Raw genomic sequence first — 144,179 nt, 5'->3', positions numbered from 1 at the left:
GGAACATGATACTTATTATTACTGAAGTGTATGGATGTATTATTGCAAGGGTCTAGAAGAACACTTAAGAAAGAAATGTCCAAAAAGGAGTTAAAGTCAAATAGAAAGCAAAATGCTGCTCTATCTAGGTGCTCCAACTTCTCTGAAACAGTGTGAAGATCCAGAAGACACCGGCAAGTCATTGCTGATTAAAGAGAACAAGTCAGGTTGTTCAGGTTCCAGCTGATGACTTTTCTTATGTGAGAGTTTACAAATTCCATTACACTCGTGTTAACTTCAGAATTGTTCTTGCTGACTTTCTCCATTGAAGTGCATTGCTTGAAACTTGATAGAATAGAAAAAGTAATTATAAATTTGGCTCAGAGACAGACAGGAGCTATGTCTGGTTGGATCTGTGGCTGTTCAATATTCATTTTTCTTCTTCCTTTTGCACAGTGAAAAGACACAATTTATTTTTACAATTGTATTGAGATATTTTGTGGATGTTATCAGATGAGCAATTTAGCTGAAATCTTCTCACTATACTAAGAAGCTGTTCTTGGTCAGTCCTTTTATTCATACACCACAGAATTCAGATCTCAAGGAAAAAGGAGGGAAAAGAGCAAACTTCATGTGGTCATGTTGCTTAGCATACAGCTGGATGACTGTCAGATACAGTGAGGAAAGCAGTATAGGAATCTATATAACCCACCTATGCACTGCACTAAGGAACACTACAGTGCAGTTCAGGATACAGTTTCTTGAGAATCAGAGGCTCCGTTGGGAACGTGTAGCCTAACTGATATACCATAAGCTGTAGAATTTAACCCAGTACTTCTTACTGCAGCCTGTAGATGAACTAGAGCATTTCTCTCAAAAACAGTGATTCAATCTTGTTTTAAAGCCATTAAATGATGCTGTACCCTTTCAATTTAATCAACTCAATTAGGAAGAGAGATCTTTTCAAAAAAATCATCTTATAAAAACAGCAGTACCTCTTCCTATTCACCACTCTGCGAGGAGTAGGCCAGGCATAAGCTGGTGATTATAACACTTTGTATACAAACTCTTGAAGCATACAGCAGAAAGAGGGTGGTCCTGAGTGGGCCTGTTACTGTCACTGGCTGTTCACCTTCTGTTAAGTCACACATTTCCTGCTGTTGCTGTCAGCACTGCTCGGTGCCGTCAGTAGGTGGTATTAGCACTGTGACTGATTTTCCAGATACAAGTTAAAAAGTATCTTATTGTTAATACTCAGGCAATGGCATGCACCTCCTTTGATATTGCACCCCATATTTCCTTCTTTGGGCTTAATATTCTCAGACTTATCCCAGCAGTTAGAGTTGTTTCATTCCTTATCAGAAGTTGAAAGTGGAAGCATTTGAAGATGATGTTGGAGTTCTTGAATTTATTCTTGAATAAATTCAAATGTGCTTCTCACTGTCAGTCTGGGGAAGTCCTGGCTTATGACATACAGAGTAGGATAGATGGAGGAGTTTCCCTGTGGCCAGTGAAAAATATTCCTGCTGGGTTTCATGCATGTGGCAGGTGCTGGGGTTAAAAAAGGAAGACACGAGTCTAACAGGAAATTCAAGCAAGAAACTGCAGTGTCTCAAAGTCCCTTTGAATTAGGTTTGGGTAGGAATGATTCTTCCTGCTGGGTGATGGAGAAAGGTGGTGGAATCTCTCTCCATGTTGTGAAGGGTGTTCAGGTGCGTGTATGTATATGATGACAGACATTGCTATTGCCTAACCAAGTCCACGCTTACCTACCACACTTTAAAAGAAACCCAGATGGTAGAGAACATAACAGGCCTAACAGCAGAGTGAACTGATGGGCCCTGTTTAGCCTGTAGAGCAGGTACGGGTCAAGCTATAGCAACATATACCTCTCTCAACTACGCATATGCTCAACCCAACTCTGGAGGAGAAAGCAAGGGAGAAGGAATTCCTACACTGGCATGAACAGAAGACTAGTTGTCTGGGACTGTAGTCTGGTTCTGAATTCGCCTCTCTGTTTAGTCTGGCAGCCATGGACTCCATTAGAAAGAAGTATCTGCAGAAGGGCAGGCGGGAGGGGAAGATGTCCGTTCCTGCACGAGGCCTTGGCATGTGATTCCACGGGAGCACAGCCGCTGTGCGCTCATTCCAACACAGAAGCCTGCCACCAGGGCCGTGTCCTGACTGACCTGAAATTGTGACTAGGGGGTAAGGGGTGTCTTAAAGAGTTGCCAGCTACACTCCTCTGGATTCCTGCATTCTCTCTAGTAACCTGTTTGCTTTTCTGCCTATGGCCTATAGACAGTTGTGGGCATACAGCACTGAAGCTTCAGTGCTTGCTCACAGCCAATCACCTAAAATGCAGTTAGGTACTTGCTTAGCCCTCCTCTGGTCTAAGACCAGCGTTGACTCCTGCCATAATTTAATGGGATATTTTTACTCTAAAAGCACGGTCTGAAAAGGCTAACTTGTTCTACCATGTATGGCAAATAGATCCGTCTGCTAAGCCACCTGGAAGGCCTCTATTTTTAGGCTCTTTCCTTGGAGAAGTTGTAATTTGAATTGACATATTGTTAGCTAAATGCATGGCACGCTGGGCTGTAATATGTCTGGAGCTGTGCAAGTCGTTGATTGTTAACAGCACTAGAAACAGGGGCCCTAGTGAGAGCCAGTTTGCTTTTTCCAAGCAGGAAAACAAGCACAGAAGTTTAGCTACTAAAGGACTTGCTTTCAACAGCCAGAGCTGAGCAGTCTTAACAAGTCAGTTATTCAAAGTAAAAGGATGAAGGGCACATATTTTATCTGTCTGGGAAGAGTTCAGACTGTCAGTTACGAGTTGATACATGAGGCAGACACAGGTGACCAAAGTACACTGTTTAAGTTAGGTACCTAAAAGCCTAATCTGTACACAACAGGTATGCAGTTTTGGCTAACATTGTTACATTATTATTTTTTCAAGAATTTAACAGAAGTAGTACTAAGAGCCTTTATGAATGTGTTTAATTAGGAAATTATTTCTTCAGCATGTTCACACAGTTTACGTGAACTTGATTAATGTATCTTAAACTGCACAACATTTTGTACATGCGTCTGCTATCTGCACATCCTTGACTGATCAGGTCGTATGGATGACTTCTTGCTTTGGCAGTTGCTATTTTATACATAGTGATAGGCTTCTGTCTGTGTGTACATGTGTTAGTTCAGAAAAGAGTGGGTGTTGGCCTATAGCATTTCTCCCATAAAGATAATATGCATCCTACAACTGTCCTAGATTCACCGAAGGGAAAAGCAGAGGGACCATTTCATCCTTCTGTTCCTCACTGAAGGTAAGAAGTCATATCTGGCTAAGGCAAACCTTCCAGGAGAGCATCCAGTCCTCATACAAAGTTATTAAATGACTGAAAATTTACCATCTCCTTTGGAAATTTCTTCTGTTAGTTAGTCAGCTTGTTTTTAAAAAGTATTTTCTATTTATCTCCCACTTACTTTGAGATATTTGTTATCTTTATGTCTTTCTGTGCTCACTTACAAAATTCTTCCTTTAGTTGTTAGTGTAATGCCTTTTTATAAATAAGCATATTGCCTCTTGATCCCCTTTTATGATAGATTAAACATATTGAACTCTTCTCTTACTTTAAGGGGCTTTTTTCCCAGATCTTCCCACTTCCTCCTCACTACCCAGCTGCTTATAGTTGATGGTCACAAAAGTCCTGAGAGCTCGTGCGGGCAGTCCTTTTCAGGGCCACTGCTTTGTCAGGGTACAATCCCCTAATCTGCAGATATTTCCACATTTTGTTTTTACATGTATGACCTTGCATATTGCTGTATTAAATCACATTTTGGGAAATAATTTACCTAAGTGCTCTCTGTATTGTGGTGACAGATAAATTGTTATTTATCACTTTGCCAATCACAGAAGGAAACAGCAAAGACTGCATGTATGTGGATCCTCAGGAAGTTAGTTTGAATGTCCTTCTGTGGGTTATCACCGTTAAGTGTTGGATCCAGAGCTATTATTTATGGTCCCTTTTTCACGGATCAACTTTGACAACAGGTCTACCCAGACAGATTTGCTTGGAAACCTGATCTCTTGTTTGTTCTTCTTCTGTTTTAAGAATAGAGAAGTCTAATTTCTGCCCCAAATTCTAGCTCTGCAAGAATCTACATGCTGAAGCTTTGCCAAATGGAAAAACCCGTGCATTCCCAGGAAAGCAGTAACGCCTACATTTGTTGGGTTTGTGCATCACTTGTACAAATAGATGCAGTTTAGGTGCTGTTTTTTGTTAAATTATAAACAAGGGAGTACTTTGATTCCTCCCAGTCAATTTGCAGCAGCCTTTCCTTACTCTGAAATACTCTCAAAATCTCAGTAATCCATATCCTGGCTCTAAAAACATGCGTTAATTGAGTTTAAAATGATTTCCACTTAGTTTCGTGTTCAGGAGGCTGGCAGACCAGTGTATTATCCAGCAATTTGAACTGACTCCAGGAGTTTTCTTCTGTTATACACATCTGCAGCAGTACCAAGGTAAGTCAATAGAGCACTGAGCTGTTTGGTCTCAGACTTTTTGTTGAACTAATATATATGCCCCAGATGTGCAATCATATCTAGAAAATAGGTAGCATGAGGCACTTCATTTCTGCTGAAGTACAGAACTGTTCTTATGATGTGGAGTGAAACTCCAGGGTAATAATTTCTCTGGCATTATTGATATGAGGGCAAGAGAGAAGATTATAAAATCTGCTTGTTGAATAGGTTGCTAGGCAGAGCTGAGTGATAAGTCTTTGCTTTTCCTGTTCAGATCTCTATTGCCAGATGTTCTTCATGTAGCTGTGAAAAGACTAACAATGAATGAAAGAGGATCCTAGAACACAGAACTGTACAAAACTGGGGGTCAGTTTCTGGTTTGTCCCCAAGCATTCTTTGCACTGAAAATATTATGTATATTGCTCAGTCTGTGCTGTACCTCTGTTCTCTAGTTTGAAAAGGGGAATGATATTACTCTGCTTTATGGTTGTGAAGAGAGAGAATTAATGCTAAAATGAATTCACAGTTGTGATGCATTCCTGCTGCAAGGGGGTGGAGGGCAGTGTGACTCGATAGATTAAAGTTGCTTCCTAAGTAGCACTAAACTATTTTATTAGATCTCTATTAATTACAAAGGAATCCAGCTCCAGTTGCTTATTGTGATGGTAGGAAAATTCAGGAATTTCTACCAACTATATATTGTTTCATTCCAACTAGAATGTCTGTTTCCGGATAATATAGCAAATGGTTCCAGTCAGTCAGACGCTGCTACTCTACCTCAACTCACCAAACACTGTAGCTGTTCAGAAATCTAGGGTAACTGTGGTACACACTTTGACCCTACTTGTCAAAACAATCAGTAACTCAGGGAGAGAGTATCTACTAGGTCTGCAGCATATTCCTGTGGGATATGGAAACTTCTCCCCTGTGTAACAGAGGATGTGATTAATTCTGACTGTGTTGACACAAGAAGGTTATTGAATAGGATTTCCTTGTGAATGGGCAAATCCATTCCCAGCAGAAAATCATTACAGAGATGTCAAACACACTCCCATTGTAGTCTGAAAACCCACACCAAGGTTGCATAAAACCAGCTCAGGGTGTGTGCAATTAAAAGTTACAGAGAAACATGTACAAACTTGTGCATTATCTAGTATTATGTAGTTACAAAACAGTATGGAGAAGACTCATTTTATTGAAGAAAAATACTAGCTCTGCAGCCTCCCTGTGTCTCCTCAGTCCCTGTCTCTGTTTTCAACAGCAACCATCCGTTAGTCTCTAAAACTCTAGGATCATCCTTCTGTGTGTCCAGAGACTCCCACTCAAGGCAGTATATAATCACATTCCACATTTTAAGCAGTTTAACAGGTCACTGGCTCGGTCCACCCTTGTCCAAACACAACTTCAGTACCATCTGGAATGAGGTCAGCCCATAGGGAAAGAATAGGTGGCAGCATTAGCGCTGAATGAGGCAGCCATGATGCTGTCAGGTAGAGGTATCTTCCTCGGTGCTTGTGGCCTCTGCTGTTTGAAGACACATGCCTACACTTGACAACTTAGTGAATCAGGAGACTGGAGGAACCTTTCCTGGCAGCAAGGGTCCAGCCCATTATAGATACAGATACACACATTTAGAGTGAGGAATTGTGCCTCCATTGATTATGAAGAGAGATGAGTAAATGACCTAGATCTACACTGCAGACATCCATGTTTGGTCAAACAAATCATACAGCTGAGTGATGCATTCATCACTATTATCCTCTACAAAGAAACTAAGGACCTTGGCAAATCTGATCACTTTTTGCTTCAAATGCAAGGTGCGCATCGTCTTGACGTTTGACAACAAATCTGTGCATGAGTAGGTGGGTAACAATTGACTTGCATATACTTTTCCCCCTACTGAGAGGATGTAAGAACAAGTAAGTGACAGTTTATTACTCGTGGTGCTCTAAGCACTGTTGAAAGGTATTTTGGTGCAAGGTAATGGATGTGGTATAGATATGTAGAATTCCCATTGAACTCGCTGCGATTTAAGTGTGCATTAAAACTGCTTGAGTGCTGCAGTAAGGTAAGCTCCTCTTAGACAGCAGTCGCCTTTCTGTTGCTCCATTAAACTCCCTAAAGTCAGCGGAAAGACTTGCAGCTATTAAAAGTCACAGAGAGGTAACTGTTACCTCTGTATGAAGTTCCAAAATCCTCCTTCAGCAACTGTTGAAAAGCTCTGCTCGTGACTCATAAAGGCTTCTCTTTTTTTTATGACCGTTTCTGGCAGGTACGTTTTGGTGGATGGAGCAGTGTATCCTTCTGGAAGGTATAGATAACTCTGAATACCATTTGATATTTTTCTGGTGCCACAGGAGGACTAGATACATCAGCACTAAGTATTACAGCGGTTAACAGGGTTGGTGTGATTGCAGGGGCCCTCTTTAGTGTCTGGTTGTGTGCATTCCCTTGGAATAATTTACTGCTTATCATGGTCATAATACAAAAGAGTGCTTGACAGAGCACAAAGTCTCCAAACAAATAAGAAACAAAAATTTATTATTTCTGCCATCTCATTCATATATCAGACACCTTCTAACTAGAATATAAAGAGGACTCTGTGAAGAATCAGGACATTTTGTACATTTTCTTGCCAGAAGATGTGTTTGGCATATGGTAGGTTTTGGAATTTATTGGTTAACTCTCTGAGTCCCTGCCACAGCTTTCTAGGAGCATCAAGCACCTTTGGAGATTATCCATTAAGATACTAAATGCTATTAGGAGTCTCATGGTTAGTGGAAGAATGATATTAGAAATCTCACTGTTAATACAATTTCAAAACCTCAATGCATAGAGCCATGGGAAAGAAATCAATTCAGAATGTTTCCTGTCCTCCACAAGTCAAGAATTAGGATATGGGGTTTTTGAACTTCAAGTACTAGCTAATATTTCATATACATAATGTTAGATATAACCTATGTGTCACAAATTCTTCAGTAGCAACTACTATATTAAACCCTGTAAATACATGAATCAACTAAATTTATGTTGTTGTTAGTGCGAAATCTGAGAATCATCCTTTTACTTGAACAGATCTTACTGATTGAGTAAGATTTCTTCCAAGTAAAATACAAATACCAAGTAAATTTCAGTCTTTGTTGCAAAGAATAAATAAATGAGCAAACATATGTATTGGTCACACAGCACTGCACAGTTATAAGGTATAGAAACACAAACCAGTATAATTGGGGCTGTAAGCAGACCTTTAAAAGCACTGGGTTTAGTCCTTAAGTATTAAAAAAGTTAATAAAATAAAATTTTATTTTCAGCATTGTACTTATTATAGAATTTCATGGCATTCTAGATAGTTGCCTGATTTATTTATTTCTGATTTTTGTATAGTAATTGGTTATATCATTCCTTCTGCTCCTGAGGTCTGGAGGTGGTAACTTTACAGCTTAATTAATCAGTGCTTTTGCTATTTTTATTGTCATTGTGGGATTTGGAATTGGTTAGGGTTCTTTTTCTGCTCTTAGCAATGTTTGGATCCATTTGTGTTTTGCCCTGTGCTTGTGTAAGAAAATGCCTCAGGCCTAAAAAACCTGTGTGTTCTCAGAATCGGTGACTAATACAATGATTTTGGAATGTATAGCTCTAAGCATTGGCTTCAGTGATACTTAAGAACATTTGTAATGCCAACCATAAGTGTTGGTCTGATATTTTTTCATCAACTTGGATATCAAAAGAAGCATTTCTCGCTGGTACAACTCCTTTGAAATACAAGAGTTTAACCTCAAATATTTGCTTCTTGATGTTTGCAAGGCAGGTCCTCATTTAAGCAGTTAACCTGCCTTCAAGAGAAAAGTGTTGGTGACTGAATGGCTGCTTATTTGCAGTTAATCTTTTCCAAAGCATGGTCAGCTTTCGGTCTGAATATATGGGCTTCAACTCTGCTCTCAGTCTCACTGAGTAAATACACAGGAATTCATCCCAATATCATCGGTGGAGTTACTCTAGAGTTTCTTATATTAAATCAGATTTTTAAAAAGTAATTGTTTGACCTTTTGTAGTGGCATAAGGAATTCAAATTGCTTTTGTCATCTGGAGAGGACAGTTGAATCATTTTTCCCATGTAAGTGGTAGAAATCTACCAGTGGCCCACTGATAGAAATCTGGTATATTTTAAGTTTGGCTCTATGACTGAGCTCCCTGACTGTGGCAGTTTAAATACAGTTTCTTCAACAATATAGTTAGATCTTGTGTTTTTTTTCTTTTGAGTCTCAGAGTATTTGGTACTTCTCAAATGGAGAAGCTTCCAAATTAAGAGTACAAGGCAAACATCACAGATTTGCGTTGTTATTTATTTTGGGGGGTGGTCATGGAAGATAACATTTGTAGATGTAGAAAAACATCAAGTGAATTGTTAGGCAGTCATTATTTTGAAATAGGTCTCTTGGTTTTGAAGGCCTAGTTTAAAACACTTGAAGTGGTAATGCTAAAGTAGAAATTCTTTCTGAAAAGATACTGATGCTGTAGCTTCGGTATAGTGCAAAAGTCCATCTGAACCTGAGCCAGGCTGTGAGGGCATCTTTGTACACATGTAGTAGGTGGTAGAGAAGTGTGACAGAAGGAGAAGAGAGAATAAGATATCAGGTGAAGGGAAAGTTATTCCTTAATAACATTAACTTGCTTTCTTTTGGAACAATGAGGTAGGACAGTGAAAGATTTTGAGATGTCATTAACAGTCAAGGAACAAAACTATTAATTTTGTACTGACTCGCAGCGTATTTCTAGTCCATGTTACTCAGCATCACTTGTCTTGTGCTACAAGTTGTATCTGCATGGGCTGGGGGAAGGAACAGGTAGATTTCTGCTGTGTTGTGAAATTCATGATTTCACTTTAGCCGATTTCTTTCTGTAGCTGCAAGAAGTCATTTTTTATGATAGCTGTAGAGTCTGTAGAAAGACTAAATCCTTATCACAGATTCCAAAAATAAGCAAATTCCTGGTATTCTAGACCTAAGGAGTGGGTACGTGGAGGTTGTATGGAGCTTTGTTGCATGTGTCTGTCTATCTGAATAGCAGTGGTTGTGATGTATGAATATATAAGTGAAGATTTTTTTAAAAGTGCTCTATTTAGATTGGCCACATACTGGATAAGAAACCCTGCCACTGGGGTGTATTTCTTTGTTCATGGCCTATATACATACATATATATTTATATGAATGTACACATATACATGCATATCTGTATAGACTCTGGAAAAAGAATCCTCAGTTTTGAGCTTGTGTCTTGGTTGCCAGTCTGCCTATATGATTAGAAGATAGTATGGTGAGACTTCAGATGCCAGAGAGGGAGCATTCTATTTTCTGAATGCTGCAATTTCTGTACTTCAGTACTGCTGCTTGGATTGTCTCACTCGTGGTCTAAGAGTACAGCTAGGGTGAGATGTGTTGTTCAGCAGCTTGAGATTGCTCATTGTTAGTACCAGTTAGGGGACTTGCTCTCCTGTATCCCAAGTCAGTAGGTGCCTGAACTGCAAGGGAAGGTTTCATGTCATTCATGTTTGCTGTTTAATGAACATCACAGTTTGGGCTCCTTTGAGAATGCTGCTGCCATAGCCCTGTCTTGGTTTTGATGTGAGATAAAACACTGTACCACCACTCTTAAGATCATTTTGAGCTAAAAGACCAAGTTAGAGAAATAAATACTTGCTAGTAAAGGAGCACAAAAGGAAATGTATATCATACTCAGACCAGTGGGATGTACAAAATATTGTCAAAGTATTTTGCCCATATTTCAAGGCTAATATAGACCACAAGCAATCTTAAAAGAACCCCAAGAGCTTCACTTCCGTGGGGAGAAAAAAGTGAGAATATATGGTGTAGAAAATGGCTTTTTATCCCAGTCTGATTATCAACAGGGTGCCTCTTTGTCCAAGACATCATCATCAATTACACCTTTTTCCCCCAGAGCTGTTTACTGTAAAAATCTATTTTCAGAGCTATATGTAGTAGCAACAACAAGCAGAAGAAACGCAAAGAAAACCGACATTTTACCCTTCAGGTACAGAGAAAAGGATCTATTAGTGGTAAGGGATGCTATTTTAGAACCGTTACCACTGTCCCACTTATTCACCGGCCTGATCCATCCATCTACCTTTCAAAAACCTGTAACAATGGCAGGGAAAAAAAGCCTTTAGAAATATATGCGTGTCTTGCTCCTGTTTAATTGGTGTGTTGGGTGACTGATCTCAAAAGACTTTTCCCTTGTCAGTCTGTGTCCCTGTTCCTGCACTGCTGTGCGAGGCCGTCCTCACCATGTTCCCGCTGTGTGTAACACAATGCTCCAGCACAGCTGCAGAAGACTTTGGGTCCCTCTGCTGTATATTGCTGTCACTGACAGCAGGAAGGAAGATGAACTCTGTTGAAAAGCAGAGATGCACACAGTGCGGTTTTTAACTGCAGGGAAAATTGTCATTCATTTCTAACTTCAGTGAAGAATTTAAGTACTCTAAGGGCCAAAATCCCCAATCTGTGTAAGCCGTGCTCTACACAAACCTGCTAAGGCTTCTGACTAATTTTAAGGCTCCATGTTTTAGGGGCAGGATATGAGGGATTTTGAACAGCACGAAGGTTGTTCTGGTTTACAATGTCCATCAAATAGTTCTAGAAGCTGGAAGTCACTGGAGTTCAGTGCACAAATCCTGCACCAATGCCTTTTATCTAGGCAAACTAGCAAGGAAAGCAAATGGCTTATGAGTGTGCGTGACATAAGCCTTACAGAGTTAGATCTGCTCTGGCTTTAAGGCAGTTTTGTTTCTGGCAATCTTCCCCAATGTGATAGTTACACTTGAAATTTGCTTAGTAACTCTCCAGTGTTTAGACTGGAAACCAAGATAGTGTACCCTTGCAGAAGTCATGAAATTGCATATGACCTTATTTGCAAGTTTGTGATATTAATCCTCTTCTTGAAGAAGGTCAAGAAAAAGTATATTAAGTTTCCCAGGAGGAAGACTGCTGTGAAAGTGAGCATCGTTGCAATTCACATGCTTGACTGAGATGTGACTACAATTTGCTGTGAGCTCTGCAGCATTAGCAATATTTTCTTCATTCGGTTGTACGAGATTTTACAATTCTATTACTTTAAAATCCGTATAACATGAAGGCAAATCAACCTATGGAATGGAAGCGTACTTCAGTGCATACACTCATCCTTTTTAATGTCTTTAGACAGGGGTACATCCCATTGGAAGTAGTTTGTGCCTACATTGTGAAAAGCTTAATATGGGAAATTGAGGCACACACATCCTTCAGATTACTCACCTGCCCAAAAGCTTGTCCTATTTTTCAAATTACAACACTTCTATTGAATATGTATGATTTTTGTAATGATGAATATTTAACAGCCCTGAAGAACTCCAGTCTTTTACACATCTGTCAAATTATTCAAGCAGAAAGACTTGTCCTATCCTTGCATGTGCCACTTTAAAAAGGGAGAAAGTTTGCTTTCCATGGCTCATCCAGTTCTTAATAGGCGAGTCAGTTTTTGTCTGGGAGCAGAACTGACATCATTTAATGCTCTCTATCCAGTAATCAAGAGAAGGGATTGATTCTGACTCTCTGCTGATGTGAGCATGTGAGCTAGATTTGTTCTTCAGGCTCTGGTTACCAGTGCCAGTCTCTAGTGACTCTGTCTTTTTTCTAACCCTGTCCCAAATTCATAAGACACCCTTTAGCATATCCCCCATCCTAGTTAGTCCTGAGACTATAATTCCATTTTGTTACTGAGAATGAATTACATGGTGAATGTATGCAAAAGGAGAGAACTATGAATGAGAAAGTAGTTGTCGAAGAATTGCTTTCTTAATTCCACCCACAAGCATCCCTATCCCTCTCATCCACACACACCTTGCCCTCATGAAGAGGTTGCAGGTGAAATTACTAAGTTTCAGGGAGCAGCAAGAGCAGGGCTGTTTCTCAAGGACAGGCAAGCCAGCAGCTGAGGGAGACCCCAGCACAGGCAGAGCAGCATCCTCACCAACAGGGCACAGTCCCACAGTACCTCAGCTGGGCAAGAAGGACAGGGGTGGTGACGGTAACAGATCCCATCAACAGTCCAGCCATCCTCAGGCAAAGAACAAGTCAGGTCCAAGGTCAGTCCAGGAAAGCCAAAGAACAACTCAGAACAAGCATGGAAACAGATACACCTACAACACAGGCCAGGCCAGGACTGGGTGCCAAGGCCTGAGCCTGAATGGAGCTCCTGCAAAGAGCAGAGTTTGGGTAGGGCTGGGGAGGCTGTTAAGGCCTATTGGTGTGCTGAGGACCCTGACACTACAAGTTGAATAGTGATCTGTCTTTACAAGAGTGCTCACTTTCCTGTCTCCTCACACAGTGCTGGCTGGCTTTGTGAATGCAGAGCTGCTGTTCCCTTCATTCGAATGAAATGAATCTACTAAAGCCAGTCGCAGCCTGACCATTGCAAGCAATTTATGGTAAAGCAATTCTGTTGGTTTCCAAAGTGTCATCACAAGGCAATTTGAGATGCGGGTTTATCTTCCCATTTCTTTAACTGCTCTTTCGTGCAAATTCACAGGATAGAATAAATGAAGAGCACATAGTAATAAATTACTCTTGTTGAGGCTGCTGGGTATCCAAAACTGCAGACAGAGAGACGTCACATCATTGTTATGGTGACAGTGGAGTCAGTGAAGAATGATCCTTCCCCCACCCTCAACTCTAGTCCTGAAAATTCAGCTATCATATCTCTTTAGCCCGTGATATACGCCAGCTGCCACCATTAAGCAGCAGTAGAGAATTTGCATCCATCCCTACCACATATGATTTACTAACCAACAATTGGGAACCTTTTCTAAAGGAAACTTGTTTCTACCCTCCTTCATACATACAGCAGCTTGAGGTGGGCCCATCTCTTCTTCCTTAATTCCTAACTATTTATTTTTGAGACAACCAAATAGTCAACTAATTTCCTAACTACTCCAGTGTCTTCATATCTTCTAGGCTCTTCCATGAGCTGCTGCTGAGCGGTCCTTTTAGACACTGCATCTTGGCTTCTACTCCACTGGATACTTTGCTCCAGTTCAAGACTAAAATATTAGGCTATTCCCCAAAAGAAAAAGTCTCTATTTCATTCAGATGCTACAGCTGAGAGATGAGTCCTTTCAGTCCCATATAGGAGAAGCACTACAGAAGTTGCTCATTAAGGCAGAAGCTGTGTTTTTTCATTTGGTGTCATTGTTACAAGATGCTGTTTAGTCATAGGCCCTGTGCCTTCGGCCTGCCTGAGGCATTGCATCTAAAAAAGCTGTTTTAAAACATACTTTGCATCAGATTCCCAAGAGTTAAAGACGATCTGACAACGTTTAGTGCCATAACCGGTCTTATTTGTGTTCCTTGTTTTAGCACATTCTTAGTAAGAGAGCTTTGTGATAATCTCTCCCTAATCCTGCAGAAACCTGGTTTTTACTAGGCTGCCACAGGCTGTGATCGGTAAAGGTTGGATTTGGGATATAGATGCACTCAGGAGCATGGTCTTTCTTACACCTGATGGGGTCTTCCCAGAAATGATCACTCTGATTCTCAGCCTCTTATTTTTGACTCTTATTTTTGACTACTAAGAAGAGTCTTTGAAAGCAAGGGATTCTTCCACAGATAAGCTATGATCGGCTTACAAGCCTATTGGTCTTACTTTTCCTTTTTGATGAGAAATGAGCCCCACTTCTACCTTCAGCTTAATGATCAAAGACAAGGCAGCTGCCAGAGTTGCAGCTCACATCCTCAAAAATAAACCAAACATTCCTGTGTAGGTCAATACATTGAGTTTTATACCAGTTTGGACTACAACTGGTGGCCCAAGAGCAGAGAGGTGCTGCATCTTTTTGTTCTGCCAAGGCATCTAATTTCATAGAAGAGGATATAAATATTAACAAATAATTGGTGTTCTGGTTAATAAAGGGACCCATTTTCCATCGTCCCAGGAGCAGACATTGATTTCTGTAGAAATCCAGTAATCTCTGACCCAGAGAACAGATCTGTTCACTATTTATGACCTACACTGAAAGGTTTTCTAAAAAAATAAGAGTTGGGGATTTGATCTTGAATGATTCATGAAAATCAGAAACTAGTTGATCCACAAGAAGGTTTGGTAAGTATTTCACAATTGCAGCAGCATCCTCACAGACCTTATTCCTGTTGTTCAGTTAATGTCTCTGAACTCCTTATTAGTCTGTGATTTCTTTCTGTCTTGCCCATAACTGTCCTGACTGAATCCAGGAACAGGCAATTCTGTCACTGTCTGTGTTAAGCTCACAGCATTCGTTTCTGAGTTACCACAACAACAAGGATTACGTGACAAGCAAATGAAGAACCGGTCAGATAATGGAGTTTTTAAAATGGGGATTACTGGTGGTGAAGATGTAATGGCTTCTTTGATGCTGTTACTATCTATAGCATAAATCCTTCTCAGTCTTTGGACTATTGACCTGACACACTGAAAAGGCTCCTTTGCAGCCCCTATTGTCCAAAGAAAAGGAACAGCTTTGAGCACAGACATCTTCAAGGCACAGGAAAAACACAAGGCCAAGAGATAAGCTTGGTAATTTGAAGGCATTTTATTTCTTTCAAGCACAATCCCAACGTTTTAGCTGAAACTGATATCCCGATTTTATCTGTGTTGCTTTTTCTCCAAGGTGTGCACTCAATACTTCGTAATTTCTAAAGATATCCTGAGCTGATCTCCTCAGGGCCAGAGCAGCAGCCTTGCAAATCAGCACCTGTTGAAAAGGACTGTCTAATGAGATTTGGAAAAAACTGTTGTTCCTCACACTTTGGCCATTGTACCTCCTGGAGTGTCCACAGGCCTCTCGTCCAGTATGACTGAATATATACCTTTACTACCTAAAAATAAACAAATAGCTGGATTTTGGAATAACTAGGTTTATTATTCTTGGTTTGGGAGATACAAGTTAGTGGCAGTGCAATAATTTGTAGGAAGGTGAGAATTTTTAGCCTTTGTCCATAGCATAATGCTAACTCTCTCCAGAGCTGTTAATGTAAAGAGAACCTTTTCTGAATTCTGCAAACATGAACCCTTTGTGCTTTCATCCAGAGATCTCTGAGGTTTTTTACAAATAGTTTTTCAGGTTCATAATATTGTGAATATTGTAGGGGAATGTAATTCTCCCTATTTGACAGATATGAGTTGAAATTTTTTTCCTGAATTAGGGCAACATTATGTTTTATAGCAGAGTTATGAAGACTGCCTGCAAGAACTTAACAGGTGTAATGTGCTTCACACACGTACACACACACGCGCGCACGCCCTCCCTTGCTAGGTTCTCTGATTAGTCCCTGCTTTTGGGAGAGCTCTGTGGGATATCTGGCAGTTAGCAAGTGTTGAACCAGTTTCAATTTGCTCTGAAATTGAAAATATGTGTCTAAAAGAAAACTGAGGGGTGAGGTTGAAGGCTACACTTGTATGTAGAATTGCCTCCCTTGGTTTTGACTCTGATCCTCAGCTGCTTTCAAGGAACGCGCATGAAACTAAGAATAGTGGGATTTATTCAAATGCCTTTGCCTACAGATACCTTATCACCACTGTCACCATGAGTCTCTGTTACACAGCAGATGCTGTCACTAGTGCATGAACAAGCCTCCCGCTGATGCTAACACATTTGTTATGTTACACTGCCCAAGTTCACAGAGGCCAGTGCTTCCGTCTTCTTGTTGCCTGTTTGCAACTAAGGACTGCAAAGAGTTGTCCAGGAACTTGAAGTAGGTGAAGTGTACTCCTACAGTGACTTCAGTGTGTTTTTCAGGGCAACTGTGCTTTCCCTTTCTGTGCTCCAATTCTGTATATCAGAGCTGTTTAGGCATTTGTGCACAAGACCTTAATTTTCACAAGTTTTGAACATTTCTCCTATCAATTGCACTGTTCATGTAGCAGCAACATCTCACTGTTGGGAAGCTCTCTTGGGCTTTAGACTATGCTGCCTTCACTCCATTCCCTTTCCCTTCCTTCTCATTATAGTGCTTCATAACAAACCAGATTTCCCTCCCTCCTTGTATTCAAACCCTTCAGCTATTGGTAAGTGGCTATCATGGACCCCCAATCATTGCTGAGCCAAGCTATACATATTTAATTTTGTGAATTTAATCTTTCTTCACAGGTCAATCCCTTCAGGTCCATAATCACTTGTGTTGTTTTTTTCTGAACTCCTTACAAAATCTGTCAATGTCTTTATGACAATAAGTAGTCCATGGCAGAACACCATGTTACGGATGCACTTTCACCACAGTGGGAAAGAAGACATTTTCCTATTTCCTTGTTTCATAATACAATGCCACTGCAGATTCTCCCTCAAAGTTGCTTTGTTTTCTCTTCCTTTTTGCTAATATATTTTAGTGAAAACTTACCTCCAATTTTCTGTTTATCCTAAGGCCTCGGGTCTTGCCCATGGTCACACCTAGTACGCAGGACTTGGAGAAGTTATTGGCCTTTAGTTTTTTGTAAAAACAATCCAACTTCTTTCGGTTGTTTTTTGTGTGTGGGAGGGATGCTGGTATTATTTATCAGGATGGATAGAACTAGTGAGGAGTCCCTCAAGGCATACCAGTTGAAATAGAAGTAGATTCAGGTAATGAGTCATGGCCAGAGCTGAGAACAGAAGAAAGGAGCTCTGGTTACTCATTTTCTGCGTCAACCTTTGACCTCACACCTCAGATACACAGGCACCTTCCCAACTGAGGAATGGCCCGTATCTGCAACTGCTTGCTTTTAACTGCCCATGGCAAGCTAAACAGAATCAGTTGCAAATGTATGTTTATCTAGTGTGCAGGCACACCAGAGCTGGTTGTCTGCAAGCCCCTGGAGGGAAAGCAAAGTTTATTTGCAAAAGCAGCTATACACATTCTAGACTGCACTGTGTGAACTGATCTGTTTAGATTGGAGCTGCTTTAGGTGTTACCTATTACACAGATAGTGACAAGGTGAAACTCTGCAAATGGAAAATTAGTTGAAATATCAAAGTGTTGTAACAGAGAAACAGCTTTGATATACCTATTGGGGTTGGTACCCGGGAGACCTTGGCCCTACACCTGCCTTCACCACTGAATGACTACATGAGCATGACTAAATCACCTTCCCACCCTCATCCTTTATTTGCTCTCTGACCCTTTATCTAGAACATCAAGGCTCTGAAGCAACAGCTGCCTCTCAAGGTATGTTTTATGCAGTGCCTAACACAGCAGGGCCTGGTTTTAGCTGGGATTTTCCTATAAATCACCATAATGAAGCCCATCACAATAGAACAAACTACAGAAATAGAGCAGAGTGATAACCCCCTCACTAAGTTATTTGAACTGCAATGGGGCTAAATCCCACACAATCTGCTGAGGACAAGACTGGCAGCAAAGGGAATGCAAGTAATCGTCTAAAACATGTATGAGCTAAGATACACTGGGACAAGAATACATGGCCATAAGCTAGCCACAACTAAGATTTAGGTTGAAAAGTAGAGAAAGAGTTTTCTAAGCATCAAGCCAGGGATGTTCCAGAAGAGTTTCCCACTAAGGAAGTTGGAGGCAAAAGAACTAACTTTTTGTACTAACTATAAATGCACTCTTTAAAGTTCATTAGTAACAGGATATAGGGCTTGCCTAATACTTCATTAAAACATGGGCAAATCATGAAGCTTAGGGACAGATTCCTACTCCACATCTTCCCTCTCAAAGCTATGTCAGATCTTCATTTCTTCTCTGTTCTTTTCTAGGTTTAATTTCTACCATGATTTTCATTCAGTTAACTTGAACAAGAACCGAAAACAAATTTGTGAAAGAAACAAAGCTCAGATCAGAGAGTTTGACCTGTCCATTCTAAACCTGAGAAACTGTGGCTTCACAGTCGGGACTTTTAACAGGACTTTTGTCTGGAGCACATTGCCATAATGGAGATAATTTGTCCTTTGATTGCATCAGTCCACTTCAGGAAGCTTGCAACTTACGTGTACAAGCAAATGCACATTCTTCACTATTGGTAGGAATTGAGCCTCGGCTCCCCTGCCTGCCACATTTGATTTATGCAGCACGGTCCCTAGGACTTGCCTCTTTCTTAAATAGGTCAGTCAATATGTAAAGTGGAACCTTAGCTAGTTATCGCAGGTGAGAAAATCGGTGTCTTGGGTTTCAGCACAATCTGCTGATACAACCTGGTGAGAAAATGACTTCAGTGTAAAAAGCTACTTTTGTGAAGGAACAAAGCGGAGAGGAATTTGAATCTACTTTAGAGCAGCTGAGAAACTCTGCTTGGTATCTGCCTGCCTTTGTCCCACCTAACAATGCATTTACTTTAAAGTATATAGCGGAAGAACAGGCCCCATACTTCTTGGACTGTAAAATCGCAGGAATTCTACCTGAGCGATCAGTGTCACTCTTGGGCCAGAAGCATGCTCTGACAGGACTGCTGGACGTGAAGTCCAGTCAGAGCCAATCATAACCTCAAGGCCCAGGCAACACTTTTTTGTAAGATCTGGGTTTACCAGAAGATTTTGCAGGGTAATGCTGACTGGCAGGCAGGACAATCTTACATAGACCCTGCACTTGAAGAATTAACACAGTAAGTGAAGTGGGAAACACAGTCTGGATCAGTTGTTGCTGTTTGAGGTCCTCCTTCAGTCTGTGATTCACTGCTTTGTCCTTTCTCACATGATGGCTCGTCCTGGAAGGCGAATCACAGTTGCTCTGTCCTTATTTACAGGGATAAATGCTGCTGAAATTAGAGTCCTGAGACTCTTATAAAGGTACTATCTGATACTGCCCAGTCAGAGCCCAGTACAGAATGTTCTTCAGGGCTTCCAGCACTTCTTTCTGAAAACATCTCAGCAGCTTTCCTGGCAAGAAATCCTTCCTGATGTCTCCACCTTACCTTGCTATATTGTGTGTCAGAGTGAACCTGATCAAAAGGTTACTGCTACTGAAAGAGGAAAGCTTTGTTTCCCCAGCTACCTCCTACACTCTGCTGCTTTTACTGCCTCTGGCTCTCATCAGGTGCTTTAATAAACTGATGCAGTCTACTAATCTGTCAGACAACTAAAGAAGCAAAACAAAACCCCCCATTTTTTCTGGATTAGTGAAGAGAAATGTTTGTCTATGAAGGTCCCATGCTTGCAAGGAAAGGGGAAGGGAGAGCAGAGCTGGAGGGTGAAGAAGACCTCTCCTTATTCAGCATCTGCCAGCTGGTAAATCAATGTGTGAAACCACAGCTATAGTTTCATCTTATTATTTTCTTAAACATTAGGAAAAACTGAAAACCTGGGACCACATTTCATGGTTCATGAAAACCTCTCTCCTAATTATGCAAAAATATCTACAGGATAATTATCAGAAACTACAAAGCACATGAAAGTATTTTCCCTTGTAATTCTGGTTCTAGATGTATTTTGTCAGAGTTCAACCATTAATAGTGAATATTCTTCTCCTTGGGTGGAATCTAGGCTAGACTCATACGTTAAAAGACAAAAAAAGAACTAGCTTGTCTCAGTGAAGCACAGGGTGGTGATTGTATGGCTGTATGGCTGTTAGAACTTCAACAAGTTATTCTGGGTGCAGACTCTTCTCTTCTGCTTCATACTTAGCCTGGTTTCATCTGTCTGGAAATGGCAACTGCTAGAGTCTGATAAATGGATTGAAAGGTTGTCCAGCTTCACTGCGAGTGTCAGCCTGAGAAACTTGCTCATATAATGAGTTCCTTGGTGATTCACAGCAGCTATCCCTGTTGGAGCTGTGAGAGTCGGCTGGGAGAACCATTCTCCTGCTCTCTAGTGGTAGAAGCACAAAAAAGCCAAAAATGTTCTGCTTCTTCGGAACAAACTCATACGTGTACGCCTTATTCTTGCTGCGCAGACCTGAAAATGGCTGCCAAATTCCAAGTTGGTAACTTGGAAAATGGAAGTATCATCTGAACTACTACAAGAAGTTTAATCCAGTATATGTGTATATGCATAGTCTTATTTGCAATCATTATGCTGAATTCTGGAAGCTTTTAAAGTGAGAACTTTTTGCTTTTCAAGGAGCCCTTGCAGGAACGATTCTGCAGAATGAAAATTTCTCACTGCTGTTAGCAGTAGAGGGCCCAGGGCACAGAGTTTCTCCATTTGGTTCCAGCCAGTAGACAGCAGCAGGAAGCAGACTCACTCATCAGTTTGCTGCCACTTTGTGCCGGGATAGGCAGCACAGCACCTGGTGAGCAGCCAGAGTTGAACAGCCCGGTGATGTGGTTCATTAGGGAATAACAGTGGCATGTCAGGCCATCCTGCATGCTGAAAGGAAGTGGCAGCCTGCTGCAGAAAATGGTCATCAGCATTGTCTGCCAGGGGCATCTCGAGGGCTGCTCCTGGCAATTCATGGAAGGTCTGGGAGATGTAGCTTCCTCCCTGGGAGAGCAGGGGTCCTGTATCTAGTCATAGCTAACTGATTTCTTGTAAGGGTCTCTAAGCAGGTGTGTACGGTGTGTACTGTCTTTTCAGAGATTGCAAAACTGAGAGATCAGACACTACAAGTGGAGACAAAACTAGAAATAAAGTCCTTACCCAGGGGTGGCTAACTCATTGTTTAATTGTGACGAGTGTCCACTGAGAAACATCAGCAATATCACACATCATTTGTCATCCTTTATGCTGGCATAACCACCATGATCTGCATGGAGTGATCTGTGTAACTACCACTCCACCTGCAACTGGGGTCACGTAGTAAAAGCAGTAATGGCAGGAAGCCACAGGCTCATTGGCTGCCTGTTAGCTAAGGACGCAATCCATAAACACGTACCTGCAAACACATACCTATAAATATAGTTGAGTCCATACTAAATTAAAGGTGAATCTGGATTTTAAACATGCAAACATTTCAGAACAGTGACGTGTACTAGAGCCTCTCTACAGTCCTGTATAATAAAATAAACAAAAAGTTCCCTTTAAGGCTTGCTTTAACATGGGCAACTCGAAACAGATGAGTCAGTGCTGGACAATTGCAGATTATTCCTTTCTCCTTCCCCATCCAATGGAAAAGAAGGAATATAAGCTTTTTCCTACAGTCAGCTGCTGACATGTGAGTAGTACATGGTTTTGTACCTGGATAGGCAATCCTCAGCTCAACTGCCTCAGTTGCTGAAGTATCTATTTTAATCAGTGCTGCACAGCACCCTCTTCTGCTGAGAGGTGATGAGAAGTGGAAATCCCTTGTCTCTCTTTTTCTGCTGCTGATAGGCATTTATATACTGAAGAACAGGGTAAGTATAAAAACTCAATTACAGCAAATAGGGGAGAATCAATAAAGGAATGAGAAGCTGGCAGCCACACAGATGGGGGTTTATCTCCACAGCAGAATCCTGACACACAACATTACAAGAACATAGAGTGCTCAGATGAGTTATGAAGATTGATATTTATGATGATGACTTGCAATTGTGCTATTTAAAAAACCCACCTATTTGGTAATGAAAACCTGCTGGCAAGATCTGATCAAAGAGGTGAAATTGCAGGAAGAGTAAAATAAGATCAGTAAATCAAATGCTCTAAATCATCAGTGAGGTGCACTACAATTAGGGTTGAATTCAAGAAGGCAGAATTATTGGAATTGCAAGCATAAATCCATGTCATGCATGTGCTGCCATTTCTTCTGGGAAACACACGCTCACCTCTAGCATTTCCAGACTGACCTCTGTCAAGGGCAAAAAGATAACAACTGTCTCCTAACATAACGATTCCCACTGACTGCTGCACGTTTCAGTTCAACAGAGGCTACACAGGCTTAGAGGATCCCCATTTTATTACCTTAGGAAGGCTCTCAGATTTTGTGTCTTCACAGCAGCTTTCACATCCACTTCCATGGAATATAGTCCGTGATGTTCATCTGCAGAAGTGGCCCATGGTGCATACAGCTGGATAGGAGCAGAGAGACCAGGTGGCTGTTGGTGGAGGCTCAGAGACCTTAGCTGACTTTCCCTGGGAGATTGTTCATTGTTATTGATCTGAAATGCAAAACAACCTTGAAACAGCAGTGCCTTCTACCTTTTCTGACTACATACCTTGTCTCTTTTTTTTTTTAATTCCACTTGCTCTATTTGTTTTATAGTCCCAGTTCCTATCATATGCTTGCTAGTGTACGGTATCTGTAGCACAGGAAGCAAAGGTGAATAAGGCCTTCTGAATAATTATTATCTCTTTCTTATACACTGAAAGAAAAAAATGTGAGACTATCTAGTCATGAAGTTCCAGCCTGGGATTTCTTTTTTGGTCAGAGATGTCTACTTAGCACATTCATATCAGATGGAGATTGAAGCAAGTTGTTCCAGTTTCAATGGTCATGGCAGCTGGTAGATCGGGTTTAGTGAAAGAAAACATGTTTTGGAATGCATTTGGGGAAGTGCTTAACAAAAGCTGCTTTGAGTTCAGTGACAACAGCTGGATTTTGGTTTTAAGAGGCAGTGTTGAACAGGCACATGTGGAGAGAAATAGCTTGTTCCAATGGACTGATTATGGGATGAGGAATTAGGAAATCCTGTATTTTAGTTCCTGGCCTGCCACTGCTTTTCTGAGAGGCCTTCGTGAAGTCTTTCAGAGTCTCTGTAGTGAGCATCTTACTTATTTCATCTCATGTAGCATTAAAGCTTGCTTCAGTGAACAGTCACAAAGGCTGGCAGCTTGATACAGTACAAATGTGCCTTGTTTAGAAAATTAAGCAGTGCATATGGTTTCCCTCTTTTAATTTTTAGTAGAGAGGAAAATACTGGTGATTGGCATTGTCCCAGCAGTGCACATGGGAGTGATAATACATCTGAATTTCCTGTTCTCCGTGGGGGAAAACACAGGTCTAAGAGCACTTCTGTCTAGTTTTCCCCTATTTCAGGAAATCCTCTCTCTTTGGTCCCTTTATAAAGAGGAACTAGAATGAAGAAGTGGGTTTATAAGGAAAGGACCCCTCCAACTACTCTGGATTTTGAGGGATCTTTAACTTTCTTCCTGTGTAATATGCTGCAGAATGGTGACTAACAATTAGCAAGTGACAGCAAGGCTGTTACAGGTTTTTAATTCTGGGTCCAGCACTGACTTTGTTGTGGTAATCTGGGCAAGGTAACCATTTTTCCTCCTTTTCCCTACACAGAAACTACACAGAAAGTGCTGAAGTGAATTTGTGCACCTACTGTCAGTAGCATCTTTGGTGCAAAGTAGAGTGATCTTATTTCAGTAGCTCCATGATTTTCATTCTATGTATACTGAAAAACTGCTAGAAGGAACTTAGTAAATGAATGGTTAGTTATTATTCAGTCTTCAGAATGGCTCCATCCATTTCTTTAAAGTGCCAGTTTATTAGTCATTTTACTTAGCTACAAGGCATTAATAAAACATGAAAGGCTAAAGCTGACTTCATTGCACTTGGAAATCCATGCAGTATAGTTACATGGACTGGGAAATCTCATTATTTTGCATTCATTTGCTAGAGGAAAATGAACATTATGTACCAGAAAAGTTTACCATTTGTGAGTTTTAATTTGGATTCACCATTAGGCCACACTGCCACACTCCCTGCAAGATATCTGCAAGAACCAAAGAGATGACCCCTGGGAATCCACTGTGAGTCTTTCTTTGAAGCAGGTCCTTACTGAAACCGGAATTGTGATGGTCCAGCCTGGTAGAAGCTCTCAGTACTAAGCCCATAAAAAAAAGTTCTGTATGTACTCCCATTTTATGTGGGCACAAGCTTCTGAAAACTGTGAATGAACCCTCAGGGGATGATAACCCAAAGGCCATATGACACTGTCATTTTCCATGTAGGCATATTAGGAGTTCCATCAAGAGTATGAGAGAAGCCAAGGAATAGGAAGGAAAGTTATTATCTCAGTTTTAAGGACATGTGACTAACATCCCCCCAAGCTGATTTTAATCAGAATGCCAGAGCTGGCACTGAAAAGTATCAGAAGTGTAAGCAAAACACAGAGCTGAACAAGGAGGACAGTATAATTTCAACAAGAAGAGTGTGGAAATATCTTGGCTGGCTTGCAAAGCTATGTAGTGGTGTTAGACCCGATACTAAGCAAGCGTTCTGCTGTATGCTGGATCAAATAAACAATACACAATTCAGTATTCTCATCCTTTGAGTACAGTAACTACAAGATAGACACCTTCTGTGAGGACTAGGATTTACATAACTGAAAGTTTAGACCCCGATTCTTACTGCAGTTCTGCTCTGGAGAGAGATATTCCACTCCGAGTAATGGAGCAGTATGTGTATATGAGGGCTGGTTGATGTTTACAGAGGATGTTGGCAGGGACAGGATGGGGATATTGCAAGTCAGGTGACATCAGTATTGCAAGTCAGGTGCATTGTCAGGTGGGTGTTGTGGCAATAGTATTGGCAGATCTTAGAAAGAAAGAAAGAACAATCTACTTCTGTTTTATAATACTGGTTTTAGAAAGGACACACGTAGCACTTGGCTGCGATCCTATTAAAAGTGCAGCACAACAGAATCTGTGAATGGCTAGCTATTTTTCCAGCTTAGAAGGAAATCTTTAAGAGTCAAATAGATCACTATAACCAAAACCAGAATCCTGAACTTCTGAGGACCAGAAACCTCTTATATGAGGACATGAACTTGGATAAATATCATCCAGTTCAGTCTACTTGGGAAGGGTCAAAGTGGCTTCTGTAAAGGGGAGTCCTAATAGTTTAGAAACCTCTTGGACATCTCTGAAGAGTCATCAGTAAATGGGGATCTGATTTATACTGTCCATTTGAATTTCCAAAAGGCTTTGGCAAATCCAGTTTTTGAGGAAACTAAGCAGCCAAAGAGGATAAGGGAAGGTCCTAGCATGGGTAAGTAGTTGGGTAAACAAAAGAAACAGATGGTAAAAGTAAATGATCAAGCCTCACAATAGTGCCAACAGAGTTCTTTAGGGATTTGTGCTGGGATGTAGGCAGTTCAGCATATTCATAAATGACCCAGAAAAGGGTGTGAGCATTCTAGTCACTGGTCATTTGCTTTTCCCATTTTCCAGATTTTAATGTAGAAAGGATAATTATTAACATTTACTCCTGTGTGACATGATCTAGGACTAATGCAAATTAATTGCAGATTCAAGTCTAGTAGCTGGGATTGAGCTAAAACTGACCTTTTATAAAAAATATCTAATCTTGGTTTTAAAATTTCCTGTGACAGAGCATCTACAAAAAACTTTATCATGTTAATCTAGAGGTTAGCTGCCCTCAACGTTAAAAATTATTAACTTAATTCTGGCCTGAAGGTGTGTAGCTTCCAGGCACCATCTCTTTTGCAACTATGTCTGCTGTATGAGGATTCCTCCATGTTCAGGTCTCCATCTCTCCATGCGGGTACTTACAGATTATTATCAAATAATTACTTCCTTTTGCTTAACCAAAAAAAGATTAAGCTCCCAGGATCTTTTTTATTAAAGTATGTCTTCCAGTTCTTTTCCACTGAGCAGGATCTTCAGCTTAGATTTGGTGCTAACATCTTCTACACAAGCAGCAAAGGCAGTCCTCAGTACAGTTTAACCACCTTTTGAGAGTCTTCTGCACTGGGGAGGCCTTCCAAGAAAAGGGGAAGGGCAGAATCACCAAAGCAGCTCTGATACCACCCTTCTGTAAAGCAGGGAGTAAGTCCATGGTTGAGGGTTATATTTTCTAGCTAGCTTAGACTAATAGATCTGTCTCATGTGAAAAGCCAAAGTAAGCTAGTGAAGTCCTCAGACTACTTAAAGTCACAGGAAGATGTTTTAACAAATTCTGTGCCAGTCCTAGGCTTGATGGGAAGATCAAGTCGTTTTGAACCTCACATTTTTTAGGTCTCACAGCAAGACTCAGTCCTCTCTATTTATTCCACTTCAGTCTTCTCACTGCTAGAAGAAGTTAAGCATTCTCGAGTACTGAAAAGTGTGGGTGGCAAACACCTGATCTGAACCCTTTCCCCTGCTGAGAAGTTTGAATTAAAAAAAGCAACAACAAAATTGTGAGCTTTTCCCCCCCATTACTCATGAACTGGGTATTTTTATCACCACACATTTCTAAATAAATCCTGTCACCTAATCTTGTTAAGTGAAATCTGCAAACCCAAGGAAGTAGAAGTCTGTTGCTCCACTGAAACAGGGATTTGTGAAGGGTTTTGCAGAATGGTGAAAAACAAAGACAGACTTAACCAACACAGAAGTGGCTAATAATATATACAATTTTTCTTCGAGCAGACTTTGAATAGCAGCCTGTCGAGCATCCACTATGCCATGAAGTTGCTCAGAAGGAGGAAAGTGGTATTTGTTGTTGTTGCTGTTGTTTAACCTTAAGTGCTTCCTCTGGGGTAGAGTAAGCACCGAGATGTCGCCAGCTACAGAATGCTGTTTAGTCTGACGTGCCTCTATGGGAGTAGGAGGAGAAAATGATTGCAGTGTCTAGGTCTGCTTTACTAAGCTACTTTATATATATATATGTATGTATACAGCTTTTTTTACAGCAGTAGTGAACAGAAGCAGCAAGCAGAAATAAATGTTTTTTGCTAGTAACTTTCTGCTAGACACCATAGGAACATGTATAACCTGGGAAGCTAAATGGACAGATGTCCTGTATCACCTCAGGCAAGGTTTTTATGCCAGACCCAGTGAAGGATACAGACGCTCAAAGGTGTTGTGTATCGCAGTGTGTAACTCCTGGGGGTCTGATCAAGCCCAGAGTGGGAGACAGAACCTTTCCACCCTGTGCCCTGGTGGCTCTCCAGGGACGATGGGCCAGCCTGTGTGCCGAGCAGGAACCAACTGAGCCACGAGGGAAATGCTGAAACAATCAAGTAGCCACAAATTGCTTCTCCCCATCATCTCACCACAGCTCAACCATGTGCAGGGCTGCACATACCTTCACATCATCTAGAACCCTGTCATAAAGATTTAAGCCTTTTTTTTTTAAAAGAAGACAAAACAGTTCTCACTCTTCTCCTAATTGCAGCTGGTGAAGCAAATGCCACTTTCCTGTTCCCCTAATGTCCCACAGGAAGCATCTTTGTGAAGCTGCTCCATCAAACAGAAGATTTAAGATACCATCAGTTGGTAGGAGAGCACAGGAGGGAATATGATTCTGTCAGCTAATGGTTTAGGGGAAAATCAGGAAGGCTCCCAGGTCCTGCTACCAGGAATGTTTCTACAAACCACATGGGAAAGGGCATTGTCTAAAAAGAAGATAGAGTTCAGGAAGCAGCATCTAGAACTGCTGTGTGTTGTCCTGCCCTTGCATTAAACAGCACTGAGCAGTAACATTAGCTACAGTGTGCAGTTTTCTCATTGACTTCACTGAAAAAAGCTTCAGCATTCACAGAAGAGACAGGTGAGCAGGATCCTCTCCCCTTGCAAAAACACACACACACCAACACAAGACTACCATCCACTGAGACAAATTTATACAATGATGAACTGATACTATCAAGGCAATGGCCTCAGGAGTCTGTAAAGCTTTGTTTAAACTCTTACACAAAGGTCAGCGGAGTGTTGAAAACAAATGAAAGCACAGGCTGAGAAAATTAATCAATGGGGAGTCCCTGGGTGGACTTCTAGAACTGCTGCAGGATGGGGCAGGGCTGCTCGCTCCCCACCTGTGCAGAGCCAAACACAGCCTTGCAGCTCAGCTCCAGGAGCATCTGAGCATTTGACATTGTTTAATCAGGGCCAGCTTGTGTGGCACTGTGGAAGATAAAATCTTAGTCCTCAGTCTGTATGCTTGAGAACTAGGGAGATGCCTGCATGATAGATATTAATTAGTGCAAGGGCATACAGTTTGAATAGATGCGGCTGGCAAGGAGCATCTGGAGAAGGAGAGGCACAGATAAGAAAACTCTGAATGAACCTTCTGCCTCCACCCTTCTGGGTTTACTGGGTATTTAATCTTTGTCAAGTGTACAGCACTTGCACTCCCTTTCATTAGGAAGTCCAAATCTCATTATATTATTGGCCACTTGGGTAATACGTTGGTTCCTAATACACCATTTGAAAAAGAGAGCAGGAAAAGTGCATTTTCTCATTTTTCTCTTCTCCACATACAACCTTCCTGTTTACAAAACCAGCAGGTTTTTCTTTAACTTTCAAAAGAAGGAAATTCACTTTTTGGTAAAGATAAGGTTTTCATAATGTCAGTTTAGTTGGTTGAGAAAATGTCCATAAATAAGCTTATAATGGAAGTTCATACCCTCCTTTAATGGTAGCATTGCAGCACAACTTTATCATGCAGAAAGGTGAACGCAATGCAGACAATTCTCTCCCTGCCCGCTTTCCATATTCTTAGTTTCTTCTCTTCTGCTTTGGATTCACCCTCTTCAGTCTTTTTTCCCTGCTCTAGTCCCTCTCAGCAAAGCCACCTCTGAAACTAAACAAGCAAAAAGGAAACAGACAGCACTGAACTGGAATTTGAAGACCATGAGATTGTTTACTCTGCTGCTATATTCTGTTCCTCAGCTGTTTAGACTGGGACTGGACTACCTTCCTCTGCTGGGGTTTTGATATCAGCAGGATTTTCTAGATGCTTCATTAACACTTATAATGAAACAACAGTAACAAATGACAGACAGAGGTCCAAATTGGACTTGGAGTGCTTTTTTGATCCGTAATTGAGGTAAAAGCTTGATTAGCACCACCACAGATGTGCATGTGTAGACACAGGCAGGCGCAAACTCAAGGAAATAATCTCCAGATTTAGGATAACCCCACAAGATCCTTCTGGTGTTGAGTAGGTTATATGCAGTAGCACTGAAGGGCTGGTTTCTAAAAGCAAAGCCTAGACACAGGAGGCCGTATTTTAATGTCATAGAATTATTTGCAGCCTTATCAACTGAAGCCTATTCCCTTCCCTCTACTTTATCTACCAGCTCACTGAGGCACTCGGCATTGCTGACAGTTGCAGACAGTGCTGCTGAGCAACAGACATGGCAGTGGCACAAATCACTCTTTCCTCTTGCAAGATAATGGGAATGTCTCGAGAACTCAGACTGGCCTAACCTGGTTGCTTGTTTGTAGAGGATGTACCTATGCCAGTGAGGAATGAAATGCAGCTCCTTTGCCTTTGGCCTTGTTTTTATTGACAGTGAAATTCTACTCCATTTAAGTTACTGAGTGGGAGGGATAACTACCTGAAACATCCCTCTGTGGGTAGCAGCATGACCAGGGGTATCCATAAGGGTTAATGATAAACTAGAGTCTTCTGCTTGAAGCAATTCTACTGCCGTATTGTTTAGACATGCTGGCCTGGTGTTGTGTTTTAACCCAGCAGGCAGCTAAACACCACACAGCCACTTGCTCATTTCCCCCCCGCAGTGGGATGGGGGAGAGAATTGGGGAAAAAAAAAGTAAAATTCATGGGTTGAGATAAAAACAGTTTAATAGGACAGAAAAGGAAGGAAAAAAAATAACAACAACAACAACAATGGTGATGATAAATAATTAGAATATATAAAATAAGTGATGCACAATGCAATTTCTCACCACCCGCCGACCGATGCCCAGCTGGTCCCTGAGCAGCAGCCCCCAGCCAGCTTCCCCCCTAGTTATATCCTGAGCATGACATCAGATGGTACGGAATAGCCCTTTGGCCGGTTTAGATCAGCTGTTCTGGCTGTGTCTTCTCCCAGCTTCTTGTGCCCCCCCAGCCTCCTTGCTGGTGAGGTGGGGTGAGCAGCTGAAAAGTCCTTGACTCTGTAAACACTGCTTAGCAACAACTAAAACATCTGTGTGTTATCAACATTATTTTCATCCTGAATTCAAAACACAGCACTATACCAGGTACTAGGAAGAAAACTAACTCTATCCCAGCTGAAACCAGGACACTAAGCTTGGTTTTGCAATTTTGCTGTCTTCAGGGGTTCAGAAATCATGAATAAGCATGGAAATGTCTGAGTTTGTTCTCCAAAATCATGAAATGACTTCTAGCTGCTTACCTGAGGAAATGACACTTACACAGTCATGCTTTGTATCCATCAGTCTGTCAGTTCCCTCCTACTAATATTGCAACCTGTTTGATAGTTTAAAACAAGTTTGACAGAGGGATTTTGTCTCAAAGATAGTATCTTCCTACATATTTGTGAAAGTAGGTAACTGGAGTAAAGAGAGAATTCCTCTTGAGTTATAGAATCATAGAACTAAAGGATAATTTAGGTTGGAAGGGATCTCTGAGGGTCTTCTGCTCAAAGCTACTGCAGCCTACAGCACCGGCATCAATAAATTACTAGACATTAGAGAATCCATGACAGTACAGTTATGAATTATGGAGGAAAAGCTTGTGCTGAATCCTGCACATTAGACATGGGAGACTCCAGTCACAAGGCATAAATCTATGGGACATTTCTTTCATAGGCATTTTGCTCACAGAGCATCTTGTTTTTAATTAGTCTCTTATTTCAGATTTTTAGATCTTCTGCCTATCTTCAGCAATTTGCTGCAGGGAGGCATTGTTAAGGTATATCCACTAGGATTATGAGTTCTTAAATCAGAGCTGTATAAATGTCTGACAGGTGGTATGGCCGTGAAACTTTGGTTTGCAGTTGCATCAACAACATGATGTTGAGTTAGTTTGATTCACTTACTGAGGAAGAGAAAGGGTTAAAGTCAGCCCTGACAGAATTCAGCTCACTAAGAGCAGAGTCTGGACTTCCCAAAGTCCGGGGCTGCCATTACTGTTGTTGGTGACAATAGCACATTTCCCATCAAATCCAGCACTGCATGATAATCAAAAATAGTACAGTTGATGTAGACAGAAGATACATCGGCGGGGACAGACTCATGAAAAGGGATCCATTATTCTTTGTGAAGCTACAGCTCATTAAATGCTGGTGAAAGGCGCTATTTTGAGAAAGAGTCGTTTCATAGTCACTGAACTCATCCAGTTTGAGCAAACCTCCCCATGCTGTCTCAACCCTCTCCTGAATAATTCTAGATGAGGGTAGAAAAATAAGCTAGTGTTTGGTTTTTAAATAGAAATGTGATGGAATATATATTTGGAAGGCAAATTTTATTGAAGTGCAAGATACAATCTTAATATGAGCATTGCAATGGGAATATTGGGAAATTCACTGGTAGAGTTTAGACCATAATGTAAAAGTGTAGGTACTTTGTAAACTAAAAGTAATTGTGACTAAACCATACAGTTGCTCTAATCTCAGCAGCTTCTTGGATTCTATGTAATTTCTTTTCCTCATAGCTTCATAACTGGTTACCTGTCTCTATTTTTCTATTTCTATTAAGTTTTCTATTCTCCAAGGGGAATATTAAAGGTCAGGTGGCAAGATGCTCATGTTAATCAATCTGTTTCTAGCTGTGATTTTTAGCTACTTGCTCCAGTGAGGATTAGCAGCTTTTGCAAAACATCTAAATATCCTGAAAATCTCAGTGGTTTATTTTCTGCATAGTCTGTGACTCCTTTCCAGAGATACCAACATGGCTGATTCTTTGGATAACTTTTCATTTTTGGCAGTCCAGTGGCAAAGCTGTTTGTTAGTTACGAGCACATTCCCAGCAACCCCACTGTATCCTAGACATGTGCTCATATTTTGATCTTGGTTACAAGGGTGAAGAGAGTGGGATTGCTCCAGATTTGTTTACCACTGGATGCTGGAATGAATATAGCTTTCCAAGTACTTCCTGATGCAAGCTTTTCCATCCTGTTGTGTATCTTACCTCCTGCTGCTGTGTCTCCTGCTAGGCTCCACAGTCCGTTGTTGTTAGGGATCTGTTTAGTATCTCTCTGCTCCCACTGATGGACATTGAACCATTCTTTCACTCAATGCAAAACAATTCTTGCACAGCCAAAGTGGACTTCTTTCTTCCATCCTGATGTCCAGCTCTGTGGGACTCTTTTCTCTCCCCGCTGCCCTCTGGGGTGACTCCCCAGAATCCAGCATCCTGGCATGGATGTCGCTTCCCATTGCTCAGCTGTTTCCTGGCCAGATGCTCAGGTGCCCTCTTCTCTGTGCCTTAAATAGGTTTCAACAGATGTTCCAGTGGTTCACTCCCCCACTTTACAGTTTCTATAAGGAACATGATAGAGCAGTAAGAAAGCACTGACTGAATTTCAGAGAGTACAAGTGTGACAGCACACAGGTAATTAATAGGGGCAAGGGGAAGATAAGATTTGTGTATTTATGGTGATTACTTTTTATTATCTTCTAGGTATGATATAAGCTGCAGAGGCAGCGAGTGTAGACACTACCACTCTGAGGTAGAATTTCCCTGTTTTGTAGTGTTGAATATTTCATGAATTTCAAATGCCAATTATGAGTTACTTGCTGCCTGCTAGGAACAATAGGGAGCTTTGGAAGGAGTGCTCCCATTCTTCCAATCTATACCACATGTTTGTTGACTCCTTTTTAATCTGAGAATCCAAGGGTTCAAGGGTGATAACTGAAACTCTCACTCAAGCAATGGTGGTCCTAACAGCCCAGCATGCAGAAAGCTTGCACTGCTCCTTTCTGTACCCTGAGCTAGAGGATATCAGTTTTTATGGCTCTCAGTCTATTCTTCTATAGTTCTGAGCTCATTTGGAATGTGATTTTTCACATTTGCATTGCAGCATTGGATTTTTATTAAAATAGCACCACATAGAGATGTACATATATATATGTATATATGAGCTGGCAAAATTGCCTAAGAAACAAATGGCTGCTTCACCTGCATTCTCCCTACTAAATTCATTCTCTTTGTATCTATGCCAAGTCTTGGAGCAGTATCTGACAAATATTGTTAAAAAGGAGATCATTTCCCTCAAAAACAGTTCTCCCTTTTCCTGGCAGGTGGGTTCTCTATACCCCTTTTGAATGTACTGTGCAGGCAATGATAGGCAAGACTTAGTCCTACAACAGTCCTAGCTTTTCTGAAAGGTTCTAAAAATCTGCCTATAAAGATCTATTTGCTGACATGGAAAGCACTGCCATAATACTGACAATAAATAATGTCCATGATAGTAGTTTCATACCATTAGACAAGGATAATTCCCAGCCTCCTGCACTTAGTTCTTGGAAGGCTCTCAAATAAAATATCATTACTTTGAAGTTCTCTGGACACAAAATTGCCATTACATTTTAAGGACTTCAAAACTTTCTCTGAGTTCGGTACCTATAACTCCTGTACCCAAGTTTTTAGAAGTGTTTAGGAACCCACACTTGGAGGCAGAGCTACACAAGAATGCACCTTCTGTTTTTTAGCACTTTGGGCTACCTGCTTTGGGCTATCTGCTAGACAAGGCCTAGATTCGATAGAGCACTGAGGTTCTTATTTCAGGTTAAGCTTCCCCCCCCCCCCCAAATGGGACTACAGTATTTGCTAAAATGATGTGCTCGAAAAATTGCTTCAAAGCAGGTGTGATACTGAAGTGAAGCTTAATGCTTTATAGATGGATATAAAGGTGACAAACGTGGTCCCAAAACAAGAACTTAAAAATCTTCTCTGTATCTGAGGAATCATATGCATCGTCTATAGACTGGACACTGGTGGCTGGGAAGTGCTAGCCAGATTCCGGGCACAGGGATATCTGCATGCTTCTGTAATTGTGCAGCAGTGTGCCAGTCAGCCTGACTCAGTCTTTGCACCTGATAATTTCTTTCCTAGCTACAGAAGCGATAAAGGAGCGTTCTGCTGCTTGGATGCTCTGTTGTGTTCTTTCCCCACTTCAAGGCTGTAAGAGAATCTTATTTGTGTCACCAAATAAGGCAGCGCTCAGAGAACAATCCCAGAAAGGCCACAAAATAAGGAGTGTGGGTATTTTCCGGGGGCAGCTGAAAAACCTATAGCTGAAAGAGGACAAACAGCTTGGTTCCTTGAGCACATCCTTTATTGCTCTGTCATTCTCTGGGAACATCAGGGACTGTGTTTAAGAAGCTGCATCAGTTTCAGATGTTATGCACCTCATTAATCAAAACACATCCTTTTGGAAGGCAGTTGATTGCAGCTTAGGCACAGAAGTGCTTACACCTCAGCATCCCTAGTGCCTGGAGGAGGGAAGAAGAAGAGGAAAAAGACCTTTAATGCTATCACTGGCTTAGTTCATGTTATCTAATCTACAGGAGCATTTGAAAATTGAGATTTATTTCCCCAGAAAAGCTTGTTCTACCAGAAATTGTGATGAAAATAACAATATTAAGTAATATTTGCACTGGGTAGCTTCACTGTAGCGTATTTCAAATGAGTCACAGCCAGTCTAGGTTGTGCCAGGAGGTGGGAGGAGAAGAGGAGCAGGTGAATCCTCAGAGAAAGGATTCGGGAGAGCGAGCGAGAGAGCAGCCAAACAAAGATGAGGAAGCATGTGCTGTCTGTGTGTATGGTGAAGTCACTGCTGATGCCTACATTACCTTCAAGTAAGAGCTTAAGTATCATCCTGCTGCTTTAAATGGCAGAGTTACCTTAAGTGAGAGACAGGTGACTCCTGGAAGGGAAAAGGTGAATATTTGCTTATGAAATAAGCAGAGAAAGATGTGCAGAGATGGGCTGAGGACTTCCTCACTGCTTGCGGTGGGCATTTGTTGCCTGTGTTTAGCCTCCCTGCCTGTCTGCATAGTTCACGTGGTTTTCTTTTCCTAGGAGGTATGATTTTAAATGTATGAACCAGCAAACATTCTAGAAAGCATCAGACATTGAATCTCTGCAAAAATATAAGCACACAGGGTCTCATATGGCTAAACAGATTCTTAATTTAACTCAACTGGTTTTGAAAGGCTTTACACTAGGAAACAATTTGAACCAGTTTATCAATCTAAGAGCTGCCTGAACATAACAGAATAAACAGCCATACCCAAAGAAGCACAGGGCAGGACTGATTGCCACCTCTTTTCCTCCTTTTCTCCAAAAAACCTCTCAAAGAACAAAAGGTAGGGAAATGCCCGATTTTAGCCATTTTTTTCCCCTGCTTTGGCCTCTGTTATACGAGGTGCATTGTAGCAAGCAATGAAAGGAGGAAGGATTCCCATCCGGAGCTGTTGTTTTCCCAGGACCAACCTCCTGGGAGACCCGCTAGTCGAGGGTGAGCCACAGAAGGTGCTGACTCAGGTGCCCACTGGGAAGTGGGTTTCCCCGTGTCGCAGGGAGAGCCCACGCATCCCACACGCTCCCTCGCCACCCCAGTCCAGCCTCCCTGAATCCAGCAGGGGAGCTCTTAGAGATGCAGCTGGCTTGCTTTTTTTTTTTTTTTTTTTGAATGACTTCTAGAGATCCAACCCCGCTGAGGAGAAATAGTAAGGTTTGGCATGTCTAACGGGGAAGCAAGGCAGCAAAGGAAAAAGAAACCTTCCAAACCTTCGGCAGTTTGCAGACAGGTACAAAACGTGTTTCCCAGCAGGCAAACTTCTGCTAGGAACGACAGGCACTCCCCAAGCCCCTGCTTTGCATGCAGGTGAGATTTTCAAGGTGAACCGCTGTTTTTTCTTTAGATTTGGATTTGCCCCTTCCCACAAAACCCCCTGCGTCTTCACAGTAAACCTGCAACAAAGCACCCACAACTCCAGAAGGGGAAAACGTCTAAGAGAAAGAGGAATCTTCTTGCTCCTGGGTAGTTGTGGGGTTTCGTTGTTTTTTTTTTTTTTTCTTTCATGTTTATTATGCTGCTATTTTTAAATTCACGGCCGCCCGCTAATTTTTGCCGTTAAACCAAGGATGGCATTAAGCCTAGCACGGTCAGCTAAAGCCGCGCCGCGGGAGCCTCGCAGCGCCGGGGCCGGCCCGTCCTCGGGGCGAGGTGGTCCTCGGGGCCAGCCGGTCCTCGGGGCGAGGTGGTCCTCGGGGCCGGGCGATCCTCGCAGCCTGGCGGCGGCAGCGCTGCGGCGGCGCTTCAGCCGCACACCCCCTTGGCAGGCAGGCGTTGCCCTTTTAAGAAGCCCGGGTGCTGGCTCAGGTAGGCAGAGCTTGTGTGCAGTAGTCGCTCCTATGGCAACCCAATAGAATGGGATCGCTTCATGAATATTCCCAGGAGCAGGGGCTGCATGAGGAATAAGTGATGACAGTGATGTAAGCAAGCAGTGGCTGCTGCAGGTTGCAGTTCATTGTGTTATTGGCCGGCAGGTTGAGGAGTTTGAGGCACCCGGGCTTGAGCTTCGCTTTCCGGATGATGTCTGCCCGCCGGGAGACACAGCACATTTGCATCTCGAAGCCAACATGGCAAGGCGGCTGCTGCTGCTGCTGCCGCCCTCCCTCGCCTTCCAGCCAGAAGTGTGTGGCTCTCCTCTAGACTTCTTGCCCAGTGCTCTGGATCTGAGCAGACAGGGATTGTAGTAACACTCACCAAGGGGAGACAAGCAGCAAGTAGCCAAATCGAGACAACGGAGGAGAGGGGGGGCTTTTTTGCCTTCCCTCTTTTTTTTTTTTTTTTTTTTTTTTTTTTTTACCCCTTCTGGATGCAGAGCCTGTGTTTTGATGCAGAGCCTGTGGATGCCACAGTCTGGTAAGGAGATGACACGCCAGTCTCTGGTCCCTTCTGCCCCTTGAGCTGGGGGCAGGGGCCTGGGGACAGTGACGGTTCCCCTCCTCGGGCAGAGCGGGGGGGTCTCTCCCTCTAACTGAGCAGAAGCAGCAGCAGCAGCAGCAGCAGCAGCAGTTGCGGCCATGGACAAGCTGCCCCCCTCCATGCGCAAGAGGCTCTACAGTCTGCCCCAGCAGATAGGAGCCAAGGCGTCGATCATGGACGAGGAGGAAGACAGCGACAAGGACACCCGGAGGAAAAGCATCAGGCTGAAGCCACTGCCTTCGCCCTCTGCTGGGAGCACCCGGGCACTCGGGGGGGACCCCGGCAGAGGGGGGGACCCCGGCCTCCTGGAGACGGAGGCAGGCGGCAAGGGCGCCAAGACCAGCACCAACGGGGACTGCCGCCGCTTCAAAGGGAGCCTGTCCTCGCTGACCAGCAGGCACCTCCACGACGCGGCCGAGGAGAAGAGGCTGATCGGCGGCGAAGGGGAGCCGGCCTCCCCCAGTGAGGACAAGAGCCCCCCCGGCAGTGGGGAGCTGGAGCAGGGACTGCCAGCGCCCCCACCACCAGCGTCCCCCCCGGAGCCCCAGCAGCAGCAGCCCCCCCGGGCTTGCTCCTCTACCTCCATCAAAGTGGAAGGAGGCGGAGGGTGCGACCAGATCACCCCAGATGAGGAGCAGAGGCTGGGCCAGGCCGGTTTCATGCAGAGGCAGTTCGGGGCCATGCTCCAGCCGGGGGTCAACAAATTCTCCTTGAGGATGTTTGGCAGCCAGAAGGCCGTGGAGAGGGAGCAGGAAAGGGTTAAGTCTGCCGGGTTCTGGATCATCCATCCCTACAGTGACTTCAGGTACAATCCCCCCTCCTCACTCAAAACTAGCCGGCCTGCCCCTTCCCCTACCCTGCCGCACAGCGCACACACCCAGACCTAACTTTCCTTGTTCGTTTTCTAGTCAGAGGAGCTGGAGGACACTTCCAAGATCCACTCCAGTCAAACAATCTGCAGGTTTCATTTATATTTAAACTTAATTTAGTGTCCCCACACTGTTACTAATTTTAAATTGCATTTTTAGACCAACAAATGTCTTTCGGTTTGGCTTTTTATAAGGGAACACCTCTCTGTAAGTTCAGTGTAAATGGGGAAAAATGTTCCCACCTGATGCACAACTCTAGACTAAAAACGTGGTGTCTGCTGCTTAACTAGTCCTACATCTCCAGCTCAGAATGTATGGTCTGCCTGATTCATGTTTCAGTTCCCATTTTCGAACCTCAAAGTCCTCTCCCTTCTTCCCCAAGAGTTAGGGAAGGATGTTGCTACTGTTGCTGTTCTGTACGGCTTCTTACTGCAGCATTGCTTGTCAGGAATTGGTATGTGCAGGGGATAGCAGCATTCATTAAGAAGGAACTTAACACCTTCAGAGTCTTACAGAGAAAGATGTTCTCTTTTCCATCTGTAGATCCTTATTTGCAAAATTAATTTGGATAGGGAATAGTTAACATTGTCTTTATGAAAGGAATGGCTTTCTTTCACTTGGACAGCAACATTTCCATCAAGGTTAATAAGGAAATTAACTTGTAAACCCTAGAGCCATTTTTTTTTTGTAGTTCTGTATGGCAGAGGGTTTGTGTTTGGGTATTTCTGAGTAAAGTGTTGTCTGTTGCACAGGTGAATTGTCCTCTGCAATATGTATGTAAAGTACTGCAATCAATAATTAATTACTTAGTGCAATCAATGGCTAAGGTTTATTGCTTCAACTTTAATTACAACTGGCTTACATCTCACATTTAAGAGCAGACAGTAGAAGAGCATTATTCAAACACATCTATCAATCTACGTGTTTTTATTGAATTCTTGGACTCTTCAAGGAACCTTGCATTATTACCTAAAATACAGTTAGCAGGATAATAGCAGGAAGGAGTTCCAGGGTGGATTTGGGTGCTCAAAGACAGAAATGACAGAAACCTCTTGCCACTACCTTTTAGAGATTTAGCAAACAGTCCACATGCTTAGAGGATTCAGCACTGGCACTGAACAGATTCCTTGATATTTGCTTGGATTAACAAATGTTATTAGAAGGCTGTGTGAATTGGAAGACTGCACTGTCATTTAAATTCAGTGCATTCAAGTGTCCCAAGCTCACAGCTGACCAAGCGTCTGAGGGTTTCCAGTAGTTACGTCATGATACATAGTCCTTGCAAATAGAATCTTACTCAAACCCAGATTGGAAAGCATATAAAATTGCCTCCCAGTTGTGACTGATCAAGTAGTACCTCACAAACACAGTGAAATGTGAGAGTGATTAGCTTTAAAAGGAACAAAACGAATTTCATACTCTTGGCTATAGATCTTTGTATTTTGCCACTAGTCTGGAGTTAAAAACGAACTACTGTGCTTTCTTGGGTTATTCTAGCAAGGTGTTCTCTGTGTGTTGCATCCTCATGGAATTTTGGATTTAGTCTCTGGATTGTATTTGGATTTATGCAAAAGTAGTGTTCAGTTTGCATATCTTTTATTTATCTGTATAGTGGATTTATTCCCTTCCATCTTTATAATTACATTTTCAGTATAGAACCAGACTGGCAAACTTCAGCAAAAGGATTGTAACAGTAGCTGAGTCTTGCCCGTGGTGAGATGGTCCTAAGAGTTTATTTTTGTAAGATTCTTAGTGAACCAGTGCTTATTCCTCAGAACAGCACAGTAAATTATGAGGTAAGTTTTTATTTCTGAGGTGCTTGGCTGTAGGGCCACTCCTAGCCTTACACAAAGGAATGAAATATGCAGGCAAGCTTAGACTCTCCCAAGCCAGATGATCAGACTGAGTCTGCTAACGCTCAGATGTTCATGTGCATGCAGCTATATATGAATGCATGTATGACTCGTTAGTATCAATAATATAATCCTCCCCTGGCATAGCTTTGCATTTGTGCAGAGAAAGCACAGTGAGTTGGATATCTGTACCCTGGTGCAAGACACTCTCTGCTTGGGGTCAGATTCCAGGTAGGCTGGTATTGTGCCGCTTTGGGTTTCTTCTAAATTGCTGCTAGAAGCCTAGCACATAGGTATGTGCTTTCTCCTTGCTATCATATGTCAACATCAGATGGGGCAGTGGTACTGATTGTACAGAGAGACATCTGGAGAGACCAGGAGGAGTTGGAGACATTACTGTATGGTCAGTACGTGTATCTTCCAGGGAACTTTGTTCACCCCTGTTTCTAGGTCACTTGCAGCATATCTGTTTGAATATGAATGTCACTTAGAGAAAATGTGTGGACTTCCATGAAAAATGACCTATGAACAATGGCTGCCTTGAAGGAGAAGAGTGGGAGCTTTCTCAGATTCTGTTTGGGTTTTGTATTCCTTCTCTGAATGCTACTAAAGCATCTGTCTTGGAAATGACTCACATGAATATGAATAACATTTTTTGACCTCTGAAAATCAGCAGATTGTACCAAAGAGCGATATTATCAAAATATTTGCGAGAGCTATATCCTTGACCCAAAGGACTGTATTTTCTGCTTTGCAAATTACGCAGTGCAATGCGTGATTGCTCCTTGTTATAGATGGGTGCACTTTCTGGAGCATTAGGATGTTGTAAGAGGCATGAGTCTTCATTATCCTGCACTTTGCCATCACCAAAGCCGTGCAGCAGCATTTGGGGTACAAGTTTCAAGTTAGTAAATATTTAGACCCCGCACTTGTTTTCTGTCTTTTTGGAGAAAACAGTTTCATCTCTGAGAGTGAGGTGCATCTCTAGGCATTTTGGTAGAGCTCCAGACCTCATAACTACTGTCTCAGTACAGCTCGAGATCTGAAGTTTTGAATGGAACACTCCAGCCCTATTTACTTGAGCTGGATTCTGCTGCGAAATGACATTGGTGTAATTCCTCTGACTTCATGGAGTTGCTTCTCCGCGCTATGCGAGAGGAGTTCCTGTTTTAGAATAGAACAGAGGCTTTCATCATAGTCTCATTAAATTATCATTTTAGCATCTAATACGGCTAATTCCAGTGGCAAATCTATGACCCTCCAAGAGTAAAGCAAATTAATATAGATTAAGTCTCTGTTGATTTCTGCTTTTAGTCCATTGTGAGGGGAAAAGACACCGAATGACCTTTATAAAAACCAAACCGAGTGCCCCTGAGTACTCATGACTAATGCAGTGGACTAGTTCTAGAAGCACTTAAAAGATGTTTTAGCAATTTCTAATGAAAATAAGAATACTAGCCCCTGTTCTGAGGTGCAGACGGATGTGCTAGCAGCTTCAGTTTATTTGCATCTGTGGTTGATTGCACATCAGTGCAGAGCCAAACTGTATTTCCTAGATCAGGATTTATCTGCAACTTTGAAAGCTTTTTCACTGGGTAGATAGAATTGTAATTTATTGCTTAGAGAAAGCATTGATCCAGTACAATTGGTTTAATAAAAAAATTCCAGACAAACAATGATCTGTCTAGTTTGCAGCTGACTGAAGCATATTGGCCGTAGCTGCTATCCAGAATTGTTTGCAAAAACATGTAGCATGCTGCTTTTAGAAAGGCCTGAGAACAGATACAGTATCTGAAGGACCAAAATAGTCCAAACAGTGGATGTAAATAGACCTGCACATTATTCACTGCCCAGTAATCTATTAACTTCTTCACAGAAAAGACAAGCTGCTGCCTCCTTGAAAACAATGGAAAATATTCCACTCAGTAACAGTCTCAACTTCAGATTTTAGAATTATTCTTTCCAGGGTTCTCTCTTACTTGTAATACTTGTCTGCAAACAGATCCTTTTCTTCAGTTGCTTCCTCTGCCAGAGCTCCCTATCTGCTTGGGAACTTGGGGAGATTTCTGTGGCACCAAAAGAAATAGATGCTCAGGTGCGATGTATAAGGTAGGGGAACTTCTGAAGAAATTTGCTCCCCTTCTCAATGCTCCAGACCTCTGAAAGGTGTCAGACTGCCTTCTTGTGGGGAATCAGTGGGGTTTACTAATTATGGTACTAAATACTGAACCAAATAGCACTGATGGGACTGAGCAAAAATGGGAAGGATGTGTGTTTACCTTTTCCGCTCTCCTGAGTAGGACTGATTTCCAGAGTGCCTCACGGAGTGCTGCTCTGTCTGGGGAGGCTGTTTTCGTTCCTAAGCTATTTTGTTAGAAGGGTAAACAATTTGTGAAGCATACAGCACTGCTCACTGACTTTGGCAGTTCACTTAGGTGGGTGCTGCTCTCCCTGCTCTCAGACAATAATGCCCTTTTCTTTACCTGCTGCCCAGAATGCTGCTTCTTGTGCCGGCTTCTCTTCACACCTATCCACGTTCAGAGGCTGCCCACAACGGCAAACTCTGATCTTGTGACTGGCCCACTGCTCATAGCAAAGTAAAATGAAAGCTACCCATTGTGTGAGCCTTATGTACAGCAAATTGAAATTCTGGTTCAGTGAAACCTCTGCTTAAAGGGAAAGGTCGGGAAAACAGTTGTGTTAGTAGCAGAACCTGTGCCTGTCATTAGAAACAAACACAAAGTGCAGAGCAGGCACAGGTTTATGGGTAGGCAGCTGATAGATTTGGCTATCTTCTTTTCTTGTTTATGCTGATGGCACTTGCCTCAAAATAGTGTGGGGACACTGCTAGCTGAGGAAGGGGAGATGCTTTCCTGAAGTCAGATCTTGCTGTCTTTACTTTCCTGCCAATTACCAGGGCAGTTTTGCTGTAGCAGAACGAAGGGATCCAAACAAGAATAATACCAGGGATAATCCAAATCTCGCTGAACAGCATGGATTGGATTTCTGTTGTCTTCAGTGGACTGTGAAACAGGCTGCAGGAGAAGAAAGATGGTTTTGTGACCATGAACTAAGGGGACCAAACTGGTGCAGCCATACTTCCCATGTCCATAGGCAAGTCATCACATACTTCATGCCCGTGCTAGACAGTCAATGTGGGGATATAGTTTTTTGTATGAGACATGTTCAGATGCTACAGAAGGCAGCGTCTGAAAACAGGAAGGCCTCAGTAAATGAAACACCTCAGTGTATCACCATAATATGATTTAAGACTATAATCATATAATATTACAGTATTTTCATGTATGTTCATGTGCATAAAATGAGATGAAAGAGTATAAATATATATTAAAGCAAGCACTGAGATCTAAGAAAGTGCTATGATTAAGATTTTCTGCATAAACTTAATTCAGGCCCTTTGTAAAATCTCTGCTAAGGGATGACACAGATGCCCATGCCTCATTCAGTGCACACAGGGATGGTTCCTTTGTGAAAAACTATTTAATATTTTCTCCATCTGTCCTTGTAAGATATTTATTATATCTTACCCCCATATTTACTGTATCTTATTCATATCCTATTCTGAAAAAAACATGTTAATTTCCTCATGGCCTTTTATTTTCTTTGGCACTTATAAATTATTCAGCTATAATAGCAATAAATGTTCATTTCGCTTCCTGATACCTTGGCTAGGAAACCATCCCCAGTTTATAGCAAGGTGGCAGAGACTTACAGAGATTAAGGTCAAAACCATTCATTAACTTGGTGTAGTCAATTTGAGGACCTCTTTGCAGAGTACGTAGCATTACACAGCATAGCTTATGTTCAGAGCTCTGCCTTTCTGGGTGCTTAGTAAGGAATCAGGCGTCGCTGTGACCCAGAAGACACAGGCACAGAGATAATGGCTACCTGTTTTAAGAGTAATGGGTGCTTTAAGAAGATTGGGACATTCTGATTTGGACCATTTCTTAGACTAGCTTGGTGAGCAGCCAGACTGAGAAATAGGCACGCTGATCCCACCCACCCTCTTCCTGAGCCTCCGATGTTTGTTAGTTTATCTGTTGTTACAGCAAAAAAATAATCATAGCTGTAAACAATGACATAGTGTTCTCTTTAATCATCATCTAAGAATATTATTCTAATTACAGTTTTGGATTGAATGATTTGCCTAACACCTCTGCAGGAACTTTTTGACAGAGACAGAATCACCAGGGCACCACTCATCTGCCCTAGCCATCACATCTCATTCTGCAGTTCTTTATCTCTTATATTGCAAACCTTCCAGATTGTGCAAGAAATGAGCTCCTATAGAAGAACTCTTTCCCACACACGTCTGCCTCAAGCCCTTACTCTCTTCTTGAACGAAGCATGAATTCTATGGGAAGAACTGGTTTGAATCATGTAATGACTGTGACATAATACATATGTACAGCTAACCTCAGTTCTGCTATTTCATAACCTGAGCTTTTGACTTTTTTAATTTTTTAATTAAAGTGGTTTTTAATACAGTGGTTTTGCACAGTTGTTAAGGTTTTAAAAACCAAAATCAATCCCCATCATCATCATCATCTCTCTGGATTCATTAGCAGGTATGGATCTTTTCAAGGATATGCTGCACTGCCCTCTGCTCTGAATTAAGCAATCGCCGTAGCAGGTAGTTACATCAAAGAAACAATGATGCACCAGATTCTTGGGTTACTTTTCAGGCTTCAAAAGGAAACATGCTCTGCTTATTACAAACTCTCTACCTGTTTTCTCCCCAGCACCAAAGCATGACGCCTTCTGCCCCACTCTCTCCAACCTGTTGTTTTCCCCATCCCTCACTTCAAGTTTGTGTTTCTTATCCCATCACCTCCATTTTCTAGGCTTCTGGTGGCAGGTTGCTTGTCCAACCTGTCCTAGGTCCCAATACCCAGCTTATCATCTGATCACTGTTTTCCACCTCACCTTAGTTTTCAGTAGTGCCTCTCCTCCCCCCTCCACCCCCACCATGTTCCAGTTGCAGTATGTCACACTTGGCATTTTACTCAGTCCAGTTCCCTCCCTTGCCAGTCTCCATACTTACCCTTCAGGTTTTTTTCTGGGCAGGTCTCCCCAAATTAGTTTCCTCTCCCCTTCTATATATTCTTATTTGCTGTCATCCCTCTGACTCTTCAAACAATCTTGGTTTTCTCAGCCCCTGCTTTCCTTCCTGATTAAAGAATGGATTGTCTTGCCTAGTAATTTGAAACCCTTCCACATTATCCCTCTTTTCATTCTTGGATGCTACCAGCCCAGCAATGTTTAGAGAAACTCTACCCATTTTTTATTTTTTAAACTTGAAATATCTCAATCCTTGGAGCTAAGCATTTAAAATGATGAATTAGTGTAGAAGCACGGTCTCCACTGCATTAGTGTGAAACAGATTTTATTTGAGGGAAAAATGTGTTTTCTAAAGGTGTTTATTGGTAGGCACACACAGAATCAGTGTAGGACTTTTCAGTACTGTTATAAGCAGGTAAATTTAAGCTTTAAGTTTTAACCAGTGTTATTCTGGTTAGTGCTTTCCCTTGCACTGAGTTTTTTCTGCTGTAGAGTCACTGCTGCTGCACTGAAATCCATTTTTTATGCAGATAAAAGAGTGATCTTTGTCTGGAGATAACATAGTGTCATTTTAGCTTGAAACCATTGAAATTTGTCTTTGTTTCTGATGTGTTATGAGCACTTCATTAGCAAGCCCATGAATCCCTCAGTTTGCTCTTGAAACCAACTATCTGAGCTCTCATCTCTGCCAGACCATAGATTCTTCCTTTCTCTTATTTTTGAAGGCTGTGTTGGTGCCAAGGCAGTTATAGGTCAATTGAGTTATTGTTGGTTCTAATTGGCACCCTAACAAGCTATTAAATCAATTTACCTACAGATGAATGTCACTCAAAAAGAAAGGCCCAACTCCTTTTCTGTCTTTGAGAACTTAAAAAAAACCCATTTCCTCTGATGAATGTAAGGGAAAGGCCAGCCTGTAGGGAAGTGGCTAGTGAGAGATTTCACCCCTAAATGTTTATGCCACGAGGTGCATGGCTGAACAAGGTCCAGGCTGTTCTGGATGCGGAGGGGTGAGACTCTTTCCAGAACTCCAGGCCAAGAGAAAGAATTAAGAAAATCACTAAATCTGACGAATGCTCTTATATATCCCTTTCCTGATTTGTAACAGAGCATGGGTTTATTTCCATGTGGAGAGACCTAAGTCCTCTTCTCTTCTCTTCTCTTCTCTAAGTCCTAAGTCCTAAGACTTCTCCTAAGTCCTCTTCTCTTCTCTTCCTTTATTGGTTCTCAGTGTCCCACATGCATTCCTGTGACTGTTGATGCAGGTGTAGTATCCACAACCATCTTTCAAATCAGGCAGCACCCGGCTGGTGACATCACTGCCTTTTTGGTGGCCGCTGATCTATAACTTCATGAGATTTACTTGCTCTGTGTTGCAGAAGAGTCAGAGTTATGATGGTGAATAGGGTTGATTTAAGTTCTGTTCTGAAACGTTTAGATAACCTCTTCCTCTAGCAGGAGTACAGTGCTTATTCCCACGTTATCTGAGCATTTCATAGTGAGACAGTTGTAAAACAGTCACTTTTCAGCCTACAAGTCAGGACATGGTTCTTTGACCAAGCAGCACTGCAAGTTCATCCTGGGGTCTCCAAATCAAAGCTGCTTTATATATGACAAGCAGTAAGAACTGCTCAGGTATCCTTGCTTAAGTGGGCAGTTTTTTTGGTGAAGCACAAGGCAGATGAGAACGCAGCTTGGCTCTGTGCAGCTCTACAGCTCTGCAGTGCTGACAGCACTAAAACCAGGGTTTTGGCAGCAGACAAAGCAGTTAGGACTCCAGAAACAGAGAAGAGAGAGCAGATGTGTGCTGGGCTAACAAGGTGCTATTGTAGAGACCTTTTTCTGCCCCTTTTCCATGTTGAATGGTTTGCTACCTGGGAAGTCCCTTTACAAATTGAAATTATTCATTCCGTGCAGTATATTCACAGTGGCTGACATCAAATATGGTCACCCCGTGCCTGGTATTAGCACCAGACTGTAGTAAAACCAGGCTGTTAACTCCTGAAGAGATGCTGCATGCAGCGAGGGAAGACAGCGCTGGTGAGAGCATCCAAAGGGGAATTCCAAGGTCAGCTTGAGGGCCCACCACTTGGACATTATAGGGGCATGACTGTTTCCCCAGTGATGCATAAAAGCTAATCTCATTTGTGGTGACTCGTCCAAATGTGCTAATTAAGGATTTAAATCTCTGCTTCTTTGGATGGAGAGGTTGTCTGTGTTTATGCATCTATGTTAAAGAGCTTAGAGGCAGGAGAGGTGCTGCAGATTGCCAGCTGACTCTAGTGTAGGAGCTATAACTCCTTTTTTTTTTTTTTTTTTTAATTTCACAGCTGTGCTCAGGGTTCTTATGACTGCCAGGAAATCCGTAGCTGTACAGTGAGTAACTCCTCATCCCTGTACACAGCTCCAGTGAGACAGTATGCAGAGGAGCTCTGATGGGATTCAGTTTTCCTGGTTGGAGCTGCTGAGCACTGTTACAGTATGATGCTCAGTTCCACCCCCTGTGTGTTTGGGGGATGGCAAACATAGAGAAGTGCATTTGGATTTGCCTGGGTGTGGGAAAAAAATGTCTTGCAAAGTTATCAGCGCTCCAAAGCTTGTGGGGGAGATAACAGCTGCATTCCAAAGACTCGGGGACTCCACATTAAGTCCCTTCCTCTCAGCCATCGCTTCACACGTGATTTCAGGGCAAGGTGCTAACTCATCACAGCACTAACATCAACCCAGTGCAATGTCTCGTCTGCAAAGGAACTGTGTGTGCGTGTGCCTACGTGCATGTCTCTGGGGCACAGGAGGACGTGGAGGCCCCGAATACTCCAGCCCTGCTTTGCGTGTTCTCTCACCTCTGTCCACCTCTGTGACTAGGCTGGCAGGACGGTGCAGAGCACAGGGCAGTGGGCTGAGTGAGTGTCGTGACATCTTGGTGCTCTGCAGAGAAGCAGAAGTTGCATTAGGCATAGTGAAGCCGTGCAAAGGTGACATTCCCTGGTAGTGTCAGGGTTTGGACTAGCTCTCCCAACAGTCAAAATGATAACAGAAATGATAGTGATGACTGACCCTATGCAGCTTTTTTAACAATAGCAAACCCACTTTCATTAAGCACAAATTCTTGATGCTTGATCTTTCCCCCTTTGCTTTAAAGTACTAATGTGTGCACAAGTTATACTTCTATTAATAACAAGAGGAATATTTTTTTCCACCCCTGGTTTTCTGTGAATTGTGGGGCAGGCCGGAGAAAGGACCAGTCTAGGCTACAGATCATGATCTGTTCTCCTTGATGCCTATACAAACCATTTGTATCATTCTCCCATGCTCATTTAGCTGCAGATACACTTGATATCATCAGCAATGTATAACAGATAGAAGGACAAACTGGAGGGCAGGTCAGGCATCTAGTTTTGATCCTGTGAGCCATCCTGAACAGAATACTCCGTGCCTTGATTTCTCCAACTTTGACAAGGGGATGAGGGCACTGCCAAGGGCCATGGGAGTTGCTGTAGAACTCTAAAATATTTTAACATAACAGAAGATGCCAGAGTAGATGTCAGCAAGGGTGTGGTTAATATCTACAAGGCAGTTTCATAAGCATTTCTTCATGATTATCTTTTTCTGTGTACTGCTGCAGATTTGGTTACATCTCTTGTCCATCTTTTGTTAGACCACAAAAATGAGTACTGTTAGGTGATTTCTGAATAATTAGTTCCTTTGTCTTAATAAGGAAACTGGTTACCAATGCCTGTACAGTTCCACGTATGGTGCATTTAGAACTAGGCTGGAAAAACATAGAAAAAAAGCCTGCACGGGGAGGGAGACAAGATTAATTTTACCTTTTGTGTCCATAAATGAGAATTGTGCATCCCCTGCATGGGGTTTGGAGATGCTCTAGAAAGAAAATGTTCCATCTTTTCCTCACCGGTTATGTGTATTGCAAGGTGTGCTACCCTTTTCTTTGGGAATATGTGACTCCTTGACTTCAGTAAACACTCCCGAATAAAGGGTCTGGCACAGGAGCTGGCAAGATGTCCGTCCTTTTCTGTGGTGTGGCAGCTTTAGAAAACATCCTCTAAGCTCACCGACTGTTGAATGTTTCGGATAATCTGTTGTGACCCTTTTAGTACAAACACAAGTGTGCTTCAGATGGTGCCAGCCGTGGCTAAGGTGATACACCGTGTATGCTATGGTTAGAGAGCAACTAGGCTTGTTCCACAGTTGGGAACTAGAACAAATGCCTGGGTCGAAGACATACTTAAATTGAACTCCAGATTTGGCTGTGATGGTTGGCTCAATCCTGACTGCTATTCGAAGGTTTCTGGTCCTCAGTTTTGCAAAACCTCATGTAAAGTTACACTGTTTGGAGCTTCTCTTGGTGTCTTCCCATTACAACTGGGCTCCTGTGCTGTCTCTTTGCAGCACCATCACTCCACTCTCATCTACTCCTGATCCATCACCCAAATGGGGCGAATTCCTCTGGCTTCTTGTTGTCTACATATATTGATCGAAAGTTGGGCCAAAGTCTTCCAAACAAGGGTGGCTCTGCTGGTTGTGTGTTCCTTTTGCAGCACAAACAGGAATTTAGGCTAACAGTGGCAGATGTGGCTATGGCCTAGGGCTCCTGCTTTTGAACAGGGGATCCAGAAGCCTCATCTGCAAGTAAATTCACATAGCGAAATCTGCAGTGCAGACAAAAAAAGATTTGCCTTGACATCATCTGCCCTGCTCTGAGATCTGCAGTCAGTCAGGAGAGCAATGCACATCTCCCAGCCTCTCTAGCTCAGTAGAATTAAGGCTAAGCTTCATCATGAGCTAATGCAAGCTGTTTCCACCCCAAATAATTGGCTGCTGGATGGCTTTGTGTCTGTCTAAGCATTACTGCATGTGGGTGGATGTGTTATGTGTGTGTGAATGAGTCTGCTTCGGAAATTAATACATAACATCAGGGGTGCATCTAATAATACAATACCTTGTGAGTGATGTGGATGCGAGAAGCGTAAAACAGAGCTGTGCCTGTCAAACATCTGTACAAAGATCACTCTCCCTGGTACCACAGGATGATGATTCCCACATCCAGCCCATCACTACCTCTTTTTTGCTCTTCCTCCTACCCTAAAACACCTTAGATGTCTTTCCCGTCCTCTGTTTCCCATAGCCAAAATTTAAAAGCAGGGAAAAAAAAACAGTGAAATTTCTCAAAAGCTCAATCCCCCAGTCAGCACAGCCCTCTTTGCAGGGCAGAGCACCCCATGGTGAATAGGAAATGACAGAGGTGTCGGCTTGTCCGTAGAGATGGAAGACAATGCCTATCCATGAGCACAGCTGTTGGAGACACTGATGTACAGAAGTCATGCATGACTTGGGGAGTCGGGAGATGTAACCCCTCTGGGACTTGGCAGCTGTTATAGGGTATTATTTTCACAAGGCTGAGCTGTTCTTAAACACTTCCTCTAGTGTAATCATCACACACACATTTTCTCAGTAATGGCAGGCCATCAGCATTTCTTTCCAGTCTTCTTAGATAAGATGTACAGAGACAAGCTGTGAAAGAGCTGTACAAGATGCCTTGACGTTAGTCATTCACATTTCCTCAGCTTGGCCCACGAATAAGCTTTAGGCCTTGCTTTCTGTACACATCCTTGTGACTGAGTTTTTTTCAGGGAAAGAGCACCTCTCAAAAGTAAGGACAGGTGAGGGAAAACGTGTGCCTGCCCAAACTTGGACATATGGTTTGCTATATGTCCAGCTGTAATGGTTCAAGGTGGAGCATAGCTTTCCGACAGCTGGTCACTAGAGGAGGGTAGACAATTCTTCATAAGCTCTTTGAAAACTTGTGTTTCAAAGGAAAAATATATATGGTCCTGGTTACCTCAGAAAGCGGAAGGGAGGATATTAAAAAAAAAAGGTAGTTTTCTAGTAATATAAACTACACTGATCATTCAAAATCCATGGCTGTTGACAGAGCAGACTACTAGCCTTTACAGGCAGCCAGATAACACTGCAAGTAATTTTAGTCCAGTTTAAATGGTGTGCTTCAGCTTGATTCATCCCCTGCCCAGAAGCAGTAGTTGTATGTTGTTCTGCTGTGTACTGAGTAACTGCTGCATTTCACCTCAGCATTAGCCTTGCTGTAGTGCTGGGTAAAATTATTTCTCCACACACTGGGGTTCTTGTGGATGCAGAAGGGTCTTTGAAATGTCCTTGAAATTAGTTTTTATCAGTAGACGTATGGAGCCAAATTCCTTGGTGAGAATCCATTGCAGCTAGTGGGGGTGACACTGGGAATCAGTTGTACTCCGTGGAGCAGCTTCTGGCCTGTCTCTCTTGTATATGTACCTCTGAGGCACATACGGGCACTGTGTCTAGCACTGTCTGAGACCTGCTAATATTGCACTACAGTGAGAGATACCAGATTACATTCACATTTTGATGTTTGTGGAACGGATCTTCAAAGCAGGATTAGTGAGGCTAGCTCTCTGTTGCTACAGTGGAAGTATTTTAGAGCACTGAATTTTCTGCTCTTCACCCACAAAATAGGTATTTCTGATTTAATGATGTCTTTTGTAAAGAGATCCCTAATTTACAATCTGAATATCTAATGAGCTAAAATGTTTTTGGATATACTTGAGAGCAGAGCTAATGTGCTATCTGCTTTTCCTGAACTCCAGTGAAAGACCTTCTGCCATTCCTCACTGAAACCAAGCAGTGCTGAGGATGTTGGCTCAAGTGACTTGCAGAGTTTTTTTCCAGGTGCCCTCATCACTGAACCATCTTTATACTTCTCTTTCTCAGCCTTCCTGAGATCTGAGCCAGTTGGACTGAGTCATATCACATATATTTCTGGTGGGATGAATTTGAAAGAACACAGAGGAAAACCCTAGCTTTTGCCTTACTACTAAGCTTACTTAAACAGAAGGACTAGATAACTAAAAAGAAGGAAAACATAGAAATCATGTAATCAAGCATTATTGAAGTGCACAAGTTCCCAGCTAATTTACATAATATGCTAGCACATTCCTGCTCCTGCTGAAATCAAAGGTTAAATCAGTGCCTGCTGCAGTGGCCTTGAAATTGGGTCCTGTATGTGTAGAAGTATATTTCATGTTTTACAGAAGAGGGCCTTTGAGAGTGCATTCTTGCGTTGCTTCTTGAAAAAGCTGGAATTCATTGAGACATTGCTGCCGTCCTAGGTACCCAAAAAAGGGCAGGGGACTGTCTCGCCTCTAGGCACCACAAGCAAAGGATAAGACATCTCTTTTCTTTTGAGACACAAAATTTAAAAGTCTGGAATAGTCTTTTGTGGCTCTAACTTTCAGTACCCAGAGCATGTTGAGGTTCTTTTAGGGTTTCTTCTTCCAGACTTGGGACCAGAAGTACATTTTTCTAGATTGGTGAGAAGGGATGTGGCATCTGCAAAGTGCCATTGCCCATCTTGCAGTTGCATGTGCTTCTCTGGGCTTCAGTCATGAATAGACCCTGTCCTCACCAAAAGAGGAAAAGAAAAGGGAGCTCTGTGATGAGTGCCTGCCTTGAACTAAGGGGATTTAAAATTTTAAAAAGGTAGATTTAAAATATACACTTACAACTCATCTGTCAGTGGTATCTGCACCATAAATAGGCAGGAAAGTGCTTGAATATCACTGCCTTGGATATACATATCACCTGTCCTGCTATCCTTTTGGTAACTGTTTACTGTGTCAACAAAACTATTTGCATGTTTCAGTTATACCTGACTTCTGTGGTAATTATATTGGTCATATGTCCAAAAATCTTTAAAGAGACTGTTATTTCACATTCACTTTGTAGCATGTCTGAGCCCTGATGCTGAAGTGCAAATACAGGGTTTTTTTCATTATTTATTGGCTTTTCATGACTATCATATCTGCGCTGTCCCAGCTGTTTGTAGAAATAGCTTTGTAATATTTCTGTGAAATAGCAAGGATATATATTCCCATTTTATATCTGGAAAACTAATATACAGAGAAACTACATTAATTTCTAGTGAGTTGCTCACAGAATCTGAACTTGAGTTGTGTAGACAGCACAAGTAGTTCCTTAGTGACAGGATTGTCCTACCTTTTTCTGCAGTGTCCCTCTAGGTAGGATGGAAACTGGCAGGCTGGAGCCTCCTTGTTATGTATTGATGGAAAATGGGTTGCATCAATCTGAATATATTTCTGAAACAACTTGTTTCTGGCAGGTTGTTCATTCTAAAAATATATTTATTTCTAATTGCTGAGTGGAATGCTTAATGAATTCTTCCTTCCCAAGAACAATTAATCAAAGAAATGATTTAGGGCTGGCACTTGCTCCCCCAGGGCTCAATGCCTGTGTTCCATTGACTTAAATAGAGCAGATCAAGTCCAGCCCATACTGGAAAAGATTTATCTAAGCATTTTTTAATGGTGCCCATCACTATTTGTCTGGATGTCTCTGGCAGAAAAGTACTATATGTATTGGAGGAGCAGCACTGGATGTTGTAGTAGAGTTACAGCAAGCTGCTGTGTTTTGCAACCGGTGTTTTCCTGTTTTGAATATTTTTTGAAGAGAGGTATTATGCAAACTCCCATTGACTGTAATGGGGATACGGAACGGTAAGGAAAGAAGGAGCTGCAGTTGCAACCTGCTCCGGAAAGTTTCTTGACTGGAACAAACATCTGGAGAGGACTGTGTGGGTCACTGAAACCCTGCAACATAGATTAGAGCTTTGATAAAGGAGAATCCCCACCACACCACAAAGAAATCCGCTTTCTACAAAGGATCAAAAGTCAGAAATTTGCAGCATGTCCTGGAAAGAGTGGTAGAGATCCGTCAACATCCTGCGTCTTGGCAAAAGCCAGATACGTGTTAAGTGAAAATGCCCAGATCCCCTAGCATATGGTTCCTTTACAGGAGTGTTATGTAGCACGTTCCATGGCACACAGGAAGATGAAAAGCCAAAATGGCTCCTACCATTCTGACATGAGGGGAAAGGCCTTATATGCCCTGAATGTGGCCACTGAATTTTTTATATTCTGTATAATTGGTGATTCAAAGCATCCTCTTTGGGCAACAGTGTCTGACAGTATCCTTTCTGGAGGAGAACATATTTTAAATGTCCAGTTTCTGAGGTTTTCATTCTCCTATCTGAGAGTATGCACCAAGTCCTCCTCATTTTCCCCAAGCCTCCTGCTGCCCTTGAGCTTTTGCTGGGTTTCCTCATTTCAGTCAGTTCAATGCAGAACTGTTTGTGGGGACAATAAATACTAGTTTCTCAGAAACTGAAAAGGGCTTTGGAGCTCCTTGCATAAGGAGCTGCCTTTCTGTGGAGCTGAAGTGCTAAGTTGTGAGTTGAGTTGAGTGCCCTTAAGACACTTGAGTGGATGTCAGGATTCCCGGGACTCTCTTCTCCCTTCTGCTGTGGACCTGCATGTGAGTGGGGCACTCAGGAAACAACTGCGTCTCCGTGCCTCAGTTTCCTCAGCTGGCAGATGCTAAGACTCAGCCACCTGCCATAAAGTGCTTTGAGGTCAAAAGGAAAAAATCTCTTGTGAGCTACATACTGTTTCAGTACATGCAGTAATTAATTCAGCATCCGATGTTTGGAGGGGATAGTGGATTCATGTGGATGCCTTAGGTAAGCATAGCCTTAGCACGGTATGTTTCTTCTGAGACCTAAAATAATCAGAGGCAATTGGACTTTGTTTTTTCCTTAATTGCTGCATTTTTAGAAGGTGATTCATCTCTTGTCTGGGGTCTCGGATACCTGAATAGCCCCAAGATCCCAGCAGCATTAGTCTTTTTGAGGATTCATTGTGCTCCAACCCAGCCTGAATAACTCATTGCGAACAGGAGTCTGATGTTAGCAGCAGGAGAGTTGAGGAGGAAAAATATTTTCTGCTTTTGAAACTGAAACACACATAGTCACTACCTCGTTAACATTTTAGATGTCTTACTCCCTTCCATCCCCATCTTCTCTTCCCCACAGAAAGAGGCTTATGGCTGGCACATCGTGTTGAAGCTTGTCTGAAACATTGACGCCAGCATTAACATTTCCCACCAGGGCTGAAAGTAATGATGTAAATCACTGTTGTTCTGTTGATTCCCCTGAAGTGATACTGATCGGTAGGAACTGAGATTTGGAAACAGTACAAAATATGTACTCTATCCATCCCAATCCATGGTCCTTACACATTGCTCCTTTGGCACTTCCTCAGCCGCTAACACTTGATACCATACTTCTGTTCACAGACTAGGCAGAAAATTTGCACTAGAGTTGCCATCCCTGTTGGCCAAAGTGTTTTTAACCCAAAAGCAATGCCTGTTAAAGAAGGCATGGAATGAACTCTCTCTTCCAGGTCTTCTTACCCCTGTGCTGTGTAACCACTAGGTCTGTGATGAAGTGTCCTTGTCAGGGATGAAAGCTACATACAGGCAACACGTTCTGTCACTCTGGCTTTCTCTCTCCTCAGTGAGCACGTGGTTTAGGAAGTTTTGAGCCTTTAGAGTAACACAACTTTGAATATGATCATTACAGCAGACCATTCGAAAACCCCAAACTACCTTCTATTACCTCTTTCTGGCAGCTTTTTGAATTCCCATCCCGCCATTAAGCAGGAAAGAGGTTGAACTTTTTCTCCCTGCTCCATCTGGCATATCCAGGGCTCACGCAGAGTGGTAGAAATAAGCGTGCATGGGTGCTGAAGTCTGGCAGATGCTGTTGCTTGTCTCAAACATAAATCCTAGTAACTCTGAGTCGAAGAGAGCACGTGTGCCTTACCCTACAAGCAGAGATGTATCTCACTAAGTCAGTTGCCTCATGTAGCTGAACGACAGCTGCATCAGGTTCAGGTTTGATCCATCCTCAGGCACAGGGACCTCTCCCTCTGTTTTTTGGTCTTTCATCATAAGGTAACTGGATGTAAATGGCCAGCTGCTCAGCTAAACGACATACATAGTTGTTTCTAAGGCTGCTTAAGCCCACTGGTGACCTGTGTGGAGACGGTTGTCCTGGTGGTGTATGGTTCAAAGGTTATGGTGGGTACCCCAAACCTGGGTCTCTAGGAGCTTCTATGAGAGCCTGGATGTTGTAGTAAGAGACTTACTGTTTCACCCTGCTTTCCATTTGGGGAGACTGGAGCTGTGATTCCTAATCATCACCAAGCTGTGGCATAGCAATACCTAGGAGGAACATTTTTAGCATCTCAGATGGCTAGAAGTCTTTTTCTCAGCCTGGCAGATGACTTAGCTATCTGCTGCATGCATTTATCACCTCTTTGTGGACTACTGGAGAGCATGAGGGCATAAATTTGTCAATCCAAACAAAACAACAGCTAGCAGAAAGCAGAGCAATGCCCCCTCCACTGTCCACCACTTTCTAAACTCTGATTCTTATCTAGTTATGGGACTCTCTGCCCTATTTTAGTGTTTAATTTTAGTAAATTGGGTTCCTAGTGGTGGGGCTGACATCCTCATCTCATGTAAATTCATATTATGTCAAGAGAGCCATGTTAGTTAAGAATCCAGCCTCTCATCTTTGTAACTTACCAAGAAGATAAATTGGTGGAAGATACCTGTTCCATCAGTTGGTGTCATATGTCATCTGCCACTCTTGCGGTAGCATTTACACTGAACTAATATACACACGTACATATATCTGTATCATCTGTACAGGTGTAAAGTCTGTACCTGCAGCACTGAATCCTGTAAGTGTGAGCCGCTGTTAATACTCTGACAAGTAAAGGTGAAAGATCAGATTCAGAGAAGTAGTCTTTGAAACCTCTACCTGGATGTCTCCGAGAATTTGGAGTTTGGTCACTCTGAAATAAGATACAGTTGCTTTCCTTCATGTACTTGGGTACAAATCAAACCCTTGGCCCAATATTGCTGCTTTTTGAGACAATTCAGAACTCCCTAGTGCTGATCTACCTTTCTAACAGACTGCCCGAACATTTGAATTTGACTCATGCTAGATGTTGGATATGGGCCAGGGCCTGAACTTCATCATGTCACAACTTAAGCATGTCTTAAGGCTTTAGTCCTTCACATTCCACAACATATTCATGATGACTTGGAAGCTGCAGCCTTTATTGATCTATCCGTCTCTACAACAACAACAAATGGCACGTTTCCATGGCAATAGGTCCCCCTAAAGGGGCTTCCTTCCTTTCCTCAGTATATTGGTCTTTTTCATTATTAAATCATCACAGATAAATGCACACAGAGGAGGGTCAACCTCTGGATCAATGGACAGCAAACAAAGAGGAACGTTTCCATATTCATACAAGTGAGAGATTTCAGAAGATCAAACAATGCAGAATTGCCAGGCTCTTAGCATGTCAGCTCATACATAATGCATTCTGGGAGCTCTATGAAATCAATACACATCTAACGCGTTGAAAACCTTTGGGATTCAGCGTGGGGGGGTGGGGCAGCAGAGAGGGGAATCAAGAAATATTTATGAGTGCAGTAGGGTGGGATATGAAGAGAGGGTTAATCTCGCTGGCCCAGGCTTTCTGCCATGAGTGTAGTTTTGGTAAATGCTACAAAGAGAAAATTGTACTTAATTCTTTAACTCTGGGAGGATGTGGTGTTGCAGGTTGCTTCTGATAAAGTTTGATGAGACAACCACAGAGTGGAACACATCTTATACACTGATGTGGCTCTGTAGCAGGTAATCCCAGACCACCAGCGGCTGGTGTGCGATCTATCTATACCTTCCCTCGACAGGGAGCCTGAAATGGTCTAATGATCCACCTGTAGGGAGAGGAGTCCCTCCAGACAGGTTAGAGCTTGGTTTGCCTGTGGTTGCATGACCTGGTTTCCTTCTAGAGGAAACTTGTGCTTATAAATCTCCCACTAAATCTGCACCATATTATCTTCCAATGGTGTCTCCAGCCACTGCTGCATTGAATTTCCACTGCAGAACAATTTATATCTTTAATCACCTCAGTGGTGCTATGAGAACAACAATAAATTGTCTAGGTTCAGTGTGTAAATGTTCTTCCTTTGGGCCTTCAGAAAAAGAGGGAATAAGCTTTCCTACAGGTAGTACCCACAAAAATTTCACTGCTTTTTCAGCTTGTTACAGGGGAATTCTCCATGAGCTAGTACTAGCTCTACCCAGGCAAGTGAGAAAATATTACTAATGCTGGTTTTAGTCGGAAATGGGATGTGTGCTCTATTGGCCTCCATACTCCAAATTTAGAGCTGGAACAAATGCAGTCTCTTGTGGCTATCTGTTTCTGTCTGTGTGTTCCCCAAAGGGGGAAATGAAATCTTGTTTATTTTCGCTTTTCTGGGAAGATTGGGTTCTAAGTATAGATTTAAGATATGGTTTAATTTGTTAGGTTGGTATCAGCAGGCAGGAAAGCACCAGGAGTTGAGAGTGGTCAATTGACTACTTCGTGCAGAATTCACCATGACTTTTCTTATTCTTGTGACATGTTTATGTTTCAGCATTATTGGAATTGAAGTGCAGGAGCATATTGTTTCTGTGTGATACAGTATGTCTGTGGACATAGATTGAAGTGTTCCAATACATTTGCATTTATTGAATGGCAGATTGCACATAAAACTCTTGAAAATGCTTATACAATTTCTATTAAGCACACTGCAGGGTTAGGTGGTAGACATTGACTTTACAGATTAGATGTCTAGAGTTTTCATTATCCCAGGACACATGCAAACCAGGCAGCAGCACTGTAGCCTCCATGAACTTCTCTGTCCTGACATGCCTCAGCCTGTACTGAAGTGACAGGTTTGCTCAGTCTCCATGAAACTGAGCTTAGTGATACCACTTGCTGTGTAGTTCACATACACCGTATGGCATTTGAAGGAACTTGAGTGAAAGATAGCACTATCTAGTAGTTAGAGTGCTGTTGTCCTAGCCAAGTCACTTAAATTCTATCAGCAGCAGCTTCCCTGTCTGAGTGAAAGTTAAATACACTTATGAGAAGGGGTGTCATCAGCTCTTTGGGATAAGGTTCCATTTATTTTTTTACATGCTTGAACAATATTTTTAATGTGGTTTTGGTTCATGACTGGCACACTTCAGTGTGAAGATAATACAAAGTGCTTAGGTTTTCTGAGGCAGCAAAACAGGAAACAGTGAAGTTCCAACAAAGTTGCAGAATGTCAGGGCTATCTGCCTTGGCTGATTCACAAAGCCTGTTTTAAACCAACTAGGTTGAGGCCATAGAAATGTCTCTGTCTTGATAATTTAGTTTTTGTGCAGGACAATCACCACCAGTTTCTTGGTGGCTCCTCTAGCAGCTCCTGTAGGCAATGCTGAGTGTCCCAGCTATCCCAAAGAGCCCTGGAGGAGAGATTTCCCTGGAGGTCCCAGCAAGTGGCATGTTCTTCCTCCCTGCAGAGGCTAGAGCCCACACGAGGCAAAAGCTTTGCCATTTCTCCTTAGCTAATACTTGATGAAAAAGGCAACTTCCCTGGTAATGAGCTCATGTTGCATTTTGCAGTTTTTAACCAGAGCTGGTGGGAAGTGCAAGGTCCAAGGCTTTTATAGTCGTGGCAGTAGAAGCCGGGGCTCCTCTGAGGGGGCTGCCCACTGCGGTGCTGTCTGTGGTCCACTCTGACCACGCTGGCAGCAGGGGCTGTGTCAACAGCAACCAAACTCAGTGTCTATTCAGAGCATTGAGCTGTTTTGTAGTTCAGACTACCCTCAACATAAAGTCTGCTTTACTAGTCCTCAATTCTTTTGAATTCTGTAAAAATCTCCATCACATAGAATCATAGAATGGTTTGGGTTGGAAGGGACCTTTAAAGGTCATCTAGTCCAACCCCCCTGCAATGAGCAGGGACATCTACAACTAGATCTGGTTGCTCAGCTCTGACCAGCCTGGCTTTGAATGTTTCCAGGGATGGGGCATCCACCACCTCTCTGGGCAACCTGTGCCAGTGTTTCACCACCCTCATTGTAAAAAATTTCTTCCTTGTATCTAGTCTAAATCTACACTCTTTTAGTTTAAAACCATTACCCCTTGTCCTGTGGCAACAGGCCCTGCTAAAAGTTTGTCCCCATCTTTCTTATAAGCCCCCTTTAAGTACTGGAAGGCCGCTATAAGGTCTCCCTGGAGCCTTCTCTTCTCTAGGTTGAACAACTCCCAACTCTCTCAGCCTTTCTTCATAGGAGAGGTGTTCCAGCCCTCTGATAATACTTGTGGCCTCCTCTGGTCTCTCTCCAACAGGTCCATGTCTCTCCTGTGCTGAGGACCCCAGAGCTGGACACAGCACTGCAGGGGGATCTCACAAGAGCGGAGGAGAGGGGGGGAACTCCCCCCTCGACTTGCTGGCCACACTGCTCTTGATGCAGCCCAGGGTATGGTTGGCTTTCTGGGCTGCGAGTGCACATTGCTGGCCCATGTCCAGCTTTTCATCCACCAGTACCTCCAAGTCCTTCTTGGCAGGGCTGCTCTCAGACCCTTCACCCCTCAGCCTGTGTTGATACCGGGCTTGCCCCAACCCATGTGCAGGACCCTGTACTTGGCCTTGTTGAACCTCATGAGGTTCACACAAGTCCACTTCTCGAGCTTGGCCAGGTCCCTCTGGGTGGTCCCCCTGGATGTCACGCAAATCTTTATCTCCTTAAGAAGCCTGACAGTATAGTGGGTATATTGTAGGTATTATCAAAGAACTAATAATCTAAGCTAACCCATATTGATATAATGCATTATGTTTTGTAAGTTAAAGAAAGGGCATAATTCATAATGTACTATGTTATAATTGGTTAAATGCATCAATGCCTCAAATGTGTTGTTTGGAAATTGTCAAGTATTATAGCTGGAATAAAAATAACACTAAGTAATGTTTATATTTATATTTTTACAATGGAAAAGAAAGGAAAATTCCCCTTTGCTGCTACTGGTCAAATTACAGGATATAACATGACTGGAAACCTCTTCTGAAACTAGACAACCATATTTTCTGGATAGTAGTTCTACCTTTAAATAAGTTACTTAAATGTTTAGTATCTCATAGCCTATCTAGTTGTAATATAGGACGATAATACTTTCTTAATTATGTGTGTTGAGATTTAATTAATGTATGGACATTACTTTGAAAAATGTTGATTATTGTTTAATAATGTAGTATTAGATTTAAAAATTGATGATAAGGAAGCCATAAAAAGCTAACATGCTACCTTGCTTGGACTGCAAATGCCATTTTAAAGTATTGCATAAGCAATAGCTTTCTTAATTTTCCACTCACCAAAATCCAGTAATTATATTTTAAGGTAATAATATAAGCATATGTGTTAAACTCGAAGCACAGTATGGAATTCTGCACCGTTCAGAGGGGATTAGGTGAGCAATTATGTAGATTGGGGATAATCTAAGTCAAAGGCTAAATACAGACCTTGGAAAATATCTTGCCTCAAGTAAAACTGACAGCTGAATTCAGTGAAAATTTTGTCAAAGACAACACACGTGTTTTAAGAAATCTAGACGCAAAGTGCTCCAAGGCATACACCTTGTTTGCAGCGGACGCTGTACTGTGAGATATCCCTAATCATACACCTGCTTATGCAAGCACTTAAAATTCATCACTAGCTAATAGTCCTTTTGCTCCTGATAGGAAAGTTAATCACATGCAGAACTGTATCCCATCTTAGTAACTCACTGAGAGCGCTTACACTCTGACGCCCAGCTGAGGCATCGTGATGACTATGGCAAAGAAAAATGAATATTTCAGACTACCAGCTGTACAGGGCTCCCAGTCCTGCCTCCCTACTGTCCTCACGAGGAGGTGGTTGCAACATCTTCCAGACCCATAGGTGCAAGTAATCCAAGTGCAGCCTTTAACCGCTGTATCAGCCCTGGGTGTGTCTCCACTGTCTTATTTTCTATGTCTTTGCACAGTAACAACAGGCAGTGAAGTTGAATTTGGTGCAGCCCATGTTCTGTAACAGACAGGGACAACCACGGCTGAATGAGAAACAGCCAGCGCTGCCGAAGCAGGCACCCAGGGAATTCTAGAGGAGGCTGGGACACAGCAGAGCTCTTTTCCTCATGCTGTCGTAATGCATGGCTAATTATCAGTGCTCTCAGGGGTTTTATTCAGGATGGCAGAGGATACATATTATTTGCATAGATTGGTCAGAAGGAATTAAAACTGTTTATCTTATTCTTTAGCTAGGTCCCCCTAATCACTTCCCATTATATAGCACGCAGAATATTTTTGTAAGTAATTTGACTCTTTTTTTGGTGGGTATTCATTTCAAAGAGGTTTTCAAGTGCACAGGTATTTGAATAACTCCCTATAAATAAATGAATTCTTCTAGCAATTGAATTCTTGGACTCGGTAGCTGTTAAGTGTCCTTTAGTGTGTTTAGGAGCAATGAATCACCATGTTCCTCCTATTATCTCTGTGAATAATGCAAAGTTTGTAACTCTCCAATAGAAATACGCCTACTCATCTCTGGGAGAAGTAATGCTTCCAAAGACGGGGAAGGATGTCGTCCTGCTTGTTCTCTTTCGCTCTCCTCAGTGTTCAGATACCCATGTGAATGGCTGCTTTCTGGACTAAACTTTCCTCCTACCGTTGCTGCTCCAGCCACACTGACATCCGCTAATGCTCTTTACAAAAGATGATTTCTATTTCTAGCCCGACTAGCAGTCCTGGGAATTAAAGCGCGACCTCCTTCCTGTCAGGATAGTTGCTGGTGAGCACAGCAGTGTGTAATTCAACATGCAATCCAGAGCGGGGGAAGGGAGCTGCGCTCCGGAGAAAAGGGCAGAGTTTCATCAGCTTTGTGAAGGAATAATGTAGCAGTTCCTCCCCATGGAAAGCAGAGGCTGGGGATGTCATTTGTGACTCAGTAGGTGGCACTCTGTTTCTTGAGTCAGCACCCAGCCGGTGCTCCTGCCTGGGCTTGGGAAAGCAATTGGGTTTGTCTTTGGTTTTGGTTTTAGCAAGATATGTTCATTAAAGATCTGTTCTTGTAAGGTTAGGAAGGTTGGCCACGGTGTCTGAGCTAAATTCTGTCTCTGGTGAGAATATCCTGGCTCCCTGGCATTTTCAGTTAGATGCATTTTTATATTTGCTTCCTCTCTGTGCACTTTCAGGCAGCGCCTCAGTTCAACCCAGAGTTGGCTGCCTTTCAGCAGAAGCTGAAAACATCCAAAAAGCTTTTTTAATTTAGAGATGAGGTTGCTCAAGTCTGTTTTCTCTTGACAGTGCAAACACTACAGAGCAAGAACAGAAGTTAAGGCCACAGATGTGCCCCACTCAGGGGCAGGTTTTGGCTTGCCATACTGACACAGTAATGCTGACGGGTCTAACCTCTGCAGTTCACTGTTGTCTCTCCAATTGGTCACAGTCCTTCCTGAGCTCATGCACTATAATTGGTTGTACTGCATCATGGAATAGTTTTGAAAAATCAAGGTTTATTTAATTAAAAAAATGACATCCGAAAGCAATATTCTTAGCCTGCTGTTACATTATGCACTAGACAGAACAGAAAGATGATCTAACTTTCTGGTCAAAAACCACAAACTAATACATACAAAGCGTACATACTGTCAAATCAACTGAGTGACACCAACTATGCTTAAAAAGTGTGTATTCTTGAAGTGTCTTTGCCACACTAATTCTCAGACGCATTCTGTTACAACTAAATAATATATTAGGAATGAAAAGATCAGAGATAGTGGTGTTAAAATGTGATTTTCAGATCTAAAAATCATGCATAGAATAGGATGTAGTATAAAAAACAAGTATGTTTGAACAACACATCTGGTTTATATAGTGCTGGCAGTTCCCTGTGCTGTGAACTGTTCAGTTGCTCTGAGTCAACTATAATAAAACAATACATTCATATTAATTTTTTATGTAGGCTTTTGAAAACAGGAAGAGAAGTAAGAAGAAAACAGGGTATCAGAGGAAGATGTCCATGAGATGCATCTCTGTTAAACTCTTTTTCAAGTCATATGAATAGTTCCAGATCTGGTTAGACTCAAGAATCAAATTCAGGTCCTAACCCTTATTTAGCCTCAGACTTCTGTGGATGAATCCCATTCTCTTAATTTTGCCATGAGGCTTCTCTATCTGCAAGACAGGGATAATAACTGTCTGCCTCTCGTGGGTACAGCGGAGCCAATTTCATCACTCTCAGCTCTGTGGAATCCCTGGGTGAAAGGAACAACAGAAGTACGGAAAACATGGGTTATTAATAGCTGGTGCTTGCCCTTACATACATCACATGCACCGTTAGTCATTCTGGCCAATAATTTACAGGGAATGAAAAGATGTCCCTCAGTGTAAATACAAAATGACACACGGATGATATTAGACCTCTGAGGTGTTGCAGTCCCTGAGAGTCTTTCCAGTCTAAATCTAGTGATGCCATCCTGAGCAGATCATACTTCATATGGGTAAAATTAAAATGTGCAGGAGCTGTGGAATCTTAATAGTTAAATTTTTACTTCTAGGCAGTTTACTTTGTAAAGGCAGTTGAATTTCCTGTGCTGCAATTGGTGTACAGACCAAATTCTTGGTGGTTTTCAGCTTTTTCTGCCTCCATCGTAGAGTCCGAAGGTTATTTCCTCCCTGACACCTTGGATACCCTTTTATTAGCAGGGGTGTATTGGGTACAAAAGTTTTGTAAGTGATGGCTTTAAAGGTCAGAACTGAGGGGAGCCCGTGACAACAATCTTGAGGCACTAGTACACCCTTGAGGAGAACTGTGGCTTAAGAAACACATAGCAATGAATTTTAGCACTTCATCTTTGCTTGCCCACATTGCAAACCATGATTCTCTGTGGGCAGTTCAGCAGTAATAGGAGACTGGGACTGAAGAGCATGTGTGAAGTGAATTTGAAGATCTTAGAACTGGAATAGCAAGAAATGTTGTAAATCAGGATGCAGGACAGCTGAGCGTGGTGTGACCATGCTTGACTATAAGAGACTGGGGTAGCAGGAAATGCTATAGTCAGGCAGAAAGCATTTTACTGGGGTTGTGTGTGTAGAAAACATCTGACTTAACTGTGAGCCATCCTAGCCACTGTTGTCATTGTTCTCAGTTGCTACTAAGTATTGAAATCACCAGCCAGCATAAAAATAAGAGGCACAAGAATCCAAAGATCTCTGGAGAAAGCCACTTACCTTTACATCTGTGCATGTCTGGCCATGTCTGTCTCTTGCCATTAATTTGAAACTTGGGGAAAATAATTTTCTTTGTGCATATCTCCTTCTGTATCCCCTAAGGCAAATTAAAGATGGCTGGGAGGTTATTTATTTTTGGTAATAATATACACACTGCTTCCAGACTTCCTGCTATTGTGTGATTATCTAGATTAATTGACTAGGAAAGCTGCAGCATCATCTCAGGCCCTTAATAAGGAAGACCGCAACATGGATTTATACGGTATTAATGCATATTACTGTGTGACATGGCCTTGCTCTTAGAAGCTATGGACAGATCTCATTGCTGACTGTCTACCAGCACCAACTGTAGCTTTATGCTAAGTGAAGGATTGCATGCTACCTTGCCTGCAGGGGCATGGCACCTTGAGAGCAAGAAAGAGAGAGTTGATGACATTTTTAGAAACCTCATTAGTGGATAACTTTGCTCATACTGAAGTCAGTTCCCATCAGTACCCCTCTGCTGAATGTTTCTGAGCATTGCTAGTGTGCTGCTGGTTTGTGACCCTATCTGTACGTGTGTAATAGCTGGAATCTTAAACATGCTTTTAGGTGCATTAAAGTGTTACGTTCTTAACAGGGAGAAAGAATCTATACAAAGAAGGCTTTTAAGGCATATTCTGCCCTTTTTGTTTTCCTGCTGAGAGTTTAACGAATCGGTGTAGTTGCCTCACTGTAGTGATAACTGTTCTGCAGCAGCTCAGTCTGGTCCAAGGCCCAGGCTTAAGCTGAACAACTCTTACCAAAGATAGATTTTGAGGCTCTTTAAGGCAAATCTATTTCTCCTAAAACATTTCAGTGATTTTGACTGTAATCTGTCAGACAGTTAGAGAAGCAGCTTGTGTGTGTCATTTTTCAGCAAACTCAACAGTTTCTTCCGTTACATCATCGTAAATCCAGAGTCACTCTGTTGACTTCACTGCTATTGAGATGACTGGTTTAAAGGAAGGCTCAATTCTCTCCATTGCATTAACTTGCTGTCACCTTTTTTATGGTCTAGAACATTAGGCTTATTTGGTACTCAAGAGATTAATAATAATATAAACACCATGCTAATTTGTGTGACTGACTGAAAGAGCCACTGCAGCTTTCTGAATGTTCAGGTTTAAGCAACCAAACCCGATAACCATTTTTCTCTGTGTACTTTGCTCATTTGCTGTGACAAGTGCATCTTAATACAAGTTAATTATGATACCTCACAATATTATACTAGGTGCCCTGTAGTATACAGTGTAGAGCTGATGAAATCTTGGCAAGGTGAAACCACAATACATTGGCATCTCTACACATGAAACATCTGGAGGGAACTGGAGCACCACAGTGTTGGACAGCGAGGCTCCTTTGTGAGATTCCTCAGCAAAGTATGAGACCCAGAGAAGTTCTTAGTCCTCACTCTGAGTGAGTTGTGGCAACACTGCGTGATTGTGTATCTTTTACACTAATACCTGGGGAAAATCTTAAAAAATGCCAAACAAATAAATTAGAAACTACATTCAGACAGTGTGTGCCTTCAAAAACAAAAATGAATGTTGTTGTAAGGCCCACTGGATAATATTGACTTGCCACTAAAGTGAAGATAAGCTTCTTGGAGACTGCTTCATGGAACAGTAGTTAAATGTTCATTTAGAAATTAAATAGATATTTCCAGGCACATGACTCTGAGCTTTACTGATCATTTCTGTATAACACAAGAATCTATAGAGTGTGGGCTAAACTCCTGAAGTCCAGGCTCAGTGTAAGCTTAGCTTAGCAAGAAATCGAAACTGAACACTGTGGATCACAGCACGGTCTCCAGTTCTATCCTGGTCCCAATTCTATCAGTGCTAGCTACTTCTAAAGAAGGACCAGGAGGTAGGAGCAAGCCTGATGACTTGAACCCCAAAGAGCTTTACTGGCATATGAACTCTGAGGCCTTCCAAATACTTGTTCTCTCTCTCTCTTTACGTAACAGTCGCTGTAGTAACTGCAAGTATGTCAGTCTTTTCTTGGGTGGCTCTGAAGTCCTGATCGAAGTTTTCAAGTGGGCATGTCCAGAAATTCCTTTCTGAACCCTCTAAGCCAGAAGATAAGTGTTCCTATGATCTTAAGTAGTTAATTAGCAGCTTGTGCACTCTGAGTACATGAGGCAGACTAGCAGAGCATAGGCAATGAATGACAGTAGAGATGTATAAAGCACATTAGCTCTGTTGACCTGGGCTCCCTGATCTCCCACTCTATAGCTGATCTCACATGTCTTTGTCTTGCTGTCCAGGTTTTATTGGGATTTGACCATGCTGCTCCTGATGGTAGGGAACCTGATCATCATCCCTGTGGGCATCACTTTCTTCAAGGATGAAAACACTACCCCATGGATTGTCTTCAATGTGGTTTCGGACACGTTCTTCCTCATCGACCTTGTCCTCAACTTCCGAACAGGCATTGTCGTGGAGGACAACACGGAGATCATCCTAGACCCGCAGAGGATCAAGATGAAGTACCTGAAGAGCTGGTTTGTGGTGGATTTTATCTCCTCCATCCCCGTGGACTACATCTTCCTGATTGTTGAAACCCGCATTGATTCTGAGGTGTACAAGACAGCCCGGGCACTGCGCATCGTGCGCTTCACTAAGATCCTCAGCCTCCTGCGGCTGCTGCGGCTCTCCCGGCTCATCCGCTATATTCATCAGTGGGAGGAGGTGAGCAGAGGCTGTGATGCACTTGCATCCTAAATCTTTTCTCCACTTATGCTGGTATTACACAAAAGTGCTTTCTTTGGATGCCCATTCTTCTACTTTATCCCAGTGTGAATGCTAAAGAATTGTGTCTTGATTCTAATGCTTTGCTTTTAGCAGGTTCCTGAGAGGGCCTTCAGCATATTGTTGCTTAGTCACTTGAGACTGTAGTATCTGCTTCACGATCATAATACATATAATCTGTGGAGATGATGTGTGAGCTGGGAGGAGAGTAAGTCCAGGTGGACCCCCTGCAGGAAGTGTGTAGTTACAGAGCTGCCTGTGACAGGAGCAGTTAGCCAGACAGCGGGGTCTTGCTCCTTCAGAGCCCCAAACGGTCCAGAAACAGCTCCAAGGAAAGGTCTAGAGACAGCTGATCTACAGAACCTGTGGCATTTGTTTACCCAAGCATCTTCTTCTTTTACATGCTTATCTCTTGAATAAATGGCTTGGTGATGTATTTATAACCTTCTTGCTTTCTAAATTCTCTGCCACTATGTTAAGGGGAAGAGGAAAGAAGAGCAATCTTCTGTCAAATAGTGTCTGTTTAAAGACATAAAGATCTGGTGAAAATCGAGAGCCCCACTACCCCTGGACCCTGTGCTGTTCCCAGGGGAGTTCCAGTACGCAGGGTAAGCCTTCAGGCCTACTTGTGAGTGAAGCCACAACCTTACAAGTAGCTTGAAAATTAGTTATTTTTTCCTGTCTCCGTGCTCTCCAAGGCAGAGAGAAAGCTCCCTGCAGCACATGTCAGAAGCATATTTTCAGGCCAAGGAAATCTGGTCAAGGCAATTTCATCTTCCTCCCCATAATTTCTCCTCTGCTTTGGAGCAGACCCTGATGCAGAGCATGATCTAATGCAGAGTGTGCTCCTGGGAATGTGAAGGCAAAGCAGCCATGCAAGTCATGGCTAGATTGCACCAAGCTGTCAGAACACTAATTCATGATAGAGCTGAACTGTTTCCTCTTTCCAGCATCAGACTCGGAGGGAGAGCACTGGTGCATACTTTACAAATTTAAGGCTTCATCTTTTTGGTGTTATAATTTGTGACTGCTTCACTGACAGCAGAGCATAATGCCTTGTTGCAGTTTAGGATGACATTGTGCAAGGTGCTGTACAGATGTATATGGAGAGATGGCTACAGCCCTGAAGAATTCACTACTAGGTTAATTTGCTTCATTGCACAGTCAGACAGAAAGAGCACAGAGAGATGGAGATAAATAAAGGAAAAGTGTCCTTCCCGGTGTGACTCAGTAAGTCAGAGACTGAGCAGAGCAATGAAATATCTCCAGGTCTGTTGTCTTGTCCCTTGGTTGCATTACTTCTCTGTCCTCTAATCCAAGAACGCTCAGGAAAGGCGAGTTGGTGGCTTAGGCTGTTGTTAAAGTAGCTCCCTCATACAGATTTATGTGTAGCCACAGCAGTGTAGAGCTCCGTGCTTGCTTGTCTCTGCTCCTTGACTTCCTTTCCATAAGGTGGTTAAAGAGGATTTAAGTATATTTGCTGTTGCTTGTACTGAAGTTGTTTTAAAAAATAATGAAATGAAAGCAAATCAGCGCCCTTTCCCTGTCTTGCTTCTCATGCAGTTTGACTGAGCAGCCATTTCTAGTTTCAATCTCGCAATACGAATTGGTGGGGCATTTTTCCGTTTTGCTGGCTGTCGTGGGTACCAGGGACCAGCACAGCCAGGCGCTCTCCGGATCCCCCCTGAAGAGCAGATTCCCTGGAGTGATGCAGTGCTGCAAGTGGAAGGGACAGATGGTGTTGGATTGCAGTTTGAGACTGCAATGCAGACTCTGTTATGCATTGCAGAGCCCAGCAGAGCAAACATGATAGTCTTTTTTTCAAACAGGGCTCGACCCAAGCAGCAGTTTCCCAGAGAGAGTATGCTACTAGGAGGTTTTCCACCTTCTCAAATGGGGGAGGGAAGCAGAGAGAAGGGATGATCCCTTGTCATCGCTGCAGTGCATGCTACAAATCAATAAGGAGACAGGGAGGAGAAGTGCTTCTTCATTTTTGCATGCGAGTAAATGGTTGTGCTCCCTGGAACCACACTGAGTTCTTTCTTCCTCTTACTCTGAAGTGCCTACAGATGATCCATCTCTGCAAGTTCACATTAATCTTTCCCCACTGCACAGATCAGCAGTGGTGATCTGGAAGTGTTAATTCCTGTAGGATGGAGCAGTGTTGGACTAGGCTTACTCTGGGTGTGTGCAAGGGGCAAGTTGCTGTGCAGAGTTAAAGGAGGAGGACTGTTGGGAGAGGGGGTTGCTGTTCTCCCACATTATCCCACTCTATGTCTCCTCTGCTAGGTAGTATCCTTTCTCTTAGAGTCTTTGCATATGACCAGATAAGTTAAAAAAGAGTTGTGGATAGGACACGCTGGTCCGCTGGAGAAGAGTATGTGTGCCAACTACAGGAATGCGTGTAGGGCAGTCTGAGGCAGTTAATAGAGGTGGATGGACTAGTCAGAGGGGGAGCGTGCTGTGTTGTGTCTGGATAGAGCATCCCCACTCCCCCGTACTGAGCTTGGCAGTGACTTTTGATGGTGTAATTGCTGCTGCCTTGCTTATAACCAGTTCTGAGACTCTGGGTCCTGCATGAGGAGGAGAGGGGGATCCAGTATACACAGAGGTGTTAATCTACTTACTCTGCCTCCTAGACAAACATGACATCTGAGCATTAGTGTAACTCTGAGTGAGCACAGGGATAAGTGGTCACTTCCTGAGTTCACAGTGAGCCTCTCCATTTCTTCCCCTGCAGTTGTCCATGCTCTGCATGAATTTATCACTCACCCTGCAGTGAGGAGAGAGCAGCCTTCTCTAAGGCTGCAGTGCTGTAAAACAGCCAGCCACTCAGCCGTTCCAGATCAATGCTAGTCATGAGTCTGTGGGCTCAAGAGCCAGTGGTTTGAAGTGCCTGCACCATTCTGGCTCAGCAGCGGACTACTCTGACATCCTCCCCCAGATCTGAAACAAGTGCTTTGGGGAATACAGCTGGGCAAGCAACCTAAAGAAAAAAGAAAAGAAAAAAAGGGAAGAAAACCAGTAAAATGCACTGGTGTTCACTGGAGTACAAAAATAAGCTTAATTCCAAATGTAGCAGTTTCATTTGCATTATCAATTTTGCATGAGTGGTCCAACGAATGAATTTACCAGTAGAGCAGAATATAAATAGAGTCTTTTTGAAGTGTCTGCCTTATCTACCCTGCAGTAGGAAGCTTGATTGCAACGTAGGGAGGCATAGTCGCACTGGCTTGAGCCTAGCTTGCCTGAATATCATATTGTAAACTTCAGTGTCTGGTAGTTACCAAGTGTATAAGCCATCCAGGAGGGCTGGCATGGTCTGTGTCTGGAGCTGTACTGCCAGGGTTAGAACAAACATGGGTACTCCAGTCATGCCTTGTTCAAACCCAGGGAAGCTCTCGCCACCTTGGCCTTTGAACCACTCCAAGAGCTCTTCAGGGCATCTGGGTTGGTCAGTAGTTCTTGACCATGTGAACATGGAGGCACATTGTCACGCACAGACTTGGGGAGTTGGGCCTTCACACTCTTGTCTCAGAGAAACTGTTCAGAGAAAGCAGACTCTGAACACTAACATCCTACAAACTTTATCCCAAGGTCACCCAGCAGAAAGAATAAAAGCAGAATAATACCATGTAACCCATATACTCAATCAAGATGAACCAATGCAGTTCAGACTGTGAGTGTTAGACAAAAAAAACCTCTTTAGGTTTTCACAGGCAAAAATGATTGATTTTTCTTTTTTTTCCTAAGAGCAATTTGCTGAGCTTTCCCTATTTTATGCACAGCATCTACCCCTGTGTTTGGTGCCAGGATTCAGTAACCTATATTTAAGATCAAACTATTTTGACTTATGAACAACGAACGTTTATTGGGACAACAGTAAAATCCTACTTCTATAAATTGGTTTCCAAATTGCACATAGGCTAAGATAACCAAAATATTTCAATTTTAGAATCTATGTGAGGGATTATGATGGGAAGGAAAGGAACTAACTGGTTTTGATATGTATCACAATGATAAGATTATCGTGAGAGGATTTTTTCATATTTTTGTCAGAAAAAAATTATAGTTTTCAGTTTTTGTACCTGAAACCTGAAGAAAAGGACAATTTGGTGATTTTCAAACTATTATGCCAATGAAAACTTGAAAACTCTCCTGAATGCTGTCCTTTTCTTCCCTTGAGTTTCCATATTACATAGTAGTTTTAGAATGGAGGGAATGCATCTTCTCAGGCCTATTACTGGGCACAGATTACATAATCTGAAAGATGACATCACTTTTAAGAAGATTCAGAGATATTGAGAAAATTGATTCAAAGGCTAGAGGGCCTGTGTGGAAGGACTAGGAGAGAGCTTCCAAAGTCTATGAGAATATGGCTCCCAGCTGATTTTCATTTTGATTTGAACAGCTAATTCCCTTAATTTCTTCTGACCTATTTGTAGCCTTCCTGAAATTAAACTAAAATAACGTGGCGAGTGGCCTGGGGGATGTAATGTTAGGCCAAACCCATAACTGAATCCTGAGAGGGGAGGAGCTGAGCAAAATGATTGTTCTCGAGTAGCACAGCAGGGTCCCATTCCATAAGCAGTTCAAAATAGTTTAGCAGATTTTTTATTGATATGATTTGCAATTCTGTCGTGTTAAATAGCAAGGCAGACCCATGAGAGTAACTCATTAAAACCTCTGGCCACCCTTGAGTAAAATCAGACTCAACAAACACCAGTAATGTGGGAGGGAGGGGGAGAATGGGCTGGGTTTCTTCCTAAATTTACATTACCTAATTTCTGAAGGCAGCATTATCAAGCATTTGTCTTTAATGTCATTACAGGAGCTTATTAGAACCATAATGCAAGTTACAGTAATTTTCATTCTCACTGCACAAAGTGACCCAAAACTCGAGCATCTTTTCCTTTCAGAGAAAATCCTGGCTGCACTGAAATCGATGGCAAAAAAGCTCTTGTTGACATATTAGAAGAAGGTTGTTCAAGATTTTACCACAGCCTTTTACATTGAACTGTTTTCACTTGTGAAGCACAACATCCTTGCAGAGGGAGGACAGACAACAGAAGGAAACAGATGTTCTCCATTCCTGCACAGACACTGCATTTTCCCTCGCTTGCCCGTGGGTAGCCAGTGATCCATCCCCTGCTCTGTGTCATGTTACCTTTCAGGAGAAAGAAACCTAAAAAGGTTTTTTGGTGGAGTTTGTCTTTAGCAGAAAGTTCTACTGCTATAATGCAAATTAAGCTTCCCACCTGGGCAATGGGAATACAGTTTCAAAGACAGTATCACAAAAAAATGAGTTATAATGAGTTATAAGGAGCCAGGCAAATATTTGAATAGCTGCACAGCTACAGAGGTTGCCATAAAAAGGAAAAAGCCTTTTATTTTTTTTACAGTCACTTTCTGGCAGTGCTTCACGTGTCTTCTGTCAACAGGATGGTATGACAGGGGGAGTAGATAGCTTGAGGGATTAGAGCACAGAGCCATTTGTTTCTTGGTCAGTAGTTCAGATCCAGTTTGTAGCAAGTGAAAGTCATTTGCTGTCTCATGGATGTTTTTTCTCTGATCTGTTCTTAGACAGCTGTCTGTGTGACAAAATCGTCTGGGGGCCTGGCCCTGGTAAGCCTCAGGCTCCCTGTAGCAGCAGCAGCAATGGGGGTAAATTCCCCCCCATATCTGAAGTGAAGTCCCCACTGACCAGGGTGTCAGGCATGTTAATAAGAGGGTCTTGCCTGTGCCCATCCTCTGGTTCTCTGTATCACAAGGGCCATCAGTCTGGGCTTTTATGCTGGGATGGAATTATAAAGGTTTTCAAAAGACATAGGCTGATCTCCTAATGATCTCTAATCACTGTGATAGCTAGTTGCTGTTCCAGCCTTTCATTTTCCTCTTCCCTCAGACTCCTCCTAGCCTACTCCTTATGTGTCCCTTCACCAGACACTGTGGTAAGCTTGCCCTTCTCTTGGGAGCTCACGTCTCCATAGTTCTCTGCCAGCACCAGCTGCCTGTAGCTCAACGCCCATATCTTGCTGGCTGCCCATCATTTTTCTTCAGGCCATTGTTTTTGGAGGGGGGTTTCTGGCAGACTTTATTATTGCTGCTGTGTTACAATAACAGAGGGTCCTCAAAGGAGAAGTGCTGGAGTCTGGCATGAGGAATTCCTCCTGCAGTCAGTGTCATTTTCTAAGATTTAATACCATGGAGGCTACACGCTTCACTGATGGGGCATGCTCCAGCTAAGTGATGCAGGGACCCCGGGCCCTCAGCATCTTGACACAGCCCCCCGTGTTGCTGTCATATAGGTGACATATGAAGTGTTGTGACCTACATGTTTGTAAAGGGAAGAGGGGTCTCGACAACCCTGTGCTCTGACTGCAAACTTAAGGAAAATTTCTGGGAGCCTTCTAAATCACAGAAAAATGCTGTGAGCTCAGGAACCAGCCAGGGCAGTGCCCAGGTCCCTTAGATGTGTGGAAACACAGAATCACACGTCAGTAGGGCTGTGCCCCACAACAAAAGCCCTGTGAAGGCCTGCGTGAAAGGGCTGTACCTTCTGTGGAGCTGGAATTGAGCACCTCAGGTTAGGTATGTGCCCTAAGCAGCCTGCACAGTGCTCTGCATAGCCTTGTGTCAGTATATCATATGGGATGTTGATGTTAGGGACAGCCAATACAGCTTTTTCAGAGGGAGATTCCTGTTACCATTTGGGTTGCTGATTCAGTGCCAAATCTGGTTTTGTCTTTTAGCAGTATGGGAATCATGTTCTGCCAAACTCACCCAATACTTTAAGGCCAGTGTGTCTAAGGCACATTAGCCTTGGCAAGTGGTAGCAAATTAATTGCTCCTCTCGTGGAAGCTTCTTCCAGGAAGGGACTATTGATTGCATCCATATCAAGTGAAAAACTTTAATGAGGTAGCTGAAGAGAACAGCATTTCCTCGCCTCACTTTTTGTATTTAGCAAGACAGGGTTGGAAAGGAACGTGCCGAATCCCTAAGTTGTGTGAATGAAGCAGGAGCTTGGCCAGAATATGACCATGGAAAAAAAAATCAAGTTGGTTAGTGGGGGAGAAAGGGGATTTTGGAGTGTAAGAAGGAGCATGACAGCATGGAGTTGCTTTTTGCCAAGAGAGATTGAAGTAAGTTACTTCATTTCCCCACAGAGCATCCTCATGTGCTCTGAGCCAGTCACTGGGGAAGTGCCAGATGGGGACCTGAACAGCTGCTCCTCTGAAGTTGGAGTGAAAGGGAGAGCAAATCTCTGCCAGCAGGAAGAGAAAAATACCCCACTCACTGGTATAATTAAGGGTTTAAATTCTGGAAAAAAATCTGTTCTGTATCTGAACAGCTCTTTAGATACGAGTATGGCTTCTTCTGTCTGGTTTGCTTTGCTTGTCTCCCCCCTCGAAGCTGGTGGGCACTCTGAGGCACCACAGGACACCAGAGGAATCCGCAGTAGTGGGTACTTACCTAGTCCATTTTGTTCTAGTAAGTGGATAGCGCTGGTGGGAGAGAACAACCAGTTATCAGTACACCTCACTGCCGGTAGACACAGCACCCTCTGGCAAGTGCGGTTGTGTTGTGGAGCTCAAGGCCCAGCAGAAGCCTGAATCCCTCCCCCAGACAAAGCTCACTAGGATGGAGTGCAGTGATCAGACCTCAGGTTCCAGCACCACCGCTAGATAATACTGTGAGTTATAGAATTCATATGCGTTGCCACGCAAACAAGGTAGCCAAAGGCAAGCTCTTGCCTTTCAAAGGTGCTGTGTCCTGAGGAAGGGTGGATAGGGCAGTGTCAGCCACGCAGAAAGGTCAGGTCCCATCCTGCTGGCGGGGCTGCATGAGGGCTTGGCTGGCTAGAAGGGCCTGACCCTGGCCAGACTAGCTGGGGAAAGAAGGAACACTCTTCCACAGGGCAGCAAAACCTGAGGCCAAGCTTTGGCTCTGAGCAATTCTCACTTCCACTCTAGAGAAAAAGTTGCCAGCCACAGTGCAAGACTCTCTGCAACACACTATGTGTGGGGAACTGGAGCTGGAAAGCCCCAGCCCTGAGAACATGTTTGGTTTTTACCCTCTTTTCTTCTTGCTGGAAATATGCTAATATAATGCAAAACAGCCTTGCTTTCCCCACTAGTTTGAGGTGAAAGGAAGAAGAAGTCTTTCTTGGGAAGGACAAGCTTCACTCCTGAGCAAAGCACGGAGAGGTGCAAAGGTTTAATGGCCAAGAGCCTTATTGATGAAGTTATTTTCTGAGCACCGCTGTGAAAAGAGCTGTTTCGAAGACAGTTTCAGGACATGCAATTATCCAGTTTGCCAGCTTAATGCATTCAACTTAACCTCATTTTTATGAAGCAGAAATCAATGTGGTAACTTTTCAGAGCTGAGAGATGACATTTTATTCTTGCTTCTCTCATAAGGATGCATATTTTTAAGATTCCTCTTCTACTTTAACTCCTCCATCTCCCAGTTTTGAGTAAGCAGGAATACCCCAAGGCCTAGAGGAAAGGGTGAGGCAATTTCCACATTCTGAGAGTCACATTAGAATGGAAAATGTTTCTGAAATCTCTTTGTAATACATGGCAAAATTTTCCTTATTGCCTTCTTGGAAAAGTACTTGGAATTGCATCTGTGACTTCAGTACAAGAACATTTTTATTCATTTCATTCAAGCACCACTTCACCAGGGAAGAATTCTAAAGTCGTTCTGAAGGTGCTGATCTTCACCCCAGTTTTCCAAGGAATGTGTGTCCCCAGTTCTCTGCTCTTCCAGCGTCTGTCACCTTTTCTACTCCAACATGGTCAGGGGTATTTTGGTAACTCCCTTGTGTCTTCTTCCCTTCCTAAGCAAGAAGTCCTGCAGAGCAGCAGCTGCCAGAGCTGTGAGCTGGATAATGCCTGTTCTGTTCAGAAGCTCCTCAACAAGACTGTGCCATAAAATTGAAGAGAGCGGGGTAATTGCCCTGCTTTTCATGAATATGCATCCTCTCCTGCCCCTGGCACTTCCTGAAGTGGTTTGCACCACTCATGTAGTATTTCAGTCTGGTGACACATTCAAAATCCTTGCAGACTAAAAATAAAACTTTACAATAAAAATCTTCAGCCCAGGCTTAGTGTGCTGCCACCTTATCCATTGTTATTCTCTTATGTTCCAGAACGTAAAGTGCTCTACTTTTTTGATTCTTTCAGGTAAATATGATTTATATGTCTTCCCTTCCCCGACATCCCCCCCACCCCCTCCAGTCAGTGCCCCGTGACTGGGTTTTTTTATCGTAGAAGCTGAGAAGAACATTTCAGTGGGGCCCCTTGTTTTAGGCTTTTCCTGGTGGATGGATGGCACAGCGGTCCAGAGGAGCAGAGCACCCCACACCCACACCGGGGCTCCCCAGGGTGTCCCAGCACGTGACTCTGCAGCGTTGCCCTGGGATGCGCTGCAGCATCAGAGGGACGGGTGGTGGCAGCTGGTCACGTGCTGTGCAGGGGAGCCTGCACTGTGCAGCACGCTCAGTTCTCACCTCGGTGGTTCTCTACACGACCTGGTTGGTCAAGGGCAGAATACAAGGGTATATGTGTGCATATACAGAGGGAACGGGGAATGAAGATTGGACTTTGGTGTTTTAATCTAAAGAGAAAACTATTTTCCCTGACAATGTAAAATGGCAGTGGTGGCCCTACGTGCCTTGGCAGACCCATGTGGCAGGTAGTTCCCTGCTGAACTCCTGCTGATTTTATCTTTGCCATTTGGTCATCCAGTATTTATGAAGGAGAAGCCAGAAATCAGGGAGGACCTGATCATGGGAAACATTCTGCATTTTGTGACAGCTGGAAAAAGAAAGTGAGAGATGTGATCTGAAAACAGAAACACCGGAATTATTCTTCTAGCTTCCTTCTGGGCTTAGGACAAGCCACATGCCTGTAGTCCCACAATGTTCCTTTCCATAAAATGAAGATAACAGTGTAGTCACCTTACAGATCTTAAACACCTGCTGGTCATTCACGCTTCTGAGGTGCCATTAGGCCTGGGATCTGCTCTGACATAGATCCTGAGCAATCTCACTGAGATACAACATAAATATGTACTTCTCTGCTAAGTACCCTTTGGCAGGTCCAGCCCCCAGGGCTGGGGGGACAGTGTTCCTACTCTGGAAACAGAGCCCTAACCCAGTGTGGGACATATATCTTTACCTTAGCACACCCTTCTGTCTCATGTGGGTTTTCATCATTCTGTGATGTATCTAATATCCTCTCCCTTGACCTGTTGACTTGGGGTCACCAAGGCAGATGAACATAGAAGAGGATGGTATCATGGTTACTCTGTATCTTTACTCCCTGAGGGTTAGGAGAGAAGCAGAAATTTGGGGAGTATGTTTCTCAGGTTTGGATCCAGCCAGGATGGATCATCAAGAAAGGATGATGGCTATGCAGTGTGTAAGTGGATTTGGAGTAAGAGACTGGTCTGATGGAAAATCTTGAGGTAAGGAGTAAGGGAGAGAGCAGCAACACTGTGGGCAGCGAGCTCGGGGAGGGGAAGTCACTCCACAAAACACTGCCCAGTGCAGGGGTGTGCACAGACCTGTACCCTGGGAGCAGAGAGCAGCTGGGAGTCTGCCCTCATGTAGGTTCACTTTAGGTCTGACTCCACTCTCGTGTGGTGGAGCCCGTGGAGGGTGAACTTTGAGAGAACCTCTCTCTGTGCTGGCAGTAACAAGCAATCAAACAAGCAGCAGCCGTGCTTCCTTGTAAACACTGAGAAGAAACTGTGAGGATAATGTCCCTTAAAGCAGCTGACAGGCCTGCTCTTCCTCAAGTCCCTGGAGGGGGTGGAGAGCAGTTAAGCAGTTAAGACGCAGCAGCTGTGTTTGTTTTTTTTTTTTTTTCATTTATATATTTTTTTTCCTCACCCAGCAAACTGCCGGGTGTTAATTCCTCTTGATTTGCTGTGTCTCAGTGCAGCCCAGTTTGGAGAGGCTGTCCCTCAAATAGGGTTGATTAGACTCCTCTCCAGTATACATCACCCAAACATCCACTAATTCCACTTTATCCCAACAGTGTGCCTGGCTTTTCTGATTCTACAAAGAATTAAGCTGAAACTGTGTAGTTAATTATACAAACTCGGCACAGCCAAAGTCCAGAGACTTCTGTCAGGGCCCAGCAGTGATCACTAATGAAAGGTCCTGAACAGATAAATAACTTTCAATCATCCTCTCATCACTACCACCCAAAACTAGTCCTTTCTACTGGGCCCAGCTCTAATTGGTTTCTGCAAGCAGCATGGTGTATTTAGGGGAGATGAGACATGTCAACATGACCATGTCACTGAGAAAGCTTCTCCCTTTCAGTTCTAGAAGGATGCAACATCCCCCTAAATTCACCACACTCACAAATCTTTCCTGAAAAATGTGAGTGGTTGGTCAGGACAGCTGTGCCTTTGCGACACTGGAAAGTTGTTATAGCACATCACAGAGGTCAGAAAAGCTTGGGAGCAGCCCTGGCAAATGGCTTGGCTGGCAGAGCCTTACCATGGCCCCTACCTGCCCTTACGTGCCACAGGGATATCTGAAGAGAGCATCTAGAGAAAGCCCAGCCAACTGCACACCTCCCAGGGGCTTCTGGCAGGCTGGCAAGATCCTCCGGAGCTGGAAGGGGATGTTCTGGTGACTTTGTGTAAATGTGTTGTAATGCGCTGATGAACTTTGGGTATCGCATGAGCCCAGCACGTCTTCACTCTCCCTGTATCTCCCTGTATCTCAGTCCCTGCCTGTGCTAGAGCATCCATGGAAGATGCAAAGTGGAGCCACTAATGAGTCATGGGGAGCCTGTGCCATGGTCACCTTTGTCTCTATTTCCATATTACTCTTCCAGGCCTAGAAAGGATAAAAAGGGCTGTCATTTGCATACAGGTGGAGAGAGGCAAAAGATGTGTGATTCAGGTTGGTTGTGCCCTCTCCAGCAGGCTCTTCCCCCTCCCCACAGGCCTGGCCTGTGGGTGAGCCTTGTTCCTCTGTACTCTGAGCACTTCTTCAAAGGTCTGTTCCCTGTCAGGATGCGCAGACATCCTACCAACTACCTTCTTCAGCTGATAAATCACCTCAAGCTTGTAGGTATGAGGAAGGGCAGACAAGAACTTTTCCCTTCAGCTCCCTTCCCTCCAGACCTGAACGACATGTTTGTATTTTGTCTTGAGCACAAAGCAGATCCACTCCAACTCTAGAATGTGAAAGAGATATGGAAGAAGGCCAGCAGGGAGAAAAGGAGAATGAAGAGGCCTTCGGTGAAATGAGACAGTAGAAATGAGAGATGGGGAAGGCCTGCTGCATCATCTAGTCTGTCCTGGCACAGAACTGGCTGTTTGATTTTCAAGGGCTGCTGTCAGATAACTTTTAAATGTGCTAGGCAGCAATACCTGGTCACTTTTTTTGAGATGTTCATCTTGCAGCATTGTCTTCTGTACTGTGAAGGGGACTGATTACTTTCCAATGCAGTGGACTGCCATGCTTAGCCGGGGTCTGACTGTGCTTTGGCCCACAGAGAACAAGTGGGCCAGAGAGTGGAGAGCTGGTCTTTGCTGTTGCCAGGGGGAAGAGATTGGCTTCTCCAGCATGGAAAGCAAAAGGAGAGATCTCTCTCATATCCGCTGTGAGGGAGAGGGGTCAGCATGTAGCAGTGAGCAGACTGCAGCTCCATCCTGCTTTGCTGCCTTAAACAGTACATCCCATGAGTGCATGTGGGTAGGGTGTGGCAGTGCTTCAGGGGAACTCGAGGAATCCTTCCTGGAGCTTCTCTCATGACCCATGGCAATAGCATTGCTGGAGATGAAATTCAAGCACATGATGATGATGCTTCTCATATACAGATTTTTTGCCCCTCTCCTTGCCCTCTTCAAGGTCATTTTAGCAGCTGGCAGGGAAGGAAGAACACAGCCCACTTTAGGAAGATGGAAAAAAGCCTTCAGTTTCCAGCCTGGCGCACTGTGAGTGCTGGGAATGCAGACGATGAGGTCTGGAGCCAGGCTGGAACATGTTCCTCTGGCCTTTACCCTCTCCCTCCCCCCCCCGCCTTCCTGAGACACAGCATGCTGCAAGCTCCTACAGGAGATGGTTCCTTTAAAAGGAACCTTATCGCAAAGCACTCTCCCCTTATCTGCAGCCTTCAGATGTGGACGTGCTGCACAGAGTGCTGACTGGGGACCTGCAGCAGCTGGCAGCAGCTTTCCATCAGCTGCTGAACAGAGAAAGCTCTCAGGACCTCCCTCCCAGCCTCTCTGCAGCGCTGTATCCGCTAAACCAGCCACACACGGTCATGGGAGAGGCATCCATCCTCCTTTTAAAGATTCACCAGCATTGCAGAAAAATGCATACGTATCTCTGCCGACTTTGCTCTAGTCTGGATATCAACAGCACCACGGAGTGGGGACCTTCCCTGTCAGAGCAGGATCATACCCCCAGTGAATACCCACGGGCCTTGGCGAGATTTGCATAGCCCCTGCAGAGGCTTATACTGCTACATCTTCCCTGCTCTTTGTATTCAAGCAAACCTACTACTGTGGTTACTCCTACAAGTGCAGTGCAGCAAGCTCCTGAGGGTGAAGGCATTGGAGTGCTCTGCCTTTTCCTTGCCTGATAAACGTTGTCCCAGCCTGAGCAATTGCCGGCTACAGGATGTGCTGCTCATTTCAGCCTTTCCTTCCTACCTCTGCAGCCTCTGGCCAGCAGCAGCAGATGGAGGGGAAGCAGCCTCAGAGCCCAGCATTTGACCCTGATCAACTAATGGGGGTGAGGGAAGGGAGAAGAGCCAGTGCTACAATCAGTCATTTGAGTGAAGCAGTGCCTGTTTTGATTAGCTAACCATTTTTCTGGTCATTTGGAGGAAAAGTTGCCTGCATGTGTTCCCTCCTTCCTGGGGCAGATGTGAGCTGTAGGACACCACCCCAAAACTTCCTGTACTGTTTTGGAAGTGGAGAGAAACTATTCTGTGGAGAGATCTTTCAAACAGAAGAGTGGGGAGAAGAGATTTCCACAGTGAAGTGGAAAGACCAAGCTAAAAGGGACAGAGCACGTTTTGTTCCAGACAAGGCATTTCCTCAGCATGAGGGCTGGGCATCAGCACCCCACACAGTGGCTTCTTACTCCAGTCACTTGTCACTTACTCTGGTGGTCCAGAGCTTACCCTGTCTGATGGCTACCAACCAGCTTCTTGCCTCTGAGGCTGGAAGCTCAGTGCGCTGGGCGTTGCTTTTTGAGCCGGGAAAGTCGCACCGATGTGCCAGCTTAACTGACAGCTGGCACAGAAAAGGGGATGTGCTGATGGATGGGAGGCAGCTGCCTACTCCAGATGCCAGCACTGGCATCATAAAAGCAGCAGGAGAAAAGGCCAGGAGCAAGCCGGGGTGGCAGTGGGGAAACGAGCCTGGGACATAACCACATGAGGGGGGTTAGCATCTATCTGTGTTGAAAGCCTAGGAAATGTGGCAGGCCAGGTGGCTGGCTGGGAGGCTTGACAGCAAGGGCAGCGGAGTGCTCCGAGTCCTTGGTCCGGAGCCTCCTGGGAGTAGGACAGCAAGCTGTGCACTTTTCTGCTTACTGCTGGAAAGACTCGAAACCAGGTGCGAAGGGCTAAGCTCCCTGCAGGCGGTAGTTACAGGAGAGCAATGTCAGGCGGTTCACAGGCTGACCAGGGAGAGATCTTGATTCCTGGAGTGGTGGCAGCTGGAGGTCATCTGTGGTCATCAGTTATAGTGGAGACATCCTTTTGTCTTGCGTCCATGTGTGTATTTGTGTGTATGGGGCTGACAGCTTAGCAAAGCCCAGCTGGCTTGCTGGAGGGTGACAGGACATACTGGCCAGATGCTTGTCTTTGTGGCTGGCCTGGCCTGTCCGTGGCTGTCACTGCTGGGCTTCCCTTTATGTCTTTTGCGATGATAGGGATTAGCCAGGTCACCTTGGGTGTACTGAATCATAGTGAAGATATGCTGGGCTGGGCACATCCAGGTGCAATCACAGCTGCTCACAGAAGCCTCCTGTACTCCATATCAGCCCTGATTTCTGATGCCCTAAATGATATGGCTCCCTACCTTTCCTTTAGCAAGGTAATGCTGCTAAAAGAGCCTTACAATCAGTATTTTTCCTTGATGTTCAATTTAGGGTTTTCTCTAATTGCATCCCAATGCATTCTACTCCATGCCCCTCACCGCATCCCTAATGATTCTCAACACTTTCCTCCTCACCTCCCTCTTGACATCCAGCAGATCTGAAGAAGAGACAATTGCCAAATTCCTTCTCATTAGTCGTGTCAAAAGTGTTTGCATCCTCCATGATATTTAGTCTACAGATGAGAGATGGGATCTGTAATGAAATCCTGATGTTCAGATCATTTCTTGTCTCTGTGGTAGGGAGAGTTACCTGGCTCAGATTCAAATACCAATCATTTGTTAAAAATTTGGACACCTCTAATCCGTCCAGAGATTGAGGTGCCTGGGGTTTTAGGGAGATCCAAACTAATAACTGGGATATCAGACATCTGTTCCTGACTCCCTTCCATTTTCAGTCTTCCCACTGGGAGCTGTGAATATTTGATCCCTCAGATTATTTTGTTTACTGCTCTTTGGAGTGCCCATGCCCATCTGTGTGCTTCAGAGCAAACGCTCTTGAGGAAGTCGCCAGTTTGTAGGTGGTCATGAAGAGAAACTTCACTGCAATTTCCATGTCTCACTAGCTGCCAACAATGTGCACAAAATTCTGAAATATCATAGTGCTGTGAACCCAATAGATACTCTTGTAAGTTTAGTGAAAGGAGGCGAAATCTATTTTGTGAGTTTTCACAGAATCATCTAGGTTGGAAAAGACCTTGAAGATCATCCAGTCCAACCATTAACCTCACACTGACCGTTCCCAACTCCACCAGATCCCTCAGCGCTGGGTCAACCCGACTCTTAAACCCCTACAGGGATGGGGACTCCACCACTGCCCTGGGCAGCCCATTCCAATGCATTTTCAACTGCATCAGACACAGAACTGGGAAATAGATCCCATGGCTCTGAATTCATGCTAAGCCCTAAACTGATGGAACAGGCTCATACCTGGGTTCTCCCATTCAGGCTTTAAAATCTGAAGAGGTCAAGTTTCGTGCCCTGCATTTGCTTCAACCCATGCTCAGTTTAACCTTGTCTTTTTGAGGCATTGTGCCACCCTTCTCAGGCAGCTGAGATGACAGTAGGCTGGGAAAGGGTCCAGTTTGCCTGAAGTTGGGTTTCAAAACAACTGCAACTTAACTCCCTATTCACTTTGTGGAGGGGAAAAGCACCATAAACACAAAGAAACTCATAGTATTATTTAAAACATCATTTAGTCCTAGTGCTAAAACTTTCTGGAATGAGTACTTTAACATTGTCTTGGAGGAATGTCCCTACTGCCCTGCTGGTTCTCCTTGCCTGATCCCATATGTTGCAGCTGCTCCTGGTATTGACATCCTCTGCCTGACATACTTGCATCCTGATTCACATTTCTTGCTCTGCCAAAGCTTTATGGGGTCAGGGATCCAGCTTCATTTATAATCGCCACTGACACTTAATAATTCTGCCTTAGGTTAGAAAAGACACTCATTATAGTAAATGCAAACCACTGAAGCACTGCACTGGTCCCTTCTCCATCCCTTCTTACAGCATGGCTTGCTCTCTAGGGCAGAAGTCCAGTCCTGTGTTGCAGTTTTACTACTCTATTAGTACTCTTTTTGGGGGGAGAAAAGGCAATGTCAGCCTTTCTCAGTTCCTGCTGTGACTTCAAGCATGAGTCTGAACCAGTTCTTGAGTCCCAGCTTGTCTGGTGTCTGCACTGCACCTGTACAAGCACACATCCAGGCACAGACTACATCATAGCCTTACTTCTTCCAAGGTGGAGTGCCTGAGTATTTTCTGCCCTTTTGCACAGCTCTCATTCATGTCATCTGGAGAGATCAAGCGTGACTGAGACTGAACGCCATCCAGCAGCAGATGCTCTTGAGATACTCAGCCCTCCTAAATTCACTGCTGATGCTCTGAACCAGTGCTACAGCTACAGCCACTGGTAGGGATGGATGACTGTGTGCCATGAGTCTGGCTTCACACACCTATTGCTTGCTTGGAGTCCATTGTTGCCTTCCAGCGTAGATACGGGGTCTGTGTGCATAGTCTGTAGCCTTTGTAGTCCTAGCCAGTGTAGGTATAGCTCTTGCAAGGCCCAGTCAGCCACAGAGGTAAAGCAGATTCTACCCCAAACTTAATTTCTCTGAATAAATATGCAGAGGTATTGATAAGGGAGGCTCTGCTGCAGCAGCATGCAGGGCATTGTAAAGAATGATCAATGCTGTCATTTTTATGTACTTCATTTCCCCTGGTAATTTTTCAGTGCTGCTACCATCATTTCTTCTGCCCATTTCTTCTTACACTGATGGGGGCAAATTTTCCTACTGCTAGACAAGGGGCTTTCACAGCAAGGAAGTGTCATTAAATGAGACAAGGCAGCAGAAGTTGAAGAATGATCCAGACTATAGAGGGCAAGGCAGGAGAAGTCGAATGAGCAGGTTATGAAGTGAATTCCCAAAGGACTCAGTTTCTTTTAAAACTGAGCAAGAAACCAAGCAGAGTAAATACGAATGCTTAAAGCAGCTCTGTTTCTGTTTCATAGTATAGCTTCTTTATAGAAGCTTCTTCTGTATAGCTTCTTACTCTCTGGTTCTCTGCTGGAGGGGATAAAAAAGAAGAACTGGGATTGGGGGAGCAGAGGGTGGAGGCAAGCACTAAAAAATAACATAAATGGCCATCGTAGGATAACTGAGTCTAAAAATAACCCAATTTTAATTATTTGGGCTACTTCTACACTGTAGGAGTAAAGTGAATTCAGAGAAAATGGATGAGAGTGATTGAGAACAACCTGGAATAAATGAAAAGTTTGAAATTCTTTCCTTTAAGGGGAAGAGATTTAAAGAAAAAGCCTGTAAAGTAATAAGTGAGCTAGAAGAAGATGACGGCTGTATATATTTCTCCTGCTGTATGCAGCAAAGATATGGAGCAGTCAACAAAATTGAAAAGGCAGCAAATTCCAAATGCATTCAAGGAAATACTCTTTCAGACAGCATGTATTCAGACATCGGAGCTTCTTCCACAGACAACACAATTCAAGGGCAGTTTGGATGTTTATGTGAGCTGTAAGTATATCCAGAGTTACAAGGCAGACAAGAGCTTTGGAAGGTTAAAAAACACTCCTGCTTCCAAGTTTAAATCAATCTCTCGCTATTACACATTCAGGTGAAGTCTTCCAAGGAGGTGGGTTATCATCCCTCTGCCTGATGTGAAGTTTCTTATGCCTTGTTCTGAATTAACTGATCCTGGTTGCTGCCAGAGAGATTTCTGGAGCAATTGGGCTCCACATCTGATGTGGTTTGACCTTGTTCAGTTGCGGTTCCAACTGAAGTGAGTGAAATTATTCTTTGTGTATGCTGGTGTGAAGGAAGTCAGGCTCACAGGCCAGGAGAAGAGTGAGTCAGGAGAGAGTGGTGGATTCCATTCCTATCAGAAAAGTTGAATAGATGTAGCAGCAAAACCAATTCAGAAGGAAAATAGCAAAACTTGGGCCAAAGGTAGCTTTGTTTAAATAATTCTATCATGCAATGTGCTTTTTGGAGACAAATACCAATAAAATACTTTCTGATCACATGATGCAACAAGAAGAGGTTTCATTAGGGCTTTGTTAGCATTTGTGTGAACATCTTGCAATGCTGTGGTGGTGTCTGGGTCTGTTCCAGCACTGACAGACAGGGACCTAGTACTGAAGTATTGAATGGCTCTTCCTTTTCTGGGGAAAAGGTTAAAAACCTGCCTGGGGAAGGGTGTGGCCTTTTAAAAGCACTTACTAGTATCTTTTGCTTTTTCGATGGTTGGTTGATATAGGATTGCTGCAAAGGAAGGGTGTCAAAGTTTGAAGATTCGTTTCAAGGACAGAAAAGCCCTATACTGTGAATAAGAAGTGGGATTCTCCTTTACATTATCCGCTTGATGACATGCCTCCAGGCCTTAACCTCTGAGGCACAGCTGGAGACAGAGGGGACAGCAGCACTTTTTTATAACACCCTTGTATTTTGCTTGAACATACAACATCCCTGTCAAACGATTATTATTACTATTTCTATGTTTATTATAATATTATTACATTATACCCCTAAAAGAGCTGTGCAAATATCCTCCTTCTCCGGGGCTGCAGCTCTGGGGATTTTTGTCTTGATACCTGTCATCAGGCAGAATTTCCTGTTGGATTTCTAATTAAAATGGCAGCCTTTAGGGACTATGTTCCTGCCCAGCATATATTAATGGAGGTTTAAGAATATTTTAGGTAGAGTTTAAATACAGTTTTTAAACATCTTTGTTCTGACTTAGTTCATTTTTCTGTAATCAGCCAAAGTATCTATATACAACCACAGCAGGAATTAATCTGTCATACTCTCATAAATATAATCTACACTGCCTGTTGGTTAAAAAACAGTTTTCCCTGTCCCAGATTCTTAAAGCAAATAAAAAATGCACCTAGCCACTTCCCCCCTTTCACTGTCCTCCTGGGATCAGTGCAGCCTGCGTGCATGTGAGGGTAATGGCTGTATATCCTCCAGCAGCTCCTCTTCCTCTAATTTCTCGGTGTCTCCTCTGTGAAGGTTATGGGAGGGTACAGGTTTTCTGAGGTATATTACTCAGGCAGTTATTTTCACTGCACCGTTCTTTTAAGAGATGTCTTCTCTAAGGTGCACATTGCAATACAGAAAAGGTTATATTGCTATTATTACTCCAAAAGAGTAGGAGGACGTTTGTCTCTATTACTTGTCTTGGGCCGGATACGACATGTGTGACACACTGTATGCAAATAAATTTGCTTCACTCTGTGCAATGATATCTTCTGGTGCTTTGCCAGCAAACTGAGGTCCCCCAAAAGATGATTCAGATCCTTGTTGGAAATATTCAGACCAGTCTCTGTCAAAGCAATTTAGGAAAATATCCAACACTAACAAAACAATTTAGGTGTATGCTGCTAAGGGCCAAACAGCAGCCTACCCAGCAGCCTGGCACACCTCTCCTCTGAATTTGTCCAGGGCTGCAGTCAAAAATTTTTATCGCTGTGGTTATGAAGTGCCCCATTCATCTCATCTGCTGTTTCTGAAACATTGCTAGCAAATGAAAGAGTGCCCAAAGTGGATCAATGGAAATTTTGCAGGCAAATGCTCAGCCCATCTGGAAATCAGGCCATTGTGCTGAGCATCCTCAGTCTGTGAACTTCGGTCTCCGTTAAAGTACAGCGTCACCGAGTTTGCAGCCGGAGGAGCTATCATTATCTTTGCTCACACTCTCTGCCTCGTGGCACACGAAACCATTCAAGTCTCCAGGCCTGCCAGGCTGGTTCTTTTCATGGATGTTACAGTCACTGACGGCATAAAAAAAGTCAAGGGTGGAAGTTGTGCTTGGTTGCCGTGGTTGTAATCGAATTAAACTAGAGGATTGAGTTAGGTGGAAAGTACTCAGTCTCCCTGCAGAACGTGAACCATCCTGGCAGGCTGCACTGTGCTATAAGCAGCAATAGGTTATGCTTTTGTACGTAAATATAATCAAATGTAACACACTACCAGTCCCAGTGGGCAGATGCAGCATGTAGAAATTTACATTATTGCCCTGTTTAAAAACAGGAGGAAAAAATTTGCCATCACTTCAGCCAACAGAAAGCCTGATCCTTTAAACAAATGCTAGCTGCAGAGCCAAGAAGAGATCAGTGTGAAAATGTGTAGCTGCAGTTCGTTTGAAGAGCCCGTAGGACTCATTCTGGGTGCTGCCCTGATCTCTGTGTGCTGCTTCTCTAGGGTCCCCCACATGGAGGTTTAGCTGTGGAGCCGTAGGCCAGATTTCTGTAGGGAAAGAGCCTATAAACTCTTCTGCTTCTAACTGCTCGAGCCCATCTGGGATGAGGTGGAGGCATCCACCTCATGGATGACCATCCACCTCATTGGAGGACAACTCACAAGTGTTGTCCTGTTTGTGCAGAGAGAAGTGTTTGGAAGACAAAGAGGCACATGTTCATTCCATTTTCGGTGTGCATTTTTTGGCTCAGCTTCTTTCAGTGTGCTCTTACAGACATCCGAATAGGGCTTGATAGTGGGTTAATATGCATGTGCTTTACTCTCTGGATTGAAATGCAAAATGCGTTAAAGAAATACTAATTGATCAAGAGTAAACTGCATGAATTCTGTACTTAAGCAAGTTTGCACTTAGTGGGCAGCACCTAATGAGTTTATATTATATCTCAGGTGGTAATCATATGAATCCATAAGTACGTTAAGTGACAATCTTGGTTTTTAAAAATCTGTTCTGAATTTTAAAATAAAAATTTCAACTGTGACTGCAAGAAATATGAAGACAAAGGTCACTGCTAATTTCTTTTGCCACACTTTTCTCTAGAATGTGAACTAGGGCTATTTTACAGGCAATCTGAATTTCAAGAAGACAATTTTCTATCTCATTTGAAGGGTCAGTTCTCTTGATCTGATTTTCTTTCTCCTGTGTTCTGGTTGTGTGTTTATGGATACAAAGACAGCTGGCAGTCCCTAGTTCTCTGGGTCAGGTCTTTCACGTATGTAAATGGAGATGGGGAGACACTGTGGCAGACCAGACATTCATTTAGTCCACTCTCCTGCTCTTAATAGTGATGAAATGCTTCAGAGGGAGCATGTGATGAATTCCAAAACAACAGCTCTGAAATAATCTGCTCACAGGTAGTTTTATTCCTCAGGCTTTTTTTAAGCACTGAAAAGGAAGAATATAAACCAATTTTTAAAAGTTATTATTAGTCAGTCATTTATTTATTTAGGCATGTATTTAATATCCTGCCAAGTTCCTGGCCTGAAGGATTCCTGTGGCAATGCATTCTGCAAGCTAAACTGCACATTGTTTGGAAAAAAGAGCATTTCCTCTAATCAGCTGGTCCTTCACTTTGATAAAAAGTCCTCTTGTCTCTAGGTAAGAGAGGACAGTTAAGAGCACTAAGCCTATCCCATAATATATATGTCTTTCTGGGATACTTGTGTCTTACCTGACTGTCACCCTTTCCTCCCTGGATCAAACTGTCCCAGGAGGTGTTCTATAATTACTGTTTTTTAACTCCTACCTCTTAACCAGGGATCTTCAAACTATGGTAAAGAGATCACTTAGTGGAAGGCAAACAGCTTCAAAACAGTATGTGACATGTCCCAGCTTGGGACCTGATGTTGCTGCTGGGAGGAAAGGAGATTGGGATCCCCTTCCCCAGGACACCTATTTATACAAGTTTTTAATTTCCTCGTTGAAAATAGATCCGTCCTCCAAGGGAAAGGGTGTCACTGACCTGGGTAATAGCATAACCTGATCAATATTGCCATTAGTATTTTGTCTCATTACTTGTCCCTACTAACTGTTTTAATTGACTTTGTGCCTGCTAGCTCAGTGCATTTTTTGATCAGACCACAAATGAGGTCCTTCTGACATAGTTTGCAGCCTCGACTCACCTATATCATCTGAGTCATCCATCGATTACCTCATCTTGCTGCTCAGCTGCCTTTTCCAGTGATGAATACCTTCGCTGAGTGCCAGTCCAGCGCAGAGCCATGTGCACCAGCCTCTCAGACCATGTAGTGCTCCTCTTGATGCCACTTCCAGGCCTTGATGCCCCTGTTTCAAACCAGTGGTGTTTCTTGTCTCCTTCTCAGGTATTTATGCTTCCTTTCCCCTCAGCCTCCCAGATATTTCTTTCCCTAGGCATATCTATGTATAGCTACTGAGCTAGACAGACCTTTTGCCTGATGACTGTGGTCATTCTTAAACTTCCAAAAAAGCCTGTGACCTATTTCCAGAAGTGATTCATTGCTAGCCTCTCAGAAGAACTACAATTCCCAAAGATGTAGATAAGAGCCACGAGAGATTAAAAAAATGCCTAAGCGGGTAAGATATCTAATTCCCACTGAGAATGAGACACCTAACCTACTTACAGCTCTGGGGGCTTGATTTTTTTTTTTCTTTTTCCAAAGACGTTTAACTATATCGAGAGATACTGTTGAAAACTTGAGCTGTAGGCGTATGAGAACATAAGCCCCATTGAAAAGCAAAGGGGCACTTCCTCCAAAGTCATAGGGGTCCTTGAAAAAGCCCTGGCCCTAGTCTTTGCATTGCTGCTCTGGGACATGTTCCCTGGGAGGTGAAAATGCCATCATCCCTCCACACTGGAGGCACTGGCCAGCTCCTGTCCCTGCTAACTAGCACCCATGGGAGTCTTACAGCTCAGTTCAGTGGCAGCAGAAGCCAACCCTAAATGTTTTTTCATAGAGGTTTAAAGAAAACCATGAAGGAAAGACAGTCATTTGAGTTGTGCTAGAAAATATTTTTAAAAGCCTGTGTCACGTTGCCGTGGTGACAAAAGTTCTTAAAATGATGAAGATTAAAGTCTAGGCTGGGAATGGTGGCATGGGGAGGGGAAGGGGGGCTGTTGTCACGACAACCTCAACTCAGAGTGCAAGAGGCAAAACACATAGTGGTGGCAGGATCTTTGGGGTTTATATATATGTGTCTATAAACATCTGCCATTTATGCCAGCTTTCTCAGTGCTAATTAGTCCTGATATTTCACCTTTCTCTGCTGTAAATATTTTCCAGTAGACACTAGTCTCTGAGGGACAAGGCAAGAAAATGTTTCTTCTTTTCTTTCATTTTTGCATGGGCTTTCTGCTGTTCTCTCTCTGTGGCCCCTCGGCTCCTACCTGGAGAAGAACTTCCATTAGCCAGAAGCAAGCTGCCTGGGAAAAGTTAAATCATCTCGGGAGGAGGTAGAAGCTTGCAGGCTTGCATCATGTTCTTAGAGAGCTTTAACAGCACCAGGCTGCTGCGAGATCACTTCTCCCTGCCCTGCATGCACATACAGACTCTGGCTTTCCTTGGCACAGAAGTGGCTGTTTCTGAATGTGAAGGGTACCTCCTTTGGCTCTAGTTAGTAGCCACAATACATGGGCAGTGGTTAGAGCAGGAGATCGAAGCTGGCATCCCTAGATTTGGCTCAAAACTTTGCTCTCAGCTTCCTCTGCAACCTCTGGCAAGTGACTTTTCCCTTTTATGTGCCTCATCTAGAATAACGGAGATCACACATTCACTGGAGATACTGAAGCATACCAGATTGTCAGCCGAGCCCCTTGAGAACCTTCAGATGAAAACTGCCACGGCAGCACAAAGGATTATTATATTTTAAGTGTAAAATCTACTTGGATATCTCTCTGAACACCTGGCACTCAGTGCACTCCCTCAAACTCGCTGTTCCAGGCAGCCCTGAGACAAGCACACTCCACAATATGTTCCCCCGTGAGCGTTAAACCTAATGAATCACGGCCCTGATTTTCCTCTCGCACTGACTCAAGGCAGCATCAGCAACTCCGCTGACATTGATTATGTCGTTTGGTGCAAAGCAAGCATAAAAAGAGAATCAACCCCAAACTCTTGCCTTCATCTAAAACTTAATCTTCTGGTTATAGTTTTCCTTGCTGGCACAGCAAAAAGCAGGCAAAACCAAATCCCACACCGTCTCAAACTGTCGAGCGCATCCCTGAATCTGCACACTGCTTGCAGATGTATCTGTGCACCACAGATGATTTTCCGTCTCCAGTCCATCTGCTCTGTGCTGGCTGGTGCTTTCAGCGTTGTCCCAATACAATCTGGATCCCAGAGCTCCCTCCCTCCCATACCATTGCTCCATTCTGCCAAACACACTGTGATTAGCACAGCCCAAAGCTGTCTGACCCAGAGCCGATTCTTCATGAGGGACTCCTGCTTCCCAGTACACTGTGAAGTTGTACATAAGCCCAACTGTGTTCCTTTACATAATTTTTCTTCCTTAACTAAGCCCCTTTGCAGCAGGCCAGCCTGAGGAACAGTTGCCTCAGAAATTTGGAGATTATATCTTTGTATATTTTAGTAGCAAGAACAGCATTTTGTCCATTCTTCCAGAAGAACCAAATGTGTGGCCTCGTGAGTTATTCGAGACAGCAAACCTTTTGGAGTAAAATTAATTTATGTTTTGGCACAGCTTATATGTGACATCATTGGAAGAATAAATAGAAAGTTGGGCAGGGTGAGGAAGGAGCAAGTAAAGTGGTTGATGATACATTTCCCTTAGCAGCATCAGGAGAGGGAAAAAAGCAGCTGAGCTCTTTCAGATTGCTTTGCTGAAACATTGTGTTTCCCAGTGATGTGGGTTTACTCAACAGGCTGAATTTCTTAGGGAGCTGCCCTTTCTCTCTCTACTCAGATTTTTTGTGCGTCCTCACAGTGTCTGAGTTGCTCTGGAGTTTTGGCTCTGTGTGCGCCTTGTGTATGCTCATGGCTTCCATGCTTCGGTTCTCTAATGTGCATAATGCTCTATGTGACTGGAGAGGATTTTGCCTCCTGGGGGAAGCCCATCCTTCCAGTTCTGCGTGTTGTTTGTCTCTCCCCTGGCTTCAGCCTCCTGGGATGGATCTACAAATCAAGGCTCCCAAGCCCTTCCCCTCTTACATGGCTTGTGTCAGTCAGGACTCTTGCTGAGTGTGGAGAAGGTGACATTTTGCCTCTTGCCACAAGAATTGGCACTGGTTTGTGGTAGTGATCCCTAAATGAGCAAAACCATTGTTTTTTCAATGAGCTGCCTTTAGTTTGCACATTGGCCAGAATGAGTAAGACCTTAAACTGTTGTCCAGTCAGTTTTTGTAACTAAACAGGATGAGGCCCAGTGAGTGATTAGATACAGAGCCACTGTAGCTGACGATGCAGGGACTTAGTACAGCCACCCTACAGTAATCTGTCTTACAGTATTTTAGGCTCAGAAAAGCTCTTCACAGCAACCACCTATCCCCAGTATATCGAGAGATAAACAGGTTTGAAAAGTCAGCTAATGCCTCTATGAAGAAAATGTATCTTTGCTTCTCTTATCTGTAAAAGCCAAGTAAAGAAAGGAAGAGTGAAAGACATGTCAACTTTCTTCCCCATACTCCACAAATACTCTTCATAAATGTAAGTAAACACGTATTTCCTCACAGCAGAACAACTTTAACTCTAACCCTAGAGCACTCAGAATGACATATGATACTCTTTTGATTCCCTTTTGAGATTTTTATTTTCTTTTAAGGTCTTTGATTTTTTTAAGCCATAAATTAAGAGTAAATTCTTTGCTTTCTGTTAAGCTGGGGCAGTGTCACAGCTACTTCATTATCCACAGGGGATTTATCACAGTTGCATATTAACCATAGTGTGGATACAGACACCAGCACCAGCTCCAGACCAGCAGGCTTTCTTAGTTTGGATGCAGTGCTACAGAAATACTGCTATGTTCCTAGTAGAGGTAGTGAAGGGCAACAAGCAGTTTCACTGCTTTCCTGTGGTGCAGAGTCTGTTCATAAACCCTGTGGATGGAAGTCAGTTCTGTGTAGAGCCAGCGTTCAGCTGGGCGAGTGTGGATGCTGTTAGCTCTCTCCAGCAGGGTGTTTAGCTCCAGCTCAGCCGTTATGGCTCCGAACAGAAGCATTGGTATGCCTCTGTGTTGTGGTCCCCAGACCTCCTGGAAAACCTGTTTGTTCCAGGCATAGCACCTCCGGTACTTCCAGAGCCAGCAGGGATGTGCAAACCACACCCCAGCCTGCAGAGCTTGGCACGCTGGGGGGTGAGCACAGAGACAGAGGCTTTGCTGGAGCTGGCCTGGGCCTGGCAGAGCTTGGCACACTGGGGAGCTGAGCACAGAGACAGAGGCTTTGCTGGAGCTGGCCTGGGCCTGGCAGGGCCGGTTCAGATTGTGCTGGACCAAGCTGCCGCGCTGCACAGCGCTCCTGCAGTGTCCTCGCTGTGGGCACGCAGTCTCAGACAGTCCAGCCTCCACGGCCCTAGACAGACAGACGCACTATTGCAACATCGCTCTCAAGGATCTGAGAAGTTCTGGTGACCTGTTGGTTTGGACAGCCATACCAAGCTGTGTGCCAACACAAAACAACATGTCTAATTAAACATACAACTTTGATTTCAGTCAAAGCCCTTGTTTCACTGCCAGAGCCAGGCCCCCACTTCTCCAGGGTGTCCTTGATTTTTTCCAGCTCAAGTGATCAGGTTAGAGGAATCCTGCTGCAGTGCAGAGCCAATTGAGGAGTACTGTACAGAGTTATTTGGGGCTGACAAGATTTCAGATTCATACTGATAGAATCCTGATAGCTTGTTCTGTATAAGTGGGATTTCCAAGATGGAGCTCTTATATAACTTATATATAAAGATGACTCTGTTGAGGAAAGTTTTGGTCTTCCCACTTTCCCAAGCAGTCCTTTCAGAAAGAATTGCAAGGTATCCTTTGGCTAGGACAGAGCCGACTTTGTAACAGGGAATCTGAAGCCACAACTTGTTTTGGACAATCAAGAAACAGGGATGTTAGCTCTATCAGAGAATACCCTTGGAAAGAGGTGCTTCTAAGTGTGAATCTGTGCTGTGTCCTTCTCCTCACTCCCTTTTTCCAAATCACAGGCAGCAGAAAGCCAGAAAGCACAAGCAGTTTCAGGGGCAAAAGGAGGTGTGATGCTCTGGGACCCAGCCTGGGTTGTGTTACAGCAGGACAAGAAAGCCCTGAGTGTTAATGATGAAAACCAAAGAAGTTCCAATTACCACTCACGTTCCTCTGCTCGTGGACCAGCTATTCTAGAATGTTTCTTCCCCACCTCTCCCTGGCGAGCTATAGACTGCTTTAGGGCACTGCAGCACTGGTTTAGGCACTCTCTAGCACGCCAGTGGAGTTAGTATTCCCTGCAACACGGGCACCTATTTACAGTAGGAGTATCTTCGCAGTGAAAGGTGTTCGTTCACACCCCTTCAGTTATTCCTGTGTGCCGCACAGTGCGTGTTTCTTACTTTTCTCTTGCATGTGAATGCAAATGTATTCAAAGGAGTGGGCATGAGCTGCTAACTCCTGAGACTGACATTTGAAATGGGATTTGTCTCACCTGCAGTTCAGACATTTACAGTCGGAGTTCATTATCTAGGCTTATTTTATGGGCAGCAGAGGGAAAGAGAAATTCCTGACGCAGTGCATCTCCGCTCAGGTAAACAAGTGCCACAAACCAGATGTGTCACCCTCTGGGTGTGTGCTTCCATCCAGTGACTCTAATGAGATAGTCTGAATCTCAAGGTCCAAAAGTAGGTGAGCTGAATCCACCCTTGCAGAAAGCAGATATTGTCTCTACCTGTGTGGGAAGTTTGTGTCAGCTCAGTTGTGATCCTTCCCTCTAGTCAGTGCTGGGCTTTAGAGGGCAATCCTGAATGGCCACTGAGCTCCTGGCCTCTCTGAGCTCTGCGCTGAGAACATCCGTGCACTACAAGGGCAGAGGCAACCCAGTGTTAATACAGAGACAGGACTCTCCTCCCCTTTGTGCTTCAACACTGGGTCCCACGCTTACAGGTGGGTTACATGATGAGCGGTGTCCAGCGGTGAAGGAGAACCTGTGAGCCAAGATGTACACACGCTCTGCACAGAGCTGCCATTTCTTGGCCATCAGCAAATGTGTGAGTTATTAGTGCATGAGAGGAGGCAGCGGGGCCTAATGGCAGAAGCAAACACACTCATTTATTCCTGTTTTTCAGAGGTGCACCAAAGAATAAAGGCTTTCTGCCCTAGCCTGACTAGAAGAGATCCCAATCATCACGTAAGAAACTCCATATCCATTTACCTTTCCCTTAAACCATCCATTCCCTCAGGCTCTTCACTCTCTGCTTTTAATATATTAAAGGAAGAAAGGCACTTCCTAAATCTGACAGGGTTCCTTCCTGTCCCTGGCTGGAGTTCCCTGGGTTACAGGATTGCTGGAGCTCTTTGAAAAACACACATAGGTGAGAGAGGAAAATTCATTAGCACCGTAAAACCCTGGTGATACAAAAGATTCATTCAGAGATCCTTCTGCAAACTGCTGCTCTGGCTTCATTAAAAGCATAGCCTGTGGCTGTCACTCAAATAGACCGGATTCGCTTTGGGTTATCTAAATGAGAATGATCATTTCTGCAATGGAAAAAAAAAAAAAAAGGTGAAACCAGTAGGAATTATTCTTTATGAATTATGTGCTCAGCTTTCATACTGACCTATTGAGTCAGCATTGAGAGTTGGATTTCCTAGAACAGCCTTTCATGGTGGATTTTGGATATTTTCTTCTTTTCAGCCCAGAAATATCACTAGAATGGCCTTTCTCACACTAAGTGACACTGTGGACTCCAGCTGCATCATGGATGCAGCGGAAATAATGGAATTTAGAAGCAGTTATCCAAATCGTTCATCCTTCTGGTTTCCAGCATTCTTCTGTGGCTCCCTCCCAGTCTGGATTCAGCATGTCGGCATCTCTCAACGCGTATGACCTCGTGGCATCGTGATTAAGTGGGGAAGTGTTAATATCTGGTGTGGAAACAGGCATTCAAATTGAATGTCTGTCAGAGCAGCAAGGAGTTATATGGACTTAGCCGTACAGTCACATAGCATGCCTATGGCCTGTCCCCTGCTCCAGATACTTCCCTGACAGGCATCTCCCTCGGTAACCACCTGCCCCTCCAGAGGTGATGCCCAGGCGGCTGAGTCACCCGCTGCATGCCTGTCTTCTGACACCGAGGCTCCGTGGAGCCCTGGCAGTGCTCTGGGGGTGTTCAGCACTCAGGAAGCTCTAGGTGTGCCTCTCCCTGCAGTTTCAGTTACTGCACTATCAAACCGAAAATTACTGTGCTATCTTATATAAGCCCATAGCAGGGTCTCTGTGCCTTTTGTCCCACTGCCTGGTGACCTGTAAGAAAGTTGTGTTTACAGGTTTATTTTACATCTGAAGAACTGACAGTTAATCCTGCTGCATCCCTAAGGAAATGGTGAGCTTGGATATGTGTCACTGTGTGCGCTGCGTGGCTCACTTGGAGGTCAGTTTTACAACAGCACTGGGAGTCACAGTGTAACGAGAGGTACGGTGGCAGCTCAGAAAACAAGGTGCGACCACACAGGGCTGGAGCAGCAGCACAGGGCTGAGGTACGAGAGCAGAGCTGCACAGGGGGACTTGGATGGTGACACAGCAGAGTGGAGGGGCTATGGCAGGGCTGTTGGGGACTCCGGGACTGAGAGACCAGGAGGGGCTACAGGGTGGGATAAACAAGCTCTGTGGGAAGCTTCAAGCTGATGTAGCTGGATTAGGACAGGGCTGATTGAAATGCACCCTGGAAGGGTGGTACCATCCTACAGGTCAGGGTGGAAATGCAGGAATAGAGCTGGGACACGCTGCCTCATCTGATTCACAGTAGTCTTCTTTGCTCCTCACATTCCTCTATTTTTTGTTCCCTTCCATTAAATCCAACTAGGACATTGTGTCACCACATTGCAAGCTGGGCTGCAAAACAGCCAGGCTGTATGTGCCTTCAAACCGTGGGGAGGCCTCCTGAGAAGGCCCAGCTATGGCAGCTGACAGCAGGGAGTCCCCCTGCTTCATTCACACACGGCTGTCCAAATATTTCACTCGTCCTCCACCAGAAACAGCAAGACTGTGTGTGGGGAGCAGTGATTAACGTTTCTCCAGATGAAACTCTAGGGCAGGACACGTTGGCAGAGCTGGGGTATGGCTGTCAGGCCTCCACCCATCCCGGCTCTGTCACAGATTGCCGTGGTGACACAGCGGCACGTGGGAGAGGATGCCAGATGTGTTCAGTGTCTCAGTTTTCAGGGTGATGCAGTAGGCTTTTTGAGGTGGAAGCCAGCACAATGTGAGGACTAATGGTCCTTACTGGATCCAAACCACTGCCCAATGACAGTTTGAAGGTCTCCTCTCTTCATGAGCTGTGTTAATGGCAAACGAGGCCAGAAGGTGGGCTCTGTGCTGAGCCACACAGGGCCAGCCAACGCTCTCCAGAGCCCATCTCTCCTCACTGTGGCATGTTGTAATGTAGGGAAAACCAAACCTGGGTGGATATGTAGCCCAGGATAGCCTTTGCTGGCATGCCCTGTGTGTCTAACTGTCATCACAAAGCTGGGCATAAAAGAGCTAAGCGCCCCCATGCCTCCACAACACACCACCCACCTGTAGAAAAAAAAATAGTGTCCATCAAGTAATTCTTGACTGCATATGCAGCTTTAATAATATTTCTCAGTGTGTCCTGCTCATGACTAGTACTATGGACAACATGACCACAGACTGACTCCCTTTGCGTTCAAGAACTAACTGCAGAGGTGTGGCTGCTGTTGCTTGCTTTCAGGTTTCTGAGCTTCCTTGCTATGAACTGCTATACATATTTCCCTTTTCCTTGCCCTCCTTCACGTAAGACTGGAAGTGAATACAAGAAATGCAAGAAAATAGTTGAATCACATCCTCTTCTAGAAGTCTCTGCTGAGTTTGAGGCCATTCTTTCTTTTATTTGCTACTTGCAGAGGCTGCATCCGACATCCAGGACAAAGACAGCTTCCACCATGGGTCAGTGTGTAGCATATATTCAGCAAGAGAGAAATCAAAGAAGGGCATTGCAGTTAAAAAGATGTAATCATAGAGTTTATTTCTGATGAGTGACTGATGTTCCAGAAATATTTGCAACCAACTTACTTTATAAAATGAGTTATGGAGCTTTTAATGTAAATTAGAAGGCAAAATCAAAGGGCAAGAGGGGTGAACGATTATGATTTTGTATTTTGGTTTTTAATCTGTTTTTCAGCTGGTTCTGCTTGCATACTGTGACTGACCTGAGCTGAGCTGATGCAGCCTTTTCTGTTACTTTAGAAAGGTTCTTGACCCTGATACTGCATCTAATTATGTTGGGTTGGCTGTCTGGGGAGCTCTCATCTAATCTGCTCCCTGTTGGCCCCTGCAGATCTTCCACATGACCTACGATCTGGCCAGTGCTGTGGTGCGGATTGTGAACCTGATTGGGATGATGCTGCTGCTGTGTCACTGGGATGGCTGCCTCCAGTTCCTTGTGCCTATGCTGCAGGACTTCCCCGACGATTGTTGGGTGTCCCTCAACCGCATGGTGGTAAGTGCCTGCCTTGCTTGCTCCCTCATGGCCCTAAACCTAGGCCCTTGGTCACGGCGTCACCATTGATTGCAGCATCGCCCTCCCAGCACTAACATGGCATCCCCCAGCTTCCCATTTCCCCCCAGCTCCTTTTAGGGCCTTCCTCCACTATCCAGCAGGCATTTGTAAAGCCCCGGCGCTGTGGGCGTGGAGGCTTCTTGGAGACAATCTCTGCAACAAGACAAGTCTCAGGGCTGCAGAGCAGGAACCAGCCCCAGCAGAGCCTGCTGCGGGCTGCCTGCAGCAGAAGGCAGGGGCCAGGCTCCCCCTCCTGGCAGGAGACAGCAAAGAGCAGGAATGGAAACGGTTTTCTGCTGAGGTCTGAGCATACTGAGCCAAAGGCAGGAGGCAGAGAGGTCTTAGAGCCATAGCTGGGTCTGATCCATAATTCCCATTACTGGTCCCAAGGAAACTGTTAAGCCTTCTGCTCCATATCCACCTGAAGCGTCAGTGTGATCACCCACCCTTCTCCCTGGGGAGCTGCACAATATCCCATTAGAGTGGGCTGAAACAGACTCTGCCAAGGCACAGTTTGTCGTGGTATCAGTAGCCAGACTTCCCAATAATGGCCCAAGCTGTGCTGCTTACTCTGCTGTTTGCTATGAGGGAGATTTATGCCATATGGTAAATGCATGGGTAGTTCGTGGTACCTTTCAACCATTTCACAGAGAATTCAGGATCTTTTATTCAAAGGGACAATGTCCAGTTGATTAAGCAGCAAAAACTGACAAAGCTTAAAAAATTGCCTCTTATTGCAGCTCTTAACCTCCAGATTCCCCCAGCCAATTTCTTCTTGAAAAAAAAAAATAATCAGGCACTCGGGCAGAACAGAACAAATGTAAAATGTATAAAAGAACTGCCAACTTCCCATGCCTCCCACGTGCAGAGCTGTGGGCACATGCTGCCCATGCCTGAGAAGAGTGAGCATCCATGAAAAAGTCGTCTGTTTGGTGTTTATTTATTCATTTCTTCCCTCTGCAATAATCATTCACTTCCTGCTGTTGAAGGGTGCCAGACTGACAGTTCTGGAGACTAGAACCCTATATTTATCTACAGTAGAAGAACAACCCATGCAGCAGCTGCCTTATCTTCCACTGTGCTGCCTTTTCATTATTTATATGGCAAGAACAATGAAAGATCAGAGCCCCGTTGTGCTTGTGCTATTCAGGTTCAACAGGGCATACAGCTCCTCATCCTGGAGAGCTCAGAGGTGCAGACAGAAATCATCCCCATCGGATGAAGTGACTTGGTCACGGTGCCCTTGCAGGACAGCTTCAGAGCAGCAGATTTGAACCATGTTTCCTTTATCCTAACATTTGGGTGGAGCTGCTGTCTGATGGCAACAAGTTCTGTTTGCTTTTCCCATCCAGCCCTGGGGGAAGAGGTAAAATCTAGGGTTGCAGAGTTGCAAGTGTGATGAGAGCTGCAACACGAGCTGAAAAGTGACCTGAAGAGTCGAAACAACCAGGTCTGCTGCTAACTGGTGCATGGAAAACCTTCACAGAAGGCCGTAACTAGCAGTGGCAGACACACATGGTGAGAGGAAGAATAATCCAGTGGCTAGAGCACTGACTGAAAGTGGGACACCTGGGTTCAGTTCCTAACCCTGTTCTGTGTGATCCCAGGCAGTCAGGTGGGAGGCTCAGAGAGTTCTGTCTCCCCAGATGCTTCTCAGGATAAGTAAATACTGTAATGGTGGGTATCTATCTAAACAGTCCGAGAGACCTGGGGTTGTACTGAGCAGGTTGCACAAATGCATGGCACAGGCTAATGCAAATTGAGTCTTGGACACTTTTCACTCAGAAAACCACTTGTGTAACCCAGTGGAACGAAGAGCTGCAAACATAAAGAGGGAAACAAAGCTGAATTTATATAGTCTAGAAAAAAAGTTACCAGGGCCAGACTATGATTAGAGCCTATAAATGACCATCAAGGTAACTGTGCAGTGAAGGGATAGGATCTTGAAAGGTGGCAGGAGACAGGACGGAAGAAGAAAAGATTTAGCCTAGGCACCTTTTTTAGGAGCAGGACTGAGGAGAGGGGGTAAGGGTGCGTCCCACAGGCAGAAGGGCTCAGCGGAGTCTCCAGGAGGGGCGGGGTAGAAAGTTTCTATCCAGAGCAGAGCTTTACCAGGCAAGGACTCATGCTGCAGTATTTGTCTTCCCAGCCTTGAGAGTCTCTGAAGCTGGGAATTAAACTTTCCTTGTGTGATTTTTTCTCGTTCTCCTCTGCAGTTAAATCACCTTCACTTTTTCCACGTAATAAAAGTGAAAAAAAAACATTATCTCAGTGACTGTCTCAGAAATGGAGCCTCAGGAAACTGGGATGAAGAACTAGAGAGATGGTTATATGCCCCACCTACAGTTCAGGTGAATTCCGCTCTAGAAGCTGTACAGGAATATGCCAGCGCCAAAATAGCTTCATTTTAGAACATTTAACAAAGAGAATAACTAGTTCTTCTGGAACCAGACAGTTTCTTCTCACAATAAGATTCTGTCCTCTGATCTCCTGACATTTCCAGATGTGTCACTGGGACCAGTGATGGATGTGGATGTCATGATTAGTGCAACAATTTACGTATAGTCTATAGTGGAGTAACAGGAGAGGCCACTGAGTCAGGAAACAAGAAACCAGTGGTCTGGGCTTTCTCAGACTTTGGTGCCAAGATCATGATGGCAGTTTCCAGAATGGCTCTGTTCGAAAGCTTTGATGGATGGGGTTCAGAGGTGGAAGGCCAGGATGGCATCTGTCTGTGACAGAGAGTTGGTAAGTTGGATTTGGGAACATTCTATACTGACCTGGTCACAGCTTTGAGGAGAAAAATATACTTGGTGCACGACCACCCTGATTGAACACAGGAACCAAAAAGCTGGGATGGAACCACTGTAGGAAAAAAAGGAATCTTCTGAAGCTGCTACAGCCAAGGGGAGCTGAAAGTGAGGTGCCAGATGCTTTGGAGGCTTTCTCCTTGAGTATGCTGGTGCTGCTCTTCCACTGCTCTGGAGTTTCCCACGTAGCCACTTGGCAGTCCATAAAACCAGCTCTGATTCCAACGCAACAGGGAAAGAAGATTCATCACGTCCCATCTGCTTCCTAAAGGTTTGATCCTCTTCCAGGGGATCTGTGAAGGGTCTGGTGTTGCCAAAATCATATCAGGGGCTTGTTAAATCCCTGGGTCCAGTTCATCTTAGTGTTTTCTACGTGCACCATGTTTCATCTTCAGCAATTGTAGAAGGAATGTCTCTGTATGACTTCTTTCCAAACTGGCTCTGAAATAGCAGGGAAGGATGTTTTCAGTATTAATTGCTCGGCTCCAATCTCAGGGGCTTCAGCATTAGCTTCCCTACAGGGCGTTTTATTAAAAAGAGAAATGCTAGTGAGTCAGCTGCAGAGTGGCATGTGTGCGGGCAGCAGCATCTCCCCAAGACCCTTACCTGGCAGCTCGTCATCAGAGAAATTTGAGCTCTGCTGAGAACGGAAAGCTGCTGGAAACACATGGCTCACTCCCTTGGGTATTGTGCTGAACTGATAAACCCTGCAGGGAAGGCAAATATCCCCATGTCAAATGCAGCAACCTTGCATGGGAAATACTAATTGCCTTCCCTTCTACCAAAAGGAGAGTAGCTTTCCTTTTGAGCTTAAACCCCCCCTTCCCCGCCCCCCAACACGTTCTTGTAGTGTTGCTGATAGAAAGGAGGAGGAAAAATGGATGCAGCATGTGTTGTGGAAGACAGAGCAATCCTGCATAGATCTCCTGTGTGATTCCTAACTCCCCCAAGCCTCTGGTGCAGCAGATCCCTCCTACCCTCAGCAGGCGTATGACGCTGTGTAGATTATCATGTTTTATAAAATGTCAGGGAGCCGCAAGAGTAGGGCTGCTCCATGATGAGATATGAGCCAGGAGCCAGGGGTGACCCCCGCACAGGCAGTGCCCTCGCCAACCAGGGCACAGCCCTACCAGTCTGAAACAGGGTGGGCAGAGCAGAAGTGGTGGTAACAGAGTCCACTGACCGTTCCAGTGAAGGCAGGGCGACAGTCATGTCCAAGGTCTACCCAGGGACCCTGGTTGGGAGCAGCAGAAGATGGGGTCAGAGGCATGGCTGGACACAAGACTAAAGTGTATGTTCAGGGCCCAGTGCTGGGTGCCCAGGCCTGCACTGAAATGGAGCTCCAGGTATGGATGGGTGTCCCAGGCAAGGCTGACTGTGACAATCAAGACTGGTGCAATCAGAGTTCTGAGAAAATCTCTTCTGTTAGGTGAAGGTCTCCTTGGAAATAAGCCAAGAACAGGCAGGTTCTGTCCGATGAGAAGTTTGACCTATCATCTCCGTTTCTTATCCCACTATTCCCTTCCTTTAAACTGGATCTGAAGGTTTCTTGTCGTGGCCCAGCAGTTACAGTGTTGTCCAGGGGAGGGCAGTGATGTTCAGAGGCCTTAATTTGCAGCTTTTCGTAAGTGGTGTGCAGTAGCAAACCCTGAATAACAACTCTGTGGCCAGATAAGATCACCGCTGAGACAAATGTGGGAGTTCACAAGCTTGAAATACGCCCTTTCACTACAAACAGCTCCTTAATACTGTGAAATGTTAGCGAGGTAAGTCAGGCATAACATTGTGCCCATGGACTATGCCCCTACCACAAGAATTTGCCAGGACTTCTCTGTGTCTTTACTTCTCTCTCTAGTCTTCTCCAGTGAGGGTTCAACCAGGTACCCTCACATGTATGTCAGACCCAGAACATCCTATAAGACACCATACTGTTTCTTTAGGTGCTTCTGTAAACTACTGCAGAACCCAACACTGCTTTTGAAGAGCTCCAGGAACGTGTCCAAGTATTCAAGGGTGGATCTGAGCAGAGGCATTGCAGTCCAGACACTAATCCCAGAGAAACTCTTATAGTACTGCCAGTGTGGATGTTAAAAACAAGCTAGTCTGAGAAACCGCTTCAAAGTAATTTTAACTCCCTTTTGCAAATGCTCGTAGTGCCTGGCATGCGTCTGAGATAACATCCCTCTTGACTATGTTCAAGCACAGATCTGTAGCTCCATTTTAGCTTGCTTTGAGATGTGGTTAATGAGGAGTCATTTTCTTTCTGCAGTTTAAGGCCTCATTTACCTACCCTAATGGGCCATTTTACCCACTCCAGTATATTTGAAGGAGTACAACCCTCCCACTGTGGGGACTGGCATAGAGGAATATTGAGCATAGGGGTACGACTGTTATGGAAACAAGCTGTATCAGTATAAGGCACCGTGATGCTAGTAAACTTGTCCCACAGTACATTTGGAACCACTCCTACTAGTCTGGCTTAAAGTACATCATTCTTGACCTGCCTGCTTATTCTGTGGAAAACAAAAGAGTGTAGAACAGGCCTAAAATTAAAGAAATACTGAGACCTGTAAGCAAAGAGTCATCACACAGATTGTGCCATGAGGATCCAGAGCTGTAGGTGCTCTGGTTGTGTCCTAAAGGTAATCGCTTTGAAAGGTTTCCCCTTCATGGAAGTTCCTCTCTTTCAGCAGTCCTTGATCTCTTCTCCCAGCAGACCACATTGCTCAGGATTGTTTTTTAAACACACCGTGTTTTCCTCCAGCTCTAGCCCCTCAGTCTGTCATTGCTCAGCGACCTCAGTCTGGCACAAAACAGGCTGTCCTCACAGGGAGCCGTGCTGCTGATGGGAATTGGGGTTGTGACTTCTAAGTGTAGAGTTCCCAGGGAGCCAGAAGTGTTTCTGCAGGCTATAGGGGCTCAGTGGTGTTGGATGTTGTAGTTTTGGTTGACTAATTCCTACAAAACACTGGCAAGCTTCCTCGTAAACAGCACTCCTGAGCAGCAAGTTGCTGGAAGAATGACTTTTAAAACTTGAACCTGCCAGATACCCAGATGTTCCTCTTAGGCTCTGATCATTCATGGCCATTAAAGACCCTGGCAGCCAGTTTCCTGATATATCAGATTCCAGCTCAGCTATTCGTATTCTATCTCACCAGATTCCCTTTGGAATTTCAGCTCAGCATTTCTTTTCTCCCTGCTCTCAAATTTTGTTGTGAGGACGTGGTGCTCTGTTAAACTACTGCCACACTGAACTCAGAAGGCAGCAGCATGTCTGCGGTGTCCAGTGAGAAATGCCTGCATGGGAAAGGAATTCATTTAGCCAGGAAGGGATGGGACAGGACACCCGCACTACTACCTCTGCCCCAGTAAAGCTGTGAATGTGCTGCCCACCTTTACAGGTGATGCACCATTTTAAGCAAAGGTTGGTCAAGTGTAACTGCTCCTGCCTGTTGTCTCAGGATGACGACTTCCCTCCTGAAGCATGGACAACAAATGGGTTAAAGTGGTAGAGTTTACAGCATTTGCTGTTCTGTAAGTGCAGGGCCATGGCTTTATGACTGCTGGTACTACAGGGCTGAGGGAAAGGAACTGGGGCTCCTGGAATTGTTAACAGTGAAAATACAGGGAGGCCTGTGTAAGGTGTGTGAGATGTTTGATGCCTTCACAGATCAGAAGTGGGTCTGCAAAATGACACAAAACCTGGCTGGTGGAAAAATGGGCCCCCCCTACTTCTTTGGCCAGGACTCTAGGAGCCACAGCATAGACATGGGTGAAGCAAAGGAGCAAGCAGATTTGGTGCTTACACCTCAGGCAGCCCCCGTGGTCAGATCCTTCCTGCTGCCCTGCACAGGCAGCAGAGTGCAAATGCTCTTTGCCTTCCTCTGTAGCTGGCTCCCCTTTGGGCTGTGGCTCCTCACACACTGGCAAGCCAGCTGCATAGCCAGGAACAGAGACACCAATGGCCACATTGTCCCTTGTCTCTCTCTGCTGACTCCAGGGTAGTTTTTTCCAGTGCAGGAGGTGAAGAGGTTCCTGCTTTGTTAGGGAGGTGAGCCCAGACAGGCTGGCGTCAGCAGGGAGCAGTCTCTTCTGGGCCTGTGAATGTGCTGCTTCTTCTGTGTCTGCTTTGCTGTCACTTCTGTTGCTATGCCCTTCTTGTTGCAGTGTGAATCAGGCCTGTCTTGCGTAATGTAACTGAATATGGCCAGGGTAACACTATCGCCTGTCTTTGTCCATGTGCTTATCTCCTAACCAAGCATTAACATTCTCCAGAGGGTCCAGCTCTTTGCCACAGCTCACAAACAGCAACAGTACGCTTTGCTTCTGTTTACTACTTGTAAGCTTACTGAAAAATTTCCATCAACATTAGTGACACTCAGCTGTTTGCAGAGAGGTCGTCAGCCATCCACCTGATTGTGATTAGATACCTCCAAGGAGGTGTCCAGTAAACTCCAGGCCTCCCAGCATTACTGGTCACTGGTACTGAGGCTGCCGCATCTCTCTGAATGGAGTTTGCAGAAGTATTGCTTGTCTGTTTGACAAGCCACAAACCAGGCCTTCTGTACAATGACCTTCTAAGTTGCCATGGTATATATATCAGCACAGCTATATCCATAATGTTAACACCTTCGTAGGAACAGAAAGAAGACTGATGAATGTACAGATTATGTGCTGCAATGAATGTCACTGTAGCAGAGGTATTTTTTCACATACCTTGTAATAGCAATGTGTGATGACAGTGCATTTACTTTACAAGGTTTTGTGGCAAGGACTTGCTAGCAAATAATACCCACAGGACAGTGAATGTACCTTGAGCTGTTCCATGAACTCAAGCTAATCAGAATAATCGTGAAACTTATGTTGGTTTTTCTCCCTATCCCATGATGTAATTGCTGAGGTTCTTCTTGTGTTAGTTGCAGTGGGAGAGCACAGGGTGTTCGAAAGAAGCCATTGACTTCAGCTGGCTTCTCATGGTGGTATATTGCATCTCTCAAATGAGACCATTTGTAGTTTCTCAGCTCACTGAAAAAAGCCCTGTTCTACACTGAGAAGAACTTGCTGTCTGGACATTATCATCTTAATTTTCTGCCCTTCCCATCTCTTCAGGTAATGACCAGAGATCCTGACCATTTCCTAAATTGCTGGGGAGTGATTTTTCCCACTCTTAAGATCTTGCTGCTGGCAACCTTGCTCAGGCTCTCTTTTAGCAGTTCTCTGTTAAAGTCCTTTTCCCAGTGGATTAATTATTTGCTTCAGTTCCTTCTACCACATGTGGGTCATTTTGAAAATAGCGCAATGCATCATCGCAGTTTATCCCAGGTTACCAGTGTGTCTGGCTGTCTGGCTTCCTTTCTGGAAAGTTTTGCTGGAAGGAGTACATGGAATCTGTAAAAACCCTGGCCAAAGTCAGTTAATGTCAGATGACTAAATTTGGGCTTTTTTTTTTTTTTCTAAAACTGAGTGTGCCCAGCAGTGCCAAGCCATCAATGAATTGCTTGTTTAACATATAGAGGTGCTTTAAAAATGGACTTTTGGGTCTAATGTTAGGTATCCTTTTCAGAAATGTGTTCATCTCAGAGAATGTCTTGTCCCACTGCTAAAGCTTTGTCTGTCTATCTGTCTCTTTAGAATGACTCCTGGGGGAAGCAGTATTCCTATGCGCTGTTCAAGGCAATGAGCCACATGCTCTGCATTGGGTACGGGCAGCAGGCGCCCGTTGGCATGTCAGATGTGTGGCTCACTATGCTGAGCATGATTGTCGGTGCCACCTGCTATGCCATGTTCATCGGCCATGCCACAGCCCTAATCCAGTCTCTGGACTCCTCGCGGCGTCAGTACCAGGAGAAGGTAAGGACTGGGCTTTGCAACCCTTATGTGACCCAGGGGTGGTTTACGCACTGTCTGGAGGAAGCCAGGGCTGTCAGTGACCCATGTGAGAGGCCAAAGGTGCGGTGTCTTTGTCACCATGGCAGTTGGTTGGTAATTCATACCCATCCGTTCACTCAAACAGACCCTCAGGAGGAAATAGATGCAAGATCAGATGAATAATAGCAGGGCAGGTGGGTGATTCTTGTTGTCTCTGACTGTCTTTTTAGATCAACATTATCAATGTCACTGGTATCTAAAATTGTAAGTCACTTTTTCCTTTCCAAGATCTTGTTTCAAATCCCAAGTGAATGTTCCAGAATGTGCAGCTTTTGTTTAGCAAGTACTTTCTTTAAAAGTATCCAGATTATTCACTTCAGTGCTCATGAGTGAAACTACGTAACAAACCCCAAAGCACGGATCAAAGCTCAGGAGCTCCAAACAGGTTCCCCAGGTAGCTATTGAATTAATTGCACAGTTGTTGAATTGCATAATGTAGGGCACGGACAGAAATGTCACAACTGATCAGGTTACCACTGCAGCGGCAGTAACTGCTGCTGGTGGGTTTAAGATGATGCTGTGAATTTGTAAGATGGTAAGGGGCAAACAGGGACAGTCATCGTGATTCAGCTGATGAGGGATAACTCATGGAATTGTATCAGTTCCTTCCCTCTTTCCATGCCTTCAGTATATTGCTATCTGTACAATCACATTTTGTTATCTAAAGCAAAGGGGCTGCTGGTACAGTGATACTTTTCCCTCTAGGACACAGACAGGCAAAACTTCTGCCTTCAACTTCTGGTTGAGCCAGTAGGCCTGCACCTCCACAAAACAAGAGAGCTGCTTGAAGAGTGACTGTGTACAACTAAGAGCAAGGGCCTGGGTGGCTCGGAGGGGAGTAAGGGGCGTCACCACAAAGACAGTAGGTTACTTTCACACATCAACAAAAGCAACTGCCCTCAATTAGTAGGGCTGAGTCTGCCAGAGGCAAGGAGGTGTTATGGTCAGAGTCTTAGGGATACATTTGATCTAAAGATTAAGAAAAGGAAGAATTAGTTGCTAGCCCTATTCTGACCCTGCCAGGTGCAGTTAGATTAGGTGAAAGGATAGGTGTTATTCAAGTGGGTAAACTATGGCTAGCATGCACAGCCTAGGTGAGTTTTAAGTTCAAGGAGGAGGTGGGAGAAAGGATTTGTTAGATGGCCTAGGAACAGGTTTGAGACACAGGGATTACAATGCTGGGCCACAGAAAGAGAGTAGAGGAGAGAGTGAAAGCAAATAAAACCAGAGGCTGAATCATGCTTTGAGGATAGGGAAGATCTCAAACCACAGCTAGAGTCAAAAGAGGGAAAAGGCCCAGGAGAAGTGTGGAGGACTGGGATGCAACTAGAACACCGGGCTTTGTATAGAGTTTTAGCACTGTGTTACAGATTGGATGGACTAATTGTAATTGAGAGTAAGGCATGCCAAAGAGAAGGACACTGCAGCACTAGGAATGCAAGCTGATCAAATCTGTGTATGCAGAGTATTTATTTAAATGTGTTTGAAGTAGCACAGAAGTCAAGGACTGATCTGAAAATCCAACCACCTGGTCATCCTAGCCACAGCCAAGTTTACACCTGCAGGACTGGGCATTACAATTTTTTTCTCAAGCCAGGTCTGAAGACAAGGACAGAACTTGACCCTGGAAGTTGGATTCCAGTTAGTGCTCAGGGAAATCAGTCACCAGTAAGCCAGCAGGGACTGTGGTGGGGGTGGCAGAAGAAGCGTGAAACATTAAAGCCTTATTAGAATGTGCAGATGTGAATGAGAGGGTTAACAGATCCAGGAGAAACGCTTAGTGATGAAGCAGTGGGTAGAGGATTTAACAAAGGGTGTATTTCATGTGTAGCGGTTATAACAGGTTCATTTCCCAAGATATTCTCCTAGGATTAAACCCTCAGGGATTGAGTACGTTCATTTTCCTCTTGCAAATGCAACAAATGATGGCCTAAAACCAAATATGTATTTACTTTCTGCATTCCTTAGCACTTGAATAGCCATGATTAAAATAAGGCTGCTTCATGATTTGCAGCCCTGCAACTCAATTTAGTTCAGTCCTCATGGGACAATGTGCCTGTTGAAGCATATTATAAGCAAAGAATCTCAACAAGTTTGGAGGTCGATTGGTAGAAGCAGGCAGCAGTTTAGAGACCTCTGCTGAATACACCTTTGGGCTGCAAACAGGGCTCTGCCTCTCACCTCAGCAGAGGCTCAGGCTACAGAGGCTTTAGCAGCTCTTCTGGGAGTACCCAAAGAAGGGGGAGACAGTGGGGAGGGAGAGGAATAGCAGAAATAACAGTAAGAGGACAGAAGGTTATAGCTGGTAACTGTACTGACAGGCTTTGCTTTGTGTAACCTTCAGCACAAGGTTCAGGAGTGAGTTTGTGGTGAAGTTTCAGATTGTCTAGATCTCTGCCAAACCAGCTTGTTCTTCCCTTGTACAAACAGGGCTTTTGAGTAGAGGAATGAAAGCCAAGATGTACTCTCTGCTGGCTTCAGTAGCAGGCTTGTCTCACTCTGGGTTGGATTCATTGAACATTTGGACATTCACTCCCTGGCCCGTCTAAATCTCCTCCCATAGCATCTGACTTCATTCTATGTTGGTTCTGCAAGGCAGGGAAGCTGTATAGGACTGATGGGGTGGGAAGAAGCATGGAGAATTTGGAAAGGGAAGTTGCACCCTCCAAGACAGTGTAGTGCTGAGGTTTCTGAGTACAAGTGGAGAGTCCCACATGGCACAGAGCACTCACACCAGCTCAGGCACTGGAAGTGGCACAGCCATCATGTAAATAGCTCTGTGCCTCCCTCAAAAAGCTCTGAATCAGAATAGTTCTTTAGATCTGGCACTCTGAAGTGACTTTTATTTCCAGTCCCAGAGACAAAGTTAGAAGGGACCTGTCTGTCCCATCTTGCATTGTAGAGTGTGTTATGCCCTAAATTACTTGCCCGTGGCAGGATCAGGAGCTGACTCTGAAGCTTCACTTCAGTTTGCTATCCAACTCCAAAATATCTTTTCACCCAAGATTGGTGTCTATTTCCTACATGTGAGAGAATATTACTACAAGTCCATCCTGAAGGATTCTGATGGGAAAAGTTTCCCAAAGTCACGTTGTGCAGTTACATATTATAACTGAATTGATCTGACAGCTTTGGCCAAAGAGGGGAAGTCTCACATACCCATCCTCACCCAGTGCTCCCTGCCACTATTCTCAGCTGCACCATTTCACTCTTGTGCACCACCTTTTGTACTTCTCAGACCTCTGCTGAGCTGATTTCTTTCTTCCGGGTTAGTTTTCTGCTGGATTAGTGGGTTGAATTAGCCTGCTGTAGAGCCTGTGAGTGCCAGAGCTGGTGCAGGGTACTGGTAGAGATGCTCCATAAGCAAGAGCAGAGGGGCAAGGTGCTTCTCATCTATTTGTGGATCAGCTCAAGCATTAACATGCAAGTTCATCACTGACTGTGAAATTACCCCACAACCTGCAGTAACTGTGGCTCACAAGAGAGGAGGAGTGATTCCTGCCCAGGAGATGAATAAACTAGGCCAATATGCAAGTTATTTTCATGCTTTTTGCATGTTCCCCTATTAATTTCTTTCTCTAATCCTAAAGCTCAGCTGGATTAATATTTATGTCAAGTCACCACACACACCCCCCCCCACAGAGTCATCCTCCCCAGCAGTCTTGTAACCTTGAGGCTCGTGGGAGCGGTGATTATGCTGCTTACTGCAGCCATGCTCCTTGGAACAAAGCAGAGAGAGACTCTGGGCTTCACTCTCCCATCCCAGCAGGATGCAAGCAGTGATGGGCATCCTGCAGAGAGGCTCAGCTCTCCCATGTTATCTTCTCAGGTACATACGGAAGGATGACTGATGAGAGGTAGGAATTGCTGCTGTCAGCATTGCACAGCCCAGCAAAGCTGTAATCTCTCCTTTCAGAGCCTCATCTCTCCTCAAGATCTGTCTGCTACACTGGCATTCTCTCAAGCTCTCTGCTCTCCACATTCATTCCCCTGCTCCTCCTTCTCCCTGAACAGTCTATCCAGTGCCTCTTGTTCTTAAAATATATATTGAAACTGGGTAGACACTTGCATATTCACTTGTCCTTATTCTGAAGAAGCACCCTTTGCAGCACAGTTGCAAGGGGGCAAGCAGGTAACACTAAAGATAGAATCACTTTATAAATCCTACAGAAGCACTAATGATGACATCACTGCTCAGTTCCTGAAACAGCCCTGCTTAACCATCAGCACAATCCCTCTTGCTACACTTTTACCCCATGGACTGGCTATCCAAGCAAAAAAACACTTTACTGTCCAACTACCAGTATTTCAGCTCTTCTGTCATCAGCCTGAATTCAACAAAGAGTAATTGGGGAAAATTTAGTAATTGTAAAGGCTGAATCATAACAACTGGAACGTGCCATCTCTGTTGGAGGACAAAGCAGATGTTAGACCAATATTCGTTAGAGGGGAAATGAGACACTGCCATTGTGCCTGCCTACTACAATGAGAGCTGAGAGTCTGTCTTCTGGGCTTAGTCAGTCCTTGCTTTTTCTTCGAGACCAGCAGTAAAGAGTCTTATTAGGCAACAGGTTTAAGGAGGGATTTGGGTTTTTTTATGGTATGTAATTAAAAACTGTGGAAATCACAGCTACAGGGTGCTACAGAGGTCCAAAGTTTGATTAGCCTCAGAATATTTAGACAAATTCACATAAGGAAAATCTTTCGAGTGTTACTGAATGCTAAGATGCAGATACAACCCCTGGCAGTGAGTATCCCTAATCTGCTTTTGTCAGAAAAGCTAGGAGGGTATAGCCAGGAGTTGCTGTGTTCCTCTTTTATTCTTTCTCCTCTTCCTCAAAGCACCTGCAAATGAGACACACCACCAGGTGAGCGGGGCCCTCAGCCTGACCCTCATGGCTACTCCTGTGGTTTTAGGCCGTTTCACTACACAGTTCAGTGTTCTGAACTGCCTCCAAATGAACGCGTGCAGGGAATTTGGTGCAGAGATCCTAGCTGGGGTCCTGGATACAGTATAATCACATTAGCCTGGCAACATGCCCTTGCTGATTAGCACCCCTCTACCCCTCCTTTAAGCAGAGCTAATTAACCCAAGCACAGCACTGTTCTGAAGCTGTATTAATTCTTGTGGCTCTAGGGTTGGCTTAGCCAGTGCTACCTTGGGGACAACACAGCACAGATACATTAAGATAACTAGTGTCAGCTACTCTGTTAGCATGGAGTTAGCCAAAGACTGCTATTATTCCCACACCTACTTTGCCACAGAACTGTCAGGTGGGAAATTTCATGTTCATTACCAGTCTGGACAGGATTTGAAGTGACATTCCCAAGATGATTGGTCACCAATGTCTGTAGGTTCTCAGGTGGCGTTCCCAGATTCCTAGAGTTCAAAGGGGTTATGTAGAAGTCCCCTCCTGAACTAATGTCTCAGTTCTGGATGTCAGGAAAGCTGCAAACCTCCCTTACTTCTGGTAGTGTGTGTGAAGGAAAGGGTGGGGAGTGTGCAGCACTCCAGAAATTAAAGGTGTCTGGAAAATTTAATCAAATGCAAAATTTAATCAAATTTCCTAATTGGAAAAAGTTTGGAGAGCCTTGCTTTATCCTGTTATGACTGCACTAGTTGTGTATTACCTCAGTCTGTTAAGAGATAGCCTGAGAACTATTATGTCCTATGTTACTGTCAGTCAAAGCATTTGGGGTTGGTAACAAGGCTTATAAATAATGTGCTTTATTGATTGTGTCTAGAAGCAAGGGTGTCTGATGTGCACTGGGCTTGGTGTCTCAACACTGCCTCTAGGTATTTTTTTCTGTAAAAAACCCAGGGCTGGGTTTTCTGGCTGGTTTGCAGTCGAGTCAACAAGTGAAAGGAGCAAGGTGAGATGCAGCTTAAGTTAACAGGAGGGGTCCAGCTTCCACCCTGGTGTATTAAAGAAGGGCTGGAATAGCAAAGGGTCCCCCATCCCCACCTTCTCTGTATACCCACCCACATGTGATAGTAAGTCCAAGGAGGCTGCCAGAAGATTGCAGCCTGATGTAAGTTGACCCTCCTTTGGGTGGGGATTTGAACCAGATGACCCCCAGAGCTCCCTTCTAACCTATATCATTCTTTGGTTCAAAGCCTGCTTTCAGGCAGTGAGCGCTCAAGATTCGTGAGAAAGGCTGGCTCAGGTTTGTGCATCCAACGCTGCAAGGCAGATGTCCTTTTACAGACACCACATCCATCTCAATTTTAGAAGAATGCTTGTAAAAAATAGGTGATGGGGTGGTATGAATAATGATTCGTTCAATTCAGCTCAACCAAAAAATCAGAAATTTGTGTCAATTGTTTTAAGGTTATTTAATCCTTTTCATGAAAGAATCCCGAGTTGGTTATAAAACGGAAATGTTTTCTGAATGAAAACCTAATGGTTTCTTTTAAAAACATTTTGCAGTGCAACTTGCCTTCCCTTTATGGCCTCAGCTAAACTGGGGTCGAGTAGTTTTTGTTCTTGCAGGAGAATATTTCATTGGTGAACTTACTTGAAACTGTTTACCCATGTATTACTAAGAGAAGCCCCATTTTGAAGCTGTAAAACATGTCTTCCAGATATCTCTGCAGTGGTGATCAGTCAGTACTTACAGCAGACAGTTCAGTGCCTGGGGGGGTGTGTGTGTGTGTGTGTCCATCTTACGGGCGGCAGTGCCCATATGGAGTGTATGGCTGTGAAGTGCAGGAGTAGCTGCAGTACCCTCTCCATGCTCACATGAACAAGGGAAGGAAGGAGTCAGCGACATTGCAGTGTCTTTGTAGCACATCTGTACGCAAGGAGAAACGAAAAGCTGCCATGTAGATTGCCTTCTGTCAGCAGCTTTACGTTAGGGATTCGTCTTGGTTTGCTGTATCAGAGATACTGTGATTATTGCTAAGATTTTGACATCTTATTTCTGAGAGTGGAAGCCAAATAGTTCTGTTCTTTGAGCAACGTCGATGACAGCCCAGTCTGAGCAGTATGTTTTGTGCACGCACAAGCACTGCGTGTGGTGTCATGGAAAGGAAAGTGCTCTTGCCTCAGCAGTTCTTCGTATCCCAGTGTGGGATTTCAAACTTCATTATCAGTTTTGAAATTCATTTTGGCACTTGAACTGTAAATAAATAAATAAATACATCATAACGCAAAGCACTAAGCCTCCCTGCTGAGCTGTCTCTCCTGGCAAAAGGCTGCTCCCAGCAATACTGATTTCAAATTGCACAGACTCACTGTTCCCTTTTCGCCATCTCTGGCCTTTGTCTGGTGGCAGATTTTCCCTCATCTCTCTCATTCTGCTCTTCTGATGAATGTAATGTTGATCTCTCTTTCCCCATCACACCTCCAGATATGTGGATCCAGTGATGCAACCTGACATCTCCAAAATACCCCATGATATGAGTTTCACAGTGCTTAATGAATAATAAAAGATTCATTGACCAGGTCCAAAAGTTCCCTGTGCTGGACTACTGACTTACGCTAGGATGTGACCTCTCAGACCCAGCAAGGCATTCTCTTCAGGTGCCTTTCCCAGCCTGGAGCTAGTCATGGAAAACAAGTTGTTTCTGTAGCCAGGTTTGTACATAATACATTCATCATTGTACCACCTTCCTGTGATGAACAGGATTAGACCTTAAGGCTGAGCACCTGTAAGAGCCGACAAATGAGGCATTGCCTACAACTTTTAATGCAAAGAGATTTGTCCCAGAGTTCTTGGACCTGATCTCCTAGGACCCCTGAAGTTAGCAGACATGTCATGGATTGCCACAAAGCCAGGCCACGTCCTCTGGGTGTGTGACTGCAAACTCGGCGCTGTGCGCTAACGGCACCATCCCCGTGGTGAGGTTCCCTGGCTTGAGCTGTGGCCACTGCAGCAATGCAGCCAGTGGGAGGGAAACGGCTATGAGCCAACTGTTTCATCAAGCTCACAACTGACCCTACTCAGTCTTTTGACATCTCAGCCCAGAAATGGGATTGTCTGAAGCATAATCCTTTCTTGAATAGGTACTGATTAACAGCAAGGGGAGGCAGCTATGGCAGCTGATCATTACAGCCATCCTCAATATAATGAGTGCTGTATATGAAGTGGGAAAAAAGCTCCAAGAATTTTCTGCTAGTGTCTGTGGTCTTTGTAACACAGCAAGAGATAAAGAGCCTGATTCTAAGTAAGATAATTTCTGAAGGTATCACTGCAGTAAGGGTAAAACTCTTCCATGTTTTTCAGCATGTAACATGCAACACTTAAAAGTTATCTTCCTGCAGAAAACTGAGCTAGTGCCATGGCACAAAAATTAACCCAGTCTTTGGAAGAACTCAGAACCAGGACATAACATAAAGCTTTTTGCAGAATGGAGATAGCTATCAAATAGCTTCCAAAGCTGAAGATGGACATGGGTTTAAATTTAGCTCATTAATCAGGAAGCAGAAATGGCACTGATAATGTTTGGTGCTGTGCTAGATGTGGTCTGAGTTGTTCGGGTTGAATTGGTATTGAAATAACCACCAGTTCCTATACAACCTGCTACAATTTGCCTGTACCACACTCTGATCCCCTCCTACTACCACTCCTGTCAGGCAGACACCTCAGCTTTCTTTCCACTTTCTAGTTCATTTAGAATTTTCTTTGGTTCCCTTCTGTGAAGGAATCCAGCTCCTGCTTCAGCCTCATCTGTAAGCCCATCCTCTTGCTGCCTGGGGGCTGGAGGATATGGAAGGGACAGCGTGTGCCTGAATACAGCTCCTCCCAATCACTTCCCTATTGCTATGGAGAAGACAGTCCTGTGCACGTTTAATTTTATGAATGTCTATATTCTTGCTGGAAAACAGCAGGACAGTGCTCATGAGCATGAGTATGTGTGTAGAGCCAACTGCGTTCATAAGTGTTGGCAGACTGTGGATAAACTGTCATAGCCTGCACCAGTTACAGTTCTCAGCAAAATTTCAGGAGGAGGGAAGAGCAAAATTATATAAGCGAGGAAGTACTAAATATGCTACAAGCATGGAGCTTTGTAAAGGGAGACCAACAAAGATCGCACCGGAAGTGTCAGCATCATTTTATTGTGTTACAAAAGTTCACTTTTCTTCCCTTAAACCACTCACTCCTGGAGTAATTTCACTCCATAAGAATGTGTGTCTTGATCATTTTGAGTGAGATGTAGATCTGGTCATAGAACAAATCCTGAGAATGGGAATATGAACGGCTTAAAAGACAGAAAAAATGGAATTTATGTTAGATTCATGGTTGGACTAGGTGATCTTCAAGGTCTTTTCCAACCTAGATGATTCTGTGATTCTGTCAACTTGGCATTTATTTGTTTTGATGATTACTAAATCCTGGGGAGCTGCACTGTTTTATTCCTAACCATAGATGAGAGAAAATAAAAGATGCAACTGTGTCCCATCCAGACACTCCATCTGGTGAATCTCATGACCTGATCTTTACCCCTATGAAACGCTAATCCACTTGAGAGAGCCACAACATTGTACATCGTGGCTGCTTATGTGTATCTTAATCCAATCTCACAGGATATATACTACCAGCATTCAAAATACTGTCAGAGCATCATAATTTTTCACTTAATTGAAAATGCATTACTCTGCTTGATTCTCCTTTTTCTTACACAAGTGCATCTCTGTTGACTTCCATGGAGTCCAGACGTGGGCACTGTGACTGAGATTAAACTCTGTCCCACAGTGATTTTAGCCTATTTCTGGAAGGATGCAAACAGTACAACAGCTCTGTGTAGGAAATGTATATTTATCTTTGGCAAGAAGGAGACAAGCGTCCCAAGTGCCTTCATTACAGTAGGTTATGTGTGTGTGCCTGTGTCGGTAGCCATACTGTGAACGTGTGTGTACTGAGATGCAAAAATGGAAATCAGTGTTTCTCCGAAGCTCTGAAGAGTGATGTGTGTGGACCAAAAGAGGACTTGAAGAGGTGACAATGCCAGGACAGGGATGGGAGCAGCTCTTCTCAGATGCAGGATCTTTTTTATATTCAGAAGTAGAGCAAGGAAACAGTCAAGCCTTTTCAGCCAGTGATATTACTTCCAGAGAGAGGAGGATTCATGATAGAGATTGAGGGCATGGAAGGAGTTAAAAATATTTAGTTCCTTTTGGACTGTGAGTGATCTGAGCTTTAGTAGAAGGGGAGGGGAGTGGTGAGACAACTAGGGAAAGTGGCCAGTTATAGAAGGAAAAATGCTCAGCTAAATGGTTTCCTTTTGATATATTAATACCTCCTTCAAGGGCTTCTTTGAGGAAAAACAGACTTAAGAAAATGAGTTAGGATTTAAATGGACTTGATTGTCTTCAGAGAGATTTAAATAATTCCTAAATGAGTCTTTTTAGTTGAACTCAGAGAGGCCACTAATCTATGCACATTCCTCCGAGCACAGGTCAGACTGAGGACATGGAGACAAGTAGGAAGACTGAACAAAGTACAAGGGAGAAAGGAGGCAAAAGAGGGCTGTCGGGTTAGGCCTGGCCTAACTCAAAGGGGTGCCAACTCAAGGGGGCATGAAGTGGCTTTAGTGAGTGCCAGATCTGCATGGTGTCAGGGCCTCAGAAAATGAAGACCTGTAAATTCAGGGTTATCAGGCAAAGTCTTTAATCCCCATGCACTCTGCTGTTGATGTTCACTACAAGGTTACCCTTACCCCTTTGCTTTGTCCCATCACTGAGTGTTGCTGGTGACCTCAGGAGTGATCTTGTGTAGAGCTTAGAGCTGAGAAGAGACATGTACACCCCACTACTTTGAAAGGCCCTCCCTCATGCAGTTTTTTAGTGGCCTTTTTGTTAGTTGCTATTGATGCTAGACACTGCAAGAGTGGTGGCCTTCAGCCTGGCTGAGCAGCTCCAAGGAAAGGGGAAAAACCTCTCATCAATCTTCAATTTATTGAACATAGAGAGGAGGGGCTTATGCTTTTGTTTCTGAGCACCTCTGCAGACTCCATCTCTGTGAAAGGGAGAGTTAAGAGCCCACAAAACTCTCCAGCTGGCATGGGTGAGAGGAGGTAGCACTAGCAAAGACAGGAAAGCCAAGATGTGTACGTCTTGTTAACTGTGACAGGGAATTACGGTTTCTTATTTTACAATTTTATTTTGTAACCATATTTTAAATCTGTAATCGGAAGCAGAACCTTTTTTTCTGGTGAAGTAAATTTGTCCTGTTTTTACTTTAAGCCTTATCTAGGGACAGTGATTGTAGGAGAATCTGACAAGCCCTAGGGACTTTGCAGAACAGTAATTTATTGCTCTTTGTTACAAAGCAATAAATCCATGTACAGTAGTGAATAAGCAAAGAGTCTGAGTCACCCCATCCAAACTGTGCTTGTGAATCTGAGAAGCTGGGGGTATTTTTCCCGAGAAGCAAAGGTAAGTTGAAGATTGATAACAAGTGCTTATGGTGGAGAGAAGAGGGGTAGCGGGCAGGTGGCTGGCAGTAGGTGATGAGAGGCATCTTGTGACACTGGTCATTGGTCCAATTCAAGACCGTGGGCTAAAACTCAGAGTATAAGGTGCTATATTTGGCAAATAATTTATTCAACAAAAATGCAACATTAAAACAAGCAGAACTGTTTGTGGATTTAGGACAAATGTAATTAACCTGAGTCAGCAAAAGTTAGTGCCTAATGCTTTCCCTTTCCATAATGAGTGTCATGCATATCCTATGTCCGATTTGCCAGGTCCCACAGATGTCTCAAATGCTGCAGTGCATCTCCAGCAGCAGTAGACACCTACGTTTAGGTGTCTGAGCCAAGTCCTTAAACTTTTTGCATTTAAGAGCATAACCTGCAAAATTCTCAGCGGGCTCAGACCAGTGAGTTGTCCACATGTGAGATGCTGGTTTCTGCTCCCTTTGTCGCCCTCATTCATGAGCTGCAGACTGTGCAGCACCCAGCATAGTGCTGCCTGACACAGCGTCCTGCCAGTCTCTACAGAACTTCAGCAAGCCAAATAATAAAGTGCAGCGTTCATTGCCAATTCTCTGCCTGGCTCCCTGTGGGGAGGTGGTGACTCGCTTGACTTTGATCATGCTGTAGTGATCATGAATATTTACAGCCAGCTCCTCTGCTGCTAGCTACAGACAAAAAGCTCTGGAAACGCCAGGAAACCCCGAGTGTCCCCTCTGCCACCTTGGCTTCTTAGAGTAATTCCTTCTCCTCTCTGGTGCAGATCAAGTTGTTAGCATGCAAGGCAGTGCCAGCACAGACTGTGCTGAGAGCAGAGTGACACTGATGTGTGCAGGAGAGGTCTGTAATGAGCAGAAGTTTGGTAATTAGGCTCTTCGGCACAAGCTGCAGTAAAGGGGCATTCAGGGACGGATTTATTGGGAAGGAGAGGGAAAAGAGGGGTGGCAAAGGGGGACAAAAGGGTCCATTTTGTCAGCATTATTTAGTGTGGTACACACTCGGGATCGTATTCTGTGCTGTCTGCCAGTGGGAGGGAGCATGACCGTTGCAACGCACACACCTTGTCCCTGCAGCACCTTTAAGGCAAGTGGACCCATTTACAGTCCTGTGCCCTTGAGGAAGTGTCATTTATTCATAGAAAGCACCGTTCATCCCCAAATAGTGCTCTGGCATCAGTCAGAGTGTGCCCTTGTATTCTCCTCTAAGTGACATGATGGAAATGCAAATCATTAGGTAAAAATATGGACAGGTTAGATAGCACAAGTGCATGGGACAATAGAGACCCAGCAAAAGGTGAAGAAAATCAGGACCTGTGCACCCCTAGGTGGGAAAATAAAGGTGCCATCATAGCGGGACAGACAAGAACACACAGGAGAGAAAAGCAGGCCACTGCAGCTTCAACCAAACAACTCAGATTTCTGTCTCTGTGCATCCTTCAGTTTGTCTGTGACTATGAACACCCAAAGCAGAGCTGTGCTCTCCTGTTTTTCACAGCCCCTGGTACAGCGGGTTCCTGTGCTCGGCTGAGGCCTCAAGGTGCTGTCCATCACTTACCAGACTAGAGCCAGGCTACCAAGTCATACACTCTGGCCACCATTCTGCTGTGTGCTATGGAAAAACCTTCTGTTGAGGGCACATTGTACTTTCCTTGCTCTCATTCTGCACAGGGTTTGGTCAGTCTTTGCTCAGCAATATTTGCTGTGAGGAGGTTCCCAGCTGGGCACTTCTTACTCATCTCTGCTCCCAGCTTTTGCTGTGTGTGTAGGGGAGAACAGGTGTCTGGCCACTCAGCACCCAGGGACTGAGGAGTTATCTCCGCAGTGTAACGGGCTGAGGATAAGTTTAAAGGTTAAAACACAGGGCAGCCATTTGGGGAATATAACAAAGATGTCTGCAAACTCCACATGTGTTCAGACAGTTGCTCTCTCCTGCACTGGATTTATCTGCCTGGGCCTGGATTGGCTTGAAGGAAGCAGGTATGAGTGTGGTCTAGCATGTGCTTGTCCATGAGCGGGTGCCACTTGTTGCATGTCCCGGTAACTCCTTCTCTTCCTCTCTCCCCTGTGCAGTACAAACAAGTGGAACAGTATATGTCCTTCCACAAGCTCCCCGCAGACATGCGGCAGCGCATCCATGATTACTACGAGCACCGCTACCAGGGGAAGATGTTTGATGAGGAGAGCATCCTGGGAGAGCTGAGTGAGCCCCTCCGAGAGGTAAGGAGGGAGCAGCGAATGGGAAATGCATGTTCCTGTCATCTTTGGCAGCCGTGGAGTTGCTGGTGTGCAGTGTCCTGTCCCAGGGCTTTGCAGAGGGCACCATCAAGTGATGGGAGTGGTGGGAGGCCAGCTTTCCCATTAGCACTGGCTCTGTGTGTGCTCTAGTGTCATGCCCAGCAGAGACAGCACATCCACGTGTCTGAGCAGCCTCAAAGGCCCCGTTTTGCTTGGGCCTGTACCTGCTCCTGTGCTGTGCCTAACTTTCTGTGAGGGCAAGGCCAAGAAGAACATGATGCACAGCTTGGCTATGTTTCTGTTGGAGACAGTTTCATTCAGAGGGAGTGACCGTCCTAGCCATTGGTGTATGTCTGGTATTCTTGGTCATGGCAGAAGTCACTGCTGTGGAGAGAGACACCCAGGCCCTTGGCATTTGCAGGAGTCCCGCCTGAGTCTGGTAATTGCTGCAGCACAAGTGATGTCTGACATACAGACAATGTGGGGGGCAATGTGCCAGCCCTGCCACCCACTCACTGGGTGAATAGATACATCTTGGCAGCTTCTGAGACCATGGCAATGTCTGACAATGTCATCCCCTTTCCCAAAGAGCCCCTGCAGGAGAGCACTCTGGAAAGTGCCTCACTATTACCTCACACTCCTGCAAGCCCCCTTCTGTCCCCACACAAACATGCACCGCTGCCTCAACGGCATCTCAGTAAGCTCCCACCTCATGCTCCCTAATATTAAGCTATATCTCATGTATTTATATAAACCTCTGTGCAGTGTGCTGGCCTCATCAGTGCCCCATCCATCAGCTGTAACAGCATGTAGAGTCAAAGGAAGGAAGAGCCCCTTCCCTAGCTGAAGCCTAGCAATGCACGTTCTCCCTAGTATAGGCCTCCAGTATGTTCCCCACAAGCACTAGAAGTGATCTTTATTCTGTCTTCCTCCCCCTGATAATGCACCTCCATAGAAGAGAGAAGAGCTGAGAATCTACCAGCCCTATTTTAAAACTAGTTCTGCCAAAGTCTCAAAGGGCAACCCTGAAAACAACCCCAGTGAGGAGGAGACAGATGCTTCCCCAGCCCTCTTTCTTCCTGCTCCAGTCATCCAGATACTCCTTCCCTGCTTGGCTGGAGAGCGTTGTGCTGAGGTGATTTACTCAGTATCACTTTCTGCCACTTTCTGAGTCTGAGCTGACATGGCACAGAGCAGCTCTTGTGCAGTGGAAAGTGCTGTCATACCCTCCGAGTGACACCAAGCCACAGGAGGAGGCACAGTCCCTGTCTGCTGTATGACAGCTGAACAGCTCAATTGGGTTTTCTTCATCTGAGGTGGATGATCCAGCCCATGCCCCAGTGACTGTTGGGCACCTCTCCTCCCCTCTCTTGACGCTGTCCCCATCTGCCCAGGATGATTCTTTCTCTGAGCGCCTTGGCACATTTGTGCTGTTTAATATCTCATTGACAAGCAAGGGCAGCAGAGAACATAGGGCTGCCAAGGTGAGTTATAACATTTTCCCAGAGAGGAGCCGTGGGCTTTTTCATAGAGCGTTTCACAGTGCTGTGCGCCTCTCTCACAATTCAAGGTTTCCTGCAGAAAGAGGTATATTGTGTGTATTTGAGCGGTTGGGGGGGTATTGTCCCTGCTCAGAGAGAAAGCATATGAATGAAAGCAGTGAAGCATGGTGTCAGTCTGTCAGCTTCAGCTCGCACTGCTACATGCTCTGAGCATCCAGAGCCCATTCCAGCCTCTACTGGGGGACCCAGACTAAGGGAACTGCAATTTTTTTTCCCCACTTTCTAATGTACAGATCAACTGGGGGATCTTCATAGGTTATCAGATGTTGACTAAACATGTGTGTGTCTCTTCTGCTCCCTGTCCCATGTTTTCTCCCCCCTCTCTCCCTCCCTCTCTTTCTCTCTCTTTTGCATCACATCATGATCAGGAAATCATAAACTTCAACTGCCGGAAGCTAGTTGCCTCCATGCCCCTCTTTGCCAACGCAGATCCCAACTTTGTGACATCCATGTTGACCAAGTTGCGGTTCGAAGTGTTTCAGCCAGGGGATTACATCATCCGGGAGGGCACCATTGGCAAGAAGATGTACTTCATCCAGCACGGGGTGGTGAGCGTCCTCACCAAAGGCAACAAGGAGACCAAGCTGGCAGATGGCTCCTACTTTGGAGGTGCGTGTTAGTCAATCACCCACAGCAGTGCCCACTGCTATTGCTCATACATTCCTTAACTTGCTCTGGATGCACAGGGATGGCATCCACCACAGGGATGGAGCACCTCCTCCTCCATCTTCTGTCTCTGTTCATCTCCCCTGTCTTGCAGCTTTTCATACAGTAAATTGTGCAGTGGGAGGTGACTGGGACTCATGAGCAGTGCAGGAGTCTAGATAATAAATAATAACAAAACAGAGAAGGGAAGCTTAGTTCTTGTAGGTTCATTTCTTTTTGCCCCAAGCAAACAGACAGATCTGTGAAGCTGAGAACTTAAGAAAAAAAATGGAGCATTCTCAATTCTCCAAGCATATTTATAGTGTTGCCTAGTCCTACCGTCTGGCATCTATCATACACGGTACAGTATAAACACGGAGGAAAAAACATAGTCCATCATCTCCCCAGCCTGTGGCTCAGCAAAATGTCATGAAGGTCAGCAGGCAGGCATAATGTATCAGCAGCAGAGCTCTGGAACAGTGAAACTAGCATGAGGTCAGAAAAGACTATAAGAGAAGATTTAGGATATTGCTCTTAGGAGTAACACAGACACCTCTCCTATCAGGGCCCCAGAGAGACCTCACTGACAGCCCAAGACAGACAGTGCTCTGGTAGATGCATGTTTCAGTACGAGCACTGAATGCACCACAATTAATGGCCTACTGAGAGGGGGCAGAAGCCTGCCTTTCCTTGCCTTCTATAAGGCCTTTCCTCTATTAAAAAAATCCCTACCATGTATTTCCTACAGTCGTCTTAGACTCTTAGTTCCTGTGAAGCAATCTGTCTGCACCTGCCTGGTGTACAAGGATTTTGCATGTCCCTAGCAAGTTGGGTCAGTTTACTGGAATTTGAAGTTACAGGGTTGGAGTCAGGATACCCTGACTCTGACAGATTTGATTAAAATTGCTGATGACATTCATTATGGTTTAGGTTCCATACACACAACTCCTCACACACATGGCATGGTCTCATAAGCATCATTTCCTTAGGAAAGCAGCCTCATAATGCACTTATAACCTTTGTAGTGCTGCTATACCCAGTGCTTTGGGGTAGACCCAGAATGAATTCTGAGCATAGTGCTGATGGACTGACACCCAACATTGAGCACAGAGAAGAGTACTGTCAGTCTTTAGGTCACACCATCTATCTTTAAGTGCCTGTCTTAGCTGCCCATACCCTGTGTGTAATCAGTGGAAAAGCAGGACTCAGGAGCTCTCCACTGAGTGTTCAAGGAGCGTCTGTGCCCAAGTCAGGCATTTATGGTAGAGTTGAGGACTTTCTGTTCTGTAACCAGCTGAGCATCCTCCTAGGAGTGGATGGCTGCAGTGTAAATACACCAAGAGTTAGTAAGTGCCGCTAACTTGGCTTTCTCTGACAATCCGTAAGCTTGTGGCATATCTACAAAAAACTTTGAAAACTTTGAAACGAGAAATGTTCTGGGTGTGGGGATCAAAATTACCACCAGGTGCCAAAGCCATAGGTCAGCACAGAGCCTTTACTACAAATCTAGAGAGAGAATTAGCTTCAGTGAGAGCATGGCTTCACCTTCTGCTCGCAGTGCCCATGAGGAGCTGGAGAAAGACAGTGTCTCCAGTCTGAATGCACAAATCATTTCTTTGATAATCCACCATAACAAAACTTGTCTGGCTAATTAGATCAGCAGAATCCCTGAGGTGCAATTGTGTGTAGCAGCTGCCACAACTGAGCCCCTTGGTATTTTTAAATGTTTCTGCATATGCAGAATATTACCACAGTTCATGTTTTCAGTGGGAGAGCAGGTAGAGTCCAGCTAGAGAGGAGACTGGGTGGGAGGCAGTGACAGTGCCAGGTCTTATATTGCAGGTGTCTATCCCATGTTCTCAGGCTGGGTCTTTCATTCCAGAAATTTGCCTGCTGACCCGTGGCCGGCGCACAGCCAGCGTGCGAGCTGATACCTACTGCCGGCTCTACTCCCTCTCAGTGGACAACTTCAACGAGGTGCTGGAAGAGTATCCCATGATGCGGCGAGCTTTTGAAACTGTGGCTCTTGACAGACTGGACAGAATTGGTGAGTAGAAGGTGTGAGGGTCTTCTTCCCATTACCTGCTGCCCTGGCACCCTATCTCCAGGCTTGGTCCATAGTTCCTTTGCTGGAGTTGTGAACTGGAGGAGATCCCAGCCTGTCTCTCCTTGCCTGACTTCAGCTCTTAAAAGGAGCCCCATTCACAATCAGTTAAATTCACATCCTTCTCTCTCTTTCTCTCACACATACACATTTCTGCTGGCTCCTACTTCCATTCATTTCCAAGAGTCTTTATGAAGAACCGAGATCTGGAGTCTGAGGCCATCAGGGCCATGCTGGTGAATTCACTAGATTTTTAATTTTAGCTCAGAATGTGTAAATACACAATTGATAAAAACCTAACCTCCCACAGCTCAAAGTAAGCACAATTAACCAAAGAGTATTATTGGATTGTTATAGCTCATAGTGACCCATCCCAGGATGCTCTCCTGTCCTGTGGGAGACATACCCCGTGCTGCAAACATCCTTGTTAGAAACTAGAGAAGATCAAGATAATGTTCCTTGGTCACAACCAGAGACATTTAGCACAGAGAGATTAAATGACTTATGCAAGGTCATGCAAGAAGTCTTTGCAGAGCTGAGGACCAAGCATTTCAGTCTAGCTTCTTATTATACATCTCTTAAGACTGCATGCATTTTCATTGCCTTTCAGAATCAAAAAGGTCACTGCAGGTCTGAGTACAATGCAGAAGGCGAGGAGGATAATGGGGTGAGGGAGGTAGGGAATAACCTGGCATCGCAGCAAGGGGTGCAGTGCCTCTGGGGCTTTTCATGCCAGGAACATTGTATTCGGTGCATCTCATTACCTGCTGCAAATCAGAAAGTGTGACCCCTGAGGAAAAGGTTATGAGCTAAATATGTAGAGTTTGGCAAAGCCCACACTAATGAGGCCCTAGTGTAAGTGGCAGTAGTCCCATCACTTGGGTTATTTAAATTAGACTGTACAAACCACTAAGAAAATGTAATGTCAGGCACAACCAGGGATGGGCCAGCTTGACTTCATCTCAAATTCTTCAGCTTTAGGTGATCAGTGCTGCTCAGCTTCCTGGGCAGAGCATCCTGTGCTTCTTGTCTTTTGCTCTGTGTGCCGCTGCACATGTAACTAAAATTCTTGGAAAATTCTGAACCAGCATGAAGAACCTCACATGCTTCTTCCCCTAGGAGAAATTCTCTTCCACACACAGCTGAAATATGTCAACATAAGGTCAGAAGGTGACACAGAGCAACTGGAATAACAGGCCCTTTGGTGCAGAGCTCTGGCATTGTCCTCCCCTCCTTTTGCCATTCTGCTGATCTGAGACAACATCAGTCCCTATGCCACATAAAAGGCAAAAACCTTCAGAGTCGTACACTGAAAATCCTAGCCCTGCCCTTGTTTCCCTGGCAATCAGACTTAAGAGCTGCCTGTTCTCTCAACTTTACATCCTCTACTATTGTAAAATAGCATCTTCATAGCACTTCCCAACCCCGTTGTACCCAACACTCTTTGGCTGGAATTTCCCAACAGGGCCTAGAGGAGTTATGTGCACCCTGCTGAAATTGGAATTGGAAATCCCTGGCTTCATAAATAAGGCATTTCTTCACCTTCACCTGAAACGTGCACCATCCAGAAAGAGTAGTGCTCTTAGCTGTGTAACAGCATGTGACTTTTCAGAAAAGTCAAGATTACTGCATTCTGCTAAGACCCTCTCTGAAAGTAGAGGGATTATTCTAGAGGACTAAAGTTAAGGAACAGCAGTTCATAAAAGGTATGAACAGAAGCAGGACCATATTTTTGGTTCTTGTTACATTCAGCTCAGGATCTGTACACAAGATGGAAGCAAATGGGAGCCTCTTTCCAAGCCAGTGGTGCATTCACTAACTCCCTTCTACCCAGCTGACAACATGTCCTCGAGAAGCCCATGCCTCACTGAGTACATGAAATGACTCAGAGGGCTTTATCACTGTTCTGGTACCAGGATAAGATCCACCCAGTATTCCCCCTGTGCAGTGAGGAATCAAGAGAGCAGGGAGAAAAATCTCAGTCCATCCAGTCACAGTGAGTGGGGAGATGTTTGCAGAATTCCCTGCTATATGGAGGGTTTGGAAAGCATGGTCTAAGCTTGTCTAGGTAGCAGGGAGACAGGATGAGAACATAAGACCTCATCCCTTGAAGCAACAGGAGCAGTACTGGTTGACTGGAGGTGCGATGAGGCATTCACTTTGCAGAGCAAATGCAGTTTGAATGCCTGTGGCTAGGCAGAGGGGAAGGAGAGGGGCAGATGCACCCTGATCTGTGTGTCCCCATCGCTTCCTGCTGGTAGATGGGCAGTGCAGCAGCACGAAGGGCACAGCCCCCCAGGGAGCTGTCAGCTACATTGATCGCTCGGCAAAGAGCATGGTCATGTATCCTTCTAACCTCTGTGCTTAATGGGAATTGATATTGGCATCCTGCCTGTGCCATGCATGGCTGGGGAAGAAGTTTCCCAGGTGTTTTGCACTTGCAGAACTCTTTAAAGACTGGAAGGGATTAGTCTTCATGAATTGACTAAGGCTGGGATTCTGCAAAGATTTGTGTCCCTGCTTAACTCTGCTCTCTGAGGAACTTCAGTCTCTAAAGAACCTGCAGAATATCACGTGCCTAACTCTCCCCAGGCTCGGGGCCTGAAGATTGAGAATCAAGGAGGTGAGGCTGATCACTGATTAGTGATCATCTTATCGCTGATTAAATCTTCCTCTTTTTCTTGTTCTTCACCAAGATGTAAAATTCTTTGTAGTATTTGTGTGTTGAAATGATTTGTTCATTTCCCCAGTGAGTAATTTTTGTCTGACAAGCATTTGTGAATCGTCCCAGTTTGTGATGCGTCAGTTACGTAAGTCGCATCATTCTGTTCCTGACTGGTTTGAAACTGGCTTTCAGTGACCATTGAAGCTTAAAATCAGATTTTCACAAACATTTGCACTTGTAAAACACAACCAGTCAAATGTTCATTGAAAGTAAATACAATACAGGTCGTGAATATAATCGAATCAAAATTCACTAGTGTGTTCAAAAAATATTGGGGGACAATTATTTTCCATTGTTCATTGTGCTGTAATAAATACCATAAATGTCTGTCATAAGGCTGCTTACCATCCGTATCAAGGTCACTGGTGAGAGCTGAAAGCATACTTAAAGCCAGAGGAAGTTATTTTTTCATTTTCATCAGGAATTTTTTGCCACGTAGTTTGAAAAGCATACATTTTCAATGCCAGTTGCATATGTTTTGATACAAGGATCCCAGTTAACCCAGGATTAAAAGTGTCTCGCATTTCCTTCGGGCATTGCAGATGCTGAAAAAGCAAAGAAAAGCAAAGACAACACAATACCAGTCTCTAAGTATAATTATATAATATTACTGCGGTACAAGAGTGTCTGTTCAAGATATTATAGTGGTAGAAGTTTTAAAGGCCTTGTCCTATAAACAAGCCACAAAAATAGCTGTTCCCAAACTTTTTGACTGGGCACCCTATTTGTCAGCTCGTGACCATGCTTCTGCAGTTGAAATCCTGTTGGGTTTGCAACCCCGCTTGTCTAGGTCACGACTAATACTCTGGGATCTGCTGCCTCAGAGGAAGAGCTGGCCTGTGTTAGGCTAGGGGAGCTGTGAATGAGAAGATCTGGGATCTGTGCCAAGCTCTGCCACAGATTCCCTGTTTGTCCTTGTCATGCCTTTGCTCTGTGCCTCAGTTCCTCATCTCTTCTACAGGGAAAATAATGCTAACAGAGGTGGAGCTCGGTCATTGAATGCTTCTTAGCTGCCTGCTCCCTCGTGGCAGGTGCCCTGCAAGATCATATGAATAAGTGAAACGGACTGAAATGTGTATAAATAAAACAATATGTACTCAGCATAAATTTTGCACTGTATCCACATTGTAGTCCCAGATTTGTTTACTGTATGCAGGTGAGTAACCCCCAAAGCCCTGCACATGTGAGATGAGGAAGCAGATTTGGTCAGAAGGCGAGATAGATATTTTTTTATATATATATATATATATGCTTCTTATTTGAGGCTGCTGATACAGGCACAGGTGACGTAAGGAAAAAAGTTCCTGTGGCCCAGATATACAATGCTGGAGTGTGAGTGCTTTGGGGGAAAGCTTTATTTCAAAATCACATTGAACTCTGCCCAGCCCTTTAAGGAGATGGAATCTTATTATCCAAGTACCGAGTAGATGAGGGTATCAGTGGCTGACAAGAGATAACATGGGTTCTCCTGTGTTGTGTCCTCTGTCGTCATGTGAATAACCCACGAACATATCTGTTTATGAGGAATCAAAGTTCAAGTACCACTATGTGTATTCCTCTGACTTGAAATTGTCTATCATTTTCAACACTACTATAGACATCTGAATCTGACTTTTATAGTCAGCAGAGAGAAAAAGGCATTTAGAGTGTGATTCGTCTTCTCCTGGCTATCTGAAATGTCTTAGGTGAATCACACCCTGGAAATGCTATCTAGCACAGATATGCAGCGTAGGAGCTTGGACTGAAGCAGGAATTGAATATTTGAATTTCTTTTTATTTGGAAGTGAAGGCCCAGACTCAGAGTATTTTCTGTTTAGCCTAAGGAAAGATATCAACAACTTACCAGCCATGAGTGAATGCAAATTACTTCAGCTTAATTAAGGTGAACTGGCAACCCTGTTCACCTGAATATGAAGTGCCATTTCTCATGCAACTCTAGAAGAAAAATAAAAGCCTAAGACACCCCAATAGAAGGGACAGCGGGGTTGGTGATGAGATCTCAGGAGACCTGTCTTTGACTTTGTAAATGACCTTGGTCACATCAGTTTATCCCAACCCATGCCTACCTTGCAGGGTGCACATTCTCTGGGAAGTTTGTTCTTCTAGGCAGGAGTCTCTAGTACTGCAAATGGGTACTTGGCTAGCTGGCAGACATTAAGCAGAAGTGAGAGAGCTGGGGGAGTTGTAGGAGATACAATATATTTGTGCCCCATCTCTGTGGGTCCCACAAATTACTGGATTCCTTTTATATTTAGAGCGCCACATCCACAGCTCTTTGCTATCTGCATTGAAATAAAACACCTGTTCAGATAACATTTTACCGTTCTAACACCTTTAAAGATATTTTTCAACCCCCTCTTTAATTACATGAAGTAGGACCTGCTTACCAACCACACCTCTAGACTCAGGGGACTTTTCCTGCCTTGAAAGACAGTCCAGTAGCTATCTGCAACCAGACCGCACTGCAAAGCACACAACTGGCAGAAAAACAGCGCCAGAATGTCCAGGGTCTTCCAGAATCTGTCCCTGTCACAGCTGTCAGCTCCAGTAGGGCTCTGAGGGTTGAGTGCGGCAGCTCTGGCTCCAGACACAAGCCCTTCTGCCACTTGAGGAGAAGGCAGCTCTTTGGCTTCAGTCTTCAGTGATAAGCAACAGCCAGGACACCATGCCTCAGGCAGCACAGGGCATCACAGGCACTCCAGCATTACGCAGTTCTTAGACCCATTCATGGATATTCACAAACAGTTTGCTCTAGATAGCTCTATAGATTCAATTTTTTTTCTGCAAAGCTCTCTATGATGGGCATAAATGTGAAGAGAGGAAAAGCTTAATTTATTTTAAGTTTTGTTTAACTGTCCTGAGATTCATCAGATAACGTTACTCACCATGTATCATTTGATGTGTGGCAGTTTGGCCCAGTTAAAAGTTGTGTTCTGTCTGTTAAAAGAGATGTCACGTATTTTGGAAGATACCTATCTGGTTTGTGGGAGAGGAGAAGCAATCAGTGGTGAACCTGAGCTGTACAGGGAGGGAAGACCTCCACTTGGAAAGATAGGGAATTGTCTGTTTTAAATTTTTGAACTCATTATTGTTTGTTAAGATGGTAATAAGAAGACAGATTCAGCTGATGTCCCCAGTACAATGGGCTCTACACTGATAAGATTTATTTCCCTTTCAATCTGGTATCTGGCTTTCCTGCAATAAAACCCCTGTGTACAGGTGTAACTCCACTTAGGCTTGCAGAGGACAGAGCAGGGGAGAAGGAGATACTGTTGTACTTTAAATGTACCACAAGAGTTCAAAGGATACAGCTTTAGCAAGAGAGAAGTGAAACTGCAGTATGCAGGCGGGTGCTGCCTTGTACATATCCCGGTGTAGGAGCACACAAATGGCAACTAACTGCAGTTAATCAAGAACTGCACATCCAATTTGCAATGTATTTACACAGCCAGGCTGTCAGGAAAGTTAATCTGAATTAGTTTCTAGAGCAGATTTGTTAAGTGCACTGAACTCCCCTGTGGATGTTTTTAGAGTTGATCCAGCTGGCTTTGCTTTGCTTCCAAGGGCTCCTTCAATTCTGAGCAGAAACCTTTACGTGACAGTTAATACAGTTCAGTGCGGGTTAACTTACATCTGGGAGAGAGTCAGGCTTGAACAGGAAAAGAGCACATATACTGGGAGTTAAGATTTATTTTGAAATCTCTGTTCCAGCTAATTTCCCTGTATACACAGACTCTTAAGGCAGTGGCAAAAGCTGTTGCAGCGAGATCCTCCAACCAACATAGTCCCAGTGCAGAACATTTCCCCCAGGGTCATAGAAGCAGCTGCAGCAAAGTGCCAGTTATTATGTCCAGGGTTTCTTTGCCTGCAGTTGCCAGTTGCTGTATTGCCCCTCTGGGGACGATGGCAGCGAGCTGAATTACCACAGGAGACCAGCTCAGGACCCAAGTAACCCATAGGCAAAGGAGGGCAGAGACCACCTTCAAAGCTGCAATGGGCTGTGAGCCCTTTGCTGCAACCGGTGATCCAAGCAGGGTGTTTAGTACCCAGTCATATGAATAATAAGAAGCAAAGACCTGAAAGAAGTAACCATGTGGCAGGGGGGCAGCCACTCTGACAGCAGGCCAGGGCATAAACCAGCCTAATAAAGTGAGATTATTTTAAATACATGCAAATTCAGAAAGCAATTTAGTGACCTGAATTCTTAAGCTGCAGCCAGTGAGCTCAGACAGAACTGAAAAGAGAAATGAACAGAAAGTCACAGCTAATTTCCCTGGTGTCTGTGCAGAACTCTAACAACAGAAGGCTAATTTTGATTATTTGATTGAAGAATTATTGTTGAGTGCTGGCTCCTTTTATGAAATCACATGAGCCTTTCTCCCTGTTCTTTTGTGTGCTATCTACAGTTGAGGAAAATCTGACTTTGCAATTCTTTATTAAGGGAGCAACTTCTATTTGCTTAGTTTCCATAATTTTACATTCCCCACTCCACTTCAAAGCACCAGTAGCTTTGCTATGAACATCTTCTAGGCTGTAAATATCTTTCTTTTTTTCCCCTGTATTTAGCCTATTGTTGCAGTGAGGAAAATAGGGTGTTTTTAGAACCCGGAGCACTCCATTGATGAAAAATGGGAAAAAATCATACTGTGTTAGAAGCTGTACAAAGATAACAAAAAAGTCAGTTGTGCCATGGAGACCTGCTAGTCTTAAGACCTTTACCTGACCATGCTCCTGTAGCTCCATCAGTTGAACTGTCTCTCCATCTGGCTCAGGGGCACATCCAGCCCCAGAGGCTGCTTGGGAGCCACCCAGCCCTCCCTTCCTCAGGTTGTCACACGCCACTTGTCCTGCAGAAACCCAAAGCAGCTTCTCCCTCCTCTGTAGAAGGGTAAGGGGCCTTGAGCTACCTCAGAGTAAGCAACGGTGAGGAGTTGGTGCATGAGGTGGTTGCAGATGGCTCCTATGCCAGCTCTGTGGCATCTCAGTAAATTTGTATAGTGCTTTTGGGTTTAGAATAAATGCTTAGGTGGATTATTTTAGTACCTTAGACCTGCTCAGCACTTTAATTTATGTGGGATAAACAACTTAGAAGGAGCAATTCTGTACATACAGCCTCCGTGCTTCCATGATTAGATTGAAGGGGAAACAGAGGAGTCCCTTTTCCTTTCTGCTAATGAAGCTTCTCACTGGCTTAGCAAGAACACAGGACTCTATTGCAGTTCACTGAGTGTAGCTGTGAGCTGCAGAACATTGTTTCAATTAGGGTTACACAGAACCAAACTAATCAGCCTTTCAGTCTTCTGACTGCAGTCTTTTCTGCTCTCCTTTTGAGTCAGGTGCTGTGACAATAAATCCAGAGCAGAAAAAATTAATTTGAAACTGAAGCAGTTTCATAAGTAAGATGATGAGGAGGAGAAATAATCTCAGGACCACCAGCCCAAGCAAACTTGCTCCTACAGCCTTGTTCCACTGTTGGCTTATGTTTCATGCAAGACCTTAGTCAGACCTGCCAGGAAAATGTCTTTGTCCTACCAGGACTCTGCTGTGTGCCTGTTCTCATCTGGTGCTGGTTGGAAGGAGGATTGTCTCCAGAAGCAACTAATAAGACTTATATTGGTGTGTGGAAACATCATGTAAATGATGCAATTAATTAGAATGGTGGAGCCAATTAATTTTTCAGTTTGCTAACCATTTTGAAAAATGATTTTGAAAAATTCCTCTTTCTTTCAATAACAGAAAGAACGGTTTCAGTAATATTTTTAAATGTTCTGGAGCAGAAATTTGAGACTTTTTTGGCAAAACAGAAAAGAAAAATTTCATCTAATTAAACAGTTGATACATCCAAGCTGGGCTCAGAAAAACAGTAAAGTGTAATGTCATTTCAAAGGAAAACTGAAATGTTCTGTTTTAAAAAGTAAAAAAAATAATAATTGCAAGGTTTTTGCTGGAAGTAGTTTATCAATTTGACACAAATTTAAGGAGCTTTGATCAAACCATTTTCCAGTAAATAGTATGCATGTTTGGAAAATGTTAGCATATTCTCCATTTAGTGCTCTGCCAAGGAAACCAGAGTCTGCTGTTCAGTTCTTTCTGTGTTTTCAAGAGCTCTGGTTATGAAAACATCAGTCCCCTCAATCCGTGCAGCTCTGATTAACATCGCTATGGCTTCTCACCTGAATTGAGGGCAGCACTGGAAATTGCAGGCTATTCAAGCACAGACACGCAAATCAGAAGCCAAAGACCGGTGACATGGAATTAAAAGAGTGAGATGAAGTGTAATGATGGAAACACAGAGTAGTTGCTGGTATTAAGCTTTTTGGAAAGCTGCACTAGCAACATCTGCTGTTTCTCCTTTTTCTACCCCTAGCCATTCCTCCTCATCCTGGTTTTGCTACAGTCTGTTATCGAGAAAGCAAATGTGGTAAGGCAGCTTTTTTGCCTGTCTGAACTCAGCATGCCGTCTCCTGTCCACATCCTGACCTTGCAGTTGTGCAGGATAGCTACAGATTCCCCATGCTGGGATTTGTACCTTCAACTCTGGAAAGAGAATGATTACAAACCTGCAGTCTGAATCCCTCTAACTCAAGTGTGCTGGCCAGGTTCTCTCTCACCTGTCAATTTTGTTTAGATAAGTTGTTCCTTCTCTCCAGACTTGGAGCAGTTAGTATTTCTGGTTTGGTTTAAGCAGCTCTTTGTGATTGTGATCTATTTGTCTGTGAGCACGTATGTGATTCTAGTAGATACCAGGTGGAAATTACTCTGTGTGTGTGGGTGCTGCGTGACCCCCTGTGCCATTCACTCTCTTTCACTCTATGTTCACTGCAAAAATGCTCTTAAGTTTAAAGGTGACATTCCTGGTGTGCCTGGCTGCATGAATGGCGGGTAGAACCAGGATCTCTCTGTTTGGGGCATATCCAGTGCTGTCTATTCCAGGCCAGTATACAATGAAACAGATGTTATATACATATCCTGCACACCACTTCCAGTGCAGACAAGCTCTCCAGCCCCTGTAATGACATTAGCAGCTCAGAACACTGTTTGCCTTCAGGACTGTGTCCTTCCAGGGCTGGTATCTTTCTCCAAGGTGAGAAAAGAAAGGTCAGTTCATATGCCTTACTGCTTTTTTTGGAGGGAGTGATTAACAGTAGGTGAACCACAAACGCATTAAGCATCCCGTATAAGCATAATCCCATATCAAACGTACCACTACCCACAACAGACACGTCCCAAACGCACCAGTTGCAGATCCAGAATCAAAATTCTGTCAGCATTTTAGTGGTTTGGTTTTACAGTGCAGTTCAGCCCACTGTAGATTGCAAGCTTTACCCGCTCTGAACAGTTGCCTAGCACTACTGCATAGCACTCTGTTGCTACAGCCACACCTCATCCTTTATAAAGAGATAAATGGTTGATTTTGAAAAGTACAGTAAAGGAAAAACCCTCAGTGTGTTCTTCCAATGCTTAGCTACAATTACAGTTAGATTGCTCCTTCTTTTCTTTATGGGCTTGTCTAAAATCACAATATCTCATGGGTCATTCTGGAACTGAAGGGAATGGTTCTTAGCAGCTTCCTTCATCTGTGAAGTTCCCTATAAATTGGTATCAAATCATCTCTTCTCTGAGAGAAGCTGAATACGTTGTACTTACTCACTGATGTTTTTCAAGCCTGATTCTTGTGGATATTTTCTGTACCTTTTCAAGCTTTGCAGCTAGACACTAGAACTAAAACATCATTCTGTATGCCTTCCCAGCATTATATGCAGTAGTGACTAGTATCTCCCTTATACTTTACAATTTCCTCCTTATTTGTGCAATAATTGTTTCAACTTTTTCTGGTGGTAGATTTGAAACTCAACTAGTTATATCCAAGACTCTACCATTTTCGAGTTACTTTTTAGGACACCAGGATACCAGGTACCCTCTTCAGAGTATCATTCAAGTTCTTTGCTGCCAAATGTTTGATTTTACGTTAGGCTAGAGTAAGAGGCATGTCCTTCAACTCTTACTCTTTTATCTGTTACAGCTGTAAAAGATAACATCATACACTAAAAAACCCAAACAGCAATCTGGATGTCATCTATGCACAGAGATGTACCCACATCTGTACAGAAAGATCTGAGATACAACTGGTATAGAATTGAAAGGAAATTCCTCTGGAATCTCACTGGGAACTGCTACCCAACATGACAGTCCACTCTTAATCATTCCTTCTGGGAAAGTATCAATTGGCCAGTTTAAACTAGAATGCTGTATGGGACAAATTAAATACCATACTGTGGTCTTAGTCGATAATATCAATGGTTGACTTACCTTGAAAGTTGTGGTTTCATGAAAGTGTGGAGACAAGTTTAATGCACAACCCCTTGTTTACAGGAAACTTAATTGACATGAGCTGTGCTGCTAGCCTTTAATTTGTAAAGCATGACATGATTTGGAGATTAAAATGCAGAAGAAGGGGCCCTTCCACATCCAGGCCTCCATTCCATACCTGCCGCTATCTCATGCTCTGTAAATCCGCAGCATTTGGCCAGATGCTGTCTGTTTGCCCTGGTCCTGTACAGGAACTAGAAGTGATCAGACAGGAACCAGCAGAAATGACATTTGAATCGGAGCAGAGGTTTGCTAATGGGTGCAGGGCCTGAGGATACATTTGGTTCAGGAGGAGGGTTAATACAGCTTTTGATCTGATCCAAACTGGCTGGTGCCTCATCCAGAGGTGACCCTTCTACACTCGACCCTTGAGCTTCAGCTACAAATTGAGCTGTGTACAGACACGCAACGAGGGCGCCAGGTACACACATGCATACACACAGACACACACACACACAGACACACAGAATTTAGTAGGCTGAACCCTTCAAATCCAAACAGCTTCAGAAGTGAAAAGGAAGCCAGTTCAAACTGGCATATGTTGTCAGGATAGAGGACCCTTGAAAAGGCAAGAACAGGGATCTAATCCACAGTAATTTTGTAAGAAAATCATTCCAATCAGCATATACCAGCTCCTTATAAATCAATGCTGGCACAGTTACTGATGTGCATGCTGTTATGAGAACAGAGATATGAATGCTGTTATGCAGAGAGCCTGTGTACATCAGAAAGCCTCTCCTTTGAGAAGGCATTTGTGCTCTGGTGAAAGGGCATCGCTGGCAGCATCTCATCCTGCTGCGTTGAATGGTTCTGTCCTTCAGTCCAGGAGCGTGCATCCCTTCAGTGCCAGGTGCACTCTCAGACCAGACAAACTCATTACGCCATATTTTCCAGCCCATTGAAAAGGCAAAGTGCTGAGCTAATATTTTGCTGCAGGCTAGGAAGTCCAGCTGGAACGTGATGTTTGCTAGCCTGCAGTTCCCTTAAAGCTGGGGCTAGAAGGGCATGACCAGGTAAGATGGTAGCTGCAGCACGTCTGAGGTCTCTTCCTTGGGCCAGCTGAGCTTTTCCAGCACATAAAGTCCTTCTGTCCCTTTTTCATAGAGAACTTTACTTTCAACTAAAAACACATATTTGGCTCCAGAGTGAATAAGTTGCATGAGACAGATGAGAAAAATGCATAAGCTGAAGGAGAGTGGCTGAAGACTCAGGAGACTTCACTGGTTTTATATTTTTGAGGTTTTCCTTTGCAAACAGAAAAGAAAATTTGCAGCCTTTGGATTTATTCTCTTTTTCTAATGGAAGTTCAGATTATGAGGTGCAACATGGGAATCTTCCAGATTCATAAGCTTTGCTACCAGTCTGCCACACTTACCAAAGCGGCTTTACTGTCTCAGAATATGTGTCCTGTTGGGGATATCTTTATGGGATCTTGAGGTCTGTTGATCATACCACAAAAGCAGAAGATGTGATGTTTGTCATCTTGTTGCTGGAGCGCAGAAACCGTACACAGATCCCATAATGACAATGGAGGGAGACAGTGCCAAGAGTTTGAGGAAAGTCTGGCAGGAAGCTTTGAGGAAGCCTCCCATGCTTTGACATATCAGAATGACTCTTTCTCTCTTCACTTTCTCTACAGGCAAGAAAAATTCCATTCTGCTGCATAAAGTCCAGCATGACCTCAATTCAGGTGTTTTCAACTACCAAGAGAATGAGATCATCCAGCAGATCGTGCAGCACGACAGAGAGATGGCACACTGTGCTCACAATGTCCAGGCTGCCGCCGCTGCCGCTGCCGCTGCCGCATCCACACCCACCCCTGTCATCTGGACTCCGCTGATCCAGGCACCCCTGCAAGCTGCCGCAGCCACCACTTCTGTCGCTATAGCTCTGACACACCACCCACGCCTCCCGACAGCCATCTTCCGTCCTCCGGTGTCCGTCTTGGGTTCCTTGGGACAGCAATCCAACCAGACTCCAAGACAGCTGAAAAGGCTTCAGTCTCTCATCCCATCGACTGGCCCTTCTGCCGTTGGCTCTCCCTCCAGTACTCCATCCCAGCTGCATACACCAGGAGCAGAAACCCCGTCGTCCTCTTCCTTCCACATCCAGCAGCTCGCAGGATTCTCAGCTGCCACCAGCTTAGGCCAGTTCCAGGTGGGATCCCCTCCAGGTGGCTCAAGCCAGCCGGGTTTGAGTGGTGCATCCTCGGTGGGACTGAGCCAGTTCCAACACGCACCTTCTGGATCACCCCTAGGTACAGCTCAGCCCATGCAGCAGCAGCAGCAGCAGCAGCAGCAGCAGCAGCAGCAGCCACCAGCCCTTTCCAGCAGTGGATTTGGGCACTTCCAGCAAGCCACAACTAGCTCCCCATCAACATCACTCACCCAGCTCTCATCAAACTCACCCCCCAGTCTTCTCAATCAGTTCCAGCCCACCACAAGACCACTGCAGGGGGGACAGTTACAGCAGCTCTCGGGCAGTGGGACTTTGGGGGGAATTAATCACTTCCAACCCCCTCCTTCTTCCAACTCTCCATCCTCCAGCCTAAGCCAGCTGGCGCAGGCCTCTGGTGGGCCGTCCTCAGGCCTGTGCCAAACACATCCAAGTGCATTAGGATCTTTAACTGGAACGATAGCCCAGCTCCACCAGGAACGGCCACCTTTTGCCTCCATGTCTCCACTACAACAGTCTGGTGTCGCCTCTCCCTGTTATACCCCTTCTGGCCTTAGTCCTCCCAGTCAGAGCCCAGTGGCAACAAGAACTTTTCAATGTGGCCCTTCCGGGGCCTCAGGCTCTCACGGTTCTCTGCTCCTGCCTCAGACCGCCAGCCCACCTCCGCAGATCCTGCAGTCCAAGAGCACGCCACCTGTGCCACCGGGACGGCTCAACCAGGACATCAAGTTGATTTCTGCTTCCCAGCCATCTTTGCCCCAGGAGCTGGCTCAGACACTGAGCCAAAGTTCTCCTCATTCCTCTAGAGAATCTGTTTCCAGCTTCTCTCCTTTTCCTGGTGGAGGGACTGGACTTCTTGGGAAGCCTTGTAGCTCAATTCCTGGGCGTGTGACTTTACCACGTCAGATGTCCTCAGGTTCTTTACCACATCCGCTGGTGTTTGGGGCCAGCGCTGCAGGCGCTGCTTCTCTGACTGCTGGTGGGCGGAAAGAATCCATAGTGCTCACAGGGGATCTGGAACCTGTCAGATCCAAACTGCCCTCCAATTTGTGAGGACTCCTTCTGAGAGCTGGTTATGTCAGCCGTGCAATTCAGTTCCTGATTAGACTTTCATGAATCATGTTTTCCTTTTCTTCCCCCCTTTTTTCTCCATTTCTTTTGTTTAGTTTAACTGTGATTAGAAAGAAACAAAAACCACACACACACACACACACACACAAAAAAAAAACCAACAAAAAAAGAAGATAACCAGGTATTCTTAGAGCTATAGATTTTTGGTCACTTGATTTTATAGAATATTTTCATACATGGAACAAAAGGATATGAGCAAATTTAATCCAACGAGGTAACGCACAGACAAGTTGTGTACCTGAGCTGGAACATATGAATGATCAGCCATAGAAGCCACCAAAAAAGGTTTTCCTGTTGAGACAAAGATCCAAGGTTGATGTGGGCCATAAAAGGGGACATCAGGGCAGGCCTGTAGCTGGTGTTTTTAGAACAGCTCTGGTTGGCCTCAGCTTTGCATTGCTTTGCACCAGCTGTGAACCGGGCCTGCAGCACCTAGTTATGGGGGGGACTTAGATGGCACTTCCTCCCAGGTTTTCTCGTGTGATCAGCAGTTTGCAGAGGAAGCCAGAAGAGGGGTGCGTTTCATTAATGCAGTCCCCTCTAGGGATTTCAGAAGGGCTGAGTTTTTGTTTGGACTCCATCTGAAGAAGGTAAATGTGACCAGGAGATGGACGGGCCTAACTTCAGATGCTTGTCTTTTTCTTATTCCACTGATGCTCTAGTGGGAACAAGAAGCAATCCCTTGAAAGTCACAAGGAGGGCAGTGAATATCCCCTCTGTATTTTCGTAGGCATCGTGGATGTGGGTTGTGGGACCAGGCAGCTGGCCCCAACCAGCAAAAGAGCCCAAGCTTCAACATCTCCATGGTTTGGAAGGTGTGTGTGCTGCCTTCCAGGTTGGGGCGTGCAAAGCAAGGGAACGGATGAAGAAACAGGCAACAGTTTAACTTTCCCTCTCCCATTTTAATGTCTCAGTGTCCATGGGCTGACTGAAGAGAAATGGGTAGAAAAAGATTGAAAAGTGGGGTGCAGTCACCCTAGCCCTCTTCCTCAGCCCAGGGGAGTTTGAGCTTTGAGGCACTGAGGGTAATACTGGTTCCCAGCCAAGAATCCTCCAGATTTGCAACTATGTTTATACCATTAAACCAGATTAGACCAGAAATTTGGCCAGCCATGGTCTGTCCTTCTCTTCTGATGGGGCAATTGAAATAGTTTGCTTGATTTCACCAGCAATAACAGCCTGCACCTGATTGGCTTTGGTCTCGCCCTGCAGTTGCAGCATCACTGGACACATCTGGGGCCTGGCAGGCACCTTGAGCTGGATTTTTTGGGCTCCCCTGATTTAAGGCAGTCAAAGTGGGATGAAGACAGTAAGGGGCCATGGGTTGCACACAGCACTGAGAAGCTACAGCCTTTACCTCTAGAGCAAATGTCTCCTTTTCTTTTACTCTGATCCTTTCTTTCTCATTTGTTTTTATTTAGGCCAAGAGGTGTCCTTGACCACCTCACTGTAAAGAGTCAGGTGCTCAACTTTTCTAACACTTGCTAGAAACACGTGTCCAGCCCCCCTCTGTTTCCAGCTATCATGGGGTCCTTCCAGCCCTCAGAGGGAAAGCAGGACTTCATGCAGCAGTACCAAAAAACTTACTATTATCATGATAATGATACAAGTCCATAAAACTCCCTCTCTTACCTCCTCCCACCCCCAACTCTCTCCCAAAACACTGGCTGACAGTTTTTTATACCGAATTGTTTGCAAAACTCTTTGACATGTGCCTGTATCTTGAATGTTGCTGCAAGCATTCCTGGGCACTCCTGCTTCAACGTGCTTTGGTGGCTCAGAATTCAGATGTAATCAGCTTTGGTCTTCCTTAAAGGGTCAGGGGAACTCTAGAAATGTTTTTTCTACTAGTTACATACAACTATATATGTGTGAGTGTGTGTGGTGGGAGGGGTGCATGTATGTGTGTGTGTGTGTGTGTGTGTATAGATTTTATATATATATCTATAAATACACACATGCTTTTATATATATATAGTATACAGTTATACACATATGTAGTCTATTTATGCACATGTGTAAACATGCACACACAGACACACACACACACACACACACACATATATTTATATATATATATATCTCTCCTAGTTTTAAAATACATGTCAATTTTGACCCTTATGTAGGACTGATTGGCAGGTGATAATTATAATATATAGATCCTGCTTTTCCAAATATGTACAGGTTCATCTTGAAACAGAATCAGTTGCTGGAATTGAAGCAGACTCACAGACCCTCTCATATTTTCATAGGTATGAGGCAGTTCCTAGAAGGAAAACTCACAATATCCTTTTAAGTTTTATATTTGTTTTAGCAATCTTTTTTCCCCATGTGCTAGAGGGCCCCTAGAATGAGCATCTCAAGAGGTTGGGAGCTAAGCTGTTTGGGTCTGGGTATCTAATATAAGCAGGTGGGAAAGGCCTTCAGCCCAGCAATGCCAAGCCCTCATGGATGACTGTCCTGTGACTGCTGCATTGGTACTTGAATCTCAACAACCCCTGTGGACACTCAGACAAATGGAGGTGCACAGAAACACCCTGAGGGCTGTCTCTGGTAGATGTGTGTTCCATCCACCAGTCTGGTGAACATCCTTCTTCAGTTGGGTTCCTTTTCTTTGTTTTTCACGGGGATATTGTTTGATTTTCCAGTTCTTAGCAGTGCAGTAGCCAATATTGAGTTATTCCGACTGGACCCCAGTCAACACTAGGCTTGTCTCAGTAGGTGGAACTATATTTATTATTATTGTTATTTTTTGTTTTATTTTGGGGGGAAGGGAGGGAAGAGTTCTAGGGGTGGGGTTTGCAATATAAAACACACAATAAAAACCTTAGTAAATAAAAATGTGGAAAAACCATCCCCCTGAGTTGCTGTCTGCTTTAAATGTTGAACTTCAGGCAACACGAGGTTTCAAGAAGAAAAAAGCCTTGGGTGGCATTTCAGTCTTCTCTTTCCTGTTGAACAGAGAAGATGCAGGGGTTTGTCTCACTTCCTCTCTGTATTTTCCTGATGTCTTTAGAGCTTTAGTAGTGCTGCCACATCTCCATCTGACACGTTCTTGGAGGAAGTCTGTATTAAGCCACTGACAGTAAAAGTTTAAAACTTTTGCCTACACTTGAATTTTTAACAGTACAAAGGAGAAATCTGGTAGTTATTTTGCAAATGTGTGTATGAAAATCCTTCACATTAATGGCAGACATGGAAGCTCTGGCTGACTTTGTGATCTTTGGAGACGAGCCTAAGGAGCCCTACCACAGGATGCAGACATTAACA

At 44.2% G+C, this 144,179-nt stretch overlaps 1 protein-coding gene across 3 annotated transcripts; it reads left to right on the top strand.

Annotated features, from left to right (window-relative positions):
• The first annotated feature begins 36,818 nt into the window (after window positions 1–36,818).
• On the top strand, window positions 36,819–143,624 carry HCN4 (hyperpolarization activated cyclic nucleotide gated potassium channel 4). Of its 3 annotated transcripts, none has more exons than XM_074880212.1 (9): window positions 36,819–37,829; window positions 67,210–67,633; window positions 99,585–99,746; window positions 108,248–108,466; window positions 122,033–122,179; window positions 124,128–124,368; window positions 126,287–126,451; window positions 139,243–139,814; window positions 139,917–143,624. In XM_074880212.1, the coding sequence occupies exons 1-9, from the start codon at window positions 37,123–37,125 to the stop codon at window positions 140,829–140,831; spliced, it is 3,552 nt and encodes a 1,183-aa protein (XP_074736313.1). In that variant the 5' UTR covers window positions 36,819–37,122; the 3' UTR covers window positions 140,832–143,624. The 3 variants fall into 3 exon arrangements, with proteins under 3 accessions (XP_074736313.1, XP_074736312.1, XP_074736310.1); XM_074880211.1 differs by having other exon boundaries at window positions 139,911–143,624; XM_074880209.1 differs by having other exon boundaries at window positions 139,243–143,624.
• The last annotated feature ends 555 nt before the right edge of the window (window positions 143,625–144,179 follow it).

Source organism: Strix uralensis, chromosome 11 (genome assembly GCF_047716275.1).
Source record: "Strix uralensis isolate ZFMK-TIS-50842 chromosome 11, bStrUra1, whole genome shotgun sequence".
In the NCBI taxonomy this organism is placed as follows: Eukaryota; Metazoa; Chordata; class Aves; order Strigiformes; family Strigidae; genus Strix; species Strix uralensis.
Note: the sequence above shows the minus strand (reverse complement) of the source record. Positions and strands in the feature narration are given on the sequence as shown.

Coding starts and splice junctions, on each gene's coding strand:
- HCN4 (XM_074880209.1), top strand. CDS start 37,123: ATGGACAAGCTGCCCCCCTCCATGCGCAAGAGGCTCTACAGTCTGCCC. Junction 37,830..67,209: donor CATCCCTACAGTGACTTCAG/GTACAATCCCCC, acceptor CTTGCTGTCCAG/GTTTTATTGGGATTTGACCA. Junction 122,180..124,127: donor TGAGTGAGCCCCTCCGAGAG/GTAAGGAGGGAG, acceptor CATCATGATCAG/GAAATCATAAACTTCAACTG.